The sequence below is a fragment of the Genypterus blacodes genome, unplaced genomic scaffold (genome assembly GCF_046128005.1).
Source record: "Genypterus blacodes isolate CSIRO-AG114 ecotype Tasmania unplaced genomic scaffold, CSIRO-AGI_Gbla_v1 ptg000055l_1, whole genome shotgun sequence".
Lineage (NCBI taxonomy): Eukaryota > Metazoa > Chordata > Actinopteri > Ophidiiformes > Ophidiidae > Genypterus > Genypterus blacodes.
This window is the reverse complement of record NW_027466867.1, coordinates 2,161,721-2,299,993: the sequence shown is the minus strand read 5'-3', so window position 1 is coordinate 2,299,993 and position 138,273 is coordinate 2,161,721. Positions and strand designations below refer to the sequence as shown.

The 138,273-nt window shown below is 49.2% G+C and overlaps 9 protein-coding genes and 4 long non-coding RNA genes across 27 annotated transcripts in view; 7 read left to right on the top strand and 6 right to left on the bottom strand.

Moving 5' to 3' along the window:
- The window catches only part of raraa (retinoic acid receptor, alpha a), a 123,803-nt gene extending 101,278 nt beyond the window's left edge, over positions 1-22,525 (top strand). For 5 of the 9 annotated variants that reach the window (XM_076152250.1, XM_076152249.1, XM_076152242.1 and 2 more), the window contains 7 exons: positions 11,289-11,437; positions 14,451-14,592; positions 19,904-20,064; positions 20,263-20,442; positions 20,551-20,755; positions 20,928-21,086; positions 21,289-22,525. In XM_076152250.1, the coding sequence (XP_076008365.1) occupies positions 11,289-11,437; positions 14,451-14,592; positions 19,904-20,064; positions 20,263-20,442; positions 20,551-20,755; positions 20,928-21,086; positions 21,289-21,485 (1,193 nt within the window). In that variant the 3' untranslated portion in view covers positions 21,486-22,525. The remainder of the gene's footprint in view (positions 1-11,288; positions 11,438-14,450; positions 14,593-19,903; positions 20,065-20,262; positions 20,443-20,550; positions 20,756-20,927; positions 21,087-21,288) is intronic. The other 4 variants (XM_076152243.1, XM_076152247.1, XM_076152244.1 and 1 more) reach the window with 3 other exon arrangements.
- Positions 22,526-25,241: 2,716 nt separating this feature from the next.
- Positions 25,242-34,642, top strand: mki67 (marker of proliferation Ki-67). 2 transcript variants are annotated; one of them, XM_076152156.1, is made up of 15 exons: positions 25,242-25,419; positions 25,947-26,043; positions 26,669-26,750; positions 26,923-27,038; positions 27,459-27,528; positions 27,662-27,734; positions 28,188-28,984; positions 29,076-29,550; positions 29,890-30,008; positions 30,142-30,328; positions 30,409-30,546; positions 30,673-31,442; positions 31,557-31,734; positions 31,830-32,615; positions 32,723-34,642. In XM_076152156.1, exons 2-15 carry the CDS (start codon positions 25,955-25,957, stop codon positions 34,297-34,299), a joined length of 5,457 nt encoding a protein of 1,818 aa, XP_076008271.1. In that variant the 5' UTR covers positions 25,242-25,419; positions 25,947-25,954; the 3' UTR covers positions 34,300-34,642. The 2 variants fall into 2 exon arrangements, with proteins under 2 accessions (XP_076008271.1, XP_076008272.1); XM_076152157.1 differs by lacking the exons at positions 25,947-26,043; positions 26,669-26,750; positions 26,923-27,038.
- Positions 34,643-35,069: 427 nt separating this feature from the next.
- On the top strand, positions 35,070-40,208 carry tut1 (terminal uridylyl transferase 1, U6 snRNA-specific). Its single transcript, XM_076151468.1, has 10 exons — positions 35,070-35,260; positions 36,180-36,370; positions 36,452-36,658; positions 36,739-36,853; positions 36,961-37,082; positions 37,199-37,425; positions 37,506-37,615; positions 38,014-38,136; positions 38,389-38,481; positions 38,743-40,208. Exons 1-10 carry the CDS (start codon positions 35,185-35,187, stop codon positions 39,855-39,857), a joined length of 2,379 nt encoding a protein of 792 aa, XP_076007583.1. The 5' UTR covers positions 35,070-35,184; the 3' UTR covers positions 39,858-40,208.
- A 4,861-nt stretch (positions 40,209-45,069) lies between these two features.
- Positions 45,070-47,229, top strand: pyyb (peptide YYb). The gene is made up of 3 exons (XM_076152034.1): positions 45,070-45,265; positions 46,559-46,639; positions 47,145-47,229. The coding sequence occupies exons 1-3, from the start codon at positions 45,078-45,080 to the stop codon at positions 47,167-47,169; spliced, it is 294 nt and encodes a 97-aa protein (XP_076008149.1). The 5' UTR covers positions 45,070-45,077; the 3' UTR covers positions 47,170-47,229.
- A 640-nt stretch (positions 47,230-47,869) lies between these two features.
- On the top strand, positions 47,870-68,729 carry mpp2b (MAGUK p55 scaffold protein 2b). 2 transcript variants are annotated; one of them, XM_076151544.1, is made up of 13 exons: positions 47,870-48,125; positions 53,865-53,937; positions 59,141-59,241; positions 62,482-62,634; positions 62,718-62,873; positions 63,343-63,570; positions 65,639-65,770; positions 65,895-65,997; positions 67,015-67,068; positions 67,155-67,316; positions 67,419-67,621; positions 67,949-68,077; positions 68,149-68,729. In XM_076151544.1, exons 2-13 carry the CDS (start codon positions 53,907-53,909, stop codon positions 68,323-68,325), a joined length of 1,629 nt encoding a protein of 542 aa, XP_076007659.1. In that variant the 5' UTR covers positions 47,870-48,125; positions 53,865-53,906; the 3' UTR covers positions 68,326-68,729. The 2 variants fall into 2 exon arrangements, with proteins under 2 accessions (XP_076007659.1, XP_076007657.1); XM_076151542.1 differs by having other exon boundaries at positions 67,000-67,068.
- Positions 68,730-70,021: 1,292 nt separating this feature from the next.
- cenpt (centromere protein T) lies at positions 70,022-74,298 on the top strand. The gene is made up of 12 exons (XM_076152005.1): positions 70,022-70,200; positions 70,643-70,823; positions 70,923-71,064; positions 71,139-71,232; positions 71,315-71,451; positions 71,533-71,593; positions 71,685-71,824; positions 71,903-73,018; positions 73,104-73,203; positions 73,309-73,467; positions 73,563-73,667; positions 73,900-74,298. Exons 1-12 carry the CDS (start codon positions 70,115-70,117, stop codon positions 74,027-74,029), a joined length of 2,451 nt encoding a protein of 816 aa, XP_076008120.1. The 5' UTR covers positions 70,022-70,114; the 3' UTR covers positions 74,030-74,298.
- Positions 74,299-79,861: 5,563 nt separating this feature from the next.
- Positions 79,862-91,321, top strand: LOC143002237 (uncharacterized). Of its 3 annotated transcripts, none has more exons than XR_012963766.1 (5): positions 79,862-79,971; positions 80,320-80,403; positions 86,159-86,364; positions 86,506-86,589; positions 90,947-91,321. It is a non-coding gene; the product is annotated as an uncharacterized LOC143002237 (long non-coding RNA). The 3 variants fall into 3 exon arrangements; XR_012963767.1 differs by lacking the exon at positions 79,862-79,971 and adding an exon at positions 79,986-80,178; XR_012963765.1 differs by lacking the exon at positions 79,862-79,971 and having other exon boundaries at positions 79,986-80,403.
- On the bottom strand, positions 85,259-91,052 carry LOC143002239 (uncharacterized). The gene is made up of 3 exons (XR_012963768.1): positions 90,916-91,052; positions 90,636-90,759; positions 85,259-86,080 (listed from the first exon to the last, which is right to left on the bottom strand). It is a non-coding gene; the product is annotated as an uncharacterized LOC143002239 (long non-coding RNA).
- A 3,710-nt stretch (positions 91,322-95,031) lies between the features above and the next one.
- On the bottom strand, positions 95,032-96,766 carry LOC143002260 (uncharacterized). Its single transcript, XR_012963769.1, has 4 exons — positions 96,648-96,766; positions 96,415-96,522; positions 95,868-96,106; positions 95,032-95,046 (listed from the first exon to the last, which is right to left on the bottom strand). It is a non-coding gene; the product is annotated as an uncharacterized LOC143002260 (long non-coding RNA).
- Positions 96,767-96,782: 16 nt separating this feature from the next.
- LOC143002262 (uncharacterized) lies at positions 96,783-97,674 on the bottom strand. Of its 2 annotated transcripts, none has more exons than XR_012963771.1 (3): positions 97,539-97,674; positions 97,070-97,333; positions 96,783-96,985 (listed from the first exon to the last, which is right to left on the bottom strand). It is a non-coding gene; the product is annotated as an uncharacterized LOC143002262 (long non-coding RNA). The 2 variants fall into 2 exon arrangements; XR_012963770.1 differs by having other exon boundaries at positions 97,070-97,165; positions 97,539-97,661.
- A 328-nt stretch (positions 97,675-98,002) lies between these two features.
- On the bottom strand, positions 98,003-126,560 carry kcnh4b (potassium voltage-gated channel, subfamily H (eag-related), member 4b). Of its 2 annotated transcripts, none has more exons than XM_076152204.1 (16): positions 124,498-126,560; positions 117,392-117,625; positions 115,835-115,966; positions 115,198-115,325; positions 107,979-108,219; positions 107,335-107,504; positions 106,973-107,180; positions 106,358-106,552; positions 105,833-106,032; positions 105,410-105,659; positions 105,065-105,279; positions 102,983-103,021; positions 102,064-102,437; positions 101,455-101,546; positions 100,723-100,793; positions 98,003-100,046 (listed from the first exon to the last, which is right to left on the bottom strand). In XM_076152204.1, exons 1-16 carry the CDS (start codon positions 124,571-124,573, stop codon positions 99,033-99,035), a joined length of 3,639 nt encoding a protein of 1,212 aa, XP_076008319.1. In that variant the 5' UTR covers positions 124,574-126,560; the 3' UTR covers positions 98,003-99,032. The 2 variants fall into 2 exon arrangements, with proteins under 2 accessions (XP_076008319.1, XP_076008320.1); XM_076152205.1 differs by having other exon boundaries at positions 107,347-107,504.
- Positions 126,561-129,959: 3,399 nt separating this feature from the next.
- Positions 129,960-133,530, bottom strand: ghdc (GH3 domain containing). Its single transcript, XM_076151437.1, has 11 exons — positions 133,319-133,530; positions 132,917-133,207; positions 132,618-132,814; positions 132,282-132,476; positions 132,067-132,186; positions 131,655-131,952; positions 131,394-131,583; positions 131,233-131,304; positions 130,810-130,943; positions 130,640-130,728; positions 129,960-130,557 (listed from the first exon to the last, which is right to left on the bottom strand). The coding sequence occupies exons 1-11, from the start codon at positions 133,410-133,412 to the stop codon at positions 130,336-130,338; spliced, it is 1,902 nt and encodes a 633-aa protein (XP_076007552.1). The 5' UTR covers positions 133,413-133,530; the 3' UTR covers positions 129,960-130,335.
- A 259-nt stretch (positions 133,531-133,789) lies between these two features.
- LOC143002243 (FERM domain-containing protein 6-like) lies at positions 133,790-136,716 on the bottom strand. The gene is made up of 11 exons (XM_076152262.1): positions 136,642-136,716; positions 136,420-136,510; positions 136,100-136,179; positions 135,948-136,006; positions 135,598-135,808; positions 135,136-135,447; positions 134,995-135,063; positions 134,442-134,917; positions 134,182-134,340; positions 134,059-134,081; positions 133,790-133,978 (listed from the first exon to the last, which is right to left on the bottom strand). The coding sequence occupies exons 1-8, from the start codon at positions 136,714-136,716 to the stop codon at positions 134,615-134,617; spliced, it is 1,200 nt and encodes a 399-aa protein (XP_076008377.1). The 3' UTR covers positions 133,790-133,978; positions 134,059-134,081; positions 134,182-134,340; positions 134,442-134,614.
- Between the last annotated feature and the right edge of the window lie 1,557 nt (positions 136,717-138,273).

The following is a 138,273-nucleotide window of genomic DNA, read 5'->3' as shown; positions in this document are numbered from 1 at the left end:
AGCACCGACAGCATTTCTGGGCCCGGGCTGAGTTTGATCCCGTGACAGACCTGGGACAGATCGGCCAGTAAACGGCGGCAAACGGCTGCCGCTTGTTTTGTTTCTAATGTTACAGCGCTTTTACTAATATATGAGATTCAGAGAAGTTCAGATTTCCTCCTCACTTTGCTGACATCACTCTATTCCTCTTACCTTTCTGTTTGTCTCTGCATCCTGCAAACGCGTTTCTATCGGCTTTACTGCGTTTCATTTCATGTGTGTGTGTGTGTTTGTGTGTGTGTGAGTGTGTGTGTGTGTGTGTTTCTTTGTGTGTTGCCATCAAATAGCTCCCCTCAGGCTACACTGAAAGGTCAGGGATCCATGCAGGAAATTGGTGTCTGCAGAGGCACAGACAACACACACACACACACACACACACACACACACACACACACACACACACACACACACACACACAGGCACAGGGGGGGATGCGCAGTCCGTACTGAGGAAGCTAAACATGTCCTTCATTAGATTCTACTAACATCCCACTGTGCTCCCTTGATGACTCTGCCTGCTCTCATCAGCCATTCCTCCTAAGCCGAGCTCCTAACTTCACCTCTTTTTTCTTCTTCCTCTCCTTCCGCCGCCTGCGTTGGCACCGCGACGCCAAAGACAAACGAGCCTGTCTCACCACACCCACCCCCGTCTCCCCTTGCTCTGCCCAAATCTTTGGCTAAGGAGCCCCCCGACGCCGCACATCAAGACAGCTAAATCAAACAGCAGTCATCAGTCATCATTAGCTGAGAGCAGAGCCGAGCGAGAGAGCGAGCGGCGGAGGAGAGGCGCGCCGTGCCAGGATGCTCTGTTTAGCCGCGTCGCTGCGTACTGAGCTGACGCACGCTCGCGCTCGACGCCACGCCGCTCCCGTATGACATCGTTATCACAAAGCTCCTCTCCTGTTTATAGACTCTGGATCCATGTTTTATGAGTTTGTTTTGCCCTCTGCAGCTAGCTTGTATCCCTCTGCCGCGTCGCGCTATGCTAAGTATGTCAGCTGTCTCCTTAGGGTCTTTAGGCTCCTTAACCCCCACTCTGACCTAGTACCCCCGACCCCACCCCCCCTCTAAGGTCCCCCCGGCCGCCGTGGAGCGCTTTAACAGACCGGTGAGGAGATAACAGCGTACTTACTTTCCTTCTGGTCGCCACCTTTTTGCGCAAACACGCTTATTTACATTCCAAAATCATTTTCAGGGAGTTTTTCTGGAGAAACCCGCTGTTGTCTCGTTCCTGGGGTGAATTTATGGCGGCGCTGTCAGGGTTATTATGGGTTTCAGGTACAGTAGAGGAATGTACCTGTGCATGCCGCGGCCTGAAAGCCTCGCCAGATTACAAAGGACTTAAACTATTAGCTCTAACTCATTTTGACAATTACACAAAGCGACTATCTGTTAAATGGGCTCCTCCGCATTCTTAAAGGGAAACGTCGGCGCATTATTCATGGCCGCACGCTCGCTCGCTCATACGCAGAGTCACGCACACGAACCCCTAACCCACCCACACACACACACACACACCCTGTCCCTGCTCAGAAGAAGGAGAGGAGAAGATCAAGCCCCTCGTAATCTATTCCCCCTGTGATGGACTATTGTGTTATTCGGAGAAAAGAGAGAGAGAGAGAGGGAGAGAGAGAGAGAGAGGAGGAGAAGGCGAACATGGGCCGAGGAAGGCGGTTTAACATGACAAAGCCTGTCCCTGGTGATCCTCTCTTCTCCTCCCCGTATCCTCCTGAGCTTCTTCTCTTTCTCTCCTCTCTCTTGATCCCTTGTTCCCCCCCTCCCCCTCCTTCCTCCTCCTCCTCCTCCTCCCTTCCTTCCTCCTCCTCCTCCTGCCTCCTGGCCTCTGCGAGCCTCACTCCAGCCCTCTAAATGCAAATCGCCCGCCCCCTTCTCTCTCCCCCCCTCTTCCCTCCCTCCATATTTATGACCCCCGCTTCCTCCGCCGACTTGAATATGCGCTTAAGAACGGCGGCTCTTGAATGCTGCCAGTCACATTGGATTAGCGAGTATCAATGGGCAGATAACCTCTCTGTTAGAATAAGTGAAGAGCAAACACTTCAGGCTGAGTATTCATGAAGGTCCTCTGGCCTTCAAACACGCAGAGGCACCGTGTGTGGCGCCGGGCCCAGGGAAACATGAATGGGCCTCGTTTTAACGTGTACGGCGGCGGCGGGAGGAATTGTGGGATATGACGTGCGTCTTTCCAATGTACGGATTGTTCTTAAACCGCTAAAAGGCAGAAGAATAGACGGCGGTAATTTAAATGATCTGTCCTCCGTTGTCCAGCTGCTCTCCTCTTAATGTGCCCTCATGAAGTGAAACTAAAGCTTTGTGTATTAATGTGGCAGCAGTGATTACTTTAAGGGTCATGAGAATATTTTCAGGGCTCTGACCCTCGCAGGCCTTACTGCCGTGTGGGTTTACAGAAACAGAGGGATTCTGGGTAAAAGAGAGAGAGAGAGAGAGAGATTGTACAAAACGTCTCTGTGTCGTTTCTGCAGTAACCTAGAGTGTTAACACGGCATGACATCACCGTCTACAGAGATGAAACTCTAACGTACCGGCTGAGAGAAGCGGCGGGGAGGCGTCGGCCATATTGCTTTGGCACCATGTCGGGTGTGAGTGAGTGTGAACGCCATTTCTTATCAAAGGGGAATTAAAGCGACAATGACCGACTCAGGCGTTCGTTCCTCCCTCATTTACCATCGGTGCGTTTCTATAAAAAGAGCGGCTTAATGTTTCATGAAGCCGTTCTCACAGCCGGAGTTGTAACTTTAACAGCCCGTTAGTACAGCTGTGTGTGTGTGTGTGTGTGTGTGTGAGATGTAGGAGTGTGATGCGGCGACGACCTTGAGCTTTTAGTGAAGGCGAATGGTGGTGTCAGGACAGGAGTGTGTGTTTAGAAGAACCCTAACCTAGTCTTTCTCTCACACACACACACACAGACTGAACAGTGGCTGTATACACCCCCCCACACACACACACACACACAGACTGAACAGTGGCTGTAAACACACACACACACACACACACCAGGCCCCCCCGGTGTCGTCCCTCAGCCCGGCTCAGCTCCTCGTTCTCCTCAGCTGCTCCGCTCTCCCTCCTCTCTTGTTCCCGTCAGCCTCCGTTTCCCCTCGCTGTCCCTCTTCTCTTTCAGCTCCCCTCGGCTCGCTGCTCTCTCGTCCCCCCGTCTCGTACTTTATTTGGATAATCGCGGCTTCACGGCATCCAAACGCCTCCCCGTACTCTTGGCTGCTTTCTGTTTCTTTCTCCCTTTCTTCCTCCTTCCTCTTTAGATGGTCATCATCCGTGTCGCGACATTCCAGCGACGGCAGGTGACAGATTTTATGAATAAGAGCAGGTAGAGTCGGCGTGACATTCACAACCAGTGGGCGTATTTAATCTCTAGACGGAGTGCCGATCTCAGCGTGAGCCAGACAGATCCGATAACGCTCCGATCACAATCACGATACAACAATTCACCGTCTTGATTAAATCTTCGGGAACTAGATCACTGACATTGTTCTCTCAAAAGTTGTAGCTCTTACTGGCGCAACACGGTGCTAATGGAGCATCCAGAGCATACACACAGAGCTGGTGAGTGGATGCTAGATAGCTCCACCTATCAATCCGCCAACTTCCCCCCAAACAAACCTGTCAGTGACCTAGTCCCGACATCAATTTCTCCCAAATTTCTGGACTTCCGTGTCGGTCTGTCTGTGCTGCCCGACGCCGCGTTCCCACCGTCGTGCCCACATATCTCCCGTCACCCCGAGGCGTGTGCCAAATCACATCGCCCCGCTGTCAGTCAGCAGGTCCAGACAGCTGCCGGGTAGAGTTACAGCCCTGTTGCTCAGGGGGCTGCCCGCGGTTGCCAGGGAACTTGTGGCTGTAGTTGTTGTCGGATGTCATTTTTTTTTTTTTTTTAATGTTGTTTTTGCTCCGTCATCGTAGAATGAAGGGGTTTGATTCAGGGTTTGATTTGTAAGTAGAATCTAGTAGTGGGTGCATGGACCTCACCTTTGCCATCTGCTCTCTCTCTCTCTCTCTCTCTCTCTCTCTCTCTCTCTCTCTCTCTCTCTCTCTCTCTCATCCCCCCCCCACTCACACACACACACACGCTCAAGTTTGTCCACACATGTTTTCAGTTCCGTCTCCCATTTGCCGGGGCGGCGCTGATAGGAAAACCTGGTGTGTTGTTGTTCCAGAGAGAGGGAGGGAAGTTATCTGGGGCCCCTGGAGGAGGGCTTGGGAACATTGGTGGAGGCCACTGGGCTGATAGAAACCAGGCCTGACCCCCGGCAGATAAGAACACACTGAGGTTTCACACACACAGAGGCGCTGGTGCACACGTGATACACACAGAAGACACACGCGTGCACTCAGCGTGTTTTACAAGGAAGGACGGACGGCGTTTGCACAGAGTTTGCGCGGAGAAATGCATATTTATATCCACTCCCGTTCCTACGTAAACATTCCCATTTCCTGGCATTAAGGAGGGATCAGCACAGGAGGCGAGAGAGGAGGCGAGGGCGACTCCTTCCTCCACACCTCCTTGCCCTCCGGCCTCCGCTCTGACCCTCATCTATCACGCACGTACGTGTTGTTTTTCTAGCGGTGACACTACATCGGGGGAGTTCTTTGCCCCCAATTTGAAGCGCGATCCATCAACATTTGCTGTCGGAGCGAGCGAGGCCTTCAAACTCAAACCGTCACGTAGGTTTTTCCGGCTCTCGGGGGCGGTGAACGCGGCGGGCTGTCGTTTCCTGCGGCCTCTTAGCGGAAGTGATAAGTGTCAGTCGCCACAGAAAATGATATTAAAAGCAGATTAAGCCCTCAGTTTGATCTATGCCCCCCTTTCCCCCTTAATCTGCTTCCGTCTGCTCCCGGGCGGGGGCGTCGCCGTAGCAGCAGCAGCAGCAGCGCGATTGGTTACGCAACGGTGATGCAAGTGTGTTCTCATTAGTTTGCTGGGGAAGCTCGGAGACTCATCTTTGCTGACAGCACCCAGTGTGTGTGTGTGTGTGTGTGTGTGTGTCGTCCTCTCTCTCTCCGGCTTTCTATATCCGTCTACGTTTGAGGAGGTAGACAGGGAGCGAGACGTGCAGCAGGGTGGAGAACAAACCAGACGGGGGGCCCCTCAATAATCCTCACAATGTGCCCTCGGTGACACACACACACACACACTGGCATACCATGCATAATTGAAGCGAGAGCAGTGACAAATGGCGTTCCCCCGCTGTTCAGATTATGTCTGAATCCCACATTGGCATTCCCATTGGATACTGGATTTTGGGATTTTGGGATCTTTGGATATTCCGATGTCACCGCCTCTTTGTGGGCTTGAAGAATGATCCGAATCAGATCCGTACTGTTGGCTGGACAGCGATGGAGGAAGGGAGGAAGGCGATCGGGAGACTGGGGGAGCGGGGGGGGGGGGGGGAGAGGGGGGAGGAGAAGGCTGGATGTCATTACAGTGACTGTGGGAGGCGTGACGCTCGCTGTCTGCTCTCCTGCCCCATGTTAACCTCCACTGGCTCTCCTTCCTGTGTGTGTGTGTGTGTGTGTGTGTGTGTCTGTGTTTTCACTAATGCCTGGTTGCACTACCGCCAAATTCCTCCCCCTCTCCCATCCAATAACTGTTCACATTCACACTCCATGTTTGAACACAAACAGGCGGCACCGTCACTTCTACCCACAGCTGTCAGCCTGTGTGTGTGTGCGCGTGTGTGTGTGTGCGTGCGCGTGTGTGTGTGGGTGTGTGGGTGCAGTTCTGGACCCAGCTCATGTTCAGACGGTGTGCTTGGCTTTGCTACCTTTACACACACTCAACACTCTGGGTATTTGTCCTGACTGAAGCCGTGTCCTCATACGGGAACGTTCTCCTGAGGTGTTGCGTAAGAGCAGCGGGAGGCGAAGGTGGCAAAGACTTTAACCTCCCTCTCAATCACGTAATCTAGGTTTAGATTACACCAATGTGCTCTCCCTTCCATCACATCGAAGTTGCACACACATGTTTGAAGCAGAAAAGTGATTTGTTGCCTTTAAACGCAGGATAATTCAAGTTTAAAGTGTAAATAAAGTGGAGTGACGGCTGCTCCGTCCATTTACTGCACCCAGTGAGAGAATGGCAGGATTTCCCTGTATGCAAGGAAATAGACCTGTTTCCCTCTTTAGTAAATGCAGAGTGCTGACAAAGCATTCCTTTGTGTGTGTGTGTGTGTGTGTGTGTGTGTGTGTGTGTGTGTGTGTGTGTGTGTGTGTGTGTGTGTGTGTGTGTGTGTGTGTGCGTGTGTGCTACCTGAACTCCTGCCATTGAAACTACAAATTAAGATGAATATGTAGCAGAATGTGAACCGATGCTCTCCGCTCCCTCACACTCCTCCTCCTGCCTTTGCGTGACACGCCGGCCTGCCTCCGTCCCCGAGGCCGTCTCCGTCGTCCGTCCCACTCCATTATTCTAAGACCACTTCAAAGACGCTCCCTTAATCTGACTGCCTGTGACTCGGTGGTCCGTCTGGATCTGGTGTCTCCTCTCCGGGCCCAGCATGAAGATAAATGGACCTCTGTCTCTCTGTGTCTCTCTATGTTCCTCCATGTAACTTACACATGGTGAGCATATGTGTGTAAGTGTGTGTGTGTGTGTGTGTAAGTGTGTAAGTGTGTGTGTGTGTGTGTCTGTCCAAATAACCTAATAGAAGCACAAGGGAGCACAATAGTCTGGCAGCCAGTCGCTCTTCACAGTCAAAGGCCCGACTCTCCTCTCTCTCTCTCTCTCTCTCTCTCTCTCCCTCCCTCGTCCCCTCTGCCCTCCTTCTTCCCACTTCTCCCCGCCGCTCTCCGGCCCGGCCCGAGCGACCAGCCGGCCTGCTAATGCGTTTAGCTTCCCCCCCTAATGACGGTGAAATCTCATTAATATGCCTCACAGCTGGGCTCAGTAACCAGTGGGGATGAAAGTAATCAAATCTCAGCGGACTAACCCGGAGCTGAACCTGGAGACGAGCCGGGCACAGCACCGGGCCCAGACACAGTCTCTAGGCTCCATAATAGCCGGTGGGCTTGTGTGAGTGGTGTGTGTGTGTGTGTGTGTGTGTGTCTGTGGTCTTTTGGTCTCGATGCCTTTGAAGTGCTGATGTTAGCCAGACTATCTAATGTCAGTGTTGCTGCACCGGCTAGTTTATCATCCCAATAGATCCCATATCCGCCACGCTCATATTTGTCCGTGTGTGTGTGTGTGAGAGTGTGTGTGTGCGTGTAATTGCTTCTGGACGATGTGGCCGTGATGCTGCAGTTTCTGTCTAAGTGCACTCGCGGCTGGTGATGTATGCAAAGTGATTCTGAGGAGCGGCATTACAAACCACTCACACTTGAACTTAATTAAATCACCGGTGCTTTGGCTCTGAGGTGGAGCGGCCACGCTACATTTAACTGTCCTGATACACACACACACACACATACACACACCTACACACACACACACACACACACATGCACAGAAAGTGTCGATGACGCTTGTCTGGGAATGTGGATATCAAAGGAGAGATGTAAGCACGTTAATGCTCCGGGCTGCAGCAGGATGGCCGCTGAGAAATAGGTTAAGATCACAGCCCACGTGCAAATGGTTTACACACACACACACACACACACACACACACACACACACACGTACAGGGTTATGTATGTATGAATGTTCAGGCTGCATGACATTAACTCTAAAAGTGTGTTAACTTGGCGTATCCGCCGTATTTCTTCACCTTCTCGTTGGAGTACGTGCGACGTGTCAGGAGGAGGAAGAGGAGCAGAGGAGGAAGAGGAGCGGAGGCGTCGTTATCTGCCGTAGTGATCTGGTGTAACGGCGACACCGGTCTCTTGTTTCCCGTCTCGGTTGTCCTTTTAAATACCTTCCTGTTGTCTCTAAGGGCCGGTTCACACCTGGCGCTGCGGCGCGTCGGCGTGCTGGCGTGCTGGCTGGTTCCCGCGTCGCCCACAGACCTCAGACTGGTCCAACCGCATGCCGCGCCTCAGGCCTCTCCCCCCACGCCGCCGCCAAACCGTGCGGCCCCAAAACACAATAGGCTCCTTATCGCCGCGTCCCCTCTGTTTTTCATTAAGACGCTGTTTTTCACGGCTTTCCGCGGGTTTCCTGTCCCTGTTTTCCCAAGCAGAGCTCAGTGTGATCGTCTATTCACGCTCGCCCTCCTCTTGGCTAAGGACAGGACATTCTAGCCGCGGCCGCAGTATTAGTTACTGCGGTGAGTTTGCGAGCGCTGGAGGGGCTTACGGCCTGGAAACCCTGCCAGGCGCTCCGACTCCCAGTGAGGACACCAGGGAGGGAGGGAGGGAGGGAGGGAGGCTCTCTGGGCGAGCGTGAGTCAGTCCTTCCACAGTTTCTCTTTGCGTAGGAAGGCGGCGGCGGCTCGCACAATAGGCGTGTCTGTGCGATGGCTGGCGTTGATCAGCGCTCCGATGCGGCCTCGGCGTTGGATAATAGCTGGTAAAAGGGCTAAAACCAGAGCTGTCCTCCTCTGCCCGAGCCTCTCTGTCTGTCTCTCTCTCTCTCTCTGTCTCTCTCTCTCTCTCTCCTCGTCTCTCCGTCTTCACGTCCACAGACCCGCCATTGTCTCGGCTCTCCTCGCTCTCCGGCTCTCGTCGGCTCCAGAAGCCGGGCCATTGTATTTAATTACAGTGGCCGGCCCCCTCGCAGACTGTCAGTCCATGTGTCCCAGATTTCCATGAGCGCTCTCATTAGGACTCTGGCATTGTGTGTGTGTGTGTGTGTGTGAGTGTGTGTGTCCCCCGTCCAGTGAGGCTTTCCAGGAAAAAACCCTCGCTTCATCAATTTGTATGCGTTTCTAATGAAGTCCCTCAATCTGGAGCCCCCTGTCTCATTTCCTGTGCTCAAATGTGGAACAAGCATCAGAAATCAGACCCGGAATCGCCCCTTAAACGTGTTGAAGTGGGTTTAACATCGTCTCTGCCGCATCTCTCTCCGCGTCAAGAAGAGTCGTGCGGACGGGCGACGCTTCTGAGCCGAGGCGTCTCTGCTAATGAGACATGATGTCGCCTTACGTGAGGCGAAGGCGCGCTGCGTTTAAGGTTAATTAGTTTGACACGAGTGCGGCGACTGCGTGGCCCCGCCGGCATAATATGGACGAGAATGACACCTAGGAAATGACAGGGAACACACACACACACACACACACACACGCACGCACACACACATCAGGAGGGGAATCACGCCGGGGCCCATAATGCCGCCTTGTTTCCTCGCCTCACACGTTTGGTGTGTTTGCTTGACGTCACATTTCATTCGGTACGTCTTGTTTTCTTCTTTCCTGCCTTTGTTTCCGTGGGTTTTGACTTCCTCTCCTGCCGTTTCTTCCTCTTCCTCTTCCTCCCGCTCACACACACACACACACGTCTCCCTTCTGACTGTTCCTCGCCACCTTTTGCTCTGCAGAAAAGCCCCTAATTCTCTGCCACCATGTTTGTAGTCTTGAGTTAAGGTCGTGTTAAGGTCGCGGAGCAAGGTCGCCTGACGATGACCCCGCCCCCTTCACACCTACAGGGCCTCTTGGCTCGGGGCTGCGGCGTGAAAGTGTACCGAGCTCTGCAACCGGAGCTTTAGTGCTCTTTAGCTGAACCCGTCCCCGTCTCGCCATCTGACACCGCCGCTCACACGCCGTACGCTCACCCCGCGGCCGAGGAGAGAAGGGACGGCCCGGTGGTTGCGGTCGTTGCTTCAGGCCGTTATTATTCTGCTGCTCCGGGCATCAGGTTGTTTTATTTTGGTGGTTCTGAATGTAATCTTCACCCGCCGCCATCTGCTGCATGTGGACGAGATTGGCAAGCTGTGACCCGCATACAGACGCTATAAAGGGAGAGTGTGTGTGTGTGTGTGTGTGTGTGTGTGTGTGTGTGTGTTCAGTGAGAGACTGCATCCTAGCTTCATATGCCGCTAACGTGCAAGTAGAGTGTGTGTGTGTGTGTGTGTGTGTTGTTTCTCCATCTAATCTGAGTGTGTGTGTGTGTGTGTGTGTTCCCAGCTGTACTACGGGCCCGCTAACCCAGCAGCCCAGTCTGTTAAATATAGATGGCTTATTTACACTGAGCTCAGGGCGCCCAAGCTGCTCCTCCATGGTGAGGATGAGGCGGATGAGGATGATGATGGTGGGAGCGTACCTATCTATATCTACCATATCTATATTAGACCAAACAAGGTGACATGTTACAGTTTTGATGCCAGAATCTACAGCAGTTATTCATTCAGCGTGAGTGTGTGTGTGTGAGTGTGTGTGTGTGTGTGTGTGTGTGTGTGTGTGTGTGTGTGTGTGTGTGTTGTTAATAATTCAGTGTTCAGCAGCATCGTGTCTTCATCCAAGATACAGCAGTGAGTTTTTGCAATTTGACAGCAGATAACCACAAAGTCATGTTAGGAGAAGCTCTGAATATTATCATGAAGCAAACTGAGGTGTGTGTGTGTGTGTGTGTGTGTGTGTGTGTGTGTGTGTACCCAGCCGGGGACGTATGGAGTGTGTGCATTCTATCTCAAACACGTACGCAGGTTGTAAATGTGCTGGATAATCCTCAGGGTGTAGGTCCACACCATCTGTGTGTGTATCTGTGTGTGTATCTGTGTGTGTGTGTGTGTGTCTGTGTTTTGCAATGGTTACAGGATATTCAGTTCAAAGTCCAGTTTGTGTTACATAAAGGCAGCAGCAGGTTTCTCTCTCCTCAATGTAGGCCACTTTATTTGCTATGTACATGCACTGAACACACACACACACACACACACACATGGGGCTCACACACACACACACTGCCGCGCCTATATATCATTAAGGTCTGCCAACATATAGGCAGCGTTAAAGGCCGGATGTTTGCGTGTTTGCTGGCGGAAATGTGAGATTTGCTTTCTGCTTTGGTGTGAAGCGGCTTGTTTCACTGGGTGCTTTGATGATGTGGTGTGTGTGTATATGTGTGTGTTTGTATGTGTGTGTAAGCGTTCCTCTCCTACAGCGAATCTTGAAATGAAAGAAATCGTCCTCGTGCTCACAGCTTTACATTACAGGAATGTGAGGAAGTTCCCTTGAGGTGATTTGTATTGGAAGTGCTTTCGTCTGTGTGTGTGTGTGTGTCTGTGTGTGTGTGTGTATCCCGCCGATAACGATTGATTCTGCGTGTCTGTCAATGATCCATTTGATAGTGTTTGTTGGCTAACCTCTGTGTCTCCCTATCTCCTCTCCGCAGCGATAGAGACCCAGAGTACCAGCTCGGAGGAGATAGTGCCGAGCCCGCCCTCGCCGCCGCCGCCTCCCCGCGTCTACAAGCCCTGCTTCGTGTGCCAGGACAAGTCGTCGGGGTACCACTATGGCGTCAGCGCCTGCGAGGGCTGCAAGGTGAGAGACCCAAATCTGCCAAGCACGCAAAGATGTGTCGTCCTATTCCTCCAGCAACCTTTGAACGTTTCTCCGCAGACGCCTTGGGGCCTGGGCTCTTATCATGTGTGTGTGCGTGTGTGAAACGTGGCCGCCCCTTATCAATACGCAGGTGCTGAAGAGGCCACACTCGCAACCCCTCCGTATGCTTTCTCTTATCAGCTGATTGTTGCCGCGTGCGCACATACGTGTTCGCAGCTCCGCTTTTATCTGGAAGATTTGTGTAAAGTCCTCAAGCAGGGGAGGAGGAGGAGGAGGAGTGAGGAAGCAGAGGAGCGAGGAAACGCGGCCGGAATGATGCAAAAGAGGGGAGAGGCTGTGCAAGGCCAGAGAGAGGGAGAGGGGGGGGAGGAGGGAGCAGGGGCCACGGTTGAACTCACTGACACCAAGAGAAAGATGGTCAGTGCAGTGCAGGAGGGGGGAGGGGAAGGGAAGAATGCAGGAACACACACACACACACACACACACACACATGCAAACAAGCTTAGCCTCTGACACCAAACCTGGTCCATGAATGCCACTGATAAATGTGAACAAAGGCCCACAATAAGTATAAAATCATCAAAAACAAATCATAGATAATTAACTTGATCGTCAATAATTTTAAATCTGTTCTATATGATCCCAATATAAAGTGTAAATCGCACGCAAACACGTAGACAACGAAGGTAAATGCCAAACGTGACCGATGGTCTGTCAGATGAAATAGAATAGTTTGAGTTTCCCTTTCTGTGGATTCTTTGCTGCCTCCTAGTGGCGGCGGCCGGTCGCGGCGTCTCTGCAGCTGCGGCGCTAATGTGAAATATTCAGGACGTTCCCGTATCTCTGACTTCAGAGGAGATGACTCGGCGTGGCGCTTTCAATAATTCAACAGTACAGGCATGTGAATGTATACGGGTCTCTGGCGAGGCCGGGGTAAGCTGAGGGTGAGCAGCAGCGGCGGCGGCAGAAGAAGCGGCGTCGGCATTGGGCGGCGAGTTTGCTGCAGCGCGCCAAACTACAAAGGCGTTTCCTGGGGGCTGAACACAGGAAACACGGGAGGGGCGCGCTGAGCTCTGCTGCTGGGAGACGCCGCGCTCGTTTGTTGTTTGAGAGCTCTGCCGCCCGCGCGTTCTCGTCGGCGTCCCACTTTATGCCCCTGCAGTTATGAACACGTATGTTATTAAATATGCATGGACGTCTCGCTCCCGTTTCTGTTTCTGTCCTGGAGGCACGGCAGCGCAGCAGCAGGTGAGGAGCTGCCACGTCTCCAAAAGAAGTTCCCCCCCGACGGCCCACTCTCTGATCGCCCCTCTGCAGAGCATCTTCCTCTGCTAATGTAGCCGGGAGACAGAGAGAGAGAGAGCTGTTACACGCGTGCATGCTCGCTCACACACACACACGCACACACACACGGACGCACCGGGAGTCTGGGAATGCAGTCTTAATCTGAGCCCAGTATGAAAGTCACGTATGAGAGGATTCCTCTGCTTCCCCTTGAAGCTGCCAACTGAAGACTCCCTGGTTGCCTCTTAATAAAGCTCTTCCTCACACACGTGCAGAGATGAACACGCTCGCTCGCACGCACCCAGCAATAAACACACACACACACACACACACACACCAGGTAGACGGCTGCAACTACAGCAGCACAACACCCGCGTACGTTATGTGTGTGTGCTGTCACTCCTCTCCTCCATCCCTCCCTCTCCTCGCCGCTCTCATCCCTGAGCGCTGCAGGGCGGCTGACAGGCCTGCTGAGGGCTCTTGTCACCGGGTGGATTAAGCGCTGATACAAAAAGAGGCTTAAAGGCCGCGGGGAAGCAATGGCACCTAAAAGAAGAGGAGGAAGAGGAGGAGGAGGGGAGGAGTTGACCGGCCTGCGATCCCGGCAGCGGCGGCCAATCAGAGTGAGGTGTGAGAGGGCACCTGAGCCCTGTGATGTCAATCCCCTCGTGACATCGGGTCAGGGTCAGGCCAGCGTTGGCTACAAGCTGACATAATACAAGCGCACACGTGGCGAGCGCTGAGAATTGACTCGCCGCGACCTACAAGGCCGCGTTCCCTCCGCTCTGTTGTTGTCGCTCTACAGTAGATGCGACCTAACGGCAGACTGCACATCCTGTTTGCATTTGGTCGGAGGCCTGAACTGCTCCCTCGCCGTGGCGTTTAGAAGCGACGACGGAGCTCGGAGATGCGAGAGGAGGACAAATTGCAGGCTTAGTGTCCACCAGCCATCTGTGCACCAGCAAGGCTAATCCCTCAGCGTGGAGCGGGGCTTCCACGGCAACAAGCCCACCATATAACCCCCCCCACCCAGCTGACCCCTCCCACCAAAACATAAACAACCGTATGTCTCCCCCCTCGGCCCTGGCACTGACCTATATCACGTCCAATGCAGCCACAGCTCATGTTAACCATGAAATGTAACAGGTTATTGACTTGACTACGCGACTGTTAAGGTTGCGATAGTCTCTCTCTCTCTCTCTCTCTCTCTCTCTCTCTCTCTCTCTCTCTCTTTCTTTAACGGTATACTCCCTAACCCGCATCTAGAATCGCTTATTTCAATCGCGTTGCCCTGGTAACCCTCTGGCTCTCTGCGTTTAACCCAGAAACAGGCTTTACTCTGTAAGCGCCGTGTCCCAAACGTCCATCACACAGGTGCCAGGTGCCAACAGTCAATTTTTTCTGTCAATGTCTGGATTATGTAGCGGATTAAGCTCTTTAAAGGTTTAACGTCCGGTCACTCATTGGCTTCTAGCTGCAGCTGCATGCGGCCGCTCGCCTCCATGTCTCCGTCAATGTTCAATCTCGCCTTTTCTGTTTAATATTTGATGACCGGGCAAGTAAATATGGAGCGGACGGGATACAAGAAAGCACCTGGAAACGCTATGAAATCAGATAAAAAGCTGTAATGTACAGAGGATGAAGATGATGGTGGTGTTGATGGAAGTTCATGTATGTGTTTCCTTCTTCTTCTTCGTCTGGCTCTCAGGGCTTCTTCCGGAGGAGCATCCAGAAGAACATGGTGTACACGTGTCACCGGGAGAAGAACTGCATCATCAACAAGGTCACACGCAACCGCTGCCAGTACTGTCGGCTGCAGAAGTGCCTGGAAGTGGGGATGTCCAAGGAGTGTGAGTGTCAACATGGAAAACACACACACACACACACACACACTGTAAAAGCTGCAATCTCATCACAGATCTTGAATCCTGCGGGGGGTTGGCGTGATTGAAGCCCACCGTGAGTTTATTGACATCTGGTCACACCCAAACATTGCGTGAGCCTCCAGTATTAATCACAGTAAGAGAGAGATGGAGGTTCTGCTTCTTAATTCACCGGCTCACACAGCTGAAGGAGTCAAAATGAGCGTGATCAATCCTCTGCACACACACACACACACACACACACATTCCGTGTGGCAGGATCCTGTGTCAGTTTCGTCCGCACGTACAGTTTTAATCGCTCATTCGCCGTAATCGCAGCAGCTATCGTGTGTGTGTGTGTGTGTGTGTGTGTGTGTGTGTGTGTGTGTGTTGATGGCATGTGAGCGCAGACACCCGGCACAAATTATTGTTTTAATCTCATGCATGCCAGATTTGGTTTGGTGAACGTCAGATTATCTGTAGCGTGCAGGGTTGTCGGTCGGAGTCGCCCTCTTTTCATTCTGCATTAGAAATTCCAAACGCATGATTGGGTGGAGCAGGTTGACATGGGAACGTGATCTCTGCACGCCATCGAATGCGAAGTTTGAACTCTGGATTATCTGCAGTATCACACGATGAAACTTTGAGCGCTGGGTTTGTAAACACAGGGAGGGAATCTGCCCAGCGAGGCGGGCGGCCATGTTGCAGACTGGCAGTCACAGTGAGGCTTGGCAGGCCGCTGTGACGAATATGTTCTCACCTGCAGAGAGCGAAAGAGCAGGCGTCTGCTCCCATCAGTGCAACCCAGGGGCTGTGAGAACACACACGCAGGCATACACACACACACACACACAAACACACACACACACACACACACACACACACCCACACACAGAGGCAGACTTGACAAACTAATTGGTTGAAGTGTGACCACAGACAACTCAAACGCCAGCATGGCTTTGGCTCGGCGACATCATGTGATACACACACACTCACACTTTCATCAGACACATTTTGATTTCCCTTAAATACCACGTTAACACACACACACGCCTGTTTAAACACACACACACACGCGTGCAGCCATTGCACTGTATGTCTGGTCTTCGTGGCTCTCTCGCCTTGGCAGCTCTCCCGTCCTCGCCGCTCTCTTGTCCTAGCGGCTCTCCTGCCTTAGCGTCTCTCCTGTCCTAGCGTCTCTCTTGTCCTGGCCGTCTCTTTACCTCGTCTCTCTGGCTCGGTGTGTGTAGGGAGGCGTCCCCGGGCCACAGCACTGTGGCCTACAGTAAAAGAAGTTATCCTCTGAGCTCCTTACCTTTGAATGGGGCCATTAATCATGGTTAGGAAGGATCACAGCAGCCAGCTCTGTTACACACACACACACACACATAAACACACACACATAGGCACAGCTAAGTCCAACAGGGATATAGACTGGACTCAGAGTGCCATCTGGTGGTGAATGTGTGGCACTGCACAGAGGCTCTGCTGGGTCAGAGTCAGACGCTTCTGCAGTAGTATTATTATTAAGAGTGTGTTTGTGTTGTTTACATTCACTTTGAAACTTTGATGGCGGTGCGATTAAAATGAAAGTATGTTCATTCAGAGCAACGGACAACGGAGCAACGGACCGTTGTTTCAGTCATGCACTTCCTCAATGGGATGCAAGGACTCTGATACTCTGGTCACACTGCGTACACGTGTACATGTGTGTATGTGTACGGCTTAATGGCGTCCTTGTCTGTTTGTCTGTACCTGCAGGAAAGACACACACTCAGAGTATTTAGAGTATGGAGTGCTTGTTGTAAACATACCGGGTGACTTTGGCCAGGGAAAGTGAACTGGTGAGGAAGGAGAAGCCGGCCATCTGGGGCCAGCAGGGAGGCTCTCTGTACCTCTTACACACACACACATACACACACACACACACATGCAGACGGAGACAGTAAAGAATACCCAAAAACACACACACACACACACTCGCACTCCAGTTTATGCATATTGATATTCATACACAAGCTGACAAATGCAAATATGTACAAATAAAATGCTTAAATATTCACACAGACAGCTAAACGTTACACACACACACACACACACACTCACAGAGGAGGCAGACCCCCGCTGGCACCGGGGGGAGAGGGGGAGGGGGGGCGCCTGGGTGACCTTGTGTCCGTGGGCAGACAGCTCAGGTGACAGCGCCACGTCTGCCAGGTGCCAGGTGGCAACGCCGAGCAAGACGCCGTCGGCAGGAGGAAGACGATGGCCGAGGGTCACCGAGGAAACGGGCCGGAAACCTGCGCCTCTTCTTCTTCTACTGAGCTCATTTCAGCAGCCGGTGTGATAAACTATGCGCCGCACGTCTCTGGAACTCTATCTGAGTAGATTTCAGGTGTTAGTCAGGCTGTCGAGGGATGATCGGACGTTTCAATTGCAGAACTCCCCCCCGAACGACGCGAGCTCAGATCGGCCTCCATCCTTCAGCAGTGCCTCCCTCTTGTCTTCTTCTTCTTCATCGTCTTCCCCTCCCCCTCCTGCATCTCTGCCTGGCGCTCCTCCAGGAAGGTGTTATTCGCCGATAGAAAAAGTAATAAAAGTAAAATAAGATGAAGCGACGGATGATGGAGAACGGCGACGGGAGGGAGAGGGGAGAGGAGGAGAGGAGAGGAGGGGAGGGGAGGAAGAGAGGGGGGATAACATCAGCCAGGAGAGAGGAAGGATCGCTGGAGAAAGATGAAGGCGAGAGAGGAGCGAGCGCCGGGGCCTGAAGTGAGAGAGGATGGGTTGAGAGCGAAAGGGGGGGGAGGGGAGGAAGAGAGAGAGGCTGGAGGACAGGGAGAGGCTGGAGAGGGAGAAAGTTTCATCACTGTCGGCGGCGGCGCTGTGCTGCGAGCGGCGGGAGCAGGGGGAACATTGACATTTTTATCTTTCCATTGAATTTAATCTGTGTGATGGACGAGCTGCCAGAGCTTTAATTTTCCTCACACGAATTATCCCTGTCTGCCCACCTCTGCCTGTCATGTACACACACACACGCACACACACACGTACACACACGTACACACACACACAGAGGCACTAACAGAAATTGTGTATTAACTGTGTGCTGCAGCTGAAATCCACTACGAGAATAAATGATTGAGTGATGACTCTGAGTGTGTGTGTGTGTGTGTGTGTGTGTGTGTGTGTGTGTGTGTGTGTGTGTGTGTGCGCGTGTGTGTGTGTGTGACATTTCCCCTGTAAATCACATTTATACTGCGAACACACACCCGCAAACAATCCGGGATGCAAGTTCCCCCCCATTAACATTCATCCTCTCCTAATACATTTTGAAAGAGGCATGATGTTGACGTCGACACGCCCACCACCAACAAACACAGACGTCTGTCCACACACACACACACGGGCACACACACACACCAAATGAAAGAAAGCCCCAGCAGTGTTTCTTCCATTTGCGCCCCCTCCCCCCCAGTTATTGCATGTGGCAATTCTCCGTGACAGATCTGCAGTCAGTCCTAATAGTTCTTTAATGACTTCATTAAATTGTGTTGTGCGGCTTATGATTGTGCCGCCAATTTGTCAGCCCGGCTAATGTCCGGACGCCGGGGATGTCCTACTTTTATTTGGGAATTAATTGGGTAACGTTGACTGTACAGCCCCCCCCCCCCCCGGTGTCAGACTGGACCTCAGTGTGCCCGTCAGCGCTGCAGGCGAAGCGATCCGGCCCTGTGATCCAGTGAGAGAGAGAGAGAGAGAGAGAGAGAGAGAGAGAGAGAGAGAGAGAGAGAGAGAGAGAGAGAGAGAGAGGACAGACATAGATAGACATGGATAGAGAGAGACAGACAAGGAGAGAGTCGGATAGAGACACAGACAGACAGACAGAGAGAGACAGACATGGTGAGAGACTGATAGAGAGAGACAGAGAGCAGGAGAGACGGATAGAGAGTGACAGCTCTACATTGATGTTTCCTTCATGCTTCTGTCTCTCTGTAATTGTCTTCACATCCGTCCTCCTGTCTTGCTGTCTCTTGCTTGTCTCTCGTCTCCGTGCGTCTCCCGTCTCAGATCTTCCTCCCGTCTTCTGATTAGCGGCATCACTCTGCCGCTCCAGACTTCCTGCTCCCTGGCCATCTTTCCCCCGGTGTTCTCCCGTCTGTCTGCGGCCTGATGAATGAGCAGCAGCTCTGGGTAGAGCGGCCCCCCCTCCCCTGGCCCGGGGCCAAGACCCTCTGTCACAAACACTGATCTCCCATCAGCCCCGCCGCTTTCCCTTAATGGCCAAGGTTGGAATTAAGACCAGGAAATCTGATCTGGGGTCAGCGGCTGAGGGGAAAGTGGTTTACCTGGAGGGGAGGAGGAGGAGGAGGAGGAGGAGGAGGAGGGAGTGATAGAGGAGAACAGGAGAGGGAGAGATAGCACGCATCAGTGAGGAAGAAGAGAGAGGGAGACTGTGTTGTGTAACAAAGTGATGAAGAGAGAGAGAGAGGGAGAGAGAGAGAGAGCGAGCCCTGCAGGTTGTGTTTTCCCTCTCTGAGCCCTTTTAAAGCCATTACTGGGAGGAGATTTGTCATATTATGTTATTAGATTAGCTGGGACCCCTAATGAAAGCTGTGGCAATTTGTCAGCCTTATGGATAGCTCCATCCCCCCGCACTATTTATCACCTAACACCCCCGTCTCACCCAACACTCCCCCCCCCCCTCCACACACACACACACACACACACACTCATAGCTGCACCCCAGCGTGGACGGGGTGGGAGAAATGGATCGAGCCCGTAATGGGATTCCAATGCTAAACACCCGCCTCGTGTTTTTTGTCATTTGGGGGCTCAGCCTGATCGCCCAGAGGGAAGCGGCGGCAGATTATTTCTTCTTCTTCTTCTTCTTCTTCTTCCCCTCTTTCCCTCTCCATTACCGAAGCCTCTCTGCGATGAAGCTGTCTCACGACATTTATCTTCCCTCAGCATCAGCAGCATGAGCAGAGCCACGCTGGAGCTGCTGCTGTTTCTCTCGCTCTCTCTCCCTCTCTCTCCCTCTCTCTCTCTCCCTCTCTCTCTTTCATCAGTGTCATCAGAAGCATCACTGCTAATTAAAACATCATTTGCTTCTCCCTCTCAGTCTCACAGTGTGTTGTTTTGGCCCTGATCGCGTCCTTACAGACTCCAGAACCCCGCAGTGGTTCACCACTCCAATGTTTCCTTTTACAGAATAGTCTAGATTCAAAAACAAAGACGAAGCGTTCCCTTCCTGCATACTAATCCTTTCCCCCGTCTCTTCTTTTTTTGCTCCATGCAGCAGTGAGGAACGACCGGAACAAGAAGAAGAAGGACGAGAAGAAGCAGGAGTGCACAGAGAGCTACGTGCTGAGCCCCGACACGGAGCAGATGATCGACAGGGTCCGCAAAGCTCACAAGGAGACCTTCCCCTCCCTCTGCCAGCTGGGCAAATACACTACGGTCAGCACTGACAATCTGTCTGTGTGTGTGCGTGCGTGTGTGTGAGAGAGATTTGTGTGTTATTTGTCCTTCTTGGCTGTGTTTTACACGTTGTGATCAGGATCAGTGCGAGTGATTTACCGTCCTCCTGCCGCCAGGGTTAAATCATATCTGCAACTATCTGAAACTCAATCCCCCGTCTCTCTTCTGCTCGCCCAGCAGACTAACAGCTCAGAACAACGCGTCTCCCTGGACGTGGACCTGTGGGACAAGTTCAGCGAGCTCTCCACCAAGTGCATCATCAAGACGGTGGAGTTTGCCAAGCAGCTGCCGGGCTTCACTACGCTCACCATCGCAGACCAGATCACTCTGCTCAAAGCCGCCTGTCTGGACATCCTGGTGAGACGGACAACAGAGACAAGACGGACGCACACAAGCTCCTGATCCGAACCATAACACTCACCAGTCTCTCTCTCTCTCTCTCTCTCTCTCTCTCTCTCCCCTCAGATACTGCGGATCTGTACGCGCTACACACCCGAGCAGGACACCATGACCTTCTCGGATGGACTGACGCTAAACCGAACCCAGATGCACAACGCCGGCTTCGGGCCCCTCACCGACCTGGTGTTTGCCTTCGCCAACCAGCTTCTCCCTCTGGAGATGGACGACGCGGAGACGGGGCTGCTCAGCGCCATCTGTTTGCTGTGCGGAGGTACGGCCGCTCCGTCACATGTGTGAACCTGTGAAGTCAACGTCTGAATGTTAACACGGAGGAAGAACGACTGGCTGCCTTCCCTTTAGCACCATCTAGTGGTCGAACGTGGTCGTAACATTAAAGCCCTTGCTGAAACCTCTCTTGTCTGCTACTTGTGTTTGTCCCACAGATCGCCAGGACTTGGAAGATGCAGAAAAGGTGGACGTTCTGCAGGAGCCCCTACTGGAGGCCCTGAAGATCTACGTGAGGAAGAGGAGGCCTCACAAACCACACATGTTCCCCAAGATGCTGATGAAGATCACCGACCTGAGAAGCATCAGCGCTAAAGGTCTGCTGGCCTGGACTATGAACCCATATTTTGCTGTATTTTGTTGTATATTTTGGTCTATAAATAGTTTGTGCAGTTTGGAATTGTCCAGGAATAACTGTGAAGAGGGAATTATGTACAGTTTGAGTTTTCTCTCTGTTTGTATTGAAGTGTGCCTCCGTCTCACTCCTTCCTGTCCCGTCTCTTCCCGTCTCCTCCACAGGAGCCGAGCGCGTCATCACCCTGAAGATGGAGATTCCCGGATCCATGCCCCCGCTCATCCAGGAGATGCTGGAGAACTCGGAAGGCCTGGAAAGCGGCGCTGCGGGCAGCCGGTCCAGCGGAGCGCCGCCGGGCAGCTGCAGCCCCAGCCTGTCCCCAAGCTCCGCCCAAAGCAGTCCAGCCACACAATCGCCATAGCGGCCACCTTTCTCTCTTGTTCCGTTTTTGGTTTTTGTTGTTTTTGTCCTCCCACGTCGCTCTTCATCTCTTCCCTCGAGGCTCTGAGGAGGACGAGGTGAAGGAAGAAGGGCCTCACGGGAAAGTGACAGAGCCGCCGCCCCCCCCCCTCGCCATCCGCCGCCGCACCCCCACCTCCTGCTTTGCTTTCCCTCACTGGAGCTCGCCGTCCTGACGTGAGGGGAGGCAGGGCGGGGACAGACACAAGGGGGGGAGGTAGACGAGGGGGACGCCGCTAAAGAGACCACGCCGTAAACACTGCTGATACCTTCCACCATTCTGTCCCTCCCCTCCCCCGCTGCTCCTCCCCCTTTATCCACGTTTCTCAAAGTAAAAGACTGAGGAGAATGAATCTGGACGGGGGCCTGGACGGTTCGGCGCGGCAAGAGGAGATCAGTGTGTGTGTGTGTAAGTGTGTGTGTAGGCGCCACGCGACAGAACAAGGACAAGGATACCACACACACACACACACACACACACACACACACACACAGACTTTAAAATACACCAGACACTTTTTTTGTGTTGTAGACTGCAAGCTTGGGACTTGTCAGAGGATCCCCCCCCCCCCTGTCTCCCCTTCCTCATCCTCCTCATCCTCCTCCACCCCCCTCAAAGACTCTGGATCTTTTCTGCTTTTCCAACATCAAAAAAAAACAAAAAAACAAAACAGATTTCGTACAAAAGATATATAAAAGATATATAGAAAAGTTAAGGAACTATTGTGATTAACGTGTCCATAATGGAATGGCAGGTCGAGGAATGAAGACGTGTTTTCTGAGATTAGACGTCCGTCGCCGTCGTCGTCGTCGTACTCGCTCACTGTTTGAATCCTTTCATATCCATGGAGAGTATTGAGAGGCGTTTCAGCTCTTTCACATTTGGAGATTTATTCAACACGACAAAGACATTGAAAGACACAGAAATCTCTCTCCAATCCACACACACACACACACACACACACACACACACACACACACACACACAAACACACACACAAATGTGCACAGAAAACAAGTCGCAATGAATATCACCTACTATTCCAGGTTGGATTTGTTTTCCTTTTTTTGTTATTTTCCTTGCTTCCAGTGGAACGGAAGAGAATGATTGTATGAACTTGGTTGTATGATATGATGGTCACAGGTCCTTTCAAGAAATCAAATTAATGAAGATTCATTATTAAGGTGTATTTTGAGTAGCCTTTGAGTTTGTGTATATAAGCTGTATTCATTTCTTAAAAAAAACTATGAAGAGTTTTAGGCTTCACCTGATTTGTTTTTTGTTTTTTTTGTTTTTTTTTAAAAGAATACCTTTTATGTGTTTTTGTTTCTAGGTTTGTGATTCAAGAAAAGACACGTCGAGCACATTTTACTGAAGGAACTTCCTCTGTGTCTTGTGTCCTACTAAACACTGAGCAGACTCTTAACCAATCACCGTCTGTTCAGAATGTGGCTTTTCACAAACGATTTCATCCCCGCACACACACACACACACACACACATCAACACACACTTTCGCTTCTTTAAAACAAGTTTTTAAATAGACGACAACAACGTAGCACTCCAGCTGGGACAAAGCTTTTTTTTTTTTTTTTTTGGCCAGGTAGCAGAACGAGGTGGCGTCGGTGAGAACGCCGGGCAAAAACGCAGCAGCTGCAGTTCAAAGACGGTTCAAATGTGAAGTATGGTGTCCGTGCACACTGTATGAAAACACACGTGACTCTCATTAGCCTCTGAATGGATCAATATTGTCTAGTCGATAGGGGGAGAGGATCAGGTTCTAGTCGCCTGCTCGGCTCCATCAGTGGTCAGGCAATGGAAGTTCTTAAATGTGATTGTCTGTCAACCAAGCCCTCACCAGTCTCCCCCGGCAACCTGTGGTAGAAATGAATATGTGACCTCTGGCCAAATCCAGACCAACCTCACACCCTGTGACTCACTTTTACGCCAAACGCCTTCACTGCAAAACACACACACACAGACACACATCACAGCTAGGCCGTCATTACTGTACACACCAATGTCTCAGGAAGGAATCATTTTGTGTGCTTGGCCTGTTCTTTGTATATGTTCTGTGCTGCACCTCCACTATCCCCTCCTATCACACACACACACACACACACACAAACACAAACCCACACACAAACCCACACACTTCTGCTACTGAGCCCCGGGAAACTTTCTTCACTCACTTTTGTTGGGCCTGGCACAGAGACCAGGACTCGTGCGGAGAGACACTGACCCTGACGCTGACCAGCAAAGTGTTACGACATAGGATGCCAGTGTGGAGTCTCTCTGAGTCGTTCATGTGTTCTTTTTATTTGTACGGTCAAAGCTGCTTTTCGTCATTACGGACTTTAACCTGTCCAGAACAGCGCACAAGTTTTTCCCTCCACAGCTAATCTGGAATAGCAACAGACACACCGTCAGTTTGAGAAGTATGGAATATGTTGCAATTTTGTCAAGATTATCAAGCGACTTTGGAAAAAAAAAAAAACCAAAACAACAAAAAAAGATAAAATAAAACCAACATTTAATAATTATTGAATGTGTTTGTGTTGTTCATGTGTCAATCATTTTTTATAAGTGAAGAGGGAATGTTTTGTTGCCTCTTCCTGGGATTTGTACGGCTCACTGCACCACTGGGGGAAATCCAGCCGAGTCCTACTGAGCCACTGGCCTACTTCCATTAATACTGCAGCCGACCCGAGTGGCGACCTCGATGTTCTAGCCCGGGGATGTTGGTTTCCTCTCTCTCTGATCTTGTGTCATCATCGGGGCGCTGAAGTCCAGGGGACTAATGACCATCTAATTAGCAGGGCCTGATGCCACCACCATTACCTTATTAGCTCTACCATTGATTGGTAGAGCTTTTCTGGGAATATTTTGTGGGAACAAGGCAAAAAAAAATGAAAGAAGGAGAAAAAAACATAAATAAAAAGGCAAGTCACAGCGTGAACTGAATTTAGAGTGCAGAGCTCGCAGGCAATGAGCTTCGACTTATTTCCACTCTTGCAGGGCACAGTACACACACATGGTGAAGGCTGAAAAACCTTCGTGAAATAGGAAATATTTGAAAAAAGCCTGAAGGCCAAAAAAATGCTTGAAGAGTTTCTCTGCCTGAAAGTATGAAGAAGTTAAAAGAGCCTGAAGCCATAGAGTGCCTAAAGACATTTGAATATGTTTTAATGGAGATATTTTCAGATGAAAAATGCTGAATATTTGAGTAAATATTAAATATATGGACGCCAAAACTCATGGCAATAATGTCCCGATTATTCTGAACATTTTGATGTTTAAACCGCGTCTGTAGGTTCGAAGAAATCGGAACTACTTCAGTGCTAAAAATACCTACGGAAGAAAACAGAAGATCCAAACCTGTGATTGGTTAAATTGTGTTCTGAAATGACTCGGGGTGGAGCTTGGCCGGATGCTCCGCCCTTCTATTTTTCAACCAATCACCTTCCTTGGCGGGGGTTTTCAAATATTTTCAAATCACCGTGCCCATACTGCGGAGGGATTACTCCGCTAAATTCGTAAACAAAATAGTTCCCTTTTGTGTATGAATGTTTTACGCGTAGATTATTTAAATATTGCGGTAAATGTTACAACATAGATTTCTATACGGATACTACGACATATTTGAGTTATTCGGATGATTTTGTTTGATACTACGCTAGTGTAATTTGGCGGAGGGATATTACTCCGCTCTGCACGATGCGAGGCGGAACAAGTTGTAGCGTATTGGACGTCAGCCATTTGTAGTATTCGCCGTAGAGTTAGGTAGGGATTTATTTCGGCGTAAATTCTTGATATGTTAATATAAAACTTTTCTCCTTTCCTTGCACCAGTTGATGGATTTTCAGAAGTTGACGTGTCTCTGAGCGGTCTTACAGGTAAGACTAAAACACGAGCACCCGTGTGTGTGTGTGTGTGCATGTGTCCCGTTCATATATCTAACAAACTTCATATCTTATTTTCAAGCTAAGCTAGTCGCAAATGCTACTTGAAGGTTCTTTTATTACGTATATTTTATCTGCAAAGCGGAAACTGTCTTTTTCTACACGTGGGATATTAGCTGCTATATAAATTACATGTGATATATGTTGTATTCTTCATTCAGCTATGAGTCGATTACAATATCGTCGAATTAACTTTGCTATCATTTCGATCTGCAGCCTTAAACCATGACCCGTGTGTGTTAAACTAGTTAAATGGTCGCGGTAAAGCGTGTAGTTAAATGGTCGTAGTAAAGATGGATTCTGAACACGTTGCATTCAGGCATTGCAACGTGTTTCTATGTAATCTAGCAAGTTGAGCCAGTGAAATAAAGATCAAAGTAACATACAAACAAGCTCTCTCTTATGTGCATATCTTGTGTTATTTCCTATCTTGTTACTTAATGACTTTACTTGCTATTTAGGTACGATAATGCCATTACACGGAAAGATAGTGGTGATTAAGAGGAGCGGAGGGGACGGAACTGAGTTTCCTCTGACTGCCGCATGCTTGTTTGGAAGGTGAGTGTTTGAAACATGTTCTGATTCAAATCCGGATCTAATTGTCTATCAGTTTAAGTCTCCGTTGCCAACAACATTTTACACATAACTACAAAATACTATGACGTGTTATCTGTATTTACTTAAGCTTTCTGGTCAAATACTACAAATTGTGTTGCCAGAGTCCATGCAGATATTTACAGCATTATTCCATGTGGCCTCGTGTTGGAATTGACAGACACCCTACGTGTTCGTTTTGAATCGGAGGCGGGCCTTAATAGTACCCGTGACGTCATAAGCAGAGTCCCCTTTTATCATAGGAGATGCTCAAGGGCACACAAACTGGAATTATTAACCAGATTATTTTCTTGCGGCTTAAAAGTTAACTTCAGCAAAGAGTTAATGTTAAGGAAATGAATACCTCAGCCATAATGGGACAAACAAATGTGCGTGTACTGGATAAGTGATCAATCAATAGGTTTGGAGCAGTATCTGGTAAAAGTGAAATGTTTTGGTTGTTGTGGCAAACTGCAGTTGAATAGTTTGCTCCAGTACTTTCTGCGTAATATCAAACAAACAAAAGCACCATGTACACTTGAGTCTTCATATGTTTGTCTTTGTCTGTGTGATTTGTTTTTCTCTACAGGAAACCTGAGTGCGATATTCGCATTCAGCTTCCTCAAGTCTCTAAGGAGCACTGCAGAATTGATTTAAATGAAAATAAAGAGGTAATACTGCAGGTTGAATATGAGCATGATGTGAATTATTTTGAATAAGTGTTACTCTTGTTAAATATGGAACTAATGAGTGTTTTCTAAGTAAACAGGATATACATGTAACCAGTCTGGAGCTCATTTGACTTTGGCTGTGTGAACAAATGTTTCCTCTTTGCTTCTGCAGGTTGTTCTGACTAATTTGAGTGTCGTGAACCCAACCCGTGTCAACGGCGAGGTTTTGCAGCAGTCTGAACGTTTGAAGGATGGAGATGTGATCACTGTTATTGATCGTTCTTTCAGGTACTGATTTGTTATTGTTGTTGTTTTGTTATTTCGTGCATGTGAAAGGAAAAGTGATCTTTGTGCTGACGGAACGCTTAAGAAGACAATGTTTGACATCTGATGTGCCGTCTGAATGCTTTTCACGTAGCAGCATGTGTTACAGACGGGTGTAGTGGCACTTAGCCTTGCTTCCTCTTCAGCATAGACGTGTCACATCTTTTGTAAGCATGGCAACGGCGTCACTTTCACAATGAGAACCGACGGTCACATAAGTGCTGCTTACACCTTGTAGTTGTGATATCATGCAAACAAACCAAAGTCACAACGACGACTCCATCAGACCTAAGAGTGACGGCGATGATGTCATACTTCATGTTCATGTTTGACCCTCAGCACGGGTATAAGTGGGTCCTGACCTACGTGTTTGACTTGTTTCAGGTTTGAGTACCCTCCAGCCCCCACGCCAAGGAAGAGGTCCTCTACCAGTGGCAAAACTGAAAAACTCAAAGTAACTTGCTTATCATTTATTCACCTTTTTATTAACCGAAGCGTTGCAGTCAGCACCTCGGCCCGAGTCTGCCTGCGCCCCCAATAAATCAGATTGTGTATAAGTGTGTTGACTAAAGTGTCTGACGCTCCAGGTTCTGCAAGATCAGCAAGTGGGCGACATCATCACTGAGACGGGAGACAGGGGGAAAGCTGAAGCGTCCGCAGGTGAGTGTGTGTGTGTGTGTGTGTGAGATGCTTTGTTGTTCTGAATCAGCGGTTTGAGAGTGTTGCTGCTGTTGTTGCGTCGGCACAAGGGAGCCGTTTGATTTCTTACTCAGAATATTGAAAATAAGCTCAGTGAATCAGTTTTAGTTGTGTGTTTGACGGCGCGGCCTGACGCTGCCGGGGATTTATGTACAGAGTGCATCCCTGACCTGAGGACGGTCCTGGTTTGTTATGATTTAAAATAGATATTTAAGATGTGATGTAAAAGGACAGACTTCAGGACTTATAATTACACTGACAAATGTTTTAAAGTGAAAACGACAATGAAATGCAGAAGCATGAATAGTAATGTGATGGTTTTGTTGTCTCTCCAAAAAAGTCCTTTTTTGTGTGTGTGTGTGTGTGTGTGTATCTGAACTTTCTCTCATTTTGTCATATCTTGCCTGGTTCTAGATCCTCACCTCAAAGATGGAACCAACAACAAGATCCAGCGCTCCCTGGAGAAAAGTGTTGAGGTGGAATCCAAGGAGGGGGAGAGCAAGGCCGACTCTCCCTTCGGTGATCTGTATCAAATGATCAAGCAATCCCTGAACGCCAAGACCCCGCGGAAATCCGCCAGCAGCGTCCTCGAAACGCCGACATCAAGGGGTTACACGCCAAGGCCCGGATCTGTGAGAGCAGATGGTGGGAAGCCTGTCGTTACCCCCGCAGTCAAAAGCACGCCTAAGAAGGAAGATGAGGGAGAAGTGTCTGCTGCGGCCAGTGTAACCGAAGGCGATGCTGAAATCAAAGCCGCGCCTCCATCTGCTCCGACGCCGCAGCGGCGTTCCCCCCGGAGCTCCGCTGCCGAAGCACCCGCGCCCCCGTCTGAAGAGAAGGCGGCCGAGCAGTCCGACGCGTCTGGAGCCTCTCCGGCTAAGAAGAGGGTCCGTTCATCCCCCCAGAGGTTCAGCCCCAACGAGGTCATCCAGATCATGACGGCAGAGAAGACCAAAACCTCCGCGAAGAGGAGGAGCAAGGAGTCTTTGTCCAGTAAGACAAAAGAACGCAGAAGTGGAGAACGCCTACGCGCCAAAGCGGCGAAGAAACGTGTTTCCTTTGGGAGTCAGCTGAGCCCGGAGCTGTTTGACAAACGACTGCCTCCCAACTCTCCTCTACGCCGGGGCGCCATGCCGCGGCGAAGCTTGTGTCTCACTAACTCTACCAATCACTCTCTGCTGAGGCGGGCGTCTGTCATCGGCCTGGTGCTGGTAAGGATACACATGTTGACGTTCCTGACACTGAACTTCATATAAAGACTGTGGCGTGTTCTGGGTTGTTAATGGTGTTTGTGTTTCACAGGAAGAAGATCCAGCCCCCGCCGTTCCGTCGGCAAAGAACACACAAGCAACTTCCTCACCTGGGAAGAAAGCTCAGTCTCCTGCAAATAAATCGCCAATTGCCAAGATGCCGTACGCTGCTGCCGGGGCGTCTCCCGCCAAAGGCAAACCGGAGAGTCTGAAGATCCGCTCTGAGCCCAGTGTGACGGTTCAGGGCATCACGCCCACGGCCAGGAGGAGCTCCACGGCCACGCCCCTGACCTCCTCCACCAGAACGCCGTCGCAGAGCCTGACGCCGACAGTGCAGGGGCGTTTCTCCGTGTCGCGCATCGGCACCCCGTCTCCCACCAGCCAGGAGGAGGCGGCGATGGTCGCCCCGCCGCTATCCGTCCCCGTGACGCCACTGAGGATGAAGGGCGCGAAGACCCCCGTGCGGCAGCCTCCCAGCGCCGTGAAAGTCTTGCGGAAGAGCGGCGTCTCCCGAGCTTCAATGAAAGGTACGACGAGCGACACGTAACGCTTTCTGCACTAACGGTTTCCTTTTGATGCTCAGGTGTCCGGGACCCCAGGGAGAACAGGAGTTTGGGCTCCGGGTGATTTCTCCGCCAGATCGCCAGCAATTTATAGAACCATCTTCAGTTTGTGTTTACAGACGGCCGGCACATTTTATAGCCTAAATTATATCAATCTCTTTGTCCATTAAGAGACGTTTGGTGAATTAAAGATGAAATACAAATTCAGCTGAGGACTCTTTGTGTATCTTGTATTTGTCAGCAGCAGTTCTTGTTGTTTCTAAATATCTGATGTGTCGGATCTGTTTGTGTTTTGCGGCGCAGTCAAGAAGTCGTGGGCCGACGCCGTCAAGTTTGGCTCGTCGCAGCACCAAGCCGCCGGCCCGTCCAGAAAGGCCGCCGCCGCCGCGAGGACGACGAAGAGAGCAGCGGCCAAACTGCAGGTAAAGTCAGACGCACAGTGACAGTGTGTGTAAAACGCCTAACGTGTGTGTGTGTTGGCTTGTTTTTGCTGCTTTCATGTCCTCCCTTATCATTCACCTTCTCGTGTGTGTGTGTGTGTGTCTCTCTCTCTAGGCCTCTCTGACTCCTGCCAGGAAGCTCCCGGGCCACGTGAGCACCGGGCACGCAGACTCGCCCGTCACCATCGTGGTGGGCAGAGCTCACCAGCGGAAGGCCTGCTGCCCCGCCGGTGCCGCGCCGAGGCTCGTGGCCAACGCCGCCGTCGCCAAGAAGAACCTGAAGATGGACGAGGATCTGAGCGGTAACGTCTTTGCCCTCAGGCCCGCGTGTGTTTGTGTTTCCGTGGTGATTCCTCCCGCTCACGTTCGCCTTCTTTTCCAGGAGTGGCTGACATCTTTAAAACCCCCATGAATGAAAGACAAAGGACGACGTTGGTTGACGATCAGGGCGCCACCCCTCTGGGAGCTCCGCCCACACCGGCAGTAGAGGCATCGCTGCTGAAGACGCCAGAGGAGCCCGGTGAGTGAAGGAGAACACAAACGACTCGTGCGGCTCTGTAACTGAAGCAGCACCGCTCTGCCAAACGTCTCCATGTTGCATTTGTCCGGAAAAATAACAACGTGATTTCATCTGACCGCTCTCCAGGTGAGATGCTCGTGTCGCCGCTGACCGCCGCCTCTGCGACGAAAGGCAGCGGATACAGCAGCGAGGCGGTCAAGCGCCTCCTTCAAGGGGACGAGGAGAGCTTCGTCGGCGAGATCCCACCCCTACAGATTCCCTGTGGCGTCTCAAGCGAGCAGCAGTGCGTTGGTGTGGAGACGGCGGCTCCAGCGACCCCCAAACAGAAGCCTGAGGCACCCGAGTGTCTGACCGGGGTGGAGAGGCTCATGAGGACGCCAAGACAGAAATCAGAACCTCTGGAGGACCTGCGGGGGAAGATTCTGAAGACGCCGAAGCAGAAGCCTGCACCGGAGGAGGAGGAGTGCCTCACCGGTGTGAAGAGGATGATGAAGACGCCGAAAGTGAAGGCTGAACCGGTGGAGGACCTCAGAGGGAAGCTCCTGCTGACTCCCCAACAGAAGCCCGAGCAGCCAGAGTGCCTCACCGGGGTCAAGAGGATCTTCGATACGCCGGCTAACAACAAGGAATCTGACGAGGATCTGCAGGGGAAACTTCCGGACACTCTCGCAGCGCCTGAGGTCGCAGACGTGAGTTTTGCCGAAGTTGAGGAAGTTCCTGAGACACCGGCGCCTGAAGCGGAATCTGTGGAAGACCTCGCCGAAATGACGGACAGCGCAGAAACTCCTGAGGGCGACGGCGTGGAGGAGAGCCTGGAGCAGACGCCAGGAGGGGAGGGGCTTCAGGAGCTGAAGGAGGAGCCGAGTGAGCCTGCAGCACAGATGGACACACATGAGGTAATGCAGACGGTGATTACATCATCGAGCGCTTAGGTGGATGAAGCTCGATGCATTTAAAACATAAACACTGCTTAAACACCGACCTCACTGTTTGTGCTGTGAACTCTACAGGCTGAGGATGATCAGGAGCCTCTGGGCTGTGAGTCAGGCTCAGCCGGAGGTCAGGCTGAGGCCCTCACCGTTAAAGAAGAGGACGTGTGTGAGGAGCAGCCAGATGTTCCTGCTGCTGGAAGTGAAGACGGACCGTCAGATGTCACAGAGGAGGATCCCCAGGATGTCGCAGGAAGTGGTCAGTCCTCCCACAGTGCGCAGTGTCGTTATGGAAACACACTTCAGCCATTCTTTGTGTTGAACTTGTTTTCTTCTTCTTCTCTTCCTGTGTAGTTCCAGAAGCCGTCGTGGTCGATGTGGGCGGCAATGAGAAGTTGGAGGACGAGTCGAGAGAAGAGTGTGAATCCCAGTCTGTCGCCATGGAAACGGTCTCGCAGACAGCCGAGGAGGAAGACGTGTCTGAAGTGGTTTGTGCTGAGACGGCAGAGGAGTGTGACTCATCTGATGTCGTGGAAACCGTCTCCCAGGCAACCGAGGAGGAAACCGTTCAACCCGAAGAACAAGCAGAGAGCAAAGTGACAGAAATGGACACTGCCACCGTCGACCCGGACACCCAGGAGGAATCTGCTCCAGGAAGTGTGGAGTCAGGAGCAGAGGACGTCCAGCAGGAGGCAGCAGAGCGCTCAGAAGAGCCTGAGGTCGCTGCTCCAGTGAGAGGAAGACGAGGGAAGAAGGTGGAAGCCGCAGCGCCACCTGCTGCCAGACAAACCACCAGAAGCAGGAAACCAGCGTGTGATGAGAGTAAAGATGTGGAGCTCACAGTGGCTGCACCTTCTGCTGACGCCGTCAAGCCTAAGAGAGGAAGAAACGCCAAAAAGGCCGCTGATGAGCAAGTGGCCCCGGCAGAAGAGCTTCCTGCTGAAGCTCCCTGTGTCCCGTCTGTGGCGGTTGATGCCGACCTCCCCGCCAACGACCCCCCAGCTCCCCAGGAAGAGGCCGCACCGAAGCCCAAGAGAGGAAGGAAGGCCAAGCTGGCGTCTGTGGAGCAAAGTGACCCGGCGCTCGCTGAGCACAGAGCTGAAGATGAAGCTCAACCTCCTCAAGCTGAGCAGGAGGAAGGTGAGTCGCTGTTCTTTCATTTAGGAGGAATCAGAGCTCATAAAGTGATCTGCTGTGTGATCGGTAAAACCTCCCTGGACTCTGACTCGTTGTTTTATTTTGCACAGATTCAAATGAAGGCGAGAAGCAGGAGGAGGAAGTCCCTGAAGCTGAGGCGGAGGCGGAGGAAGCGGCGGTAGAGGAGAGCGTGCCTGAGGAGGACACAGCCCCCAAGAAAACCATCAGAGGCAGAAAGGCACCGATGGCCGAGCCTGAAGCAGAGGGAGATAAGCAGGAGGAAGAAGAGCCCGCCGCTGCTCAGGTGAGAGGAAGAAGAGGGAAGAAGGCTGAATCTTCAGCGCCGCCACCTGCCAGACAGACGACACGAGGCAGGAGAGGGAAGTGTAATGAAGCCGTGGATGCTGAGGTCACGCAGGAGCCAAGCGAAGCTGCGGCCGCTCCGAAGCCAAAGAGGGGAAGGAACGCCAAACAATCAGCTGATGATCGGGCTGAAGCGTCTCCAGAGCTTCCTGCTGAAACCACGCCAGTGCCTGAGGCTTCAGCTGAATCTGAGCAGACTCCTTCAGTCAACGCTGCAGAAGAAGAAGAACGCGACTCGTCTCCTGTGGAAGAGGTCGCCGCCAAGCCCAAGAGAGGGAGGAAACCCAAGCCTGCTGAAGAACCTGCGGCCGAAACGAACGAAGTGGAGAGCGAGCAACCTCAGCAGGCCGCCGCCGCCACTGTAGCGCAGAAACCCAGACGAGGAAGGAAGGCGAAGCACGATGAAGAGCATGAGGAGGCAGCCGAGAGTGTGGACACGGTGCAGCAGACTCGAGCTCCGACCAGAGCCACGAGGGGAAGGAACGCCAGACAGGAAGAGGAGACTACAGCGGTGACGGCGGATGAACCGGAACCAGAACCTGCACTGGTGGCCGTCGCTGAAAAGCCCAGAAGAGCAGGGCGGACAAGGAAACAGGACGCCGAGTCTGTGGCTCCTGTGGAATCTGCTGAGGCCCAGGAGAAACCTAAACAGGGCCGGGGAAGAGGGAAGCGGGCCGTCACGGAAGAGGTCGCAGAAGTGCCCGAGGAAAAACCCGAGGAGGTGCAGGAGGCAGAGGAGAGCAAAGACGCCGAGGCTCCGGTCAGGAAAGCCGGCAGGGCGAGGGGAGCGAAAGCCGCCGCAAAAGCTGTGGAAGCAGAAGTGATTCCACCCAAGAGAGTTTGCAGAGGTATCCGCTCGGCCCCAGCAGACGCCGCTGAGATGCCAGCAGCTCCTCCCAAACGAGGAAGACGGGCGGCAACCAAGCCCACAAACCACACAGAAGAAGTTCCAAGTAGTGGGAAAGCATCGGAAGCCGACGCCAACGCCGAGCCCGCTCCAGCCGAAGACAAGAAATCGGTGAAGTGGACAGAGGCGCATCAAGTGATCGAGATTCCAAACCCGACGCCGGTGAAGGCGACCAGAGGCAGGAAGGCCAAATTGCCGGACCAAGACGCTCTGCAGGAAACCCCCGTCAAGAGGGGGCGCCGCGCCACGGAGGACGCCGAAACAACTGAAGAGAAAGATCTCTCAGGGAAAACTGGATCAGAGCCAATCAAGAGAGCGAGACGAGGAGCGAAGGCTGCTGAGGAGGAGGAGGAGGAGGAGACCAAGGCCGTGCAAGAGAAGCGCAGGGCCACCAGCAGACGAGCAGTGAGGAAATGAGGCCGTCGGTGTAAAGTCTTAATATAAAGTATTTAGTGTGCTTGGTTTTCAGACTGTTTGGTGTTTTAGCTCCTAGTTTTACTGAATAAAAGTCCAGCACTGTTTTTATATTTCCCATTCCAGAGTGGAAGCCGGTCTGACTCGTGTTGCTTCAGCTTTTATGTTGATTATTTCTGTTTTGATGAAAAAAGTGCTTATTAAATTTTTGTACGCAAAAACGTTTTTCCATAAGTCTAAAGTTTTGACATCGGTTTTATCTCCATCATGTCATCAACGTGCTGAGTGTCAAATGTTTTATTTTCCCATGAATTAAGTTTTATTTTTGCCATGATTATTAAAAGATGTCAAACCAAGTTCAGTGTGTGGTGTTTGACACTTGTCAATAGTTGAAAGGATTATTATGTCACATTTTGATATTTAGTCTCATGTAAACAGGCCCCGAAAAATATTAAAAACACTATGTTTACAATATCCTGTGACGTAATTAGATGGAACGGATCCCGTATATCAATGTGATAAACACAAACTACTATATTGTGCCACCAGGGAGAGACATTGTTCCGTTAGCCAATGGGTGTATTCTGCGATTAAGACTTTACAGTTTAATCATTAATTTGAAAGTCGGATGGTTTATTGTGACGGTAACATAATTAGACATAACTAAAACACGAGCATTTTGTGAAGATCATAACTTTCTACTTTTTAACTCCTGCGACCGGAACCTTTGTCAAGAGATCAAGAATAGTCCGGACACATTTGAGAGACGGAAGGAAACAAACGCGGTCCCGACGCTGGAGGGAGATTTGAGACGCGCTGACCTGAAACTCAGCTCAAGTCTTTGTTGCATTAGTTTCCTCTCTGCTTCATCTGAGTGTTTCTGCAGCCATGGAACCTGAGGCGGACATCAAGACGACGGCCAAAGGCTTCTTCTGTATGCTGTGTAACGTCAACCTGCCGAACCGTGAGTAACTCAAGCTAACCGAGCATTTTATTTATACACGCGAGTCCACTTTGCGCAGGATTGTATTATTATTGGATTATATATGTTCTTTGTTTAATTTTTATCAAGCCGCAGAATGCAAGTTGTGTTCTTCTATCGAGAAAACGAAACTTCTGCTAATTTCGAGAAAATGAAACTTTCCAAACACAGTATAACGTCATCAAAGTGTCGTGTTATCGCGACGGCAAGCTTGTAAAGCTATACAGTCTCGTTATCTCTGGAATACACGAGTGTATCTCATCTATCTCATTAGAGCAGACTCATGTTGTCAAGGCTGCATTGTGCGTCTACAACTAGAATAAGATGACTTTATGATGCACAACTTCACTACATAATCAGAGCTAAACCCAGGTGTGTTCTGATACATGCCTAAAAGCAAAAACGTGATGTCCGTGATTTTAGCCGGCAACGGACGTTCCCGGCGCCCGCGCAAAACTGGTTCCGGGTTGAATAGGAAAAAATATTAATGAAAAGTCAAAAAGTGTTTGTTCACAGTATTTGAATTCATTCAATACATTGTGGTGTTCAAAAACTGAGCACTGAGATGAATCTTTTGTGCCACAAAGCATATCATGTGTGGACTCAAATGTAAAAAACAAATAACACGTAAGATGTATAATAATAAAAAAATGCTTTTTTGAAAAGCATAAATAACCTTTTATGTTAACAACAAAGGAGATTGTAAGGAAAACAACATTTCAACTGCTCAAAAAGTATAGCATTGTACGGCCTAAAGCCGGACATCTGGCCACCCTAGTTGTCATTCATTCAAATCACAGACGTTGTTGGAGTTCCTGAGATTCCTTGGATGGAGATTCCGGTTGTAAACACACACGCTTGTTATCCTGTCTTGTTTGAATCCTTGCTTCCTCTCTCCTAGAGTCCAGTCTGGAGCAGCACGTGCTGGGACGGAAGCACCAGACGCTGAGGACCGTGCGCTCCACCAGGAAGAAGGAGGAGGAACACAGCGTTTTCGTCAGCGGCCTCAAACCCGACACCACTCAGTTGGACCTGGTTGAATACTTCCGGCAGTTTGGAGCGGTGACCGATGTCATCATGGACAAAGATAAGGTCAGGCAGGCGACACACGCTGAGACATCTGTGAGATCTGACCAGCTGACCTGATCTGACCTTGCCCTCCTCCTCTCCTAGGGCGTGTTTGCCATCGTGCACTTCGGCGAGGAGGCCGGCGTGGAGGCGGTGCTGTCTTGCCCCGAGCACCGGCTGAAAGGTCTGAAGCTGCGAGTCAAACCGCGGGAGAAGAAGGAGTTCAAACTGATCCTCAAGAACAAGGACAACGACCAGAACCTGCAGCGAGCGTTTGAGCGACTCAAACCCGACCTGTGTCAGACGGCGTCTGTAAGTGTCCTCTCAGTCTACAGGTATGAGTCGGCGCCATAACTGATTTTGAGTTATTGATGCGTGTGTGTTCCCTGAAGGTGGACGCTCAGATGCAGCACGTGATGGAGAGATTCCAGCTGGGAGACAACGAGAAGAAAGCCCGAGGGTTGCTGGTTCAGCTCCTGCAGGAGGTCTTCATCGAGTTCTTCCCAGGTGATCTGTTGGAGCGCTGTTTTTACCCTCTGTATCCATGACGACACACACGTGTAAAAGGACTCAGATCAGCTGTGGTTGATGATCCGTGTGTGTGTGTCTTGCAGACAGCCAGGTTCTACCGTTTGGTTCCTCCGTCAACACGTTTGGCGTCCACTCTTGTGACCTGGACTTGTTCCTGGACCTGGACAACACCAAGATCTTCCAGGCCCACGCCAAGCCTGAACAGGTGGGGCACTCCTCTTTGATCCGCTCGGACCGCAGCTGATGTTCTGTAATGTGACGTCTGTAACCGCTCTGCCACCTTTGCTCCTCCTCCTCCTCTCTCTCTCTCTCTCTCTCCAGACCGGCGAGGGCACCTCGGACGATGGCCGCTCCGAGGACTCCATCCTGTCCGACATCGACCTGTCCTCCGCCTCGCCTACCGAGGTGCTGGAGCTGGTGGCGGTCATCCTACGGCGCTGCGTCCCCAGCGTGCACAAGGTCAACGTGGTCGCCGGCGCCCGCCTGCCCGTGGTCAAGTTCCATCACCGCGAGCTCAACCTGCATGGCGACATTACCATCAACAACAGGTCCGCTACACCGCTCTCACTCTCTGCGCTCAGCTGCGGTAAACATGCGGTGCCTAACGCTGCCTGTCTTCCGTCTCCAGGCTCGCCGTGAGGAACACACGCTTCCTCCAGCTGTGCTCGGGCGTAGAGGTCAGGCTGAGGCCTCTGGTGTTCGCCATCCGCTACTGGGCCAAGCAGAAACAGCTGGCAGGTGAGCCGCACCGAGCAAGACGCCAAAATCCTGATGGGTGGACCTGTGACTGGATACTGGTTGTAGTTTCATACTTTGGTCAGCAGGGGGCAGCAGAGCCTCACTTAGCTCTGCTTTGCTTTTTCCTGAATGTTTATGACACGAATGTGACTTTAACTTGAGAAGAACCTTTGTTTTGAATATTTGACATCTTAGTCTTTGTTTAATGCTTATTTTGGACTCAATCGTACCAAAACAATACAGAAAATCTGAAATGTTGCAAGGAAAATGCAGAGCTCTGACGTTACGGCGTCTTCCTCTGCTTCTGCCGCACTCTGCTCGTACTCGTCGATTATCTAGTTGCTCAGCGTCTGGGTTGTGGGTTTGAATCCCGGCTGAACACGTCCTTTGTCTCTCAGGTAATCCCAGCGGTGCCGGCTCGCTGCTCAACAACTACGCCCTCACGCTGCTCGTCATCTTCTACCTGCAGAACCGCCAGCCTGCCGTCCTCCCCACGGTGGAGCAGCTCAAAGCCATGGCCTGTGAGGGACACACACACACACACACACACACACACACACACACACACACACACACACACACACATCATTATATCATGGAATGAGCTGATGATGAGCAGTAAGTCATTTCCAGGTGAGGTGGTCATCGTTCCTTACATCGCCTCACTCAGACAGATTCTCAGATTCTAGCTGATGTGTGAAGATGATGTAATGTTTATATCTGCTCTGCTCCGGTCTCTGGGCCATTTGTAACCTTGTCACGTTGTCATGCAGGTGAGGAGGAAGAGTGTGTGATCGAGGGATGGAACTGCACCTTCCCCAGTCAGCCCATCGCCGTGCCGACCAGCACAAACACCCAGAACCTCTGTAAGTGACTGTGGAAAAGTTAGGAAGTGATGTTTGTGCACCAGTTTCACTCATGTGTGATTGTACATTAAAACCGTGTGTGTGTGTGTGTGTGTGTGTGTGTGTGTGTGTGTGTGTGTGTGTGTGTGTGTGTGTGTGTGTGTGTGTGTGTGTGTGTGTGTGTGTGTGTGTGTGTGTGTGTGTGTGTGTGTGTGTGTGTGTGTGTGTGTGTGTGTGTGTGTGTGTGTGTGTGTGTGTGTGTGTGTGTGTGCGTGCTGTTAGGCTCCCTGCTCGCCGGCTTCTTCACCTTCTACGCCCAGTTTGACTTTGCGGGCAGCGTCATCTCGCTCAGAGAAGGCCGTGTGCTGCCCGTGGCCGACTTCCTCGGTCAGAGTAAAGAGGAGGAGGAGGAGGAGGCCATGGAGGAAGAGCAGCCCGCCAAAGCCCACCAGAGCGGCCTGAAGCTGGGCCCCTTCAACCTGCTGGACCCGTTCGAGCTCTCGCACAACGTAGCCGGAAACCTGACGGAGCGTTCGCGGCGCAGCTTCCAGCGTGAGTGTCAGGAGGGAGAGAAGTACTGCCGCAGCCTGCAGTACCAGCGCAAGTCTACCAAGGGGAAGACCTGGGGCCTGGTGCGTCTCTTCTGTCCCCAGGGCAACGTGCCGCAGAGCAAGAGCGAGGCGGGTGACCTGAGCATCAGCATTCCCTTCAAGTTGTCGGCGCTCCCGGAGGAGTTGCGTCTTCGCCTCCACACGGCCGGAGACGCCTTCAGGCAGCTGTGGTTCCAGAGGGTCTGCTTTGCGGTGGAGGGAGTTTTCCAGAGAGTTCTCCGGTGCGGCTCGGCTCCCTCGGCCACCACCGCCGAGGATTCAGCTGTGGAGATGGAATCCGCCTCGACCTCCCTCAACACGTCGACGGCGAGCGACCTCACCGACTCCTGGGGCGAGCCGAGCCCCCCGGGGGCGGCCAGTGCCGGCGGCAAGAGGCGGCTCTCTTCCGACAGCGACGACGCGTCTCCCCACGGCAAGAAGCCGCGCCTGGGCAGGGGGGCCAAGACCGCGTCCCCCCACTGGGTCTGGACCCAGAGCCACAAAGTGTGGGCCGGCAGGAGGAAAGTCAGGAGGGAGCTGATCAAAGACCGGGACGCCCGGCCGGAGGGCAGCTGTGTGGAGGTGGAGTCCCAGGTCACCGCTCACATCCTGGACAAAGAAGAGGCGCTCAAGGACCCCGTGGAGTTCAAGGTGGAGTCCCAGATGGTGGGCGGGACGGAGAGCACAAAGGCGCTGCTGAAGTTCAAACCAAACCGGGACAATGAGGGACTCTTTCAGGACTTCTTTCACTTCCTGGAGGTTTTCTTACCCAAGATGGTGGAGACGCTGCTGCAGACAGAGGGCTGAGGTGGCGGAGTGATCGATTTATAAACACAGCGTCAGGATGTCATGGGTTCATATCTTTGTAGTTTTGAGTTTATTTCCTGATGAAAGCTTTTATGTTTCTGTGATTTTTACAGTTATTTTCTGTTGAAGGTGAGGCTGCAGAGTTTCTCAGTGAAACGTTCCTGGCAGATCTTTGTGTTCTCGGCCTCTGGTGCTGAATTAAAAAGATGTTTGTACAAACACACACACGGCCTCCTGTCATACGCTGAGTCAGTGCAGGGGTGAGCCGACGTCTTCATCACCCTCGTCTTCCATCAGAGGCTCCTTACTGCGACCTACGGCCCGCACTGACAGGAAGAAGCCACCGGGGGCAGCGTTTACTCTGAGACGGACGAGCGGGATGACGCGTGATGCAGTTGGCCCTCTTCCAGCAGGATCCCCCAGAAGCCCCGCCTCTCGCTGGGATAGGCTCCACCCCCTGGGACCCTGAGTGTGATTGACAGGTTTGTTTTTACTGATAACACATTAAATATGTCCTCAGATTAAAAATATAAATCTGTGATGACACGACTCAAACACACAGGATGAAGTATTTATTAGAGTTCATCACAAAAACTAATAATCTATATGTTTTATCATCCTAATAACTTATGAGCTGTTCAAAGTATCTCAGTTAGATCTACACCTCTCGTAAGGTTTGAGTCACATGTGGCCCTCACACACACACACACACACACACACACACACACACACACACACACACACACACACACACACGCTCAAGGGATGCACATTATTACGTACATAAACTTTGACTTGATGACAGCAGAAGAAGAAGAGATTGGACGTCAGTCAGACAGAGAGAGTTCAAAGTGTTGATGTGTATGAGTGCAGCTTTGTGTTAGTATGATGTAATGTGATGTCGCAGTCGCCCCTGTTAGCAACCGTTAACGTCTCAACTATCGATTATAGAGACGGATGAACGTGGCTGCCAATGAAGAGCCGCTTCTGTCTCGCGCCATCTGCAGACATCTTCTTCCGTCCTCCTCTTCCTCCCTCCTCTTCTTCTTCCTCCCGCCATCTCCCACACGCCTCATCAGGTATCGCCGCCCATCTCGTAGCTCATTTTTTGTGTGATGACTATGAGAATCGATCCTCGTCTTCAGCTCGCCATCAGATCTCCTGTTTTTTCTGGAATTGGCGTCAATAGTGATGACGCCCTAAGGTGACCTCTCTCTCTCCCTCCTTCCTCTGGGTAACAGCAGCTGCTCCTGTTCCGCCGTGACGCAGATCTACAGCGCCCTTGAGTCATCTGCCTCTCTGCCGTGTCCGCTGCGTCGTCGCTCCCGTAGGAACGCCACATCAGACTGCGAGTGAGTAAGATGGCGAGCTACGTGTTCAGATGACGAGGCAGTAAGACGACACGAGGTCGCTCCCGTCTGTCCTCTGAGTCAAACCGTCGTCCTCTCCTCTTGCCTGAGGCGCCTCTGTAGCTCAACACAAACAAACACACTGAGCAGGCAGAGGGGAGGCCGAGGTCAAAGGTCACAGAAGACGAACGGGCCGGTTGATGCTGCTGGTGCCAACGTGGACACTTGGGGATTCGAGGTGATGAGGAAGAGGGGGATTCTGGGATATGTGTTTGTTTTGAAGACGTGGAAGCTACTTTAGGGGATCAGGTTGAAGCTTCCGGGTAGTTAAGCTGCTCTCCTATTAGCTACTCTAGGAAGTATTGAGTTACTTGTAGCTTGCAGCTGTGGTCATGTAAGGAAGTGAGGGGGAATTCTGCGGTTGTTTTTGGGAATACTGGAATCTTTGCTTTGTCTGCCGGGCGAATGTAAGCAAGGCTCTGTCTGAAATCAAAACCAGGCGTCTCCGTCATGTCTGTCCCCCAGCGTGGACGTGTGAGGGAGGACAGCAGAGAGGGAGAGAGGGAGGGACACTTGTCTGAGGCTCGCCGGCTCGCTTGAAGTCACTCGCTCAGTCGGGAACGAGCCGCCTTCTCCCGCCGCGCCGCTCTGATCCGTGCAAACAGACGCGGCTGCAGGAAAAGCACTCTGCTCATATTAGCGTCTCCTCCACTCTGGAGACACAAACACACACACACACACACTCATCCTTGTGTAATCTCCCAGTAGAATGTCTGACTCCATCCTGTCAGGTGTGTGTGTGTGTGTGTGTGTGTGTGTGTGTGTGTGTGTGTGTGTGTGTGTGTGTGTGTGTGTGTGTGTGTGTGTGTGTGTGTGTGTGGTCTAATTCAATGGTTGTGTGTCGTACAAATGGAAATGTTCTCCAATCTAAAGTTAAGTCAGCGGGGAGAAAAAGCTTTTAGTCCTTGGTTTTGTGAGATGAAGTTATGCTAACGTCTCATTTCTCTCCAGGTGAAGTCAGAAACGTCGTTAAGAGTCAGAGAAAGTTTGCAAAAGCGACCAAATAAGATGATGGAGAAAGTTTGGCCTCCTCCCTCCCGCTGCTCGTCTCCTCTGCGTCCTCCCCCGGGAGCCTACACGGTGGTCGAGGCGGTGCATTAGCAGGCGTCTGCTGGAGCGTAAACACGTTAACTCTCTGCCCTTTTGCTTATCGCTGCCCATTTACTTTCCTGTGTTTACCTGCAAACACTGCAGAAGCAAATGAGTTTGTCCTGCGCTCCTCGCCATCGGCTTTTACGAGGCGCAAAGAGGCCTATTGCCGGTCGGAGGAATTAACAGAACGCTCCGAAAAATAAACTGAGTTAAGAAGCGACTGAGGAACTCGTCTGTTATCAATCCACCTGAGAGGGAGATGATTTATTCATGATGTCATCCGGCCGATTCAAGCTTATTTCCTTCCTTACGACTCATCAGATAGCTGAAGAACGACGCCTGGCCTCCATTTTGCGCCAAGGCGGACGCAAACTGCAGCCCCGGCTAATTGTCCCTCAATATCAGGCTGAATTACGAGGCAGTAATTGCTTAGAAATGGTCGCAGCAATCAATGTGTAATAACAGAATCCACTCCCAGCCTTTATGGCGCTCATATAGGCTTTAACGGCCGCTTTATTGTCGCAGGCTGCCAGCCATGATTTACGCCCAAATCACACGGAGCTTCTGACAGCGGCTCAGGGGCAAACAAAGCTCAGAGACCAGATACGAGTTTACCTTTACGAGTCCATAAAGGGAGGAATGGTGGAGCGTTTTAACCAGGAGAGGCCCGGAAAAATGCTTAAAAACTCATCTGACGCCTTCACAAACGCACCAAGATCTAAGATAAAGCTGGCGTGTTGGGTGTTGCGGGACGAATTTGGAGTTGGGTGGATTTCTCTGCGCGGACGACATCATCTGTGGCCATTCTTACACACATTTGTGCTGGATAAATGATGTTTTTAGTGTTAATGAGTCAAAAGAACGCTGAAAACAACGCCGTCACCAAAGCACAATGCAAAGAAAATCAATCAGTTTTCCTTAAATTCACCATTGTCATAAAAATTAGAGTGAATATTTGCAGAACACTTAAACCAAGTATTAAAATGATCGATTGAAGTCGTATCAGTGGAGATTAATGATTGAGCTGCTTCACACTTTAAAGGCCCTCGTGTCTCTGCAGCCTCCATCACTGCACAGGAGTCAATGTTTCTGTGCATTAACCTATGGAATTATGTCATTTTGTTCCCCAGTGTTAGTAAAAGCACAACATGAACACACACACACACACACACACACGCTGGCGGTGTAATGATCTGACCTGCAGACCGTGAAGATCCAAGACAAACAGGAGCCACTGAAACGCTCATAAATGTGCCCCATTACATTACACTCAGTGCTCCTGAGACCTGTCTGTGTGTCCTCTGTGTGTGTGTGTGTGTGTGTCTGGGTGTGTATGTGTGTGTGCATCGCAGCCTTCCACACACACACCCCCAAAGTGTTTCCAGTGATGTGAATTTTTGAAAGGCAAAGAAAAGGTTTTTAAAAAGTTATATTTTATCTGTGAAAATCCAATTTGGCTGCATGAGGGGAAGTGACTGTGTGTGTGTGTGTCTGTCTGTTTGTCTGTCTGTCTGTCTGTCTGTCTGTCTGTCTGTGTGTATGTGGCGTTATTGATCTATGGCCGCTGTAGCTTTGTTACCTCCACTGCAGCATTAAAAGGTTTTGTCACCATCGGAAAATTGCATGCTGGTGTGTGTGTGTGTGTGTGTGTGTGTGTGTGTGTGAGGTCAAAGGTGTGCCAGGCCGCTTACATCACAAAAGACCCGTGTCATCTTGTGACGAACATCTATTTTAGGAATTTGTAGCTGATGATGTTGATGTTGATGGTGTCGCTCTATTGTCTCCTTACAAACTAACTGGTACCCTGGAAATGTATGTATGAGAGTTTTGTACATTTATTGTGACAGGTGAGCGCCTATCAGGTAATTTGTAAATAACTTATAGAAGTAACCATCAGCATGTTTGATTATCCTTCAGGAAATACAGAAATGTTTCAGGTTCTAGATCCAAACCCCTCTGCTGCTCCTCACAGTGAAAACACGCTTGCTCACAGTGAAAACACGCTTGTTATATACTTAACCTGCTCTTGCGCACCCCCTGCTGGCTGGAACCTGCAACGACCCAATTACAACCAGTAGCGCAAACCTGTTGGAATGAAACTAATGCGTCAATAATCGATTTACAAAGTGGTTAACTCTTTGGAAAAAAACAAGATTATTCACTGAAACGCTGCAAGTCACATTTGAGTCGTTTTAGATGAAGTTTCAGCTCACACACACATTTACTCTTTGATCGGTGGAAGGCATCGTCCAGTTTTCTCTGACTTGTTACACCTCAAGTCATAAAGGTGTGTGTGTGTGTCCTAGTTTTTTCATTTCATCCATGAATTTACACACACACTTATTATTATCGATCCTTTCAGCCTTCTCATAAAGTGGAGCTCAGGTTTGGACTTGATTACGTAAAAAAAGCCGAGGGGGCGGGGCCAGCTGTGAGTGTGAGCGCGTCAGGTAGCTATCATCACACATCACACACATTTCTACGCTCACACACACCCTATATAAGCGGAGAGGCAGAGCAGAGAGCCAAACACACGCACACACACACCGCCCGAGTGACTGCACCAGAAGCCAATCATCTCTAAAGTAAGTGATCCTGCTGCCTTAATTTAGACAGGGAATAAGAATGTATAGAATGACGTCAGCCAAAGCAAAGACTTTTGACACTTCTTTGTTGTTGTTGTTGTTGTTGTTGTTGTTGTTGTTGTTGTTGTTGTCAGATGGCCAGCTCGCTGAGATCGTGGCTGCTGCTTGCCGCCTTCGTCCTCTGCCTCCTGCTGTGCTGGAGCAGCTTGGCGGACGCCTACCCGCCGCAGCCGGAGAGCCCGGGGGGCAACGCCACGCCGGAGGAGTGGGCCAAGTACCACGCAGCGGTGCGGCACTACGTCAACCTCATCACCAGGCAGAGGTAACGGGCAGGCACCTGTGGGTCCGGACTGATAGAGTCCAAGTTTGAGTTCTGTACCTAAATCTATCAGGATGGAATCTATTTAAAATGATCCTCATCAGATCCAGAAGCATAACTTTGAAAATGTAACAGAAAAATCTTATTAATCAATTGAATTGTTGAATGAAGCTGCTGTGAAAATGTTGAATGGATCTAAAGTCATTTAAATAAGCTTAAAGTATCATCGATCTTTGTTTAATGGGTTAATATTTCACCTCTATAAGCACTTATCAGCTGCTAGAGCCCATCTGCTTTCATTTGGCATTCATTCAAGACCAATCTCATGTATAAAACCTGATTTAACCATCATATAATGAACCCTTACGTGTGTGTGTGTGTGTGTGTCCACTCACAGTACAGGGTCGTCACATCCACTCATCCTCTGTGTCTAACTCCAAACTCTGCATGGCTTGTCTCTCTAGTTAGATCAAAGTGAAAGGGGCTTGATCCGATCTGATAGGTATTGAAATTGAAGTCCCCTGGCTCGAGGGCACTTTGACCGATCCAGCTTTCAACTCTCAACGCAGTCACACTTTCCTTTTGTCCCGACCGGCTTCAGCCCAGCCTGTGAGTCTAAACTGTGTGGCCCTAAACGCCTCACTTTAACAGACAAACACAGATCGACTCTGTGACGTCTCACTCTCTCCCCTTTGTGTCCGTCAGGGCTGGAGAAGAGGAAGTGCTTAGAAATACCAGGACAAAACTAAAGGATCAATAAATTGAAACGCTATAGAGAAATCAATCAATAACCCCCCCCCCACACACACACACACACACACACACACACACACACACACACACACACACACACACACACACACACACACACACACACACACATTCTCTGGCCTGTAATGGCAGCTCAACCACAGCTAAGTGAATATTACAGTGTCATCTGTGCTGTTCCAGATTGGACAAAGTGGGCGGCGTTGAGATTTTCCTTTGATGGACGCTGATTACAGCCTGAACATGAACTCTCCTGCAGTGTCATTAAAGAGGCTGGACCACAGTGTCACACACAACAGCAGCCCAACAAGGCATCCATTTCTTAGTAAAGGGAATTAAAATACACAATCTGAGAGGAGGCCGGTGCTGATCTCCTTTTCTCCCGGGCTGATTGCTGCTCTGAGTGGGAATTGATGAGGAAGCTGATGGAGGGTCACGGTTTCTAGCACCAGTCAGAGTCTGCAGTGTCAGTGGTGTTGTTGTTGTCGTCTTTATGTTTGTATTTGTGTGTGTTTTCATCTCCTGCAGGTATGGAAAGAGGTCGACCCCCGAGCAGGCGGTGGCTTGGCTGCTGTTTGGCGCCGACTCCAGCCAGGACTCTGACCCACGGTGAGAGGAGAGGACTAGATCATGAGACTTAAACATGTAGTGGCTCCCTGAATACTGCATTGATGATGAAGCAACAAACACACACACACACACATAAATAAAGGAGCTGTAACTGCAGGCTTTGGTAGTATGGCAGAGTAATGTTCACTTACTCATTACAAGGCCCGTATCTGGGGGTGAAAGAGGAGGAGAGGGGCCCCCTGCTGTGCCCTCAGCTAATTCTGTTCTAATTTGTCTGTACACACTGTTGTTGTGGCAGCTCTAGACCGTATCGATCAGAGTTTTTATCTCCCTGGGTTTATGCAGCTCCTTTGTCACGTCGGCCTCATCAAATCCACTTCCAGTTTATCGGACAAAAGCACAAACAGCAGCTCAGCTTACTTGTTAAAGATGGAAGGATAAAGGCAAAATACTTGATCCCATTGTGCTCCTTGGTATGAAAACGGCATCTGGAACCTTTACATTACTTAAATGAAGATTCTCTCTTCTTCTGTTTCTCTTCCAGCTCTGACTACAGTGATCAGTGGTAATCAGACGTAATCCCATCATTTACCAAACTCCCGGGATTCCCTGATCCCCTCCGATCGACCGATCATCAATAAACACTGAGACGCTCCAGAGAAACCCTGCACTGGACTTTGTGGCTCTGCATATCTGATTATCATTTAACGTGCATGTGGATCTCTCTCTCTCTCTCTCTCTCTCTCTCTCTGCTTACTATCAGTATCTCTTCGTTATTTGGCCAAAAATGTAAATAATTTGTATCAAAATCAGTTACTTTAATAAAGAATTGAATAGACATACACTGATGCTTGAGTCCTCTCTTTTTGTGCACAGTAGGACCTCCAAAGTACACATATGTCATTCAAAATCCGCCCATGACAACAAAGACTTTTTGGGGGTAAAAGCTGCAGCCTGTAACCCCTGTGCCCCTTTAACACAATAGGAAATATAGTATAGATATATAGAGAAGTGTAAAATATGGGGAAATACAACACAGTAATAAATAATGTTAAGCCACGGTTAAGTACAGAAAAGTCTTTTTTATTTCGTTACTTTTCGCTTCACAAAACCCAAACTATCTGCACCTGCAATTCCTGCTGCCGCCACCGGGTGTCACTGTAGTCTAAGGTAGCAGACATTTTTCAACTTTGTCCGTCTCCTCCTGTGTGTTTGCGCGTGTGTGTGTGTTTGTGTGGGTTCATTTCGCCAGCAGCGGACAGGCAACAACTTCACACACCGAGGAGCGTTACTCAGCCATCACCAAGCCGTCCTGCGCGCCTCTCTCAGCGGGGGAGAACAGCTGTGTTGTTTTCCGCAGTGTGATCGTGGATGTGATTGTCGTTGTTCCACAGCAAAGTGTCCGCACAGATTATACACAAACCCGCGGATCGGAGACGGAGCAGCAGCCTGCGGAACATCTCAGCCCTCCTGCCGCAGCACTCAGCGGAGACGCGTCCGAACAAAAGGTGACCCGACCGGGCAGGTGAGCGCGTCAGACCCCCGCTGGCTTTCACGGAGGAAACGCGGTGGTTTACCCGGACAGAACCGGTGATGCCTTTACGTACCACCGCGTCTCCTCTTATCACAGCGCGTCTAATGATTAATATGTTTGATTTCCAATTACACCCAGATATTTGTGATTGTTGCTATGACATTTAATTGATCCGAGGCTACAGATTTGATAGTTATTGTTTGCGAAATGAACGTAGAATCATGTTGATGAGCGATAACTGTGTGGACGTCACGCACCTGTGCATGGCCATTGCGCATGCTCACATGGCCACGAACGTGATGTTGGAGCGGTGCGGGCCAATAAGAAGGCAGCAACATACAGGTTAAACATTCATTAACGTTCACTTTAATTAGATATTCATACTTTTACCAATATTTATAAAAATTATATACGGGAGCTGAACAAAAACCTAAACTGCCTAAATCAGATTTTGATCAATAACAACATTAAGTTTGATTATGAGTCACTAAAGAATACAACTAATAATAAATGTAAAATTACTTGTTATTGTAATTTTAAGATTCAATGATTTGTTGTTTGTTTGTTTGAAATCTAAAAGTCCTATTTTTCACAGATACCTGTGGTGATGTCATGTTTTATCCATCTGCATCAGTTTTGGCTGTGGTTTGCTTTTTGTGTAAAGAGGATTAAAGGGAGCGTCTGAAAGTTTTATTCAGATTTTGAGCTGGTGGTTGTTTCTCACGCCCCCCTGCGAGCAAACATCACTCACTGCGTGTTCCGCAGTAATCACGACGTGTGTGTGATGTATTTGTGACGGCTGAGGCGAAGGAGGCAAAGTGAGCTGAAATGTTTTGACAGCAGAGTTAAACAGCATTACTTTCACTCTCACATCCATCATTTACATGCAGATTTCCTTGTCATTGTAACATATTAAGACGAGACTTAGACTTAGACTCAGCAGCAAACAGGCCGAGTCTCACCTGTATGTGATCCGTCTGATTTCCTGAAGCTCATCTGATAATCATTTACTACAGTTTGCATAAACCTCTAAAACCCTCCTGCTGGATTTCCATATCAAACTCGACACAGGCAGGGAATAGATCCACAGAGCTTTGGGCCGGATTAAAGAGACCCCAGCTTCTCTCTCTCTCTCTCTCTCTTTCTCTCTCCCACCATCTCTCTCTCTTTTGTTTTGGAAGTGGGAGCTTTGCCACAAACCCTCCGCTTCATGCAGCTTTTGGGATCTGACTATGTGAAGATCGGGCTGGGTTCCACCTTGAGGGGTGCGTTGCCTGAGCAGTCACGTTGAATTGGCCTCTTAAAAGTCTGAGGATGTCTTTGAGGAAGACTTCAATGCGTTTTGTGGAGAACATACTGTACTTACTGCTACAATGGGCCATGCCGCTCCACCCTGTCCTGACGGTCCTGTGCCTGGTGGTCCTTGGCTCTCCTTGCTTCCTTTTCCCCGGTGGCGCCTGTGGTGCCCAACTGTAGGAATGTTCTGTCTGTGGGCATCCTGAGGAAGTGCCTGAGCTGTTATTGCACGCTACATTTGCCGTTGTTGTAGCGTCTTGGGTTATGTCTTTAGATTGTTCTGTTTGGACTTCCAGATCGGATGAAAGTTTAGTAAAAGCCATTTCTTTGTTTATTCCAGGATAAACGTCATGACTGCTTAGACTGCGTGGCGTAATGTACATAAAAAGCCATTCAGAGTAATGTTTGTAATATAATCCTTCCCGTATGGTGTGTGTGTGTGTGTGTGTGTGTGTATGTATGTGTGCACCAGACCACGAGGCTGTTATCTGCTTTCTCAGACAGAGCGATTACTGCATTAAATAGGAATTCTAATCAGAGAAAGGCTCTGAGTTTGGGACTACACACACACACGCACACACACACACGCACACACACAGGAGAGTAATCTGCTGTGGCGCACATAACCTCCACATCTTCTCCACACCCTCTCTGGTGTCTCATTTACTCACACGTCTCTTAGCTCAGCCTCTTATTTTCATCGCTGAGTCGCCCACACTTTGATTGGTGTGACTTTGTCAAATACGCTTTATGCATTTCAACTTCCACAACATCCAGCAACATCATTCAGCTTTAGACTTTAGTGCCTGGAATGACAAATATTCATTTTTCACTGCAGAAGTTGCATCGTTAACTCTCTCAGTCTGAGGCCATTTGTTTGTATATTATTTGCTAAACTCTGGGATTCAATAGAAACTTTTAAATGTTGAATCACTGAACGATAACAGTTAAAACTACAGATTGCACCTGTTTTAGTAGAATTTGCCCAAATCCCCAGTAAATCCTCACAGGACCCCATAAAGGAAAATCCTCCCCCCGACGGATGGAATCTGATCTGGACAAAAGCTGAGACGCTCAATCTTACAGACTGCTGCTTTAACAAGTAAAGAACCTGTAAACGTTTGCAGGATTTGCAGGTTGATTTATGTTTTGATGTGCATTTGAGGTCAGGGAGGAGCCTCGTATCAGCACAGGGCCCAGAGGCTCATAGGGTCCGAACCAATCAGAGAGCCGGTGTTGTGTGTGCACGAGTGTGTGTGTGAGTCCAGCTCTGTGACATTCTGGGTGACATTGAAACAGCAAATTCAAGATCTGCGTAGATGGAGGACGAGCGATGCGGCCGTGGATAGTGATAATTGTCTGTTTCTGTCTCATTACTGACACTAATGGTAGGTGAGGGTACTGCATCTGTCTTGCAAACTTTCCATGACCTCTCCCTCTTATTGTTGTTGTTAGTTTTCCAGGCACATTCCCATAAACCTTCAGTCTGTTTAGAGGAAGGCGACCTTAAACGTTCTCGTCTCCTCTCGCAGTCGGGCAGCGACACGCCGCCGCTCATCAGTATGCATGTGGGCAGCGGGACACACCTTTATTTTGAAAAATCATTGGAGCGTGCAGCGGCGAGCGCGGTTGAGCGGGCCCGAGCGTTCCGTCCCCTCCTTCAGAAGACCTTCACACGCTGTTTGGGCTCTGATGGTCATTCGGTGGTGTGTGGTTGTTGATGCGGCGCCAGGAAATGGAACGGACTGATTCCACTTTGTTTTGGGGAGGAAGTGTTTAGTTTAGAGGTTAGTGAGGGCGGCGAACACACACCCATGTTTTAATTTCAAGGTTTGATACTTAGAAGAACACATTCTGCTCTCAAAGCCACAAGCAAGAATGTGATCCTCTATGTTTGTTGCTTATCTTGGTGTTTGCTGACTTCTTCCTCCTGTTTTAGTTTCTCCTCTGGGCTCTGATTGGTCGCCTCATACTCTGTACATCGTGAGTGTGTAACGTGTCGATGTCATCATGTCACAGCAGTGAAGGAACAGTCAGAAATGAAACTTTCACAGCAGTTCAGGTCCGATGTGTTTGACTTCCTGTTGCATCTCTACAGGCATCAACAGAGAATCAGGCTCCTTCTTAAACCTGTTATTTCCCATCAGGCTCAGCTGTGGCGTTGCTTTAAGCTCTGCACTCAAACACAAAGAGTCTGGAATAAACTTCATTAAGCGGCAGAGATGTGAGTGGTTTGTCAGCCGGTGTTGAGGAGCCTCGTCGCCGTAGATCTCAGATTAGGCTCTGATCCCACTGTTACACACGCACGCTTTTGCCGCTGAGCTCCGTACAAATCGATTTCCTGTCTGTTCTTTACATCCTTACACTCCCGGCCAACGCACGGCGCCGTGATGCCGCCGCACACGGAGCAGCCCCGCATTCAAGCTCACTACAAACCTTTTAACACACCCAAATTTAGCTCCGTCTTATTATTATTTTACGCATTTTTCCTTGTTGCCATGGCAAAGTGCCGGGGGGAAAAAAAGGAAAGGGCTGCTCGTGGTTGTCTTGGATACGCCTGTTTCCCTTGTAAAGTAATGAGAGGAGCTGAACCTGTGGGAGCACAGGGTTATTTTTAGGCCTGACGCCAGCCTGCATGTGTGGATTAAGAGACTTGTTTGGTTCACGCTTGTGTGTATGTGAGTGTGTGTGTGCGTGTGTGTGTGTGTGTGTGTGTGTGTAATGAACACGTTGCCAGGCTTTAATGCAGCCTCAATGTGGGAACCTCAAGGCTCCTTCCACTTGGCATACAGCACCTGGAAGACTTCTTAGTTAAAGCTTCCCGTGTTGTTGCCCTCTGACACAGGCATCGAGTGTCATCATGGCACCAAAGCCCTGACCTTTGACCTCGTTAGTGTAATATGGTGGCTATTTAATTTAAAGTCATTGTTGCGTTAATACTTAACACAGGCAGGCAGTAGCTCAGTGGGTAGTGCTTCTGCTTGGGAACCGGAGGGTTGCCGGTTCGAGCCCCTGCTGAGGTGCCCCTGAGCAAGGCACTGAACCCTCAATTGCTCCCCCCTCTGCGAAGGGTGGTAATGTAATGTAAGTCGCTTTGGATAAAAGCGTCTGCCAAATGATCGTAATGTAATGTAATGTAATGAACACTTATACAGGCATAGAGAGTGATGTAAGTCTCTTTGATCATTTGTTAGGAAGCTTTCTTTACCTTAAACCTTTACTTCAACGTGAAGATATGAATTGTAAGGAGAGTAAACACCCCCCCCCCCCCCCCCTCAGCTTTGGCTTCTTAGCAGCCATGTGCTTTTAACGAGCTCTGTCATCTCCCAGCTCAAACCCTGGACTCTGAGGATCAGTCGAGCGGGCCGGTATGCAGCATTAAGGCTCTGATCCGCTCAGACCGGAGCCGAGCCAAAGCCCCCAGACTCAAGCTGCAGCTAGAGGGGCCGAGCTGAGGGGCCGCCCCCCCGTATCACGCAGGGATCCCACGCCATGAATACACTCTCAAGGAGGAGGAGAGAGGAGTGCAACCCTCCACCAAGGCAGAGAAGTCCTCCAGACACGACATCAGTCACTGGACCAGAACTGGCAGAACATCTAGTGTGGCACAAATGGGTGTGGCCTAAAGTTCTGATGAAGTGATGAATGCTCTTGTTACTGTCAAGACAAACACACACTCACACACACACACTGACACACGGCGACCCTACTGTGACATCCCTATGTTTCGGCTGCCGCTGCACTGCCTCTGCTGTGGATGGATATCGCCATAGCAACCAGGAATTAGCATCCTTGGATACGACGGTAGCTCCCTCATCAGCTGCTCTCCTTCTTCCTTACTGTGGTTTTCTTTTGATATCTCTCTCTCTCTCTCTCTCTCTCTCTCTCTCTCTCTCGCTCTCTCTTGCTCTCTCTCGCTCTCTCTCTCTCTGATTACACATCACCTGGCTTAATTGCGCAATGCTTTACCTCATCAGATCAGTCAGAATTAGCCGAGACCCTCGCCGAGGTAACGTTCGCTCGCTCGCCCACTCAGTCAAACTTTCCAACTGTAGCTGGTAGGATTCCCTGCAGAGATGAGATCTGAACCGCGTGGGCGTTACCAGAGCAACTAGCTGGGTCTATTAATAGCTATTAACAATGTTGGTACCAGCCGTTGCGTGCGGGAACAAAATGTGAATTAGCGTGTGTGTGTGTGTGTGTGTGTGACGAATTATCATAATACAAACAAAACCTCAGTGTGTTTATGAGCGACGTGTGTGTTTCTGTGGATTGCCTCATCTCCTCCCAGCCTGCTGCTCCTGGTTCTCTCTCTCTCTCTGCTCTCCACCTCTGCGGCCTCACATGCCTGTGAAGTTGCATTCATAATCCAAATCAATACTTCATTATTCATTTGTGTGTGTTTCCCTCTTTGTTTCCTCTCTGATGCTCCAGCTGCACCGACGGACAACCGGGAGAGAAAACCATTCTGAGAAAATGCCCGTGGCCACGTCCAGCTCCGACTCTGGTGAGTGGCTCCTCAGGCCTGTGTGTGTGTGTGTGTGTGTGTGTGTGTGTGTGTGTTAGTGTGTGTGTGTGTGTGTGTGTGTGTGTGTGTGTGTGTGTGTGTGTGTGTGTGTGTGTGTGTGTGTGTGTGTGTCCTGAGCTCTAATGTTACTTAATGAGCAGGATAATGCAGTACACACACACACATCCACCCATCTTCCTTTATTTGCTTTGCTTTCTATAGTTTCCATAGTGACTAAATAGCAGTTGGGAAACAATATGGGATTAGTGATTATACTAAGTTAAGGTGTAACCATGGAGACCAGTGACCCAATGCATATTCAAGAGAGAGCAAAGAATCAGGAGAGGAATAAAACAATAACAACATCAAATCAGACAAAATGGTGAAATTGAGCAAACACATCAGTTGGATGTTAGAGTAACAGTCAAAGGTCACTTGGTGAAATTTGGCTCCGCCCCCCTGACAGCAGCAGCTGCTGTTGAAAAACTGCAAAAATCTCCAAATTCCCCATCTGCAGCCTCTTCATTTGCACCTGTGTAATGTCATCGCTCAGAATGAAGCTCCACCTCGCCCTCCTCTTCCTCCTCCTCTACTGATTCTTCTCCGCTGCCCCCCCCCCCCCTGCCTTGACCCCCACAGGGAGAGCTGGAGGGGGAAAAAATGGCAGCACCTCCTCATCTCCCTCCTCTCAGAGGAAGCATCACGCTCCCCCTCCCTCTTCCTCCACACCTCCTCCTCCTCCTCCTTCACACAACCCTCTCTGGTCGCCACTCATTCATGCGGAGGAGAAGCTGTTCAGCCAAGCGTAGCGCGCACACACATACACACACGCACGCGTTTACGTCAGGAGCAGGTGGAGAGGGAGGAACGAGAGAGGAGCTGGTTGGGGAGGAAGAGGAGAGAGGCAGCGTGGAGAGAGAGAGAGAGGGAGAGGAGGATCTCTCGGTCGGCTCAGATACTATAGGGTGTGTTACGGTGTTTGCACTCAGTGTAGCGAGGTGCTGTTCACCATGGCTGGCAGCTTGTTTGCGAGGCTTTCCCTGGAGGAGGGCGACTCGGCAAACTCCCTGGACGGCCTGGAATTCAAGCTGGCGGGGGAAGGTAAGAGGAGCACAGGTGAGGGGGAGCGAGGGATGCTGGAGGTTCGTAGCTGTGCTGTGTGTGTGCGTGTGTGTTTGATGTGATTAGGACTGCAGAATCTGAGGCTGAAAGTGCTAAACAAAGCTGATGATGTGCGGCATGACAGCTGAGGGCCGACCTGACGCCGCCACGTTGTGTTGATGTGCCGGCTCAGACCTCCAGTGAGAGGGCGATGAAGATGAGCAGAGACAGATTGGGACCTGTGGGGGGCAGGTGGGGTGCGGGGGGTCAACGTGTGATGTGCAGGAATCTGACAACAAAAACACAAAAAGGCAGCAAGGTGCAAGGATCGTCACTAACAGATGGAATATTCACCGTAGATCAGAGGTTTCATTTACGGGGAGAGAGTTGGAGGGATGCACTTTCACTTAAGCGCACACACACACACACACACACACACACACACACACACACACACACCGAGTGTCCATGTGAGTGTTTGAGGCTCTGCAGAGGACTTGTACACACAGAGAAGACGCACAGTGATGCTCTTCCGGGGGAATCCTGGGAAGTTTGAAGGCGTTCATGTGGCGTTCACTGACCCGGTCCTGCAGTAGAAATGTGTTCTGATACAATACGTTAAGCTTTTATTGCGGCGAGTTTTACCTCTATCCTGACACGCCGCAGGTTCTGACACATTTCCTGAGTCAGTGAAGGTTAGAGGCTCATTACATCATCGTTGTGATTTGGCTCCATATAGATCTAGAATTGAATAGAATGATTGCACGCCGCATAATGGAGTGTGTGGCAAGATATCCTGTGCTCTGTAATGTGGCTTCATGAGGCAGCAGGGACAGCCACTCACATCCTGTGTGTGTGTGTGTGTGTGTGTGTGTGTGTGTGTGTGTGTGTGTGTGTGTGTGTGTGTGTGTGTGTGTGTGTGTGTGTGTGTGTGTGTGTGTGTGTGTGTGTGTGTGTGTGTGTGTAAGGGACCTCTGGTGCATTGTGTATTCTCAGTGAGTAAGTTGGATCTTGTTCATATGCTACAGTGTTCTGATCAGAGACGGCACATTTGATTGTCTCTCTCTCTCTCTCTCTCTCATGCACACAGACACACACACTCACACTTGACAGACTCTTCTCACACATATTCTCGCTGCACGCCGGCCTAATGAAGCAGCGTTCACACACACAGATGGATCATTGATTACGTTGTCAATCATTACGGCTCTGGCTTCAGTCACACCATGTTGTTGTTGTTGTTGATGTAGTTTTCCGTGACGTTCCCACTGCGGCCATTCAAGGGGGGGGATGAGATGCAGTGGGGGGACCTTCTGCTGAATGTCACCTAAATATCAGAAGTGTGGTCTCCTAACATGACCTTCTGCTCACTAATAAGGCTGAGGCTGCACCAGCTCCATGAAAGGCCCCGATGCTGCTGATTGGCTGCTGGGATCGACCAGGTCATCAGCGTTCGAGGAGTTTCTCTTGGAGATGCTGGTGGCTGTCGATGATTAGAAGCGTTGCCAACAATGAGGAGAAATGTTGACTCTCTAACTTCTGCTTCTCTCTCTCACACACACACATGCTGTCACACACATGAACCTGTCCGGCGATGATCCCTCTCGTCTTTCCATGTGGACGATATTGTCTGAATGTAATGATCATCCAGAGCCGAGCCTGCTCACTCACGTAAACACGCTTAATACCCATAATGCCCCTGTTCCACTCGCAGAGAGAGAGAGAGAGAGAGAGAGAGAGAGAGAGAGAGAGAGAGAGAGAGAGAGAGAGAGAGAGAGAGAGAGAGAGAGAGAGAGAGAGAGAGAGAGAGAGAGAGAGAGAGAGATGCGCCTAACCTGGCCGCAGCACAAAGGAGAGGAGATCAAGATGGAAAGACTCCTAATTAAACACGTAGCCGCATCATAAATGATTCATCAGCGGCGTGCACACACACACCACACACCACACACACACACACACAACAATAGAATATGCAGCGATCCAATATGTCTTTCTCTACCTGAGGGATTGATGGTAATTATGTTTAGCTGCAGAGCTGTGGACCAGAATCAAATCTAGACGCGGCCGTTAAATATTTTATTAAGTCTGCCAGAAACACGGAGGATGGGAGTGTGTAGAGACGGGTTTGGAGATGTTGACCCCCTGTAGACCTGGATCCTGTCAGAGAAGCCAGGCGGTGCTGACTGGCCCGGGAAAGGTTTCTCTTTGGTTCCATAGAGGCAGTAAAGGCGCGTGGTTGTGTGTGTGTGTGTGTGTGTGTTTGTGTGTGTGTGATTATTGTAATTTTAACCGTATGACACATTTCCGACTGAGTAGCTTCTCACCTGGAGGCTTTCCACTAAAACAACAGCATTACGTCCGTGTTTGTTCATTTAACGTTTCTCTCTTCTCCGCTTGTCAGCTTCAGTCGGGCGCCAGATGAATTCCGACTTTTCCTGTAATTACTTTTCTGCTTGGGGATTTGTGTCTTTTTTCAGAGTGTTTGTTTTCTCAACATGAGCACCAAAGTGGAGTGGAGCTTTAGCCAGTTAGACTCGGCGCAGCACGGTATCGATCAGGATCAGCGACTCCTCTGGGGGTCGATTAGATGAGCGCCCAGTTTCACCTCTAAGTGCAACGTTTACACGCCGCTGATGAGACTCAGATCATAGAAGACAAGAGAAGGCAAGAGACAAGAAATGTGCAAATAGGGAAATAGATATATTGGCTGCGGCCAACCTCTGACCTCTGACCTCTGACCTCTGTTATTTCCGTACTCGCATCCCGCCAATCCCGTCCGGCCTCATTGTCCTTGTTGTGATGCACACCAGGGGAAAATAAGGGAAATGCTTCGACTTCTCTAGCTCGACCCGGCGACAGGGACACGCTGGCAGATTTAATATTCTCCGTACATAATGGAACACGACCTCAGACGGGCTGGGCTGTGACTGCCAAAGCAAATGACATCATCACAGAATACCGAAGCAAAAGGCCATGACTTGTTGTTTCTTCTTACATTTCTCTCAGCCTGTCAGACTTTAACGTGATAGATCAGAACTGCCGCTGGTTTACTCTTCTTTACTACACTCACTCTCATGGAAGGGAAGGAGTTGGAGGATGGATGACACTCAGTGGGACTGATAGCGAGACAGGAAGGACCAAACTATGAAGCATAATGAAACAAACACTGAGCGTTTCTCTCTCTGGTGACTTTGCTTCACACGCGACATGGCAACAACACGGCGCACAGTTGTGGCGATTAAAGAGAATTATGCTTCTGCCAGGCGCAGATCTGGCAACCCTGCAGAGTCCTCGGCACGGACGGACGACCGGTGTGATTGTTTGTTTAGAGGAAGAGGGCGGCTGGGCTGTAATCACGCAGGGCCTTCATCATCTGCTCGCTCTCGCCTCTCCTGGCTTCCTGTCTTTTAATTTCCCTCTCTTCCTGAGTGAAAGCCAGGAGGAGGAGGATGGCATCTTCATTCTTCCATGTTTGACATCCTGGCTCACACCCGAGAGCTTGTTTGTCTGTGTGTGTGTGTGTGTGTGCAAACTCTCGGTGCGGCTCTGTCAAGACGCTGTGGGGCGATTTATGTGTCTATTGTTCAGCAGAGAGTCCTGGGATTGTGATGAAGTAACTTATACGTTGTGAATAAGTAAGTTCTATTTTCATCAACGTATAAAGGCTCATCGGCTTATGTGATTCTCCCTTTAGAGTCGGGAATGTGTGTGTGTGTGTGTGTGTGTGTGTGTGTGTGTGTGTGTGTGTCAGAGCGTGACGCCTATAGAAATGCAGATCAGTGAGACAAACACACCGGTCAGGGGGAAAGAGAGTGTGTGTGTGTTGTGTATTTACTATGAGCCACTGCTGAATGATACAATACAAAGTGGATGTATTGAAATAAAAATGTCCCTCTCTTTCTCTCCCTCTGTGTGTGTGTGTGTGTGTGTGTGTGTGTGTGTGTGTGTGTGTGTGTGTGTGTGTGTGTGTGTGTGTGTGTGTGTGTGTGTGTGTGTGTGTGTGTGTGTGTGTGTGTGTGTGTGTGTGTGTGTGTGTGTGTGTGTGTGTGTGTGTGTGTGTGTGTGTGTGTGTGTGTGTGTGTGTGTGTGTGTGTGTGTGTAGCCATGCATCAGGCCCTGGACACGTTGAGTGACAGCACCAGCTCTACAACTGCCAACGACCTGGACCTCATCTTCCTCAAAGGCATCATGGAGAGCCCGGTGGTGAGAGCAACCTTAACCTCATCACAGGCAGAGTGTGTGTGTGTTGGTGGGGGCGGGGGCAAGTGCTTTGGCTTTAACGTGACCAAAAATTAAATGCAGTTAGTATAATAATTCTTCCTCTAATAAGTCTTAAGGTTTTGCACACAGATTTTCAATTCCAATCCAACATTCCCCAGTTTGCTCCAGCGTTCCGGTTCTGGCCCCGTTCGTTTCTGATTTCCACCGTTTGTTGCGGTCCTCATTGAAATGATGTAACAAAAGCGGCAAATTAAATATCTCTTCATTCTTACATTTCATATTTAAATATAAGTTTGCGATCATTTTCCTATCAAACTCCTTGGATCCATTAAGAGCAATAACGTTCCGGCTTTAATGGCCTCGCATCGCTGTGTTCCCACTAGCTGGGAATGCAAATGAAGGAGGCGTTTCACACAACAGCCAAGGTGAGAATGCAAATATTTGTCTGCAATGATGCAACCCGAATCCCGAAAGTGTTCCTCCCACGTGGTGGAACATGCAGGGGGACGTTCCGGACGCTTCTGCTGGCCGGCTGCCCGCTGCGTCTGGAGGACAAAGCCGAGCTCTTTAGAGGCCGAAAAGTCTGCAGCGGTCAAATCACAGATGCAAGATCATTCCATGTAAATATCCCATCTGGCTCCAATAAAATCGGACTTCAGTCGAGCCGTTTGAGGAATCTTGGCAATGCGTCGCCGCGGGGAAACAATCTTCAAATCCCCGTCACATTGGGATGAGATTTGATGGGATTAGATCCGGTCCTGGATGGGAAAATCGCTGGGTATCGGTTTGTAAAGTTCCTCTGAGGACGTGGCGCCGTTTTTTTATCCGAGGAAAGACATAAATGGCAACCGCCTCAAGAAATGTTCCAGCTAAGACCGTAAACAGAGACGAGGAGAAGATTAGAGACACAACAACGACAGACACGCAAATACCATCATCCACAAGATCCAGAACGGCAAACTGGCATCAGATGTTCTGCTCCTCTCCCGCTCTTATTCTTCCCTTTATTCAATACAAACCAAAACGGTGCTCCTTCACTTTCTTCTGTTGGACTTGTGTGACATCTAAACGTCCCTCTGAGGAACATCTGCTCATTAAACATTCCAGTGTCCGTCAGGTTCATCAGCAAGCTTCCACACTTCCTGTTCTTCTTACTAAGCTGGCGTACAATTTTGTTGCAGCATCACAAGCAGCAGAATAAAGCTGACGATGCACCGCACATAATAATGACAGAGTTTGGCTCCAGCTGAAGACACTTTGTTCCTGTGAGAGCAATCCCATTCTCCTATCACAGCTTGTTCTCCAGATCCCACTTTGTCTCATATCTTCTTCACTCTGTCACCAGGCAGAGGAGGGAAGTAGTTTCTTTGTTTGGCACTTGCTTGCTTGCTGGGACCTCTGGGGCTGTGAAGTTCTTCTCTCTGGGTCCTGTGGGTTCTGAGCGAGGAGCTGCAGGTGTGAAGACGCTCAGACTCGCTCGGGTGGAACGGAGACGGATCGACCGCAGGGATCAGCAGGGGAGCGCTGCCTCCATTCCCGTCTCTCTCTCTGGGTCTCTAAACTCCAAACTCATTGATTTCTCCTCTGTGTGAAAGTGTGTGTTTGTGTGTGTGTGTGTGTGTGCGTGTGTGCGTGAGCGTATCCACTTGTAAGGCCTCCGTTTGTTTGTACACGGTGTGTGTTTGTCTTGTGTGTGCGACTCGGCCGAGTTTAGACTCCCTCGCCGAGCCTGCGGTGGATCGATAAACACTTAACAAGCCGCCACTTAACACGGCGAGAGGCAGAGCGGTCCAGGCAGAGCGGTCCAGGCAGAGCGGCCCCTGTTGTCCTTTGTTGCCGCGGTGACTACAGCGCCTCATGCTGATTGCGCCGCACTCATGAGAGAATGATGCAATCGACGCAACCTGCAATTCTCCAATGAGCCCGAGAGACGATTAGGCCCACAACAATAACGAGCGACATCATCATGCAGAAGAGCGTCCGCAGCGTCCGATTATCAGCGTCACAATCAGGCCCGCTGAGGCGTGTGAGGCGGCTACACACTCCATTTGAGTCATTAAGACATCAGACCGGCAATTTTAAAGTGTTAACCTTCATCTTATTCCTCTCATATTAACTCAGAGTAAATGAGGATCCGAGGTGTTTGCTACATAGTGAGACGCCTCCTTCAAAACAAAGCGTTAAGTGCTCAAACCTCCACAATTACGCCTCCATTTCCTCTGACATTTGAAGCGAGAGGGCAGAGAGAGCAGACACTGATATCAGCCCTGGAAGCCGGCGTCTCTCCGGCTCTTTACCGATGTTTTGACACAAGTAGGAGGGTAAACGTACGCAGGAAAGAGCCGCTGAAGTGTGTGTGAGAGCAGATTCTGCAGGTCGTGACCGTGTGCAAAGCCTCCACGCTGACGTCGTTGTGCAGCAGCCAGAGTTCCATCGTGCCAGCCGGACTCCAGCCAAGCCCACGGTCCCTTTTGTGTGTAAACGCCTCTTGTGCCGTGTCAAAGCGCACGTGACTCTTTGTGTATACGTCTGTTTGTGTTTGTGTCTCTGCGGGGAGTTCTTCCTCTTTCCCTCCAGCACACACACACACAAACACTGCGGCTGCCAGCTTATTCAGCGCAGAAATCCTTTGACAAATCTTATCAAAATGGAGGCAGGGTTCTCTGCTGCCGGTTACTCATCTTACAACGCGCTGAGCAGAAGCCAACACGCCGGGTTTAATGTTTTAACAGCGGCCTGAAGCACCGAGGCCTCCATGCTGACCTCCTGACCCCAAACACACAGGGGCAGAAGCTCCAATCACTACACACCTCTGAGTCTGCAGAGGAGGAGGAAGTTTGTTGTTTGCTGAAATATAAACATCTCTCTCCACACACACACACACACACACAGACAAAGTTTGTGTTTGCACTTGTGTGTGTAGAGTCTTTCAGAGAGGATTGATGAGAGCAGCCTGTGTTGCTCTGCTGTGTTTACATTCTCTTGTTCCTTTACGGCGTCACTGGAGCCAAACACAAAACACTTCATTCATTATAAGTAAAGCACAAGCTCCTCTAATGCACTGGAAGTCATAAATTCCCCTTTTAAACGAGTATTTTTACGAGTTTTACAATCGAGTCTGGTGGTAAAAACAAGCGAGATCATGGATTCTTGGTGCTGAGGGTGGAAGATACCACCTCCCTGTCTCACAGGGGGGGATATGTCTTCGTCTTAACCCCGCAGGCCCACGAGCGGTTCGAGGAGCCCAAGCTGGAGGCGGTGAGGGAGAACAACATGGAGCTGGTGCAGGACATCCTGACCGAGCTGGGCCCGCTCTCCAACAGGAGCCAGGCGGCCGACGAGCTGGTGCGCATCCTGAACGAGCCACACTTCCAGGTACGGAACGCCGCCTCCCCCCCTCCGATTCTCCAGCCTCCAAGTCTTAGTCTGTTACCCATCATTGCCTTTTATCTCCTCAGTCCCTCCTGGAGACCCACGACTCTGTGGCGTCCAAAACCTACGAGACTCCCCCTCCCAGCCCTTGCTCCTTCATGGACGCCGCCCTCAATAACCAGCCCGTGCCCCCCGACGCCGTCAGGATGGTGGGCATCAGGAAGGTGTCGGGCGAGCACCTGGTGAGTTTGCCTCAGATTGTGTCGTCCTCTTGTAGCCGGGTAGATCACGTAGAAACCCTAAATTGTAAGCGATTAAAGTTCCTCGTTAAAAGGTGTGATTTGTGTTTTGGGGGCAGCGTCGGCTTTCAGCGTAATGGAATCTGTTGGCAGGATCGTTTAAAGGGGCAGTAAGTAAAATTTTTACTGCCCTCAGCACAAAACAGAGCTGATTTATCCTCTGGCTCAGCAAGAAACAGACCATGTGCTCATATTTCTGTGATTCAAAGCTCACTTTCTGGCCCGCTAGTGATTTTTTTCTGCGGCCAAAAATCACACTCACAAGTTTCCCAAAGCTTCCATCCAAGCAAAGACGGAGGAAAGAAATCATCCCAACTGCTGCTGATCGCACTCACAGGCTGGTTCAGCAGTGTAGCGTGATGATGTCGTCCTCACAGTCTCTCTCTCGCTCTCTCCCTCTCTGCACGCTCAGGGAGTGACGTTTCGCGTGGAGAGCGGCGAGCTGGTGATAGCCCGGATCCTCCACGGCGGGATGATCGACCAGCAGGGCCTGCTGCACGTGGGCGACATCATCAAGGAGGTGAACGGCAAGGAGGTGGGCAACGACCCCAAGGTGCTGCAGGAGATGCTGAAGGAAGCCAGCGGCAGCGTGGTGCTGAAGATTCTGCCCAGCTACCAGGAGCCACACACACCGCGACAGGTCAGCCAGGGAGCCACACACATACACACACACACACACGTCATTTACAGTCACACACACTTTGCACATCCAGGCTCGAACAGCTGGTCTAGCTTCTCTCTGCCAGACGCTCATCGACTCATTATTTATCAGAGTGACTTAAACTAAGCATGAAACTAATTAATACACACACACACACACACACACACACACACACACACACACACACACACACACACACACACAGACATTAATTTTTTGTTATTTTACAGAAGATATGACAGGACGGAATACTACCAATCCTGCTGACAGCTTTGCACACACACACACACACACACACACACCACAGGAATCCAAATCTATTGTAATTCTGCACAAAATGCCCGCACGGCTCCAAATTTAAAGCATCTTTAAAACAGCAGGAAGGTTTTTAGCGTTCCTGCTGGATTTCCCAATTCCTCATTTCAGCCCGACTGTAAATTTCAGCAGCATGAAATAAAAATGACATCCAAGCCAAATTAAGTTGATTAATCAGTTTATCACTCTTGCTCTCTCACACACACACACACACACACACACACACACACACACACACCAGAGGCCCAAGTGTGTATCTTGCATACGTAGCAGCTTGTTAACACTCGACAGCTTTAGGAATTCTCTTGTCACAGCAGACTCAGATAAGCTTCTATAGAAAACTCATGAAAAGTTTCCATCTCTTTTAAATCAAGTCATCATCGTCCATCCTTCCTGTCAGTCAGTCCGTCAGCCTGTAACCTTGCCTCCGTCTCTGCGTTCAGGCGTTTCCCGATGGCTCTGATACCTGCATTCCCCATTTTTGCCAGTTGTCCAAAAGGAAATGCTTTTTCCTGCTCATCCATAATGGAGCAGGAGCTGGAGTGTCTCTGCGCTTTGCAAAGAGACGGAATATTTCAGGGTGTTGCATATTAAAGCGTCTCAGGGAAGCGATTCAGATACGACGCGGCGCTGGGTTGGACTAACTAACCGTCAGAAGCATCCGGAAAGTCGGGAAAAGGCAAAGTATTCTGACAACGTGACCCAGTTTGAACAGAACAGAACAGAACAGAATGAGTCAGAGGATGTGGGATAGATTTGTCTCTGAGATGGAGTGGACTCACCCGTGGGAGAGCCAGACACTCAGACACTAATGGTACGATCCACTCTTCCGTCTTTAAACACTTTTCTGAGGGTTCTTCGCCGTAAAGTGCTCAGAGTCGCGCCTCTTTAGCTTCAAAACGGTGCAGAGCTGCGTGCGTCGCTTTAATGGGTCGGCCTGCAGGACATCAGAGAGGCCACCGGCGCCGTAATGGATGCTGCGTGTCAGAGATGGTTAAGGGCGCCCGGCTGTGTGTGTGTACGTGTGTGTGTGTGTGTCATTTAGCTGTGCAGGAGGTGGACTTTATGTGCTGAGGTCAGTAGAGTTGCTTCCAGAAGTATTCAACCGCTGCGATCCAGCTGTGTCTGGCCTGGAGCTCGGACGTCTCACAGTGACTCAATCAACTGACAGCTCCTCCTCCACCTACTGAGACTCCTTCTGTGTGTGTGTGTCTCCATCACGTTTTTTGCGAGTGAATGAGCCACACGTCACGTCACACGTACTACACACACACATGCACGGTACAGTGGCGGCTTGCAGGCATTTCTTTTTCATGTTCATGCATCAGTACGAGAAAGCGCGGCGAGTGCAGGGGGAGGGGATGGTTGCCATGGCTACACATTTTGGCTCTCTCTTCCCTCTTTCTCTCTCCTTGTCTATCTCGTTTTCGCCCTCCGTTTCTTCGCTCTCTCCTTGTCCAGTGTGTGTGTCTGTGTGTGTGTGCGGTGATGTGATGGACTTTGGACTTTTATGAGCTGAAGCCTTGAGTTGTCGGCAAAGCGAGGTCGAGAGATGAAGTCGCTTCCCAGAGAGCGAGGCCGCGTCACTGTCACGGGCGCTTACTCACCGAATCCATCACCCACACATCTCACACACTTAATTGTGCATTTGTTTCATAAATTCTCTGCCCCTCTCTCTTGCTCTCTCTCTCTCTTTCTCTCTCTCTCTCTCTCTCTCTCTCTCTCTATCCAGGCCTTTGTCAAGTGCCACTTTGACTATGACCCCTCCCACGACAACCTGATTCCATGTAAGGAGGCGGGGCTTAGCTTCAACAGCGGGGACATCCTACAGATCTTCAACCAGGAGGACCTCAACTGGTGGCAGGTCAGTGAAACCAAAACACGTTTGTCATTCTCATCTGTGTGAAGTTGCACACAGAGGTCAAATCTGGGCTGGGCTTACCACACACACACACACAGAGGATAAATTGACCTTGTGTGTCTCGTAGGCCTGTCACATAGAGGGAGGGAGCGCCGGCCTCATCCCGAGCCAGCTCCTGGAGGAGAAGAGGAAAGCGTTTGTGAAGAGAGACATGGAGCTCGCCACCACAGGTAAAACTCCCCGAGCGCAGAGGCACTCTTCATCTGGCAGATTGCCGCTGTGCGCGCGCGCACACACACACACACACACACACACACACACACACACACACACACACACACACACACACACACACACACACACACACACACACACACACCACGCCAACAAAGACGACATCTGCTCCTCTTCACATCACAGAAGCATTTCATCCACGTCCCTGTCTCACCTCTCCGGTCTGCTACTCTGTCAGCCGCCGCCGAGAGAGCAGAAACTCTGGTAATGAGCGTCGGCGTGAGTCAGGCGGCCTGATCCAATCTGCCCGCTCATTAAGCTGCACGGGCCCTGGCACGCAGGAGGGGGAGGGGGGTGAGGGTGAGGGTGGGATGATGAAGGAGTCGTGATAAGACCCTCTGATCTCAAACCTGATCAGTAATCATCTCCGGATCTTATGAGGTGCGGAGAGAGAGAGAAAGAGAGAGAGAGAGAGAGAGAGAGCAGTCGGCGGGCAGATTGATTTGTTGGCTGAGCAGGCGGCGAGTCACAGCCAGCCGCTCGCCCTTCACTCCTGCGGGGGATGAAGATGACAGCAGACATATTTCACCAGAACTTAGATAATGAACCTTCCTGCTGTAACAGGTAGAGTCGTACTGTTGTTTACCGACACGTATTGATAATCCAGACATGTGAGCGATCAGCTGAGTTCCTTCTCCTCATCTTCTGCCACACTGAACACAGTCAGGGGGCAAAACAGACACATCCTGGCCTCAGAGGAGCAGAGGCCCACTCCTGTTGGTCCACGGCGCCATCTAGTGGTCGTTTAGTTCCTGTTTTGTTTTTCACGTCAAAGCCTCCGAGCCTTTTCCATCCATTTACGAGCCAGCGGAGCTCGGAGACACTTTCACCCCGATGCTTCATCACTTTAACGGGGGAGCTGGCCGAGGTGGCTGACGGAGCAAAGCAACGGCGTCAGAGGTTCTTTATTGTCTTTGATGTACTGCAACCTCTCTCAGGCCCTCTGTGTGCAGGTATGGGTGGCAAGAAGAAGAAAAAGATGATGTACCTGACCACCAAGAACGCAGGTACGCGCTTCGCTACCTCTGACGTCACCGCCTCCCTGTGGTGATGATGATGATGATGGTCCTGTTGTTAACTTGTTGCGTCTTAGAATTCGATCGCCACGAGTTGCGGATCTACGAGGAGGTGGCGAAGGTCCCGCCGTTCAGGAGGAAGACGCTGGTGCTGATCGGCGCCCAGGGGGTCGGCCGCCGCAGTCTGAAGAACAAGCTGTTGGTGTCGGACGCCCAGCGGTACGGCACCACCATGCCCTGTGAGTGGAAACAGATATGAAACCCACGTGTTCAGTTCGTGTCTCTTTTCTTTGTCATATTGATTTGATCCTCCTGTCATGTGGATTCTTTGCGTCCCTCAGTCACGTCCAGGAAGCCGAAGGTGGACGAGAGGGACGGGCAGATGTACTCCTTCATGACTCGCTCCGAAATGGAGTGCGACATCAAGAACGGACGTTTCCTGGAGCACGGCGAGTACGACGGCAACCTGTACGGCACCAAGATCAACTCCATCCACGAGGTGATAGACACGGGAAAGATCTGCATCCTGGACGTCAACCCGCAGGTGAGGAACGCTCATCTCTGCATCTCTCCAGACGCCAAAACACTGATTCAGCCTCAATTTAGAAGATTGCGAGTAATAATGCACCCTTGTTGCCAAGGAAACATCTTCAGTCTGAGCACGTCAGCATGTAGATATCAGAGACGATCTCTTAATGAGAAGTATTACTCGCTGGAAAGACTCTGTAAATCCTCTTAGCTGCACATTATCCGGATAAATCAGCTGGATGGAGATTCAGCCGTCTGCTTTTAATCTCTCTCTCTGCTTTATAATCAAGTTGGAGCTTTAGCGGTTGGTATGTAAGCTGCACCTGTGTTTCCCTCCCTGAAGGCTCTCAAGGTGCTGAGGACGTCAGAGTTCCTTCCCTACGTCGTGTTCATCGAGGCCCCGGATTTCGAGGTTCTCAAAGCGATGAATCGGTCTGCGATTGAGTCGGGCGTGGTCACAAAACAGTTAATGGTGAGTGAGAGCATCAGCTGACTGTTCATATGCATGATTGAAGTGCCAATCCTGAACCCTGAATCCTGCAGGACTCTGAGCTGAAGAGGACGGTGGACGAGAGCGAGCGGATCAAGAGGGCGTACGGACATTACTTTGACCTCTGCATCGTGAACGACGGCCTGGAGGCGGCGTTCCGAAGCCTACGTCAAGCGCTGGAGAAACTGTCGACGGAGCAGCAGTGGGTGCCCGTCAGCTGGGTCTTCTGAGGAATCTACCAAACGCTCACCAGCGAGCCGCCGACTGGCACCCAGAGGGCAAAGGTCAGGAGACTCCCACAGCTCCAGAGGTGCTGCGGTGATTGGCAGCAGAAGGCAGTAATGGCGGCCAGAGCGGCGTGACGACCAGCCTCATGTAGAGCATTTTTGTACAAAGTTAGTGTCCCTCTATTGACCCTCATGTCAAGTTGTATTTTATCTGTCAAAATTGGAATAACTCTATTGATATTTGTACAGAAGGCTTTAGAATGGATTATCAGCTGTAGTGCAATAGTGTGAGTGACATGAGTGTGTGTGTGTGTGTGTGCTCATAAATATGGACATACATGTTTTGCTCTGACGGTTTTCACCGAAGGAAGATTTTCTTTTTTTTCGCTTTTTCCCAAACCCTTAAATTCTACAGTAGTGTAATGTTTACATCGGATTTGTTTCAGTTTAAGAACAAAGTGATCAAGTTAAGATACCAAATGTCATCACTGTGTTCAATTCTATATGTTTGACCATTTCATCACACGGTATGAGTGTGTATGTTCAGAGATGTGCTGGATCCTGTATGATTCCATTAATATAAACAGCAATAGATTCATGTACACACACTCACATACATTCAGATGTATAAAGAATATATACACACATATTTAGGAAGAATGACGTTTAAATGAATTGTAGCACCTAAAGGAGTAACTATACCGACCCTGAGTGAAGAAGAAGCAGCCTACAGTACACACTGATTGTATAATGCAGGCTTATGCTATAGAACAGCTGATGGAAGTGGCCACACTCTTTGTTACCTATAAAGTATAATCAATAAATGATGATACATTCTAGGTAACAAACAGGGGTCGGTAGCTTGTAATCCACACTTACTTTTGCCTTAAGGTGGTTCAAATGCCAAGGAAATTCTATTTTTTCATCATCTCACTGTTGTCTCTGTTATCCTGTAATTGAAATCAATACTGGAAGCTCAATATTGATTTGACTTGATTTGATTTTCTTCACGTGCGTGAGTGTTGAAATGTAAAGAAAAGATGATGGAAGAACACAAACAATGACACTGTAGTGAACTTTGATGTTCATATGAAAATCTATTAAAAATGAAAGTGTGGAGAACCTTGTGTCACTTTAAGTGTCGCTGCATATGTATGTTTACATTACAATCTCAACCTCCTTATACAACAAAATATAATCATAAACTTCAGGGGGGAAGAGAGAGCAGGAGAGGGAGAAGAAAAGATAATGAAAAGCGGGAAAAGGAGAGAAAAGAGGAGAAAGGATTTCCACCAAAGTTTTACATGTTGATGTATCTCATAAATTATTTAAACCTTAGTATTCTGTTTTTTATACACCCTTGCCATAAATTGTTCATTATACACATTCTTTTCTGTATTGGAAATCACATAATTTGCTTAGATATGACTGATTATTAACATTGTATCAGCAATGTGAATAATCTCTCTAATGAATGTTTAAATGTAGGTTCATATATTCAGCAGCAGTGTTGGGAAGTAGTGACTGGTGTATTTTTATGTTGCTACCACTTGAGGGCGCTAATACACACCCTCGTTGTTTGTCAAATCACGAGAAGCCTCGCGAAATTTCACATGACCATAAGGCGGGATCCGGAAGACATAGCTGAGCGAAGCAACGTTTGCCAGTCACGAGAAACCTCGCGAGATTCTATTTGATTACAAGGCGGGAGCCGGAGAGCACAGCTGAGCGAAACCTTTTGAGAGACGAAACTTGCTAACACGTATTAGCAACAGAGCTACCTGCTTCTAACATGGATAACACGGAGGATTTGTCCGCACGGGTCTTATTCAAACAAATCCTCGACACCGAAGAACCCAGGACTCCTCTCACACACAGGTACCGATAACTTATAACCGGGAAGAGCTGACCGAGATACGTTACTTAGCTTGTTGTTGTTTTCCATGGCAGCCCTGACCTGGGTTGCTTCTTTGACATGTTTACCGCCCGCAGATCAACTATCAAAATGTTTTATTCATGAAGAGACGATAGGTGGTGATGTCGTCGACGTTTTGTCTTGAACTCATTTGGCATGTTGCTTATGGCAGGAACACGAGTGCACTGTAAACATCAAAACATAAACAAAAGCACAGAGACAAAGAGCAGTTTACGTTCTGAGCAATAGAAATGGAATGGATGCATTTCAGATGATTTTAGATGCATTTAATGTCAACCACAATCTGACATTAAATGCATCCAAATCATGTGAGCAGTGATGAGTCCAGCTGTACGTGTGTGTGTGTGTGTGTGTGTGTGTGTGTGTGTGTGTGTGTGTGTGTAGTGAGTCCCAGAGAGGGGGGGCCAGTGAACCCCGGCGCAGCAGCAGCAGACTGAACAGGCTGGATGCTGATCTGCCGGGAACCAGCGGGATCCGGCGCAGCAGCCGACTGAACAGGCCGGACGCCGGTGCCCAAACCCCCCAGGACCTCCTGAAGCGCAGCCTGAAACAGAAGATACGCGAGGTGAGGGGGGTCTTGAGGGGAATCTGCACGGTCTCATTTCCTCCACCGGTCCACAAAGACGGCGGACAGACTCACGTTCACCTGTCTTCCTCTCTACAGAGTTTGACCAGGAAATCTCTGCCCCCAAAGAGGAGGACCGCCTCGGCTGTCCGCAGAAGGACAAACACAGCTGACCCGACCTCGCTCCTGTACGGCGACGATGACACTCCGCGGCATCTGCTCAAGAACATCCTGCGGGAAGGTGAGCATGACCCGACCCGACCCGGATGCAGCTGTTGGTTTCCTTTGTAACCAAGTCCATGTCTCCTCATTCAGAGAGTGTCAAGTCCCCTCTGGTTCATAAGGAGCCTGTGACTAAGGAGCTGCAGCTACCATCAGCTAACTCCAGCCTCAACACCAGGCGCCCTAGGTAAGTGTGTGTGTCTCCTTGTTCACTGACTCTTCACTGTATGCAGATGAGTAAGTAATGTCTGCTTTCTCTGACCCTGTAGCGTTGACCTCTCTGAGCTGGAGCTGCCTGATGTAACGCTCACCAACGCAGTGAGCTCAGCAAAGGGCCTGAGCAGGAAGAGGCGGCGCCAGAGCCTGAACGTCACCGCGTTTGAGAAGCGGCTGAAAGAGCGAGACGGTGAGAATGAAAGCGTGCATGAGGAGGAGGAGGCGGCGGCCGTGTCAGTGAGCCGTCATTGTGATACGCTTCTGTTCACAGATGTTGAAAAGGAGGGAGAGGAATCGGAACCGGACCACTCGCTGTCCTCCACCTTCTCAAGGTCGCTTATTCTTTATTCAGGAACTCTGCTGTCTTGTTGATTGAGCTCTGAGGAGTGTGTATGAAGTTTTCAAATGCTTGCTTTTTTGCAGTTCAGCCACACTGAGTCTGAAAACACCTTTTGTTGATGTTGGGACGGAGAAGCGAGGCCTTCAGAGGAAAGTGCCTCACCGCCACAGGATCTCTACGGACGAATTTGGTGCAGCTTTATATAGAAGGCAGATTGAAGCGGGTAAGTCAGCTCCAAGTAATCTGGTCCCTGGTTTCAGAGAAGTTGAGTTTCAGTGTTTCCTCCCTCGCCGTCTCTCAGGAGTGAGCGGCATCAAGGTGGCGGAGCAGCTCGACAATGAGACGAGCGACTCCGGAGGCTTCTCGCTTAACCTAAGCGTCCTCACTGAACCCAATATCACCGCCGACATTGTGGGCTGTGACCCGACCCTCTGCACCCAGCCTGAGGCCCCCACGTCACACTCCTCCACTGTAGCAGCACAGGACAAACCTACACTCCAGGAAGACACACCAGGGGTGGAGGAAGAGGATGAGGTGGAGGAAGAGGATCAGGTGGAGGAAGAGGAACAGATGGAGGTGGAGCAGACTCAGAATGTCGATGCGGTTGAGTCCGAGCCTGAAACCACAGAGGGCTGCACTTCTGTTAAGCCTCAGTCTGAAGTTGTGGATGCAGCCGAGTCTCAAAACGAGGAGGAGAACAAACTTACTTCCTTATCTGAAGAGGCGGCTGCTGTCACGTCTCAGTCTGAGGAAGAGGAGGGTGGAGATGAAGCTCAGACAGAGGGAAGGAATGTTGCATCAACATCTAGGGAAGTGGCCAATGAGGTAGAATCTCAAACTGGTGATGAAGGTGCAGCTCACTCTGAGACTGAAGGCAATGCTGCAGGTATATCTCAGGAGGAAGAGGAAGAGGAAACGGCGGCGGCGTTTGCAGCAGAATCGCAGACTGAAGAAGACCCAAACGGCCCTCAGGTTGAAGAGGATATTGCAGCCCAGGCTGATTTTGAAGGAGAAGAGTGCACAGCTGAATCACAACCGGAGGAGGAAGAAACAGCCGATTCTCAGACTGAGGAAGAGGAACCTGCCGCAGAATCTCAAACTGAAGAGGCGGCAGATTATCAAAACACTCAAGAGGATCCTTCAGACGACCATCAATCTGAGGGAGAGGCGGGCGTGAACGATTCTAACACAGAGCATGATGGGAAGCAGGAGGATGAAGATGAAGCTGAGCAGGAATCAGAACAGCCCGATTTCGAGGTCCCGGACTTGGCCGAGCCTTCGACCCAAGAAGAGCCACAGAACGTTTCCGGCGGCGCAGAGCTCCGCCCTGAAGCTGACGAAGGAGACAGTTCACCTGATGAGAATGCTGACGAGGAAGAAGAGTGGGAGAATGAGGACGACGATATACGGAGCCAAGGTCGGTCTCTTTGCGGTCCATGCTTTTCAGTTGAAAGAAAGGGAATGGGGCCAAAAGGGAACTAACTTCCTGTTTTCATCTTCAGAGTTGAAGACTCCAGCGTTTGTCAGACAGAAGAGAATCTTCCCCCGCCCGGAGCCGACGGCCTCAACCAGCAACCAGAAGATTCAACCCAGGCGAGTTAAGTCTTTGTTATTCTGGAACAGCGGCCGGCCATGATGAAGGCAGCTTCACTCCCATGACAACAAGAGAGAATTCTGTTTTATTATTATGATTTCTACCAATAACAGCGGAGCCTCGTCTTCCTCGAAACCGAAGCCAGTCAGAGGAAAGAAGACGCAGCGGGCTAAGAGGGAATCGGTTCTTCCCAAGAGCTACCTCATGAACGCCTTCAAGCACTTTGCCAAGACGAAGGTCTCTGCAGACGTGTACCCCGTCCTGCAAGAGACGTAAGACACCGCCCTGAGGTCAAACACAACTTGGCTCATAGATTTCCCTCACTTGTGCTGTGGACAAATCCGATTTGTCTCCTTGCTTTGAACAGAATGGAGAAATTTTTCACCCGGATGGCGGAGGACCTGGAGACGTTCGCTCTCCACGCCAAGAGGAAAACCATCGAGGTGGAGGATGTGGAGCTTCTGTTGAAACGGTGGGTGTTGATGTGAAGCTCACACGTGACGCTCCACATGCTCTCCAGTCCACTTCTTACATTTACCTCCTCGTGTGTGTGTGTGTGTGTGTGTGTGTGTGTGTGTGTGTGTGTGTGTGTGTGTGTGTGTGTGTGTGTGTGTGTGTGTGTGTGTGTGTGTGTGTGTGTGTGTGTGTGTGTGTGTGTGTGTGTGTGTGTGTGTGTGTGTGTGTGTGTGTGTGTGTGTGTACAGGCAGGGTCATGTGAATGACAAGGTGCCAGTGGAAGTACTGATTGAGAAATATCTTCGCATGGATCAGCGGCGGCTCCTGATCCCCATCGCCACCAGCGGCAATGTTGTCATCCCTAAACTGAGGAGGTGAAATGTTTCAAACGGCTATAACTTTGTTTGTTTTCATTGTACGGGCCCCTTTACATTCTAATTCCACCTTGCATATGATGTGGACAGGTGACATCATCCCAAATTGTTGGATCGCGCTGTTATCTGTCATTTTTCCATTTAATTCTAATATTACATTTCTATGTATGGCTGTGTGTGGAAACGCATTGCCTCATTAATGATGCAAAGATAACATAAGTGCTTGTATGCCTCAACCTTTGTGTTTGTGCTCTACGCTGACGGTGTAAATGACAGGAGTGTATGCAGAATTCTAAAATAAAAGTTCTTTAATTGTTTCTGCACTTTGTGGCTATTGAATAAGAAAACCTTAAAAATAACAAATGCCACGGTCCAAAACATCAGAGTTGCTAACTTTTTACAACATTTTGCTACAATGTTCATGGTTGAATGTTTTCCGTGGGTTTACTCTTTTGAAAGCTCTCCTCACGTCGGCCGTGGTTAGGGACAGAGTGCAGTCGTCCTGGTCCTCAGCTAGCCTCACTTCAGGGGTGTTGTTGCTCGCCTCAAACCGTGCGTAGAAGGTGTTGAGCTCATCTGGGAGAGAGGTGGCGGGCAGGGCATCACCGCTATTCCTCCCCTTGTAGCCTGGGATGGAACGTAGTCCACATGCGTCTGGGGTCAGGGCTGCGATAAACACACTCCAACTTGTCCCTGTAGGATCTTTTTGCGTCTCTGATAGCCCTCTGGAGGTTTTGGATCTCCCCCAGGTCCCCTGAGTTGTAGGCAGATGACCGTGTCAAGAGCTTAGCACATACTTTGCCATTCACCCAGGGTTTCTGGTGGGGAAACACCTGACAGTGACCTTCTGACAGCCTCATCGATGCACTTGGAGATGTAGGCAGAGACAGAGTCTGTGGGGGGGTTTGTGTGACTTGTGACTGTTTGTATACGTGTGTATGTGTGTTTTAAATGTTTGCTGCATTTCTTAAGCTTTGGTATTTGGATGCTGCGTTTGAAAATGTTAGAGCTCTAGCTCCTAAATTGATTGACTCCAAGATATGGGTTTTTTTTTTTAAGATTTGGTCCATGATTACACTGTCGTTCTGGAAAAATTGGACCAAAAACTACATTTGCCCCAAACTTTCAGAAAATGATCCTCGTGTCCTGTAGATGCTGCCTTTGAAAATTTTAAGAATTTTAAGCAAATTGCATGCAATTGAAATTTATCTTGCACCCCCTCGTGTCACACACACAAACACGTGTATTACAGAGGGGGTGCAGGGTAGCCATTATACGGCCATAATGCGGTATGATTTAGGAGCTCTAGCTCTTAAATTGACCAATATATGGGCTTTTTAAAATACAATCGATTTGGTCCATGGTTACACTGTCGTGTCTATGGACTGAGCCACTGCCACACCCAAGCTGAAGTCAGGCCAGAGTGAGACTGATCAGTGAGATCGATCAAAGACATAGTTGCTCTTAACTTGGCAAAGGAAAGAGCGAGGATTCAAGAATTTCAAACAGAGCAACTGGCGCGCCTCTCACCCTCTAGCGCGCGTGCGCCCCCTCCTGAACGCACACGCACTTGGAGGGGGTACAGGTACCAGGGTGCAAATGGAAATTGCAAATCGATGCAAACTGTCAGCTGCTCCATGTGGAGAGTTGCTGCAACTCCCGTGAGGGATACATCCCGTGACTCACTGGCGCTTGAAGACGTTGCCCTGGAGTTGAACAAGCGCTGCGATGCGCCAATCCCGAAGGTACGCCGCGTCCTCAACGGACTGAGCCACTGCCACGACCAAGATGAAGTGAGGCCAGAGTGAGACTGATCAGTGAGATCGATCGATCAAGTGGATACAAAGACATAGGTGCTCTTAACTTGGCAAAGGAAAGAGCTAGATCTCTAGAATTTCAAACACATCATCTAGATGGCATTAGGATACATTGCTGCAAGATGGGGGAAATTTTAACCTCCAAGATATGGGCTTTTTAAAAAAACAAACGATTTGCTCCATGGTTACACTGTCGTTCGGGAAAATTGGACCAAGAATGTAATTTGCCCAATTAAAGGAAACACAACAAGGCTTCATAATTTAAAAATATGTCACCCGCCTGTGTGTAGTGGTGACATATTTAAATAAAAAAAAATCAGGATTCAGCGGTAGATGGGCAAACTTTGTAACTTGTATGTATCAGTATATGTCACACAGCGCTCTCTTGTGGTTAAAATAGAATACTGCATACTCAGCAGCTCTTCAGAAAACAGTTAAAGAGAAACAAGTTGCTGATCACAAGTTGAGGATGTGCTTATTAGGAAAAATCAATGATAATCATTTGTATTTAATGGGGATTCTGACTTGAGCCCCAAACTAAAATGAGTGTGACCCCCCTGCTCTAGGCTCTTTCCATATGCTCCATGGTTACACTGTCGTTTTGGAAAATCGGACTGATTGGTTGTATTACTTTACAACCTATAACAACACTGTCTTGTGCACTCTCTATTTTATTCTCATAGACCATTAGATGAGGGTGCCGACTCCGCCGGGTGTGCAACGGCGTACTTGCCGTTGTCGGCTAACTTTTAACGATATGCTTAAAAAATATATATACTGTATATATATTTTTTTTTTTTGGAATGCGATGCGACCGACCCACATTGCCTTCGACGTATTGGGCACCCCTGCAGTACACAAAATGCTGAAAGAGTGTATCTTTGTTTGAATGAATTCAACATTTTGCTACAATGTTCATTGTTGAACGTTTCATCCCTTGCCTGTCACTTCTGGCTGAAATGAGGAGCTGCTGTGACCAGGTAGGAACCATAGTCACTGACGGTGTCCCCGACGGAATCTTACACGGGTGCACGTTCCATACGTCCCCAAATTGTAAACAGACAAACATGTTGAGCAGTGTTGCCACTTTAGCGACTTTCTCGCTAATCTGGCGACTTTTTTTTAGACAAAAGCGACTAGCGACAAATCTACCGACTTTTTCTGGTGTTATTGGAGATTTTTGGAGACTTCTGGCGTTTTGGAGACTCTGACGTATCGTTCCGCAGTTACTGTCCACCTTCTCTCCTCCAGCGTCCATTATAATGACATCCAACACGTCAATTGTGCAAATTAGGTGAGTGTGTCATATGGCGACTTTTAGGACAACTTATAGCGACTTTCCTTACTGAGGAGTTTGCAACAGTGGGTTTGTGGATTTATTCAACAGGAGAAAGGCGTGCAGTCCTTTGGTTGGACTTTTGAACAGTAAGCGTACAGAGGTATAATGTAGTCGCTGACCTCATGATTACATCAAGTGATGATCCCACGGTTTACATTACTACGCTCAAGTATATTCAGTCTGTGTCTTTTGGGAGGACCTGACCTTTAACCATAGTCCCTGGGCATATCTCCCAAATCTCCAGTTAGACCACCTGGAGTTGTTAAAAACCTTCAATACTACCACATGTGTCAACTGCATGTCAATAGTCCTGCTTGAACCTCTTCAACCTGGATGCCTCCAGCTGAGGGTCCTCCGGTAAGGTCAGGAAGACAAACTAGATCGCCTTATAGCACCTTCCTTCCTGATCCTCCACATACATGGATTTAATCATTACAATACATGCAAGATGAATGAGTCAAGAAGCAGATGTGAGGTGGGCACACCGTGCCACCAGAGCACTGCGTTACCATGACAGTCTGGCAAAGGCGATCCTTGGAGGTGTCTGCAAAATGGTCAGCTCACAAAGCCAACATTTTTCTGACATCTCAGCTACCAGGCGAACCGGGTAAAGCAGGGTCATCTACCACAGTCAACAACCCATAGCCAATAGCCCTGCAGAGAACATCAGCTGAGCTGCCATGGCTGCACAGTGCATAAAATGCTCCGTCATTGGTAACTGTCTGAGATGGGGAAGTCACTCAGGGCAGAACCACTCTGACTTATGGTCACACAGATGGATCCATTTCAGTGAACAGTCCTCAAAGTCTTTGTGTCACTCCCCTCCCCAACAGCAAACGAGCAGACAGTCAGTAACACAGCTCAGCAGTGCTCTGGTGGCACTGGTGGTCTGCTGTAGCCCTTACAGCTACAGCAGGCCCTTGTAGGTAGTAGATTCCAAAGAGTCTCTAAAAAGTCTACTGCCTACAAGGGCCTGCTGTAGCTGTGCCAGACTCTCCAGAATGAATCAGAAGCATGTGTGTCTGACACAACTGCAGCAGGCCCTTGCAGACAGTAGACTTTTTAGAGACTCTTTGGAAACTCCTGCTACAAAGACTTGCTCTGCACTAGCACGGTAGATTACTGACTGCATTAGACCAGCAACCACCACGTCACTGCTCTGAGAACATCAGCTGAGCTGCATTACTGAAACGATCTGCACGTTTGCTGCTGAGGAGGGGAGAGACACAAAGACTTTTTGGTCTATGTGACCATGAGCCAGAGTGGCACAGCCCTGAGGGACCACCTCGTCTCAGACTGGCTACCACGCATGCCAGGTCAGATAATGTTATCAGCAGAGCCAAGGGAGTAGGGCAATACGACTGTCCACGTCAGTCCACTGTCCACTGTCAGCAGTGTTTGCATGAGCACTACCAATATTCAAGTCAGGCTGAAAGATTTGGTCCATGGTTGCAGTGTCATTTTGGGAAATCGGACCAAAAATTTAATGTGCCCCAAACGAACAGAAAATGATCCTTGTGTCATGCAGATGCTGCGTTTGAAAATTTTAGAGCTCTAGCCCTAACATTGACCAAGATATGGGCTTTTTAAAAAAGAAGGACTTGGTCCATTTTTTTTTTTGTGAGTGCCGCTCCGAATCAAAGAGACAAAAGCAAACTGAGAGTGTGTTAGGTGGTGGCGCACTCGACTAAGCACAGGTTTGGGAACCTGGCACACACACCGGTTCAGGTACGCTACCCCAACTCCCCCCCCCCCTACTCGCTTGGTTCGACTGGCTCAGTTCCCACAGGGGGGCAGACATAGAGGTCCGACATGCAGCGCATTCCCCCCCGACCTCGGTCCCCCAACTCGCTTCGTTCGACTGGCTCAGCCCCCCTAGGGGGGCAGACATAGAGGTGCGACATGCAGCGCACTCCCCCCCTTGTGGCAGTTCCCCGAAGTGGGGCAGACACAGGGCATCCTCGTGCCCTGTAGACGCTCTGTTTTTCAATTTCAGAGCTCTAGCTCTTAAATTCGCCAAGATATGGGCTTTTTAAAAAACAAGGAGAGGAGGTACACACAGACGCAAAGCTGATTGAAAGAGTACAAGTAATAGGTTTTATTGGTATTAATTGATCATTAGTTTTTATGTGTTAGTATTACATAATTTAATATTCCCCTCTCCCTTTGTACCAAGTTTGTGTCGTGAAACTACTCCTGGCTCAGTTCGCACTTGGCTCATAGTGTCGAGTTGTCTTTTATTGAGGCTTTAGTTCCCCCTTGTGGCCATTCTGTAAACCGCAAACAACAGACAAAGAATGATGTGCTGTCAATTTTAAGGCAGATCATCTTTCAGATTTTCAACATCTGCTTCACCTAATTTGAACCTTAAAATGCCCCGCTCACATGCTGGTGCACCGCCTGTACACAGTGTTTCAAAATGAAAACGTGGTTCAAAATGAAAAAAGAGATATTCAGTTAAGACCATTTGTAATAACCGCTATATTTAAAGTCTTGCTTTTCACGTTTACAATCCTATGAAGGTAACTTTTCATTCAATTTAATAAGTCAACACAGCTTTTGAATCTGTTGTGTACATAAACGATTTCACTTGTTATGTTGTACACAAAATGCTGAAAGAGTGTATCTTTGTTTGAATGAATTAAACATTTTGCTACAATGTTCATTGTTGAACGTTTCATCCCTTGCCTGCATTCCCCCGGGTAGCCACTGGGTGGCACCAATTGATGACTTTAAAATCATCAAAAGCAACAGCAAAGAACACAACAACATAGATAAAGACATCAACTGGTGAGTGTATCATCACAGTTGTGAGTGTCTCTTTTATGCAATTACGACAAGGTTGTGAGTTCGAGGCCTGACCTCTCCCAAATCTCCAGGAAGACCAGCTGGAGCTCTAGAAATCTTTTAATACAACCACATGTGTCTCCTGCATGTCAGGGTTTGCAATAGTCTATCCTGCTTGAACCTCTTCAACTGTCAACTGAGTGTCCTCCAGTAAGTTCAGGGAGACAAACTAGATCACCTCAATGCACCTTCCTCCCTGCACCTCCACATACATTGATGTACACTACGTGTTTTCCTTTTAAGAACCATATTTCAGCCTGTTTATTGAATTGAGTTCGTGTTGGTTCAAAGGCGATTCCTGGTTTCACCGGTTGGGGCGCTGTCGCCATTTGAGACCAGGAGAGCAGCAGGTGAAATAAGCGAAGGAGTGAAACGGTATGTTATTGTTGTCGTCTCGTTATTTCTCTGTTATCAGGTCAGCATTGTGCTTATAAGTACAGATATGTGCTCACAACATGCAGCGCCATGTTCACTACATGATGCCACTGCATTTGAGTCAGAAGAACAGTTATAAAGTCTGTTTGCGTGTTTAAAGTTCTAATGAACTCTCCCCACTTAGGTAGCTCGGTGCTTATGTTGGCTAGCAGTGTACGTAATGTGTGCGTGTGTGTGTGTTGTATAAACTGTTTCACCAACAGATTTCTGGACGTTGTGTTTGCATTTATCAATTATTGTGTGAAGTCTTTTCAGGTCAACTCATCACTCGATTCCAAGTCCAGTCTAAGAAGTCCAAACCACTGGGAATAGTTCAGATTTAGGCCCGTGTGTGCTTCTGGCACAGAATCTATCGACCCTCTATTCAGATTTCATTGACGTTGAATGATGTGTGGATAAGAAATAATAATTATTCTTAATAATAATAATCAATATTGTCAATCTTGATTCTTCAATGTATATATAGTTATTATGATATCGATTTTAACCACGTCAACTTTGAAGTTGGATGTGTATATGTCGCCCTCTTGTGGTTAAAATGGAATTCTGCATACTCAGCAGCTCTTCAGAAAACAGATAAAGAGAAACAAGTTGCTGATCACAAGTTGAGGATGTGTTTATTCGGAAACTTTAATGTGAATAATTTGTATTTATTCTGACTTGAGAAGCTGGACTGTAGTGGTGCACAGCAGGCCCTTGTAGCCAGTAGACTCCACAGAGTCTGTCCAGTTGTACCAGACGCTCATGCTTCTGATTCATGACTCTGTGAAAGTCTGGCATAACTGCTGCTTCAGGTCCTTGTAGGCAGTAGGCTATTCTGAGACTCTTTAGATTCTCCGGCCTCAAACGACCAGCTGTGTGTCTACAACAGCAGGCCACCAGAGCACAGCTGAGCTGAGTTACTGGGTGTAGAACTTCAAACTCTAAGCTGAGGTCGAACCTCCTCCTTGGCTGAGTTGTGGCGCAGTGATCTTGGTTTCACTCCTGTTTATGGGAGGAGCCTAATGTAAGAGCAGTCAGGATGTCTTGGTTTTAAGTCGAATCCTGCTTTCGCCACTAGGGGGCGGTGTCTCCATGTGAGAGCAGGTAATCAGCAGGTGAAACCAGCGAACGAGAGAAGCCGTGTGGTTGTTTTGTCGCTACCAGGTCGGTGTTGTGTTTATAGTTCATATATGTGCTTGATGTGCTACAAGATGTTACTGCACTTTACAAACAACAGGCAGGAAGTCAGGTGTTTACTTTCCTGCTGAAAGGTTAGAGCCGTTTAGCCTTCGTGGCGACGCACCGGTATTGAGCCATTACGGTGTGTGTGTGCCTGTTAAATCCATGCTACGGAGGGGTACAGTAGTGTGTGTGTATGCAGTAGTGACTGTCTGTTGTGTGAATGTGTGTCTGTGCGTGCATTTGTGTGTGTGTATGCGTGTGCTGTTTTAAATGTTTGCTGTATTTCTCAAGCTGTGGTGTTTGGATGCTGCGTTTGAAAATTTTAAAGCTCTAGCTCTTTAACTGACCAAGATACGGGCTTTTTAAAAACAAATGATTTGGTCCATGGTTACACTGTCGCTCTGGAAAACTGGACCAAAAACTACATTTTCCCCAAACTTACGGAAGATGATCCTCGTGTCCTGTAGAAGCTGCGTTTGAAAATAAGGTAAAGTATTTGTTATTATATATATTATATTACACTTAGACTAACTACTTTACTTTAATCTTAATGCTAATTTATTTGAATTATGTTCAATAAGTAAATATATAAATGACTTTTTGAGATGTGAACACATATCGACTTATACGCTAAGTCGATTGAATAACTAAAAAATATTCTGTTTAAGTCATTTAGGAAAATGGGACCAAACTTTTTTTTTTTTTTTTTTTTTGTGATGTCAGCACCAAATCAAAGAGACAAAAGAAACATTGAACCTTTCCAAGGTTGGGTGGGCGGTGGCTCATTGATAAGGCACGCGTCTGGGAATCAGGCACACGCTCCGGTGCTGGTTCGCCTCCAACCTCGGTCCCTCACTCTCCAGCTGGTAGCTGGAGAGTTGCCTGTTACCCTCCGGTCCAGAGCCTGTTACCTTCCGGTCCCCGCGCTCACCTAGGCACGGAATCTACCGCACTCAGTCAGTCTGTCAGAGAGAGTGACAGACACATAGCGAGAGACTGATAGTCATAGTAGAACACGTCACGTATAGATTTAGGGACACACAGTGTGTCGCTCGGGCTGCGTGGCAGGCACAGTTCTTGTGTCTGGCACCAGAACGAGTGATGCACTGTGATAGAACATATAGGAACACATAGGTACTGACACACAGACAGGCAGGCAGGGTGCGGAAGAGGAGGTGCTTTTAAATAAACTCACTAAGTGTTTCACTGGGAAAGATAGATAGCAGAAAAAACGTGTGAAATTTTTTTTTTCTTTAGCTCAGAGGGTTAAGCTGATGGTTGGTGATCACAAGGTTGGGAGTTCGAGTCCCAGTTACAGGAAGGTAACAGGCTCTGGACCGGAGGGTAACAGGCAACTCTCCAGCTACCAGCTGGAGCGTGAGGGACCGAGGTCGGAGGCGAACCAGCACCGGAGCGTGTGCCTGGTTCCCAGACGCGTGCCTTATCAATGAGCCACCGCCCACCCAACCGCAGAAGCCTCAATGTTTCTTTTGTCTCTTTGATTCGGAGCTGACATCACAAAAAAAAAAAGTTTGGTCCCATTTTCCTAAATTACTTCATATAGGACTTTAACAGGATATTTTTAGTTATTCAGTCGACTTAGCATATATGCTAATGTCTTGTTTGGATCTCAACTACGTGTTCACATCTCAAAAAGTCATTTATATATTTACTTATTGAACATATTTCAAATAAATTAGCAGTAAGATTAAAGTAAAAATGTAGTTTTTGGTCCAGTTTTCCAGAGCGACAGTGTAACCATGGACCAAATCGTTTGTTTTTAAAAAGCCCGTATCTTGGTCAGTTTAAGAGCTAGAGCTCTAAAATTTTCAAACGCAGCACCCAAATACCACAGCTTGAGAAATACAGCAAACATGTAAAACAGCACACGCACACACATGCACACACATGCACACACCCCCCCACACACACACACACATGCACGCGTGCACAGGCACACGTATACAAACATACACACACCTTTCTGTACCCCTCCGTAGCATGGATTTAACACGCTCACACCGTAATGGCTCAATACCGGTGCGTCGCCACGAAGGCTAAACGGCTCTAACCTTTCAGCAGGAACATAACCACCTGACTTCCTGCCTGTTGTTTGTAGAGTGCAGTAACATCTTGTAGCACATCAAGCACATATATGAACTGTAAACACAACACCGACCTGGTAGCGACACAACAACCACACGGCTTTCTCTCGTTCGCTGGTTTCACCTGCTGATTACCTGCTCTCACATGGAGACACCGCCCCCTAGTGGCGAAAGCAGGATTCGACTTAAAACCAAGATTCGACTTAAAACCAAGACATCCTGACTTCTCTACATTAGGCTCCTCCCATAAACAGGAGTGAAACCAAGATCACTGCGCCACAACTCAGCCAAGGAGGAGGTTCGACCTCAGCTTAGAGTTTGAAGTTCTACTTTATCAAAAAATAATAGCAGTACTCTCTCTCTCTCTCTCTCTCTACACCAGGAAAAGGAGCCATCTTGTGGTGATTTGTGAGAATACACACGCTTGTTTCAAATTAACAAATGATTTATTCAATCACAACTTTACATTATATGCGTCCATTTTAAAGCCAGTTTACGTGAACATTTAAATAAAATTCTAAACGGGAATCCAATGTGTACTCGCAACTTTATCAGCAGCGTTCTCGTAACATCGCGCCAACAACATAACATGAGTAACATCCTCTCTGCTCCCTAACCCTCTCTGGTCGCTATGGTAACGTTTAAACATGCCTTAAACATAAGATACACCACAAAAACAAATGTAAAGTGCATGAAAAATACAACTCACCATAACGCTGAATCAGTGGGAGCCCTGAGCCTGTTTCTCTGTAAACAGACGGTCCCATCCAGGGCTAATGGGAGACACTGACACCCAGGCCCGGCCCTGGGCATGGGCGAACCGGGCGGTCGCCCGGGGCGCCATCTAGTGGGCAGGGTGCCAAACTGCAATCCACATAAAGTACATTTAAATAAATATGTTAATAATTATTTTGACTTCTTGTCTGAATCTGTGAGTGTGAGATCATGACCTGTCGCCCTGAACCTGACCCGCTGTTTACAGTGAAAGGTGGGGGGAGGGGTAGCGGCCTGGCTGCATTGTGCGTCTACAGATAGAATAAGATGACTTTATGATGCACAACTTCACTACATAATCAGAGCTAAACCCAGGTGTGTTCTGATACATGCCTAAAAGCAAAAACGTGATGTCCGTGATTTTAGCCGGCAACGGACGTTCCCGGCGCCCGCGCAAAACTGGTTCCGGGTTAAAGATCGTCCAGACCCACTATTTATGTCGGACAGTGATCCCGGTGGCCGGAAATACTCTAAAGGCAAAAACGTGTTGTCCGTGATTTTCACCGGCAAGCGTGCCGGCAACGGACGTTTCCGGCGCCCGCAAAACTGGTTCCGGGTTTCTGGCAGGAACCCGGAACCAGTTTTGCGCGTGAGTGACAATGGTTGACCATTTCCATAACACCTAAAAGGAGGACATTATGCGGCACATCAATAAATTACCATGGTGTACATAGGACTCTGGTATACTCTCACAATACAAGTTTGTGTGGTTTGAAGATGTTTGTGTAGCTGAATTGGAAAAAATGTCAATGAAAAGTCAAACAGAGTTTATTCACAGTCTTTGCATTTATTCAATACATCGTGGTGTTCAAAAACTGACCGCTGAGATGAATCTTTTGTGCCACAAAGCATAACATGTGTGGACTCAAATGTAGAAAACAAATAACAGGTCACATATATTATAATAAAAAAAAATGCTTTTTTGAAAAGCATAAATAACCTTTGATGTCAACAACATCTGCCCCACGAGCGACATGCAGCGCACACCCCATGCAGCGCACACCCCAACCCTAGTGTCTGCCCCCCGAAGGAGGCAGGGCACAAGTACTCCGACTGTCATAGAGACACTCTGCCAGGAGAGTCCGACTGTCATAGAGACACTCTGCCGGGAGAGTGTATAGAAATACCTTTTGCTGGAACTTACTAAGTGTCACTGTCACTGCGCAAGATAAGTTGCACAAAAAACACCTCGAAGATTCTTTTTATTTAACTCAGAGGGTAAAGCTCATGCTTGGTGATCACAAGGTTGGGAGTTCAAGACCTTCATACATCAAATACAGGCAAAGTCACACATGCACACTTTTCACACAAAGAGGAGACCAATCTCCAGGCAGCTAAAGGTAAAGGTACTTTATTTATTTGATTTTCATCTCTCTTCCTCTCTGAGCCAAGTGGACCTGGGAGTAGAGACTTGAAGATCTTTGGCCTCTCATCTGCAGGCTTTGCTCCAGCTCCTGGCTTGTGGCAGCTGCTTGTGTGTGTGTGGGCTGGGGGGTTGACTCCTCCAGTCCTCCCTCATTTCCTCTCCCCTTCTTTGTGGGCGCGGCTTGATGCTTGGCGCTCTGTAAAGCGTCCTGATAACAGAGAAACACAAGAATAAAAGGTCAACATAATCTTCATTCATTCTTCCTAATCCCCTTTTTCCTTTTCAGGCATCCCCACAGGCTACAATGTTCATTGTTGAACGTTTCATCCCTTGCCTGCTTTCCCCCGGGTAGCCACTGGGTGGCACCAATTGATGACTTTAAAATCATCAAAAGCAACAGCAAAGAACACAACAACATAGATGAAGACATCAACTGGTTTACAATAGTCTATCCTGCTTGAACCTCTTCAACTGTCAACTGAGTGTCCTCCAGTAAGTTCAGGGAGACAAACTAGATCACCTCAATGCACCTTCCTCCCTGCACCTCCACATACATTGATGTACACTACGTGTTTTCCTTTTAAGAACCATATTTCAGCCTGTTTATTGAATTGAGTTCGTGTTGGTTCAAAGGCGATTCCTGGTTTCACCGGTTGGGGCGCTGTCGCCATTTGAGACCAGGAGAGCAGCAGGTGAAATAAGCGAAGGAGTGAAACGGTATGTTATTGTTGTCGTCTCGTTATTTCTCTGTTATCAGGTCAGCATTGTGCTTATAAGTACAGATATGTGCTCACAACATGCAGCGCCATGTTCACTACATGATGCCACTGCATTTGAGTCAGAAGAACGGTTATAAAGTCTGTTTGCGTGTTTAAAGTTCTAATGAACTCTCCCCACTTAGGTAGCTCGGTGCTTATGTTGGCTAGCAGTGTACGTAATGTGTGCGTGTGTGTGTGTTGTATTAACTGTTTCACCAACAGATTTCTGGACGTTGTGTTTGCATTTATCAATTATTGTGTGAAGTCTTTTCAGGTCAACTCATCACTCGATTCCAAGTCCAGTCTAAGAAGTCCAAACCACTGGGAATAGTTCAGATTTAGGCCCGTGTGTGCTTCTGGCACAGAATCTATCGACCCTCTATTCAGATTTCATTGACGTTGAATGATGTGTGGATAAGAAATAATAATTATTCTTAATAATAATAATCAATATTGTCAATCTTGATTCTTCAATGTATATATAGTTATTATGATATCGATTTTAACCACGTCAACTTTGAAGTTGGATGTGTATATGTCGCCCTCTTGTGGTTAAAATGGAATTCTGCATACTCAGCAGCTCTTCAGAAAACAGATAAAGAGAAACAAGTTGCTGATCACAAGTTGAGGATGTGTTTATTCGGAAACTTTAATGTGAATAATTTGTATTTATTCTGACTTGAGAAGCTGGACTGTAGTGGTGCACAGCAGGCCCTTGTAGCCAGTAGACTCCACAGAGTCTGTCCAGTTGTACCAGACGCTCATGCTTCTGATTCATGACTCTGTGAAAGTCTGGCATAACTGCTGCTTCAGGTCCTTGTAGGCAGTAGACTATTCTGAGACTCTTTAGATTCTCCGGCTTAAACGACCAGCTGTGTGTCTACAACAGCAGGCCACCAGAGCACAGCTGAGCTGAGTTACTGGGTGTAGAACTTCAAACTCTAAGCTGAGGTCGAACCTCCTCCTTGGCTGAGTTGTGGCGCAGTGATCTTGGTTTCACTCCTGTTTATGGGAGGAGCCTAATGTAAGAGCAGTCAGGATGTCTTGGTTTTAAGTCGAATCCTGCTTTCGCCACTAGGGGGCGGTGTCTCCATGTGAGAGCAGGTAATCAGCAGGTGAAACCAGCGAACGAGAGAAGCCGTGTGGTTGTTTTGTCGCTACCAGGTCGGTGTTGTGTTTACAGTTCATATATGTGCTTGATTTGCTACAAGATGTTACTGCACTTTACAAACAACAGGCAGGAAGTCAGGTGTTTACTTTCCTGCTGAAAGGTTAGAGCCGTTTAGCCTTCGTGGCGACGCACCGGTATTGAGCCATTACGGTGTGTGTGTGCCTGTTAAATCCATGCTACGGAGGGGTACAGTAGTGTGTGTGTATGCAGTAGTGACTGTTTGTTGTGTGAATGTTTTTATACGTGTGTATGTGTGCCTGTGTAAGTGTGTCTGTGCGTGCATGTGTGTGTGTATGCGTGTGCTGTTTTAAATGTTTGCTGTATTTCTCAAGCTGTGGTGTTTGGATGCTGCGTTTGAAAATTTTAGAGCTCTAGTTCTTTAACTGACCAAGATACGGGCTTTTTAAAAACAAATGATTTGGTCCATGGTTACACTGTCGCTCTGGAAAACTGGACCAAAAACTACATTTTCCCCAAACTTACGGAAGATGATCCTCGTGTCCTGTAGAAGCTGCGTTTGAAAATAAGGTAAAGTATTTGTTATTATATATATTATATTACACTTAGACTAACTACTTTACTTTAATCTTACTGCTAATTTATTTGAAATATGTTCAATAAGTAAATATATAAATGACTTTTTGAGATGTGAACACATATCGACTTATACGCTAAGTCGATTGAATAACTACAAATATCCTGTTTAAGTCATTTAGGAAAATGGGACCAAACTTTTTTTTTTTTTTTTTTTTTTTTGTGATGTCAGCACCAAATCAAAGAGACAAAAGAAACATTGAACCTTTCCAAGGTTGGGTGGGCGGTGGCTCATTGATAAGGCACGCGTCTGGGAATCAGGCACACGCTCCGGTGCTGGTTCGCCTCCAACCTCGGTCCCTCACTCTCCAGCTGGTAGCTGGAGAGTTGCCTGTTACCCTCCGGTCCAGAGCCTGTTACCTTCCGGTCCCCGCGCCCACCTAGGCACGGAATCTACCGCACTCAGTCAGTCTGTCAGTGAGAGTGACAGACACATAGCGAGAGACTGATAGTCATAGTAGAACACGTCACGTATAGATTTAGGGACACACAGTGTGTCGCTCGGGCTGCGTGGCAGGCACAGTTCTTGTGTCTGGCACCAGAACGAGTGATGCACTGTGATAGAACATATAGGAACACATAGGTACTGACACACAGACAGGCAGGCAGGGTGCGGAAGAGGAGGTGCTTTTAAATAAACTCACTAAGTGTTTCACTGGGAAAGATAGATAGCAGAAAAAACATGCGAAATTTTTTTTTTCTTTAGCTCAGAGGGTTGAGCTGATGGTTGGTGATCACAAGGTTGGGAGTTCGAGTCCCAGTTACAGGAAGGTAACTGGCTCTGGACCGGAGGGTAACAGGCAACTCTCCAGCTACCAGCTGGAGCGTGAGCGACCGAGGTTGGAGGCGAACCAGCACCGGAGCGTGTGCCTGGTTCCCAGACGCGTGCCTTATCAATGAGCCACCGCCCACCCAACCGCAGAAGCCTCAATGTTTCTTTTGTCTCTTTGATTCGGAGCTGACATCACAAAAAAAAAAAAGTTTGGTCCCATTTTCCTAAATTACTTCATATAGGACTTTAACAGGATATTTTTAGTTATTCAGTCGACTTAGCATATATGCTAATGTCTTGTTTGGATCTCAACTACGTGTTCACATCTCAAAAAGTCATTTATATATTTACTTATTGAACATATTTCAAATAAATTAGAAGTAAGATTAAAGTAAAAATGTAGTTTTTGGTCCAGTTTTCCAGAGCGACAGTGCAACCATGGACCAAATCATTTGTTTTTAAAAAGCCCGTATCTTGGTCAGTTTAACAGCTAGAGCTCTAAAATTTTCAAACGCAGCACCCAAATACCACAGCTTGAGAAATACAGCAAACATTTAAAACAGCACACGCACACACATGCACACACACACACACACATATGCACGCGTGCACACGTATACAAACATACACACACCCTTCTGTACCCCTCCGTAGCATGGATTTAACACGCACACACCGTAATGGCTCAATACCGGTGCGTCGCCACGAAGGCTAAACGGCTCTAACCTTTCAGCAGGAACATAAACACCTGACTTCCTGCCTGTTGTTTGTAGAGTGCAGTAACATCTTGTAGCACATCACGCACATATATGAACTGTAAACACAACACCGACCTGGTAGCGACACAACAACCACACGGCTTTCTCTCGTTCGCTGGTTTCACCTGCTGATTACCTACTCTCACATGGAGACACCGCCCCCTAGTGGCGAAAGCAGGATTCGACTTAAAACCAAGATTCGACTTAAAACCAAGACATCCTGACTTCTCTACATTAGGCTCCTCCCATAAACAGGAGTGAAACCAAGATCACTGCGCCACAACTCAGCCAAGGAGGAGGTTCGACCTCAGCGTAGAGTTTGAAGTTCTACTTTATCAAAAAATAATAGCAGTACTCTCTCTCTCTCTCTCTCTCTACACCAGGAAAAGGAGCCATCTTGTGGTGATTTGTGAGAATACACACGCTTGTTTCAAATTAACAAATGATTTATTCAATCACAACTTTACATTATATGCGTCCATTTTAAAGCCAGTTTACGTGAACATTTAAATAAAATTCTAAACGGGAATCCAATGTGTACTCGCAACTTTATCAGCAGCGTTCTCGTAACATCGCGCCAACAACATAACATGAGTAACATCCTCTCTGCTCCCTAACCCTCTCTGGTCGCTATGGTAACGTTTAAACATGCCTTAAACATAAGATACACCACAAAAACAAATGTAAAGTGCATGAAAAATACAACTCACCATAACGCTGAATCAGTGGGAGCCCTGAGCCTGTTTCTCTGTAAACAGACGGTCCCATTCAGGGCGAATGGGAGACACTGACACCCAGGCCCGGCCCTGGGCATCTAGTGGGCAGGGCGCCAAACTGCAATCCACATAAAGTACATTTAAATAAATATGTTAATAATTATTTTGACTTCTGGTCTGAATCTGTGAGTGTGAGATCATGACCTGTCGCCCTGAACCTGACCCGCTAAAAAAAAAAAAAAAAAAAAATGCTTTTTTGAAAAGCATAAATAACCTTTGATGTTAACAACATCTGCCCCCCGCAGGGCATGCAGCGCACAGGAGCAGAGACCTCAGCAGCGCCACACCAGCCGTCTTGCTGAAGATGAAGGAGAAGGCAGAAGGTGCTTATAAGCACAGCACCGATCTGATAACAGGGAAATAACAAGACAACATTCACATGGGGTTCTCTCGTTCGCTTGTTTCACCTGCTGATTTCCTGGTCTGAAATGGCGACAACGCCCCCGACTGGCGAAAGCAGGAATCGACTTTGAACCAATATGAATTTAATGCACAGGCTGAAATGTGTTTTTTAAACATAAAACAAGTATTTCAAATCACAAAATGCCAATGCAATTCTAGTTTGTAGCTCACTTGTTATCTGTGATCTCACACATTTATACACACAACCCATCTCCCCATCTCATATCTGCTTCTTGACTCATTCATCTTGCATGTATTGTAATGATTAAATCAATGTATGTGGAGGATCAGGAAGGAAGGCGCTGTGAGGCGATCTAGTTTGTCTCCCTGACCTTACTGGAGGACACTCAGCTGGAGGCATCCAGGTTTAAGAGGTTCAAGCATGGATGGACTATTGACATGCAGTTGACACATGTGGTTGTATTAAAGGATTTAAACAACTCCAGGTGGAGATTTGGGAGATATGCCCAGGGACTATGGCTAAAGGTCAAGTCCTCCCAAAAGACACAGACTGAAAATACTTGAGTGTAGTAATGTAAACCGTGGGATCATCACTTGATGTAATCATGAGGTCAGCGACTACATTATACCTCTGTACGCTTACTGTTCAAAAGTCCAACCAAAGGACTGCACGCCTTTCTCCTGTTGAATAAATCCACAAACCCACTGTTGCATACTCCTCAGTAAGGAAAGTCGCTATAAGCTGTCCTAAAAGTCGCCATATGACACACTCACCTAATTTGCACAATTGGATGTCATTATAATGGACGCTGGAGGAGAGAAGGTGGACAGTAACTGCGGAACGATACGTCAGAGTCTCCAAAACACCAGAAGTCTCCAAAAGTCTCCAATAACACGCTAGTCGCTTTTGTCTCAAAAAAAGTCGCCAGATTAGCGAGAAAGTCGCTAAAGTGGCAACACTGCTCAACATGTTTGTCTGTTTACAATTTGGGGACGTATGGAACGTGCATCCGTGTAAGATTCCGTCGGGAACACCGTCAGTGACTATGGTTCCTACCTGGTCACAGCAGCTCCTCATTTCAGCCAGAAGTGACAGGCAAGGGACGAAACGTTCAACAATGAACGTTGTAGCAAAATGTTAAATCATTCAAACAAAGATACTCTTTCAGCATTTTGTGTACAACATAACAAGTGAAATCGTTTTTTAAATGTACACAACAGATTCAAAAGCTGTGTTGACCTATTAAATTGAATGAAAAGTTACATTCATAGGATTGCAAAAGTGAAAAGCAAGACTCAAAATATAGCGTTTATTACAAATGGTCTTAACTGAATTCCTCTTTTTTCATTTTGAACCACGTTTTCAATGTTTTTCTATGAAACATTGAACCGTGTCATACTCTTTGTCCATGTAAAACGTTTATAAGACATTCTCCCCGCAGACATCATACAGTGCAGTCGGTGTCATGTTTCAGAGCAAAATGCAGACAAAATGTAAACATGGATGGAAATAAATTCATAAAACCTCAAAAATGCTTTTCTTCTCTCCCTCCACCGCTGCCCTCTTCGCCGCAAGGTTCTCTCAAATTTAAAAAACGCAGCATCTACAAGACACAAGAATCATTTTCTGTAAGTTTGGGGCAAATTCAATTTTTGGTCCGATTTTCCAAAAACAAAACGACAGTGTAACCATGGAGCAAATGGAAAGAGCTTAGAGCAGGGGGATCACACTCATTTTAGTTTGGGGCTCAAGTCAGAATCCCCATTAAATACAAATGATTAACATTTAATTTTCCAAATAAGCACATCCTCAACTTGTGATCAGCAACTTATTTCTCTTTAACTGTTTTCTGAAGAGCTGCTGAGTATGCAGTATTCTATTTTAACCACAAGAGAGCGCTGTGTGACATATACAGATACATACAACTTCAAAGTTTGCCCATCTACCGTTGAATCCTTTTTATTGGCTCAGCTAAATCTACACACAGGCGGGTGACATATTTTTTAATTATGAAGCCTTGTTGTGTTTCCTTTAATTTGTTACCACTCTGCTGTTTTTCAGTGTGACAGGGTGTAGAGTTTCTCAGCGCTGCTCTCCAGTCGCTCCCTGTTCTCCAGGTTGGCAAAAGAAACTTGGTGCGGCACCCCCTGGGTGCGGTAGAGGAGACCCCAGAAGCAGCAGGCAATACCAGCTGTGCTGCCACTGTCGCCTGGGAGGAGAGAAAGGAAGACAGCCAGGGTGAGAAGAGCCAGAGCCAGAGACCCCTGCAGTGAAGACACACTGCACCAATACAGTTCTCCTATCATTAATGAAGTTAGCTCCAAACATTCAAATTGTTCAGGCGGTTTTAACTCGCCACAACAGTCATCCATCATGTAGATGGGTTAAGTTGAAGATGTTTGGCCTCTCATCTGCAGCGACAATTTCACACATGGCATCTAGCAACATAAGGATACATTCATTGCTCTAAGTTTGGGGAAATTTGAATTTTTACTCAAATTCACACAAAATGTCACCTGTAACTATGGACCATAATGGTCATTTCTGAGACACTGCCCCCTGCTGGCGAAAGCAGAATTCGACTTTAGTAACATGCAAAACAGTCAGCTCACAGAGCCAACATTTTACTGACACCTCGGCTACAACAGGACATCTACCACAATCAACTACCTGTAGCCAATAGCCCTGCTGAGAACGTCAGCTGAGCTGCCATGGCTGCACCGTGCATAAAATGCTGTATACAACTTCTGACATTGTCTGAGATGGGGAAGCTACTCAGGGCAGAACCACTCTGACTTATGGTCACACAGATGGATCCATTTCAGTGAACAGTCCTCAAAGTCTTTGTGTCACTCCCCTCCCCAACAGCAAACGAGCAGACAGTCAGTAACACAGCTCAGCAGTGCTCTGGTGGCACTGGTGGTCTGCTGTAGCAGTGCACAGCAGGCCCTTGTAGGTAGTAGATTCCAAAGGGTCTCCGATGAGTCTACTGCCTACAAGGGCCTGGTGTAGCTGTGCCAGACTCTCCAGAATGAATCAGAAGCATGTGTGTCTGGCTCAACTGCAGCAGGCCCTTGCAGACAGTAGACTTTTTAAAAACTCTTTGGAAACTCCTGCTACAAAGACTTGCTGTGCACTAGCGCACTAGCGCACAGCAAGTCTAGCACTCTGAGAACATCAGCTGAGCTGCATTACTGAAACGATCTGCACGTTTGCTGCTGAGGAGGGGAGAGACACAAAGACTTTGTGGTCTATGTGACCATCAGCCAGAGTGGCACAGCCCTGAGTGTCAAATTCGTCTCAGACTACATTCGCCATGCCAGGATGCATGATATTTTTGGCACAGCCATGGGAGTGATGTGGTCTAGTTGTCTCCTTTGCTTTTAAGTGTGTGCCTGAGTACGACCAACGTTCAATTCAGGTAACTCAAGTGTGATGAGATTGCAGCATGCTAGAGAATTGCAGCTTCAGTGTGTCACACACATAGTCATACTGAAATATTCGAGTCTTTGAAAGTTTTCAAACTGAACGCAGCGGCCAAGTACTACAGCTGCGCAAAGAAATATCATTTTGATTGTCATGGTTCATGAAATGGCTGAGACTGGGAAATAACTCAAGGCTGTGCCACTCTGGCTCATGATCATATAGATGGCGACAGCACCCCTACCGGTGAAACCAGGAATCGCCCTTGAACCAATACGAACTCAATTCAATAAACAGGCTGAAATATGGTTCTTAAAAGTAAAACACGTGGTGTACATCAATGTATGTGGAGGTGCAGGGAGGAAGGTGCATTGAGGTGATCTAGAATAGCATTTATTTTTTTATACATGCTAGATATATTATGATGTGTGTGTGTGCCTCACATGCTGGAGGATGTCCTGCACGGCGCTGTAACGGGGCGCCTTTTAACGGTGTGAGGCTGTTCTGGAGAGACTTCAGGGACCTGGACAAAGAACACGTCCTCCTCTCCTCCCCCTTCTCTGTCTCCGATGCAAACCACCTCCTCTCCCTCCACCGCTGCACTCTTCTCCGCAAGGTTCTGCCCCCCCCCCACCCCCAAAGAAATTCAGTCAGAGTGAAAACTCTGTGTACAGGCGGTGGACCAGCATGTGGACGTGGAATTTTAAGGTTCAAACTAAGTGAAGCAGATGTTTAAAATCTGAAAAATGATCAGCCTTAAAATTTACAGCACATCATTCAGTCTGTTGTTTGCGGTTTACGGAATGGCCACAAGGGGGAACCAAAGCCTCAATAAAAGACAACACAACACTATGAAGATGATGATAATGATGTAATACTAACATATAAAATCTAATGATCAATTAATACCAATAAAACCTATCACTTGTACTCTTTCAGTCAGCTTTGAGTCTGTGTGTGTCTCCTCTCTCATTTTGAGGCAGATTCTCCCAACACATCCCTCCCCGGCCTGTCGATCAAAAACATAGTTGCTCTTAACTTGGCAAAGGGAAGAGCTAGAGCCCTTTGGGGGCAGGGCACAAGTAGTCCGACTGTCATAGAGACACTCTGCTGGGAGAGTGTGACTGTCATAGAGACACTCTGCCGGGAAAGTGTGACTGTCATAGAGACACTCTGCCGGGAGAGTGTATAGAAATACCTTTTGCTGAGACTTACTAAGTGTCACTGTCACTGGGCAAGATAAGTAGCACAAAACACACAGTGTAGATTCCTTTTATTTAGCTCAGAGGGTAAAGCTCATGCTTGGTGATCACAAGGTTGGGAGTTCAAGTCCCTTCACACATCAAATACAGGCAAAGTCATACATGCAGACTTTTCACCAAAATAGAACATAAGAAAGTAGACAAGTGAGAGTAATTTGCGACAGATTGTTCTTTATTTTGCCAATGCTGAAGTCCACTCGGCACTAACGCAGACTTGGATTATTGCAAAACATGTTGCATGATGTCAATTTATCAGCCGCACAGATCACTGGCGCAGCAAGAGATAGTTGCAGTTCCAGGGACATTCAGTATGGTGCAGGACCTTTGCGGCATGCAGCCCTTGAAGTACGAGACAGCTGTAAACACGGAACGAGGCAGAGCATCAGATCAATGAGGTCACAAGACTGAACTGAAGAACAACACAAAAGGAAACTGCAATACTAAAGCGGGGTTACAGCGCCCTCTGCCGTCAGAGCCTTGAATTACGCTCATGACCAATAATAAGAGTTTTAGGTCTGATGCACCTCTGAAGTACAAAAGGCAGAACTACCCTCAAATCAATTATCTTGGGAAGTTGTTACTGACAAATACGCACTTGATTAGCAAAGATTCATTCAATCCATTCAGTATTAGTGGAAAGGGGGCACTGATGAAAGTTACATACTTGGCATAAGGAAGAAGACGGTGGCACAGACGTCGTTGACGCCGGTGCAGGTCTGCTGGTTTCCAGGACAAACTCTCCTTCCACCACAGTAGCATCTTAAAGCGTCACCTGGGGGAAAAAAGACATTTTCAGTTTCAACAACAGCAAACAAACAAATAATCCTCCCATCAAAATCAACAGGCCGATAAATGTTACAGATTTTCCAGTTGATCTTGGCTGTTAAGCTCACTCACCCTGACTCACAACCAGCAGCAGCAGACACACAAGAATGGCAGCCTTCATGTTTGCACAATGTGAGGTTGATGTCCAGCAGAGTCTGCAGAGGTAAAGGTGGAGAAGGTCAGAGGATCAGAGCCCACACTGTCCCCATCACTGCTACAACTGAGGAGAACCTTTAAGAACCTGCAGATCATCAATCATGACAGTAGCTCACCTGGTCGAGTGTTAGAGGAGTGCTGAAGTCTCTGCTGGAGTGACTGACAGGCTTCCCTTTTATTCAGTCATGTTACACAACCATTGGATCCATCATTAACTTTGAATTTGTAATGCCAGGGTTTCTTACACACCAGTGCTGGGAAAAGACACAATTACATCACTGACATATGCTGGTGAGCTGCTAGCGCTATGAAGACAAATATACATGCATTTGCTTTACCTGCTTCAGATACATGATGTTTTTCTGTTGTGAGACTGTTTTCTCTTTCATTTGAAGCGTTTAGGGGAAGTGTGTTGACCCTCACATTCTCTAAATCTTGCAAACAAACACAATCAGTCACGAGACAGACTTATGAACGACAACAACACACTGTCTTTCAAAATCAATACATTAGGTTGGAAACATAAAGGGAACACTTCTGCTTGTTTTGATGACATTCTAAAGGGGACGAGCGCCAGAACAGTGCTGAGAGGAGCTGAAGCACTGCAAACAAACAAACTATGAGATGTGATGCAACGTCGCCTCACTCTCCTGTGTGTGTGTGTGTGTGTGTGTGCGTGCTCCCTTTGTTTTCTCCTAAAAAGCTTTAAAGTAACACACATTGTGACTTTGTAAGGTTCTCGTTCATTACAGTACTTGGAGGAATGATAAACCTGTTTGAGAAGGAAATGAGAATCGGATCGCTCACCTGGTTGACATCTGAGCTCCAGCACACGGACCAAAACAAGACAAGACCAGCGTGTGACTCATCAGGTTTCGAAAGTCCAGTTGGAAGAGCACGATGTACCTGATCCCATGTTTCCTTATCTCACTTACAAACAGACGAGTTCCCCTGACTGACCTTGTTGTTTCTGCGGCTTTGAGCCAAAACAAACAGCAGATATATGTATATGTTTTCTTTTCCATATCCGTGCAGCTCAATACATTAGAATCTGGTGGTCTTCTTCCTCATGAGTGTGTGGCCGACTGAACCAGACTGAGAGACGACGGAAAGGCTCAGGAAACCTCAGCAGGTGTGAGAGTTTCACTTTTTGAATTGAATTACTGAAATAAATGAACTTCTCCACCATATTCTAATATATTGAGCTGCACCTGTGTGTGACAAACATTTACCTCAGGGGAGTTTAAGTGTGACTGTAAAGGACAAAGTAAGAAGTTTCAGCATATTTTATTTTGTCAGTGAAGAAGAAACCAAAGTCAAAAACAGTAAAGTTCCTGCATCCTCTGACTTCAGGATCGTCTCCCCTCTCTTAGTGTTAAGGATCCAACAGTGGGACTTTAGACTTTAAAGCTTCATATATACAGAATATTTATTAAATATCTCAGCAAATACAGTGTGTTGACAGAAGTGTAAATCATTGAAAAATATTTTTGAAGCCTTTGAAATCAATCAGATGAGTAAAGAATCCTGTTATCATGTTTACTGCTTTGGTAAAGAAACATTATTAGATTTATTCAAATTTCCTGAATGACCTCATCTCCACATAAAATGGAGATTTACAACTGAAATCATGAATTAGTGCTTTGATATTACATAATCCTGGTCCAAGATCTCTGTGACTTCATATCAGGTCAGAAAGAAATGCTGAGCTAGGAACAAAACATTGAGAACAAAAGCAATCTACGCTGCGCTGCACAGACGCTGTGCTCTCTCTGTATGCACGGGGAAATAAAGAGCGGCCAAAACATCCAACCAGTCTGTCTTCACCCCACACACACACACACACACACACACACACACACACACACAGTTTGTGCACACAATCAACAGGTTGTCATGTAGAATGCTTACACATTAAATTTGGAAACCTTTTCCTTAGGAAAAAGAATAAACAGCTTTACCATGCGAGGAGGTAACAGGCGTCGTCAACTGTAAATTGATCTTACGGTGTTGGAAAATATATCTTTATACTGTTTACCTGTATACTGGAACCCGGGGCCTTCTGAAAGACACTTCAGTGAAGCCAAGGTAACGCACAAATGACCTGCTGTTGCATAGAAATGATGTGAATTGCATGGAGTTTAACAAATACGAGCAGAGCAGTCCAGACATGGAGGGGAGAACACGGCTCACATCTACAGCCTCCAGCACAGTGTGTCTTTAAACACTGACACAATGTGAAGTTCAGTCACTTAAAGTTCCGTGTCCAGGGTTGCTTTTCCTTACATCTGTAGTCCAGTCTTAGTCTGTGAGGTCCAGACACCACGACTGATCTGTGCTCTGAGTCTGCACGCCTACACTGGATCTCCGGGATGACACGCTCCCGCTGTCCCTGCTCTCCGTGGAGCCCCCGTTCCCCAGCAGGCACTCCAGACTGGTGTGCTCCACGGCGGACGAGTCGCCCAGCGGGACGTGGGGGTCCAGGGCGTCCGGCGAGCTGACAGATCGCTGGCTGGAGAAGGCGGGCGGAGAGGGAGACAGAGGGTGGAAGGAGAGCTGTGACTCCTCGCTTCGGTAGACCGACGCGTCCTGGCTGAGAGGGTCAGACGCCTGAGAAGAGATGTCCCGTTGTTTGGTCTGTGCCGAGGGGAGACGGGGCTCAGAGGGCAGGTAGAGTTGGGGATAAGAGTTGGCTGTGGAGGCCGACAGGCCGTGTGTGGACGTGGGGGCGTTACGCAAAAGGCAAGAGTACTCCCCGCCGCCGCTCGGAGGCTCCAGGCACAAAGTGGGCTGGGACTGGCTGATGGTGGTGGAGCTCTCACTCAGAGGTCTGCTGTTAGAGTCTCGGTGGCCAGAGCGAGATACAGAGCCGAGAGTTCCACCCTGGAAGTCCGGGCTGATGCCGAGGAGAGACGTGCCGGCCCAGGGAGGTCCTGGGGTCTCGCTCCCAGAGCTATGAGGCAAGTCTGACCTGGGAGCAGAGTTCACAGAGCGCGACGAGCAGAGGTGAGCGCCCGCTGGACTGGAGGAGCGCTGCTGGCACCGGGCCTCCGCTTGAGAGCCGCTGTAGCCCCGATGCTGGGAGCCGCGGTGGCCGTCGTGGCCGGCGGGGTCATGGTGGAGGAAGCCGGGGGCCGCGTTGAAGGACACGGCGGCGTTGGGGGCGGAGGGAGGGTTGGACACCATGTGGACGGCGTACGGGTAGGAGGACATGGAGGACTTGTAGTGCTGCATGGTGACGTGGGCCTGGAGGAGGTGCATCATGTGGTGCAGGTTCTTGGTGAGCTCAGATACTTCCTGGTTTAACGTGCACATCTGTGTGGAGAGCACACACAGTTTGGAGGTTACACACACACATTTAAGACTGAAACCAGATCTGAGACCAACAAACAGCTCCACGCAATTCAGGACACAAACTAGGACGATTCTTTTACGTCTTAATCTCAGGGCTGCTGTCCACTTACTATAATTTCCCTGTGACCTCACAAGAGAGAAGCAAACTATTCATAATCCTCTCTGTGACTTCAACAAGTGGCTTCTTACGCACACGTGAAATCCAGAGGGACACGTAGAAGATCTGGCTGAGGTACAGAGGGAGGAAGGAAGACGGAACGCTGGGCAAGCAGACGGTGAAACAAAAAGGAAAAAGGGGCCAGAGAGGAACCACGAGTGAGCTTCCTCAGAATGCTGAGTCAGCGCTCCAGACTTTTTCCCCCTGCATTGCAGAAAAGTGCCCAGCTGATTAATTGATATCTTCTTCTTCATCACCTGCCTCGGCCCATCTGGACGCTCCAGCAGCTCCTGACTGCAGCCCATTTACACTTCACACCAGAGAACCACGCTCCTCTTCTTCTCTACTTCTCTGCTCCTCCTCACACACACTTTTATCTTCACTGAGTGTGTAACTGCGTCCTGTTTGACCGCAGACCAGGCGAGCCAATTAGACGGGAGGAGTGCGTCTCATCAGCCACATCATCTTTCATCTGTTTACCTTTTGGTTGAGCTGACCCACGCTCTGCCTGACCTCCTCCGTCTCCTGCAGCAGGGCGGCATTCGCCTGCGCTGAAAATGAAAAGACGAGAGGGGAAGAAGAAGAAAGTGAGACGGATGACACAATCAATGCACGCCACCCCGGGCGCTCATGAATATTCAAATGAGAGATGAACTAAGCGTCTTCCCCCCGGGCGTCGCTCCATCTCTGTGCTAATTTGGACGGCGTGATGGGAGGTGTGGAGGACGGATTACAGCCTGGACACCTTTGGTTAGGATGAGACTGTTATGATGTGATTCATCCTCCGGGGGGCGCCAGAGGGCTGAGGTCTCGCTCATTGTTGTGTGTGTAGGAGCAGATGCTGTCAGTCACTGCTGGGATTTGGAATCTAGTTGGGTGATTTGTGTGTTTGTCAAATGTGTGGATTGAATATTTTAAAGTTGTAACTAAGGGTTCAGGAAGGGTGTGTGTGTGTGTGTGTGTGTGTGTGTGTGTGTGTGTGTGTGTGTGCGTGCGTGCGTGTGTGTGTGGGGGGCGAGACGGAAAACCTTAAGGTCCCGATTCGTCCCAACCTATCAAATCAAACGTCTCCGTGTTGACATGTTAGACTCCCGGCGACCATTTCACCCCTCCGCCCTCTCAGGTTTCCACCCCAGAAGGAGACAGGGGGCAGCACCGGGTGAACCCTTGGAGCCCGGGGGCCGTGTCACAGCTTGAGGTGCGTCGTCTTACCTTGGTTGCGTCCACTCGCGCTGGCTCCGTTCCCGCTCTGCTCCACGTTGAAACGGAACGCGCGCCCATTGTCCTCGATGCCGTCGACAACCCTGGCGGGAAGGAGAGAGGGAGAGGGAGGGGGCGGAGTTAGTGTAACAGTAGAGGGTTTTTCAATTATCACAGAGCGGGCAGAAGACGCCACGAGAGCCGCTGGCTGGCAGACGCTGATGTGGGGTTAACGCGGGGAGACGAGGCTTGGCACCCGGAGGGGACGGGACACCTGAGCCGTACCCGGGCCGCGCCGCGTGACTCCCAGCCACATTATGAATACATGCGGTGGGAAGCGGGCGGCCGGGCGGACGGATGAGGTGTTCTGTTCGCTCGACACGCGCTGATGTCCGCTGAAATACGGGATGCAAATGTAATCCATTTGCCTCAACAAGACGCTTCGGGTTTCTACGGCAGGCCGTTAGAGAGCGAGCGGCTGCAGCTGGTTTGGATCGACTCAAAGGTTCTGTGGCGACTACAGGTGGCTACTGTGGTGACGGAATGGGCTGTTTGTGTTTCCAGTGGCATGATGAGACTTGAATGATTGTCTTAGGGAGTCTAAACATGGATCTGCAGTACCTGGGGCTGAGGTCCGGGGGTCCGCAGCAGGTGACGGTGGGGATGAGTAGCTTGGCGGGCTTCTGCTCGGCCCCCGACTCTGCCTGCGCCGCGGCTGAGGCGTTGGCGCCGGCGCGCTCCCTTTTGGGCGGCGGCTGCGGGGAGGAGGTTTGCCCGCGGCTGAGGTTGGGCGAGCGGCAGCGGCGGAGGGCGTTGAACTGCCGCAGCTCGTCCCCCAGCAGGTTCCCCAGCGAGGTGCGGCGCACGGGGCTGCTGAAGTTGGGCAGCAGGAGGTTGCGGCGGGAGCGCGTCGCCGGGGAGAGGTGGAAGGTGTCGCCGGGGTCGTCGCCCATAGTTTCCACTATGGAGGGAAACCTGTGCTCACCCCGAGTGTTCTGGAATACAAACACACACACTCCAACTTAAAATCCTTCACTCTGATCTCATTACAAACCTACAAACCCCAAACCACAGCAGAGACAAACAAACAGATTGGTTTCCTATTTAGGAGTGGAGGTTATTGATCCACTCCAGGGACTGAACTGCTGCTCTGCTCACCCTTAGTATCAATACGTCCTGGTTAAGATGATGTCCTGTCACATTTTGGTGTAATAATAATAAGAGATCATTTGAGTCTGGTGTGATCTATGAGGAAGAAGCTTGCAGGCGTATTCAGAATCAGCACCGCCTCCTCAGGTTCTGTGGGTCTGATCTGCTGTTTCTATCTGCGTCTGAAGCTTGGGAACATAATTTGTCGGGGGAATACAATCTGGCTTGATATTGGTGAGTGCAGAGTGTGTTTCTGTGTGTGCAAACTGCTCCTGAGGGGATCCTGAACAAGTTTCCACCTCTCCAACTCGTAAACTCTGGGACGGGGCAGTAATGATCAGCCGGAGCCTTTTGTTCCTCTTTAGAGAGAATGGATTTGTACGGAACTCACGTGTGAAAGCCGGGGTGACCTTGACAGCCTGGCGAAGCCCTGCAGTGACAAGAATACAACAAGACGGGTTAGAGGAAGAAACACAACACACAGGGGCGAAGAAGGAGGAGGAGGAAGAGGAGGAGGAGAGGCAGGACTACGTATGGATCCAAACGCATTTCCCTCCTTTCTTATCCCATTTGACTTTATTTAAATGAACTCGGCCGGCGACGTGGCTGAAGCACATTTCCTAACTCCACTCCTCACAGCAGGGGGGTTCTGGGAAAGTACGAGTCCTTTCTAATGGCGTGGGGGAGAATTTGATAGTGACGTAGCATAATCTCCTCCCGTATGGCAAATGGAAGTGTGGCAGTGTGAAGCCTCTCGCCCTGTGTGTGTCCGTGTGTGTGTGTGTGTGTGTGTGTGTGTGTCTTACAGCATCAGTAATGCTCTGTGACGCAGGAAGGAGAGCGCTGCGGATGTGCGGTACATCTAATCCTTCACTGACACACACTTTTGAGCTTGAAACTCATCAAAAATGTGACTTTAATTCCGAATCTTTGCATTTTCACTGGACGGGTGAAACGTTTCTTCAAGGAGCAAATTCCCTTCGTTAGGACGTCGATCCCTGGAGCCAGAGGGAAGATCAACCAGCCAGCAGAGGAATCGACTGCCAAATGACAGTAATGGAACATCAATATCAATTAAAAGGCCTCTAATGACACGTGTCCCACATAGCAAAATGGCTTCCCCACTGTAATGATGAAGTGTGAGGCGCCAGCTGCTGCAGAAAGTGTGTGTGTGTGTGATGAAGAGGACACACTGAGAGATGAATTCATTCATTAATTCAGACGGTGTGTTGGTGTGAAAGGATGCAGCGACCTCCCCGACAAACGCCCGTCTGACCGGCCGCTGCTCGGTGAAACCCGACCTCCGGCGTCTCCCCGCGGTGCTCCATCATTAGACACCACCAGGCCCTCCACTTTGCCTTGGCCCCCTGGTGGAGGAATGACTTTCCCCAGGACACGCAGTCGAAAAGTCGAAACTACTGTAAAAGTTGAGTTTATGAATATGTTTAGCTGAATTAGAATGTGTGTGTGTGTGTGTGTGTGTGTGTGTGTGTGTGTGTGTGTGTGTGTGTGTGTGTGTGTGTGTGTGTGTGTGTGTGTGTGTGCTTGTCCAGGTAGCTGAGCTTGGTGCCTGTGCATAAACTCTGAGCAGATGGTGCGAAAGAAGTAGGCTGCTAGTGCTCGTGATCTGCAGCCCCACACACACACACACACACACACACACACACTCACACACACACACACACACACACACACACACACAAACAATGTAAAAGCTCCTATATGTAACTTTCCCTGTGGTCTGTGTGTTTCTATGTGGAGTTAAACTCTTGTGTGTTGTGTTTGTGTTCCTTGTGAAGCTGACAGACACACACACACACACACACACACACACACACACACACACACACACACAGCACAGATGCCCCGCCCCTTCATGTGCCAAATTAAATGCACCAAACCTAATTAATTGGCTAATGGGCGAGAAAACCTTTGAAAGAAAAATAAGTGGGAGCCGAGGAGGACGGAACTCAAAATAAGAGCGGGGGGGGGGGGGGGGGGGGGGAGTCTATGTTTACTTCATCAAAGAAGCGGCGGCGGGGGCGGCGTTGCTTTGCTTTAAAGGATGTGGAACGCTGAACTTTGCTGAGCTCTTGTGTTTCTACAAGTAAACTCTCACTAAACTAAAACTTCAGAGACAGATGAAGAATGAGATTGTGTGAAAATGGTCTCTGTGTGTATTGTGTGCCGCTCTCCTGAGGAGGCACAGGCAGTGCCGGGGTGTGATGTCATCCTGCAGCGCTTTGGGGCGCAAACTGAGAAGCGACGCGCCTGCCAGTCGCGTTCAGACGTGATGATTAGTGTGACAAATGGAGCCGGGGACGGCCCTTTGGCCAGGAGAGCAACAGAGGACACACAGGAGGAGCAGCAGGAGGAGGAGAGCCTGACAGGTCAGAGACGCTCCACACCAACACAACAACAAGAGCTATTGGATCCATTTTGTGAGAGATGAGTGTGTGTTTGCGGTCAGTACCTCCTCCTGGCTGCCCTCTCTCAGGTTGTAGGTGAGGTTGTTGTGGATGTCGGAGGTGAAGACGCTGGCGTACTCGGGGTAGAGCTCCAGCACCTCCTTCAGGCCGCGCACACTGATGTACTGCAGGTCGCAGTAGGTCAGCGCCTTCACGTCGGCGTTGGTCTTGATCACCTGGTCCATCCCGGGAAGGTCGGATCCGATCAGATCCCCTTTCCCTGGAAGAGAGAAGCGTTTCTGGGGTTAGAACAAAGCTTTATCACATCTTATTCGCTCTCGTCAACCTCATCTTGAGCGTCAGGGTGAAGAGGGACGTGACCCCGGCGCCCTTCTGACCCGGCTACACACCTAACAAGGCCAGCACCACGCTGTCCTTCAGCACCTCCAGAGAACCCGAGCAGACAAAGTAGTTGGCGTGCAGCGCGTCGCCCTGGCGGATCAGATACTCCCCCGGGGCGCAGAAGGAGGTTTTGATGTGGAGGGAGAGCGAGCGCAGGCAGCCGCGGCTCGCCCCCTTGAAGACGGGCAGCTGCAGGATGTCCTTGTTCAGGTGCATGGCGATGTCGGCGCGCAGCTCGTCGGGGAAGTCGTGCAGGAGCTGCGGGGGGGGAGGTGAGACAGGTGTGACAGGTGTGACAGGGATCGGTCGGCGGGGAACAGGACTGTGCTGTCACCGGCTAGTTTATAGAGTTTAAGCCCCAGATGCCAACATGACATCACTTTCAGGGCTGTGTGTGTAATGAAGCGACCACGTGGACACACTCCTCCTACCTCGTTGGCGTCGATGCCGTTGTTGACCGACCATGTGGTCTGGAAGTACTCCAGCATGCGTTGCTTGAGCTGCTGGGGCAGACGGTGGACGCGGATGAAGTCCTTCAGGTCCTTCATGCGTGTGTGATAGAGGGAGCGCCGCGAGTACATGCGCTGGATGATGGCCGTCACGTTACCGAAGACCACGGCGTGCATCAGTGCTGCGGAACAGAGGAACACAAACGGCTCAGATTTGTATAAATAGAAATGTAAAAAACCTTTTTTTCACTATTTCAAAATATGTTTTAGAAGTAAATAATAACCCGGCTTGTTTTTTAATAACTGCCGTATCAGCCTAACTAATATTAGCTTATTAAGACGACCACAAGCTGCGTCTTTAAGGGCAGCCAAAGTACCCAGCCCACTTCCTGCTAAGATTCACGCACCGCCGCGCCAAACCTGAGGCACGGTGAGCGCCAGGAAGGAAGGAAGGGAGGGAGGGAGAAGGGAGAAGAGAGAAGGAGCCCTGAGTGGTGTCAGACGTACCGCCAATGAGCATGGTGCAGATGGAGAAGATCTTCTCGGCGTCCGTGTTGGCACAGACGTTGCCAAAGCCCACGCTGGTCAGACTGCTGAGGGTGAAGTAGAGGGCGGCGATGTAGGAGCTGCGCACCGACGGGCCGCCCACCGTGCTGTTGGTGTACGGCGTCTCCAGGCGTTTGCCCAGCTCGTGTAACCATCCTTGGATGGACAGACAAATCAATGCTCAAATGTTACGCTTTCTGTCTCGCAGCCTGTCATTCTCTCAGGTCAGCAGGCGTGTGTGTGTGTGTGTGTGTGTGTGTGTGTCAGCAGTGTCAGGAGACGTATCAGGGAAGAAATAGATTGGCTCCTCCAGGGATGAATGAGTGTTAATTAGCAGCTATGACCTAAGCTCCCTATAGACGCAATACACAGATACAAAGTATGCATGAACACGCATACACACACACACACACACACGCAGAAACACACATTACATCGTGGTCAAGAGATGTTTATTCCTCCTCTTATCTCTGCATGTACCAGTTGCTGTTTGCGATTATTAAATTTACCCTGCAGAAGAAAAGAAAGGGAACGTTTCGGCGTCTGAAGCCGTGAAGAAGACTGAAGAAGACTCACCGATGTCCCAGCCGTCCGGGTCGTTGATCTCTATCTCTTTGCGTCCGATGATGTACCAGATGCAGGCCATCCAGTGTGCCAGCAGGGCGAACATGGACATGAGCAAGGTGAGCACCATGGCGCTGTACTGGGAGTAGCGGTCCAGCTTCTGCAGGAGGCGAAGGAGACGCAGCAGCCGCACCGTCTTCAGCAGGTGGACCAGAGAGGTCTGAGGAGGAAGAGCTCAGATGTTAGGACTTCTCTTGTTTGCGTGGTGGCCGGGCTGAATGTGACAGATCGGCGATCTACTCAAAGCACGAATCGTTACTTTGGCAGCGCTTCTCTCTTAAGTCGATGGAGAAAACAAAAACAACAAGCACCACCTGAGTTCTCACCACTGTGATGTTAAAGGCGTAGAGCAGGTCAAAGGGCAGCGCCGCCACCAGGTCCACAAAGAACCAGGTGGTGGCGTAGTGGAGGCAGATGGAGCGCGACTCGTACACCACCTGGCCCGACTGGCTCACAAAGGTGGTGCGGAAGTTCAGGATAATATCTGAAAACAAGCGAAACTTTAATATTCTGTCTATTCTTAGTATTGTATTCACTGTTTTGTGTGTGTATTCTTCATTGTTTTGATGACTATTTCCCATATTTCTTCACATTCCACATCACTATTCTCAGTTTATGTTTGGTATTTGACTCATTCTGCTTCATGTTTATGCATGGTGGGATCATTAAAGTGTGTGTCAGTCTATGTGAGGGCGTAATTAAAAGTAAATAAGCGATCTGCACAGCGTGAGCGATGACAGCTGGGGTATGGCGGCGTTTTAAACAGATCCATACGGACGGATGGTATTTGCCAGGCGGATCATGCGACCCCGTGTGTCAGCGTGGCGAGCAGACGACGGGGGAGACCTCCGGGTGCCTGCGCTGACTCAGCAAAACCTCGTCTGTGGCTCCAAGCTGTCCATATCTGCAGGTTTTCAAACCCCAAACGTGTCTCTGTCCTATCTTTCTACATCCTCACCTAAGATAAAGAAAATCTCCACGGCGATGTCGCTGACGATGGTGGAGCGCGACGCCGTCTCCGAGTCGTCGTACGGCGTGAAGCAGACGTTGTAGGGCACGGTGACGGCCACGTAGAAGGTGGCGAGCAGGATGAGCCAGTCCCACAGCGCCTTAGACACGCTGTAGTGCAGCAGGATGAACCTGGACTTCTGCACAGCGGCCACCTTGTACTCAGGTACAGACGGCTTATCGAACATGTTCTGTTAGGAGGCAAGGAGAGGAGGAGCAAGTGAAGAGCGTGTGTAATGGGAAAGAGGCACACACACACACACAAAGACAGACACACACTGACACACACTCACACAAACTTACACAGACACACGCACACACACAGAGACCCACACTCACACAAACTTACACAGACACACGCACACACACAGAGACCCACACACACACACACACACACAGAGACCCACACACACACACAGAGACCCACACACAGAGACACACACACACACACACAGACAGAGACCCACACACACACAGGGGATGGGCCTTTTGTAAGTGAGACCAAACACACACTCATAACAGCTCCTTGAATATCACACAAACATACAAAACGAGCAAAACACATGAAAGAAATCTGCATGATTGAATAATTAGCCAGCCAGATAAAGGCGATACATGATAATCAGATGTGGCCAATATAAATGTCAACACCCTCTCTGGTACACGGACCAGAGAAGCTTCAGTACAGGACAGTGAACTGGGGTGAGACAGATAAGGTGACGCCGCCGCCGCCGCGCTTTATCAGTCTCTCTCAAACACACGGTGATAAACTGTCAAACGTCTGCGTAACAATGCTGAAGAAAAGACGGATGGGAGCGCGATCGGCGAGGAGGAAACTGGAATCCGATACGTGACCGGGCCTCGGCTCGGCTTCCATCCTCTCTCGACGCCTTTGTGGCGCTCGGTGAAGCACGATGGCAGCGTCGCCCTGCGGGAGAACGAGCTGATCCGGAGAATCTCAACGTGTCGCTTCTTATTTCTTCTATTCCCAGCAAATTGCGCGCACATCCATTCATCTCCTTTCAATATATTTTACGGAGGAATTCCAATTTGCGGGGGAAACGATGAATCGCTCGGGCTGATGAGTCGGGGAGTCGATTTGGCACATAATGACTCTGCAGATCTCAGAACGGGGGCCATCCACTCGGCAGATAATAGCCTTAACCGTGTTTAGGAGACGGGAGGCGAAGCTATTACCTTTGACGGCGGGGAGAGACAGAAAACAGAGAGGCGAGATAAACGAGCCGTAATTCATCCGAGAACAATGTGGTCACCTCGCCGTCTGCATAATCAAGCCTTCAACTGGATTTTTCCGTGTGCGTGTTCAGAGGGCCGCCGCGCTCCGACGAGGGATAGATAGACTATTTGGTAATGAAGAGACGGCGGAGAAAGAAGAGGAAGAGCAGGAAACAGAGACGAGAGTTAATAAACTGTGTGAAATGTTTTCTGTGGTGAGAAGCAGGATCCTATCTTGTCAGTCGGTGATTGTTGTGCATATACACATCTTCCTCAACGACAAATAATGGAAGAAATGGACTGAGCTCGCTTGAAAATGGACAATAAACATAAAGAAGCATTTTTGATGTCTTGCACAAAGACATTCATCATGAGGAAGGAACCTGCTGATGCTGTGAACAGCTGTGCTCATGTTAATGACGGGTCGAGCGGCGTCAGCAGAAAGCTTGGCCCTGTCATTTTTTTTTATTTGCCTTACATCAGAGGTCAGGACGCCCGCCCCCGACCTTTGCTCCGTGCGGCAGGCGAGCGAGCACATCGGCGTGATTGGAAAAAAAAGCAAAGCCCGGCGGACGCGGCGACACGTGGGACCGCGTGTCACAAAGCTGCGGTTGATCTTTGCACTTCATTAAGTCGAGCCGCTGCCCCCAGGGTTTTACCGCTCACACTACATCCCCCAGAATGCTTTGAGCTTCACCGCGGGTTAGAAAAAAAAGAGGAGGAAGATGAGGAGAGTGTCCTTGAAGGGGTGAAGGACACACGTGGCTTCTCATGTGTGCCACCACGTTTGCTCACAGGCACAGAATCTGCAGAGCTTCATCACTTTGCACTCGGATCCTAAAATAGCAACACTACAGCGAGCATTAGAACTCTGTTACACCTTTGCTGCACCGTGCAAAACTTCCAACTACCCAACAGAAACCTGAGGCATTACTTCTTATAAAATACAATTTCTCTTTTGCAAGCTGTACAATAATGGGAAGACCGAGTGAATAAATATAGAAACAAAGGACGTAGAAGCTGTGCACTCTATTTCACAGACTTAACCCCGGGGTAAAAGCCTCCAGACTGAACTATTTGTCTCTTTAATAACCCTTTGACAAGTAGTAAAAGCTGAAGGAGAGAACGGCAGCGCTCTCCTGGGTTCCGAGCTGTCGGTGTGCCAGGGTGTGTTTGAGTACCCGGGCTGGCAGATGTAAACAAATGAGTCAGATGGTCCGTGTCAGTCACCAGCCTTCAGGCAAAGCAAAGTTCAAGCACAGGAACATTTTTGCATCTTTCTACATTCCATTTAAGACGCAGGAAGTGCTGTAAAAAATGCAGTTCTGTGCACCATCGGCTGCCTCTCTTATGGCTGTAAGCTCTTTTAAACGCGCGTGTGTGTGTGTGTGTGTGCACGTGTGTTTTCTCCAGCCGAGGCAGCTCCATTCTTTTCAACTTGTTTGGCTCTATTCACAGCAGGGCCGGCTGGCTGTGGTGTGGAGGCAGAGGAACACATTGCCAGCTATCTGCTGATGACAGAGAGAGAGGGGGAGAGAGGGAGAGAGAGAGAGAGAGAGAGAGATAAAGCCAGAGAATGACGGAAAGAGTGGCAGACAGGTAGAGACAGAATGAGAGAAAATATAGCCCGGTGAGAGCGCAGGTTAGAGGGGAGAGAGATGGAGAAGGAAGGCGAGATAATACAAACGACAGAGCGAGTGACAGACAAGCAGGGAGAGAGAGAGAGGCGGCGGGATCCAGAGGGATGAAAGGGAGAACAGATGAGGTTACAGCAGGGAGGGAGGGAGGGAGAAGGATGGGGAGGAAACATGTAAAAGCAGAGAGAGAGGGAGCTGAAATGAGAGAGAGAGGATAAAGGGAGAGAACCTGCCTCCCCATTATTTCCTCTCAATTCCCCTGAATAAACAACTTATAAAGTCTAAATGAGGCTTTAGAGAGAAGATCCTCTTATACCGACCGATCACAACACACGGGGTGACACTTGAGTCACTTTGATTATTACATCACTACACTGCAGCCCAAAGAGTCACATCCAGCCACTTCTATGCAAACGGCAGAGTCAAATCCATCATGCTAAGCTAACAGAGATGCAGGGATTTGAATTTGATTTGCCTCCGATTTACCTCAATGCAAAAATCCCTCATCATGGCACGATGGCAACCGACCAAAGCCTTCCAATGGGCGAGGATATGTGCCACTTTGCTCCCCGGCTTCCTTTTGTGTGCTTTGGTCGGGTTTGTTTTGGAAAATGGACACCGACATGAAGCAAATATCCAAGCTGACGGAGCCGTGAATCCATTTTCAAGTTTGTCTGCGCAGTTTAACGTTGAGTTTTAGCTTAGATGAGTAGGGGCTAAGCGTTGCCGTGGTTACATGTATTTTAATAGGACTCGCACACTGATTTGAATGTGGACAATCACTACAGATTTGTGATGCGTTCTTAGAATTCCCTGGCCTAAACAGTGCTCACATGCTTTATCATGCAGGTTTGACAATTTCATTATTTATTTTAATATATTCATAATCCATCACGGGGTTAATTTTCGAGATTTTCATCATTCTCGCAATGTTTTGGGAATTCCTGGATCCATCCCTGGAGATCCACAACTGCCATCTCTGCCTAAATGAGTTTGTGACATTCTCACAGTGGAGGAAATGAAACATAATGATGTGAGAATAAAGCTGTTTGAGTTCTTACAGAGAGAGTTTAATAATAATAAAGTCATGAAGCCGAGCAGCAGCAGCACGATGGGTTTGATGTCCTAATACTTCACAATAAAAGCATAATGTCACACACACACACACACACACACACACACACACACACTCCTGAAAATTTCAACTTAACTCCCGAAATCTTGACTAACTAATTAGCCGGCGGCGGCGAAAACAAAAACATCTCATTCCGTTTGTCCGTCTGTGTGCCTTTCATGTTTTACGTCATCTCTTCTTGTTTTTCTCTCTAAGCCGCCGAGTAAAGGGGGCGCTCGCTCAACCCCATCATTTTTTATTCATGAACACAAAAACAAGCTATTTTCTAAAATGCAATGAAGCCGTTTGTCTAACAAGAAAAGGCCCAGAATCCTCCGCTGAGACTCCACAGTCAGGGATGATGGAAACATATCTGACACAGATGTGTGTGTGTGTGTGTGTGTGTGTGTGTGTGTGTGTGTGTGTGTGTGTGTGTGTGTGTGTGTGTGTGTGTGTGTGTGTGTGTGTGTGTGTGCTCCATCATCTTAAGTGTGTCACGTCCCATTAGTGCTTTGCATCTTATTTCCCATTCAAACTGTGTTGCGGCTGCTTAAGACGACTGTGATGATGGCAGGTCTGAGAGTTAGAGGTTTTCTGCGAGTCACTGATGGACGGGAATCAGGAGACGCTGGCAAAGCCCCAAAGACACACACACACACACACACACACACACACCTGCACTTTATCCACATTCCAGCAGAGGTTTGGAAGCCTCAGAAGCTACAACGCTGCAACAGACCGCAGCAACAGCATCATTTGAATTTGTGTATCATGTGATCTGCATCTTACATTCCATTTGCCTGCCACGTCCCTCAGAGAGCTCAGACACAACAACAAACCTCTGATTCTGTGTGTGATGTCACTGTGGCTGTTACAGCACCACCATCAGGCCGACCGATCGATCGGTTGATGCGTCAGTAGTGAGCGCACACGTCCGCAGAGATGAATACATTTATGAGCTGCAGCACTGTTTGCACAATGAGCCACACACACACTCAACTTTGGCTGCCAATTATAGCAAAACAGAGAGAAATATCAAAAGGACAAAGATAGAACTTTTGTCAGTCTGGGTCCAGACGTTGCACATGTAAGAGTTTGTGACTAACGGCCCAGGAGGGGAGACAGAGATACGAGGATGGAAAGGGAAATAGTTGGAGTTTTGATTCTTTAATTTGCGGTTTAAAAGTTACAGGGCTAATCGTAAATGTGGCGATTACAGCGCCACCATCAGGCCGACCGGCGCCACAATCGACACAGCTTCCTCCCTCCATCACGCCCAACCTGCCCAGCAACGCAAACTCTTCTTGGCTGAGGTAGAAACCGACTAAATAAAGGTGGATTATTAAATATTATGACATGGTGGGTGTGAGTGATGGGAAGGTGGAAGACTGTGTGTGTGTGTGTGTGTGTGCGTGCGTGTGTGTGTGTATGTGTGAAAAAGAGAGAAGCAGAGAAAGTGATTGCTGATTTTTCATTCTTTCAATCCTGTGGTAATACAGTGTGTGTGTGCGTGTGTGTGTGTGTGAGTGTGTGTCCTTGTGCGAGAGAAAGGAACGCTGTGAAAAAGACGAGACCGTACTGAGAGTTCTGCACTGATGCGTTTGAGTGTCAACCACTGCGCAGTTCCACTCCGTGTGGGTCTCTGGTGTGTTTGTCCGTATGCCGTATGTTTCCCTCCGCTTCCCTCAGAGGTAAGGCCATCGTTTACTGCCTGCCTAAGTGTGTGTGTTTGTGTGCACCTCAGGAGTGGGTGTGTTATGTTTAATCCCAGTGAACCGTGCCATCTGTGAGTCGGTGGGATTAGAGGGAGGGAGGGAGGGCGAGAGAGGGAGAGGGGGAGAGGGGGAGGCGGCTCATGGAGTCCCAGGAAGACGCCTGCAGGTTCGGCCCCAAAAAGTAACCCTGAATCTCTGGAGGTCGGGGGATGTTTCTATACGTACATACAGTATATCATCTTCATCTTTCCGCTGCTAAAGCTCCACTTATATTCCAAAATAAGCGATTTGAAAGCGACCTGCTGTCTGTCACACCTGCCTGTCGTCTCAGAGGATCAGATTGTGATTCACCAACGATTCAGAGCCTCAAACATATCTGGAATTGGCAATGGCAGCTTGGAAAACAGATACAGAATGTTTTAAATGAAAAAGCGAACCAACCGCTCAATCAGCACTGGACGTGTGCGCGTGTGTGTGTGTGTGTGTGTGTGTGTGTGTGTGTGTGTGTGTGTGTGTGTGTGTGTGTGTGTGTGTGTGTGTGTGTGTGTGCGGACAGGAGGTAAAAGCAGCATGCCGATGAAATGTCGTGAGGCATCCAAATCTGTCCAAAAAACACACAACACCCATTTGCTTTCTCTTTTGTGAAAATGCAAATTCTGCCCACATGAAGTATTTTTAATTCACCCCTGAACAGCTTTAGGTGGAAACAGCACAGAGGGAGTGGACAGTGTGACAATAGGCCCGGCTGGTTACACAGCCACGCTGGGGATTGAGTTTATATGTGCCGACGCCGGGACAAGCTGTTCTGGTTTTATTACTGGAGAGCTCACACACACGCACGACTTCATTATGCAAAGCCTTTGTTCGGTCATAGTGGCAATCTGACCTAAACTAAGGTCCAAAACAAATAACCTCTTAAGATACTTCAGAGACTCTCACACACACACACACACACACACACTCTTGAAAGATAAGGGCGGATAATTCCACGGGCAGATAGACGCACCTGAGCTTGAGAGAACCACACTCTTCCCTCCCTGCATGTACCGACTGCAAACACACACACACACACCTCGTTTTGGACCCAAAGGTCATCCGGGGTAAGAACCTGATGACATCATGGCTCACATGCTGGAGGACCCTGCACCGTGTCCAGACCGCTGGACCCAGCCTCATTAAAGGCTGATGACACCTGGCTGGCTGTGACCTCACCCCGCCTAGTGACCACCCTGGGTCTCCTAGCAACCGCTGCTGCAACACTGACCTGGATATTTGTCCATGTAAAGGCAGAAATACTACAAAATAATACATTCTGTGCAAGAAAAAGCAGCAGGGGCACGAATCCAATGTTACAAAACACACGACAACCATCCGGGAGATGACCTCACACCCGTTGGACTTCCTGTCTCTCTCTCTTTGTCGATGGTACCGTTGGATGTGTTGAATGAGAGTGACACAGGTACTCACGTTGCTCAGGTTGACCTCTCCTTTGCCGCCCCTGGAGAACTGGCTGGTCAGCTGGTACAGCATGGTGCGACCACGCTTCCTGGCCTCGCTGAAGTGAGTGCTGCTCTTCCTCCTGCGCCTCTTATCCTCTGCAGGTCGACACACACAGACACACACACAAATCGAATCAGTTTGTGAAGAAAAACATGGAATAAGAAAGTAAACAAGAAATTCAGAGTTGAGGTGACCCAACTGGATTGTGTGCGGTGATGTTTGTGTAGTTAATGTGTTTCAGAGTTACACACGGGTGAGAGAGGCACAGCCATCAGTGTTACGCTCTCCTGCTCCACTTTCATTGAATTGCGGTGCGGTGAAATGACAGCCAATTCCCGGCGGGACGGTGTTTCCAGCCGTGTGTGTCCGAGTTCCACTTGAAGACACACGGCTCGCCCGAATCAAAACTCCCTATTGGAAAACATCTTCTGAATTCAGCGAGCGAACGCCGAGGAGCCGCTGCAAATTGCCCGGATAGAATGTGGCAGTGATGAACACGAGTGCGCGGGGGAAGACGAGGGCCGGGGGGCCGGGAGGCGACCAGGCCGTAAATCAAAACCCGAGCCCAGCCAATCACGGCTTTGTGTTTGTGTCTGCAGGCTACCTTCTTTCCTGCCACTGTGGTGGCTCTTTCCGTAGGTGTCGGTGATGTCTTTGAAGGAGAAGAGGAAGAGGACCATCTCGCCCTTCTCGTTCTTGATGGGCACGATGTCCAGCAGGCACCAGAAGGCCGTCCCTGCAACACAAAGCAGACATTTGGTTCCTTACTTCCTCTCCTAACCACAGCATGTAGGGGATAATGTTGGGGGGGGGGGGGGGGGGGGGAGACAGGGGGGACCCGGGGGTGGAGACGTTAGAGGCAGTCAGACAGGCAAAGAGCGCAATACATCCAAGACCTCGCCATAACCCGGCCTGCTCATTAGCAACTCTGCAGAAACTGAGCTCTGCCACCAAACAGATGTTACACAGCTCCCATGCAAGCGTGTGTGTGTGTGTGTGTGTGTGTGTGTGTGTGTGTGTGTGTGTGTGTGTGTGTGTGTGTGTGTGTGTGTGTGTGAGGAAGAATAAGGGAGAGAAACTGTAGACGGTGCGTTTTATCACTTCTATCACTGTGGGTGTCAAGAAAAGATGGAGCAAACTATCTGTGTGTCCTTGTACACATCAGGCACTAACAAAGGCAAACTGTGTGACTGTGTGTGTGTGTGTGTGTGTGTGTGTGTGTGTGTGTGTGTGTGTGCGTGTGTGCGTGTGTGTGCGTGTGTGTGCGTGTGTGTGTGTGTGTGAATGTACGTGTTCCTTTAGTCTCACACACTGTCGTGAATGTATTGCTGGATTACATCATCGTTATCTCTGTAATCTCCTGATCCATCTCATTCAAAGGAAATGATTGGAACTGTCATGTGATCTGATACTGTGTTACCGTTTCACCAGCTTTCCTTGAGGACGTGAAGAAGAACGGCGTGTTAATTGCGCGACGTGTCATCTCTTTCCGCAGACGATGTCGTATTTTGATACTTTAAAGACTGCGTTAGCTTCTAAATCTGAGACGCCACACACACTGAACACACACACACACACACACTCTCTCTCTCTCCATTTAAATGTAAATGTGTATTAGGCAGCGTTGGCGCTGGTTACTCTGGCACACAGGTTTACTCCCTGTAGGACCTCTCACAGTCACGGTCAAGCAAATTGCCGGGATGAATTCATGGCCGCCAGATGCCGATCTTCATTTGGAGCGGGCGGCGTTGTTAATCAGGAATCTGGCGGCTAAGACCATCTGTTAAACCACGACACGCATACATGCAAATCCAACACACGACATGCGACTCCCTGCAGTTTAACGTGAGGCTGCACCTGCGTCGTCTCTTCCTCCTCATTTACAGCGAAGGAAGAGACGCTTTGGTCCTTTTCCCGCTTCTTAATTGGTATCGGAAATTCACATCTCCAGCAAAACATTCCGGGTCATTAAAACAAATGTGCTGCTCAAGATGCTCGGAACGATTTAGGGAGAAACATCACGACAGAACGGTTTCATTAAAGCAAAACAAACATTATCCAAATCCTAACTTCTGTACATTAGGAGCCATATGTCCTCTATGTCCTCCCTCCCTCCCTCCTTCCCTCCCTCCTTCCCTTCCTCCCTCTCTCCCCCACCCACCGTTCTTCTTGTAGAAGTGGACCTCGGCCTGGTATTCCTCGCGGCTCTCCAGGGCCTTCTCCATCTGGTAGGCCACGTGCTCGCTGGTGTCGGCGCCGTACAGGAAGCGGCAGCTGCAGTTCTTCTGCATCACCTCTGTGCGAGCGAAGCCCGTCAGGTCGCAGAAGCCGTCCGAGCAGTAGACGATGGGGTAACCGCGGTGACCCTGGGCGTTACCCAGCAGGAAGTTACTATCTGTGAGGGCGAGAGAAGAAGAAGAGAGGAAGGAGGGGTTAGCAGCAGGCGATGCGGCATCACGGGAGGGGAATGAGCCTGATTTTCATTCGCTATGTCCTTGACGAAGGAGCAGCCACGGTGACCTCGTTTGTTCTTTAGGAATCAAAGCCTCCGTCGCTCTTTGAAGTCAAAGCTTTGTCACTTTACTTCCATCGTTCAAAGTCGAAAAAATTCAAAGCCTCATTGATTAAACATGAAGCAGACTTTGGTGCGATGGCCAGTAACTTGATTTCCCCTCCGGCCGCGGCGGTCTGGAGGGAGTCTGAGGCTGCCGGCGATCTGCGTTTAAGGGAATGTGTTAATGGCCGACGCCGTCATTGCACCGCGTGTGAAAGAAGAAGAGTTTTGGGGGAGTGGGAGTGGATCCATTGTGTGAAATTCATTAAGTATAAGAAATAAATGAAAGGAGTCGGCCCCCTTGCGTTCAATTACCTCACACACACACACACACCCCCCTGCTCCCTGAGTGACACCTGAGCCTGCATGTGAAAACACCTTCATATCTCACCTCCCTCGCCGCCGTGGAAACCAATTTGAAAATCCAATATAATTCCTCTTTTGAGCGGAATATTGACGTCTCCTCACGTTTCCGGGCCTCAGCGCACATCTGTCTGGAGACATAACGGCGGGAAGCGACAGGTAGGCCACGCAACTTCAGAATCCCATATTGGAGAACATTAAAGAGACGGCGTGTGTGTTTGTTTCTTCTTCTTCTTCTTCTTCTTCTTGTGCGGTTGTGTTGGATCAGTAACAATCTGTGTTTCTGTTGTTGCTCTTCCTCCCACTTTGAGTTTTGTTTGTTGTGGCCGCAGGACGTTCACACACACACACCCTCAGCATCAATCTCCTCACCTCGGTGTGCATATGTGTGTGTGAGTGTGTAAAAGGAAGGGGGGGGGGGGGGGGGGGGGGTGTTGGATCTCATTCCAAACACTCGGGGGGGTTTGCAGGATTTACGTGTCCGCTGTGCTTGATCAATTCTGAATACATTTGCAGAGGTTTTTTAAAAACCTCCTCTTGCCTTTGGACGTTGGATGTTGGATGATGTCGTCGAGCCAGTCAGAATTTTAATGTAAGATTTAATAAGCTAAAGGAAGCCGCTTGGCATTTAAAAGCCTCCCAAGGTTACGTTACATTACATCACACGTTTGAAGACAGAGAGTAAGCCGCAGCGTGCGACTTGAGGGGCACCAGTGGGCTTCTTCCACTTCTGTCAGCCACCATCTCCGTTTCTTCATTAAAACGCCGCCGTGCTTCTTTCTCCGTGACCTCCACTCGTTTCACCCGCGGGAGTCGGGCTTCGCCGGGTGAGAACAACGTGTGGGCGGACCCCCCTCTCTCCCCCCTCCTCCTCTTCCTCCGCCCCCCCACCCGCCCTCCTCCAGGCCAGATCCCTCTGCCGCCTTCCCACGCATGACCGAGCCGGCGGCGCCTCGACCGAGAAGCAAACCTGCCTCTCTTTATTCTGCATTAATTGACTGATTAAATAACAATGTATATTCCAGCGTTTCTATTCTTACATTCTGCTCCATTTATTCTGTCCTATGTTGAACCTATAAAAAGTGAACTTCAAGCCACGGAATGCAACTTTCTTTGTAGAGTTTGCTGAAATACGACGAGTCCAGAAATTCAGTTCTCTGTGGAAAATACAGCGCCTCTGCAGCGCCTCCTACTGACGGGGTTAAAGGGAAACTCCCCCTAAAACGGCAACAATTACCACAACGGGAATCCTGAGCTCAGCTGTCAATCACGTCTTAACGAACAGACAGACAGACAGACAGACAGGCTGGTGTGAAGTCTACCCATTCCTCAGGGAGCGACTCTTAGAAGGTAGCGGCGGCAATAAGCAGCTGCTGGCTCGCCATCCGCAATCTCGCATTATAATTGGCCCGCCCTCGACGGAGAGCGAGCCTGCGCGGGGGGATGGAGGGCTGGTGTGTGTGCGCGCAAAGCTGTGTGTGTATGATGTGGCCGTGGAACTACAGGGAGAGACAGACATCGGCTATATCCTTCGCCACACAACAGCAGGCAGTGCAGGCTGGACTCAAAATACCTTTCTTGGCAGATCCTGGTTTTTAAGCTCTAATTTTAACATTAACACACACACACACACACACACACACACACACACACACACACACACACACACACACACACACACACAAACACACACACACACACACAGCCATAAGCCTAAGAGTAGATGCCCTCTTTTTTCGCATTCTATAAATTCCCCGACACCCGACGTCAAACTCGGTGAGCCAGCGAGTGTTGGCGAGCGGCCGCGTTCGTCTTGGCGTTTGTTTACCTAAGAATAGACGCATCAGCTCTACTCAGCATCCCTAATTCGGGCCTTCAAGTAGGTCGAGAGCTGGCGGAGTCATAAGTCACTTTGTAAGGACGTCATAAAGGCGCCAAAGAAAAACTCCAAACTAACTTTAACGCTGCGCTCGCAGCTTTGGCGAGGCGGATTAGACGCCAGAGTGATTCATGATTCTGCGGCTGCGTTGGGTTTGGAGGCCCATTCATCCAGAAGAGGAGACGGCGCTCACGACACACACACACACGCTCTCCTATTGGGTAAACAGTGTGTGTTGCGTGCCTGTGAGATTGTCACAATGCCTCCGTTCTTCCTAATCCTCTCAGGGATGTAGCTCGGAGTGGCTGCAGCTTCCGTAATTACACATCTGTGCTGACGAGCGGCGGCTGTAATCTGACATGGTGACGTGACGCAGCGCCGTCTTGTGTCCATGTGGCCTACGAGACCCTCAGCCATCGCCTCAGCGGCTAATTACCACCCGGCAGCGTGTAATTACTCATCGGAGGGGTCTTTGTTAGAGCGCACATCATGGATGAGCCGAGTGGAAATCATCTATCACTTATTGTAGATTACAGTGATCCATCCATCTGTTGTGAATCGTTCTCTCTGCGCCGCTTTGCCGCGTTACTCCAGCTCTTCCTGCTTCCGTGGGGCCAGATGTCACGATCCCTCCGGCAAAATAGGTAACGTTCCTGATTAGATGGCAGAAGCAGCAGCCGCTTCTAACTCAAAGCTCCTCCCTCATCGCAGCGACGAGAGGAAGATCCTGCTCTCGCGATATCAGCCGCTACTCTACGCTACGGGATTTGGAATGAGGATCGATCGGCAAATGGACGATTGGATACGCCGTCTGAATACGTTTAATTGCCCCCTGTAGGTTTTAGAGGCAAATGAGTCCCAGGTGAGGGTCCAGACTGGGCCGAGCTTCTTCTTCTTCGCCTCCTCCTCCTCCTCCTCCTCCTGTTTTAATGGAGCTTTACGTCGCAGCCCGTTTGCTCATAATGAAGTATTTGCTGTTGTGGCTTCCCTGCTTCTTCCCTGAGTGAAGCCTCTCAGCCCCACCAGGTGACATTTTTACCCCAATCAGCTTAAAGAAGCAGCAGAGGAGGAAGCAACACGACACTTTCACTTCTCCACATGGCATTTAGGTGTGTGTGAGCTGCTGTGCTGCCTCTCTGGCCCCGGCGCCGCAGCCTATTTAGAGACGCTCATCAGCCGGCTAACAATGAGCTCCGCGAGGTCCGGGCTGACAGTCCCTCACCGGTCCCTCCTTTGGTTCCTTGGTCTCCTTTCAGCGGAAAAGTGTTTAAGGGGGGAAAATAAACCCGGTCCTTATCTCGCCCTGCAGCTGCCCCGCGGTTATGCTGCCCCCACAGGGCAAAGGAGCCGCTGTCAGTGTGAGAACGCCGCCGGGGAGGTCGGGCGAAGAGGGGAGGGGGAGAAGGGGGGGACGCACACGCATGCTGACATGTGACATACATGTACGGCCCCCCCGCACGCATGCAGGCGGGACAGCTCTTGAACGTGACAGGCGCAACACGGCAGAGTCGCAACTAAGCAAATCTCCGTTTCAACGCCACCGACAAACTCCTGCTGAAGTGCCTCAGAGCAAAACGTCAAACGCTCCGCTAAGCTGCTGCGGCCCGACCTCTGACCTCCAGACAAATCTGCTGCGGAGATCGATTTGTTACATAAACACGCATCAACATGCCTACAAAACACAGTGTTAGAGCAGAAGCTGTGACACACACACACACACACACACACACAGCCACAAAACGCCTGAGGTCAGTCACACACACACAGATGCACGCAATTACACAATTCCTCTGGGCAGCAGGAGCGCTGACATTGCTTTGGGGCGACTTCACCCCCGTGCTGACACTTTACTTAGCAGACACACACACATGGACACACACTGCACATCAGGAGTCCACAAAGCATTCAGATCAACACACACACACACACACACACACACACACAAAAGAAGAAACAACACTGAGTCCATTTCTGACTTCCACAGTGTTTACAGTCGCATCCCGGCTCCATTGATGTTTGAAAAAGGATGTTTGGGCGATTAACTGTCCAATCTGTAAAGTTAGTGATGATGTCATCTTATAAGAGCCAGTTTCCTGTTTGGAGCGTGGCGGGATGACGGTTCTGCGTTTTGATTCTTCAGCTCCAAAGCCACGACGGGCTGGAGCTTCTGCAGTGTGTGCACATTTCCGCCTCGTTATGAAATCTAAGCTGGGGAGAGAAAAGTGTGTGTGTTTCCCCCACAAAGGAGTCAAATGAGCGTATGATGTCATTAGCTCTGGATTAGAGCTTTATTATGCCTTATATAAACATAGAACATGGCAGAAAACTGTAATTACCAGCTTCTGGAATGATTGGGGCTTAATCTATTGAACTCAAGACGTGTATCTATCTCACACACACACACACACACACACACACACACACACACACACACACACACACACACACACACACACACACACACACACACACACACACACACACACACACACACACACACACACACACACACACACACACACACACACAGCCTGATTTGGATTCACACGTTCACACAGATGCTCGCATGGTAATTTGCACCTGGAGGTATTTCAGCTTTGAAGAGCGTTTTTCAGATAAATATTCAAGCTCTTAGTAAAGTTTCCCAGGCGCTTGCACTCGCACCTTCAGCTGCAAAAACATTTCTTCCTCTTCTTCATGGATTTGCCTCCAAACAGGCGAGCAGCTGCACACTAAACCCCCTGATTGGATGCAAGTTCAAGGGTTTTCTTTTTACGGCCGGCCATCTTTTCTCTCAGACCATTTTCTCAGACCATCCGTGGCAAGTGGCGGGACCCCGTCGCCCTGGCAACGAGAAGGAGGCTATTTCGAGCCGTGGGCACCGTGCCACCCCATCAGGAGCCGCCGGGCGCCTTATGGTGCCTCTGAACCGGGCTGCTGCCTGGAACTTCTGTCAACACGCCTTTACATATCAATCAAACTCATATTGTTTATGGTTAAAGTCAGGTTAGACGATGTAAGGGACGCGTTTGTTTGGCTCATGTTGAAACTGTGCTTTAAATCTGTCGCAAAGTGGCGATGTTGCATCCAGAACGGCTTCCTTCATTCAACAAGGAGTCATGTGGGAGTTATGTCACCACATCTGCAGTAAGACGACCGGCGACACTTTAGTGCACATCGCTCTGGACGCTTCTCTGGGTTCTGAGGCGTCGTCACGGCGATGTCACAGTGAGATGAACGTGCGACTCGTCTCCTGATGATGATGATGATGATTATTGGTATTACCCAACTTTTCAGCTCCGACGGCAATTTCCCTTTCCACGCCGAGGTCAGAGGGCAGGAACTCAGAGTGTTGGCAGGCAGCCCTGTGTTTTGCTCAAGGACACTTTGGCAGTAGACAACACAGAGGCCGTGACCCTTGCCGTGTGTGTGTGTGTGTGTGTGTGTGTGTGTGTGTGTGTGTGTGTGTGTGTGTGTGTGTGTGTGTGTGTGTGTGTGCGCGCCTCTTCTCATCACATCAGCCGCTTCTTTTGTAATTTAGCTGGATATGAAAACACTAATCAGTCGCCGCACAATGAAGCTTGCCAGAAATCCTCAAAGAGCCCTGAGCCAATTACATCATTACACACACACACAGCCACACACACACACCGGCGACGCAGCTATATCACCTTCTTAATGTTTACTTCCTGCAGACTGTGGGTGTCGGTGTGAACGCGGCCGCTCCTGCATGACAGGCAGAGGGGGGGGAGGGGAGGGGGGCGGGCGAGTAAACACACAGACGTCCCATGGTAGTTGTTTACAACGAGCCACAACGTCCCCGGAGGAGGAGCAGGGTAGAAAACAAGAGACACAAGCCAAGCAGAAATGGCAGCGCTGTCTAATGGCTGCACACAGGCTGAGGACAGGCTCAGTGTGTGACAGGTGGGGAGGGAGAGGACAACACGGGTCCTGAACTGAAGGTCTACTTTCCTGTCCTGTCTCTTTGTTAAGTCTCATCCCAGAGGGGAGAGAGAAAGAGAGAGAGAGAGAGAGAGAGAGAGGGAAACTTCCCCCCCCACGTCCGAGTTGAACAGAGGAGAGGACCTGAGAGTGACCTGAGCACAGACACAGCAGCTTTGTCCGCTCCCTGTTCAGACAGGTGATATGCTGCACACACACACACACACACACACACACACACACACACATTCACACACACCCACAGACGGACACAAACACAGGTCAGACTCATTTGCATTCTGGGAGAGGCTCACTCACAAAAACACACACACACAGACACACCTTTGTTTTCTTCAGGTGGCAACAGCCCTAAAGACACGGGGCACTGACGAGTTTCTTTCGATTATAAAACAAAAACAGCATCAATCTGAGGCTAAATGTCCGATCTAAGCACACACACACAACTCCTTTCACTTTGAATGAGTGTCATTTAAGCACAATGTGTGAGATGTAGAGTGTGTAGACTTACGGGTGCCATCGAAGCGTGTAGCGATGGTGTCCAGGAAGGTGTTCTGGGGGGCCAGCAGGCCCTTCATCACCGGCATCTTGACCCAGATGTGGGACTGCAAACAGCTGGCTGGAGGTCACACCATCCCAGATGCTCACCGAGAGGCTCCCAGAGGCTCTGAGTGTGTGTGTGTAAGGGGGACTTTACGGCGGGCAGCGGTCCGGTGGCGAGCAGGGGGACCAACATCTAAACGCGGCCGCTCCCCCTTTCCTCCATGCGACGCCTCCCCCCCCCCCCAAAGACAACAGGAAGATGAAGAGCGCGCGATCTGAAGGTGCAGACGAGATTTGAGGGTGTGAGAATTAAAAGGTGGGACTGGAGCACAGCTGCTCCATCTGCAGACACACACACACAGAGAGAGGGAGAGAGAGAGAGAGAGAGAGAGAGAGAGAGAGAGAGAGAGAGAGAGAGAGAGAGAGAGAGAGAGAGAGAGAGAGAGGGGGGGAATCCAGGTGATGCCCAGATCCACGGATCTTCTTCCCGCTCAGTCCAGCTGTTGCTTCCCTGCTCCTCTCATTCCAATATCGCCCAGGAAGTTTCCCCTTTCAAGTCTTCTGTCTTTCACAACAACAGGAAGAGGAAGACAAAGAGGACGCCGCGTGTCTCTGAACCTCTTCCTCCGCTCAGCTCAGTCAGGATGCTGTGGCAGAGTAGTTACATCTTCTTGAGCTTTCTCACCATCCCCTCCTCTCCCCTCTACTCTCTCTCTCTCTCTCTCCCTCCCTCTCTTTCCGCTCCCATCCAGCCCTGTGTGATGTCTCAGCCAATGAGATCGCGGCATTCTCTATAGAAACCTGTTTTCAACTGGGTGGGTAGAGGACGGGAGGGAGAGCGAGAGGGGTGAGGTGGAGGATGGAGAAAGGGAGGAGTGAGTTAGAGCACGCGCGAGAGAGAGAGAGGGAGGGAGAGAGAGGGAGGGAGAGAGAGAGAGAGGGAGGGAGAGAGAGAGAGAGAGGGAGGGAGAGAGAGAGAGCGAGAGAGAGGGAGAGAGAGAGAGAGGGGGATGCTTTTGGAGCAGCTGACAGCACCATTAAGCTCCACAGTGCCACTATCAGCACGAGGCTTTGTGTGCGTGTCTGCAAATCAAGAAAAGATGGATCACCTGCGAATCAGCCCAAACACCCTATTGTGTTCACTCTGCCCGTGTGCAATTGTGCAGTTTTGTAACACGGACTTTGATTTAATGATCCCCAAAGCACAGCGCAATAAATCTCACCACTCTTCCTCTCAGTCTCTCAGTCTCTCTCACTCTCTCTCTCATCTGCCTGCCGTGATTCTGGGGCCGAGAGGCGACCGGAGCTTAGGTGGAACGCGCGTCGCCTCTTCAAACTTGCCTCACACTCGCAGGCGCTCTCTCTCTCTCCCTCTCCCTCTCTCTTTTCTCTCGCCCGCTCACCCGCCAGGCCCCTCTGGATGGAGCCGGTCTCCGGGAATTAGGGCTCCGGGGATCAAAGCCGATAAGAGCGGATTAAGCGGATCAGCCCGGAGATGTTTTCAATGAAGACTTGATGTTAAACACAAGCAAAGTAACGTCGCATCTTTGACCCCAGCTAAATACACAGGGGGGGGGGAGGGGGATACTTACAGGAATACAGTTGTTGTCCAGTGTTGATGTAATTAGATCTTCTTCTCTGAGCTTATCTGCGTCTTTAAAGTGTTATGTCTAAACACTCCCAACCTAAATAAGGAATTAGACGATTCTGCCTCGTGTTGCGTGCCTCAGAGAACAATTCAGCAGCAGGCGAGAGCGGCAGGTTTCAGAGTTCAGAGGTCGTTTCTCCAGGATTCTGAGACAAATCTGTGAACGAGAACCTAGATTTGCCGAATTGCAGATTTTTCCTCCCCCCCCCCCTTCTTTTTTGACATTGATTAATGTGCAGCGTGAAACAACAATGCAACGGGAGGGGGGGGGGGGTGGAACCAAGAACCCTCAGGCTGAAGATAAACACCCAAAGATCCTACAGTAAGGACATTATCACAGGGATTATGGGAGAGATATGGGAGTCATTCCTGTTATTCCTCCTAATCTGAATCTGTTTAAATTGAACATGTTTACAAGATGGAGGGGTGTTGTGTTAGATTCCTTAGATTTAAATGAACCAACAGGCCAACACACACACGCTGGCCAGGTGAGGAGGTAAGGAGAAGCGTCCTAAAGTGTCTTAGAATGAGGAGACAAAGGAGGGGACGAGTGTGTGGCGTTCAGGTTCCGCGCCGCGATCCCGGTTTGCTCGACCACGTGTGGAGAAGACGAGGGAGAGATGATTCATCTGGACCGCATCGTTTTCTATTCTCCACAGAACGGACAAACTGGAAACTATTATAACAACGTTGATGTTTTGCATACATTTAAAAAGAAAGAAAGAAAGAAAAACAGAGTGGGGAATGGAATAAAGGAGAGTAACGTGTGCGGGTTGCGGTGTGGGCGTCTGCAGTGTTCGAGGCGTGGAGCAGATTCAGCAGCTGTGTGGGTGTTTGCCTGTGCCAGAAGGTTTGGAAGCATCGGTGTAAAAAAAGACAGTTTGGTGTGTTTGGACTGGAGGCTCCGACAGAGGAGAGGAGAGGTTTGAAGAGGTGAAAGTGAAACCTTTGCTATTTCTACAAAATATAATGATCGTCTGAGACTTCCTGACATTAGAAGCGATAATACTTCACTTTATCAGGCTGATGCGTCTTTGAATGGACCTGGCAACCTTCAACCGCTGAAGTGGATTGCCAAATAGATGCAAAAATCACGGTTACTCCTCGTAAAATGGGATTTACATTCTCCCTGCGACACGGAGATCAGACGTTTACGATCCAAGTTCCATAACGGAACATCGTACGTCTTTCTCAGTACTCTCAGCATCCGCAACACTAGAAACGTATAAACTTAGAGCTTCTCCTCAGTGCCGTGTTGTCCCCTAGCGCTACGTTATGGCCACAGAAGAAGAAGAAGAAGAAGCCATGGCGTCTGCTGGTTCTGTGGTTCCATAAGTAACGTTTTTAGACTTAAATGTCAGTAACTTCGTTTGGAGCCCAATTCTTGGAGCATCAAGTGAGGTCTTCTTCTAGAAAGACAACTGAAGACGAACCAGTAGAGCTCAGAGGAAGACACTCTGGTGCCGGAGAGCCATAAACTGACGGGACGATGGCGATCTTATAAAGAGGCACGACTCAGCCGAGCAGGAAGAGCGTTTGGAGGAAGAGGGAAAGTAACGGGCCGGGCCAGCAGCAGCAGCAGCAGCAGACTGGAGGAGTGTATTGTTCTCCTCCCTCTGAGCCCTGGCAGCCCGTCACCGCTATTTATTTTTAATGGCCTCTCATTGTCCCTCTGCCTTGTAGCTCATCCATCTCTGCTTGTCACTAATAAAGAGGTTAATCCATTAAACATGCTCACTATCCACTTTCCAGTCTAATACGGCAAAGTGACGTGCAGACAGACGGCCGCCGGGCAAAACTCTGCCAACTGTGTTCCCCACAGGTCACCGCTGCGTTGGCACCGCCGCCGCTAACACAGATGGAGTCAATCCCCAAAAATGACAGATCTGCAAAGTCTCCGCCCGGGAGTTAAACTTGACTTCAACTTTTGGAACGTGCCGGAAGGTTCAGTCAGGAGTCGGAGCGTTTGGAAGAACTCCGTCTAATCCCCATTTACGGTATAAGACAGATAAGCTCCGATCTCTCTCTCTCTCTCTCTCACACTCACACACACACACACACACACACACACACACACACACACACACACACACACACACACACACACACACACACACACACACACACACACACACACACACACACACACACACACACACACACACACACACACACACACACACACACACACACACACACACACACACACACACACACACACACACACACACACACACTTCCCTTACAGCAACGCCATTCAGAAATCAGGGCCGCCATTCTCAAATCTCCACTGTTGACACTGAATTAACTTGTAACTGGAGCAGATGTGCTGAGCTGCTGGGGCGGGTTTGGACTCGCGTGTGTGTGTGTGTGTGTGTGTGTGTGTGGGAGTAAATCCTAAAGGCACGTGAGCGTCGCAGGCAGACACAGACGCCACCTCATTAAAATGCATCCAGAGAGAGAGAAACGACAAACGCTGCTGAATAATTTAAAGTAGTTAAAGTGGATTCCTGTAAAAGTGCTCTGTGAATAAACTGCACACACACAAAAGCAGAGAATCTTCCATCCTTCCTCACAACCTGGCAACAAAGTTTGACTGAAATGTACAATTCCGGGGCCACAAATTGAAAATCCGAGTGAGATCATTCACGGAAGGAACCGGCACAAAGGAAACTCGTATATTGTCTCTGTTGCATGGAAACCGTCTCCAAACTGTCATCCTGTCAGAATCCTGAGACAGAAACGACCTCATTTTGAATTCCATCACAAAAGCCTTCCCGGGCTCATTGGAGTGACTCATCACGTTTAGACGAAACAAATTAGATTTTACTGTTAGAGCTGCAATTGATGGTTTGTTTATAGCTCGTACGTCTCTTCTTTGTGGGATTTGTAGGATTCAGAGGCGGTTGAATACATAGAAAGCAACTCTTTGGCACTCGGGCAGGGCGGCTGTCTATCCTCATAAATCACTAAATCACCAATCACCCTCTTGTTTCTGTCGCGTGGAGGTAGAAGCAGGAGGGGAAGGAGAGGAAGGAGGGATCGGAGCCCACTCCCTTTCAGGTGACAACGTTTTAAGCCTTTACAGTGAAGCATCACCGCCGTGCGAAAGGTAGAGAGAGCTGTTTGAGTGATGTAAGTGCCCCTCCTTTCCATTCTCTCCCCTGTTTTGATCTAATCACACAGACACACACACACACACACACACACCGCGGCGACGCCCGGGGCAGAGTCCAAATCTCCGCCGAATTGGGCCGCTGCTAAAAATATTAGCCCACTTTTTGGCGGAGGGGAGAGACCGAGCGGGAGACGAGGGGGCGTGGCCACAACAACAACACACGCCAGAGTCTGAAAGAGGGGCGGAACTGTGGAGGGCTTCAGTCTGGAGGGTCAATAACAGAACATAAAACATAATAACTGTAATAATAACTAGTACATTCAATTAATCTGTGGATGTATTCAACCGGTCTGTGCTATGGTCATAGTTGAAAGGAGGCGAGTGAGGAGGGAAGCACTTGCCTGGCCAGCTGAGGACACCTGCAGGAGTGACAGCTATGGATGTAAATAAACAACTAGCTCCCTCTAGTGGTGGAAGGTCAAAGTCCTGGTTCTGTGGTTCTGGTATCGTGTGACAACAACACGAAGGGAGAAACGGAGAAAGACGACGGATGAGACGAGGAGAATTCATCTGAGCGTCTCAACACACACACACACACACACAGGACCAAGGGATGATGTCACTGAATGGCGAGTGTGTGTGTTTTCAGCATTTCCGGTCAGTATAGATGCAGTATTGCACGTCGCGTCATCAAAGTGAGAGACGAGTTGTTCCTTTTGTACCGCAAACTTAGACAGGGAGGAATAATGGATGGAAATGGATTTGGATAAAAAGGGATGAGGCAATGGTTTGAAAGTCGTGGCAGGAAGTGGGGATCTTCAAAAATGAATAAATGGATTAAGTGGGATTCCAGTGCAACGTCGCCTAGGAGACGTTCCAGATTAAGATCAAGAAACTAAAACAAGGCAGGTTTTTAATCAAAAGTCAATAGTTTTATGAATTGTAAGAAGTTACCAAGACATGAAAAAGAGTCCTTCCTGTTATGTTCAGTCAGAGCTCACCAGAGTCCACCAGCATCGCCTCACATCCCAGAATGCCTTTCAGGAAACGGTTTTCCCCAGCAGGAAGTCGGCGTACTCCCTCCTGCGCAGCACCCGGTGCATTTTGAAGGTGTTGGGCGACGTGTTGGAGAAGGCCATCATGTGGAGGCGGAGCTCCTTGAAGGCGCCCTCGGCCACCAGCTGCACCCTCATCCGCCCGATGCTCCCTTTGATGCGGAAGGACTTGTAGACGGCCGAGTCCTGCTGGAGACAAGCGTCCAACTGGAGGAGGAGGAGGAGGACAGAGCGAGGTGAGAACACAGGAATGTTTCTTTGACCGAGCGGGTTGCCAGGTTTTGTTTACCTTGTATCTCTGCTCTTCTGTGAGCTTTCGCACTCCTTTCAGCTCTAAGAACACCTGGTAATGAGGATCCCAGCCTCCGGTTGAATCTCCTGTAACAACAGAGGACCAACAAATTACAATCTTCTTGGTTTCTTAATTAACTGCTCCATGAGTCCGCCGTCTGTCGTTACCCATAATGCCACTCTCAGCGCAGCCGTAGTCGACCAGCTGAGCTCCCGGCCACTGAGCGACGGCGTTCTTCAGGGCGCCCAGGAACAAAGCCTCCGACACCTTCTCCCCTCGCACGCTCAACATCTGACCGCGCCTGGGGCGAGACGGGAGAGTGATGGATGTTGTTTATGTTAAAGCTCTCAAACTCTGAGATACCCAGCTGTGTTTTCCTGCACCAACGTTATAGTGCAGAGCTGAGGTTTCCAAAGAAAACAATTTGGGGGAAATGGGTATAAAATGACAAGACATCTGGATTATGCTGGCATGATTCTGCCATAAAACATGTGGTGTTTTGACTCAGAGTGTGTTTCAATCAATGTAAGAGCAGAGCATGGACAGCGCCGCACTGACAGAGTGAAGGAGAGGTGTGTTTGTCACTGTACCTGTATTGAAACTCCACAATTGGACACTGGTTGTGGAAGCCGACGACCTTCACAACGTCTCCGATGCGATATCTGGAACACAGCGTTACATTATGATGTTACATCCGCTTTGTGTTGTGACTTAAAGTTTGATGTGTCTGGGCTTGGAGATGAGACGAGACCTGAAGAGCCCCGAGGCGTTTGTGACGACCAGCTCGTAGTTGCGTCCCTCCGTCACCTGGTCCATCAGCAGCGTGGGCGGCTGCTCCTCGTCCAGGCTGCCCTCGGGAAGGAATTCGCAGAACATGGAGCGCGGGCACAGCAGGTAGCGCCTGGACGACTCCAGAGGCCACAGGTTCACCCCGATCAGCCCTGTCAGGAGGTTTATTATGAGTACTGAAGCCGCATTCTGGATTCTGATGTTGTTGTTTCTAGGTTCCTACCCTCAGTCGCTGCGTAGAACGGCGAGTAGAAGGGAACGTCCTGACAGTAGCTCCCCCTCAGCATTTCCCCATAGATCTGATTGGAGCCCGAGTCCACTGCCAGCACCATGTGGAGGTGGGGCCACAGGCGCTTGGCGATGCCCCTGAAGCCTTCCCGGAAGCAGGCCTGAAGCTCGGCGGCCCTCTTGGCGTCGGGCGTCATCAGAGCCTCCAGCTCGGCCCTCAGCTCGGGCTCCAGGGCCAGAGACCCGCTAACCGTGCCGTGTTCGATGTCGTCCACCAGCTCCTGCCATCGCTCCTGTAACAGGAAGACATCCGACAGAAACGGGGTCAGGATGCCTGTCTTCTAAAATATACCAAATTTTGAAGGGTTCTTCCAGTGAATTACAATGATTTGGTAAACTTCATGTACCTGCAGGGCACTGAAGGCATAAAAGACTGTGGAGGCAAAGTTGGACTCCAGCGTTCCCACAGTGGGATCCTTCAGAGCAAACAGGAGATGCAGGTACAGAGTGTCTGCTTCACTGGGAACCTGGAGGCAAAGAGGCACACACACTCACAAGTCAATAAGGAAGAAGCAATTCCTCATGAATATTAGGTGATAAGCACGCCGACTTCTTTCTCTACCTGGAAGGCCGGCGCTGGGGTGGTGTAGAGGTTGAGCATGTAGCGGGAGGAGTCTGGCGTGGAGGAGTTGGGCCCGATGGGAATGCCGGCCTCTGATTGGCGGAAGGTGGGTTTGTAGAAGAACTTAGTGGTGCGTTGGAGGCTGTCGCTGGATGGGAACGCCTGACACATGGCATCCAAACACACAGTCACACCCTGGAGGACACACACACACACACACACACACACACACACACACACACACACACACACACACACAACAATGTTCAATAGATTATTCACATGCATCAAGTTGTGATTCACTTTCATTCAGTTCGACAACAGCAGCAGCAGTACCTGTAGGAAGAACTCTGAGCCGGTCTCCTTGGTGCTGAGTAGCATGGCGCTGGGCCCAGACGTACCAGACGTCATGGCGAGGATCAGCGGCTTCTCAGGAGTGATCACCTTCTCCTCTCCGGCAGCGATGCGACCAATCAGCTCTCGGTAATGCTCATAAGTGGTGATGGGGTGACGCACGCGGAAAAGCTCAGAATCTGAAAGGATTCAGTGCAACAGGAAAGGTCATGAAAGGTCATCACAGTCAGGGGAACACCTACTTTACTGCAGATGGTTTGTTGCTTTCTTAAGTGTCTCACCTTTAATTGAGCTGAAGTCGTACTGTTTTCCATAACACGTGTGTGCGTGTCTGTGCAGGCGCATGAGCAGCGTCTCCTCCTGAACCCGCCTCACATTCAGCGTGTCGGCCTCCAGTCTCCCCCTCTGCCTCCTGCCCAGCCAGCGGATCACTTTCACGGCCACATACTGACTCAACAGGCCGCCCACAGTCCGGTTCTCCCCCCTGAGCTTCGAGCGTATGTCCCTCCAGAGAAGCACCAGGCCGGCCGCGGAGACGACGCCGAGCGCAGCGGGCACACCGGGCGGCATGGCTGCAGGAGAGAGCCGGTGTGTTACACAACAAAGGCACAGCTTGTGGTAAACCGCGTGGGGGCGCTGTTTGACAACTTTACGAACCATACCACCTTTATTGAGCCACTTACCCAGAGTTTGTTCACCGACTGTGACAGCGATGAATAAAACCACTAAACTCAGCAATAGCGCGACGTGAAGTGGAGAAGAAGTCACCTGGAACATTATGATTTAGCGGAGTGCTACTAACGTTTAAACGGTGTACATGAAGAATGCTGTTTTTACGATACTTCGGCGGGACAAGAATGTGGCTTTATTATTTACGCTGTCATTTGTGCTACTTCCGTGTTTGGGCGCATCCTTTCGCGCTGATTGGCTGAGGAAATGGTGACGTATGTATCATCTTAAAAAATAAAATAAAAGTGAAATAAAATGAAAACATAAATAAAAATAAAAATATTTAAGAGCCAAACACTGAAAATAGGATGAAGAGGTAATATTGAAATATATACGAGTGAGATTAATGTTTTATTGTGATATGGGACTTAGCAACTAGGATACACTGATTACACTGTATGATCAGTTTACACACACAAACAGAGCAGTTTGGACGCATTTATTTATGTCACAATACTTTGTTACATGACTCTGTTACATTACATGAATTTGTATCACTCTAAATAAAGAAGTGATTAGGTAAATATGATTAGAAGCTGGAGAACATGTAACTGTTGACTCATTTCTAGCTATTAGTCCACAGACACCCCCTCATATGCTCGCCTCCTCAGAACCTGCAGAAAGACAAAGAAAAACCATGAAACAACCCTGAAGTAGATGTCTTGTCTGTTAGAGAGATCTGCAATATGCTCACCTGTTTCATTTCCACAGTGATGACTGATCATGAAAGAGGAAGACAAGGTGTGTGGTGAATATGTGACACACAACTCATATTGACACACTTAATGCTCATTTTAAGATACGCCTTCATGCTCACCTGCCCAGTGAGATGAGGGCAACCACGAGGGTCTATCTGCAGACGCACCGCGGAGAAGCTCAGCCATCCAAGGGACCTCAGCGGGGCTGTCCACCAAGACCTCATCCGGCTCGTCCACCAAGACCTCATCAGGCTCGTCTACGCACATCTCAACCTCTGCTGCATCAAAACAGACAGATTGTCAATATTTACTCACTGTAAACAAACCTGAAGTCCATCTAATATGTTAGTGACTATGATGAGAGGATGATATTGGACACCTTCTTTCAGCTGACCTGTTACATAGCCTTCCTCTTCCTCCCCCTTCTCCTCCTCCCCCTCAGTCCCGCCTGCAGTCGTCAGCATTCCAACACTGCCGTCGCAAATAGAGGATGTGAGACTGTTGTTGTGTAGTCTTTCTCTTAGTCCTGCCACGTCACAGATATAGGCTTCTTTATAGAGCTGACTGGCTGCACACACAGGCACACACACACACACAGAAGGAGAGAGAGAGACGTAGGAAAGTGTCCAGATTTTGTTTCTGCTGTGAATCTGAGGTTGCACAATCTTCTATAAGCTGACCGTGCATGTCCTCCAGCTGCTGGACGTAGTGGACGGTGTCTCTGGTGCTGATGTGGAGCCTGTGACTGTCCACCAGGTGCCTGAGGACGTGTTTGGAGTGAAAGCGTGAGGGAGCGTAATACACCAGCTTAGGGAGGCACCGAGAGGCCGCAGCCTGGATCTCAAACCTGCGGCCCTGGAGAAGAAGAGGCAGGGGAGTAAAGGAGGATGCATGTGAGGGCTGTGTGTGTGTTTATGTGTGTGTGTCCTTACCTGGAAAGTCAAACGATCAATATCAGTCCAAGAAAAATCATGCAACAGGCACTGCTTCCCCTCTATTTCCTTAATAAATATGTAAAATGTAATTAGTTCCAGGTCCTTTTAGCTCCTTAAGGACTGTGATTGATGTCAAACCTGATAAATCTGGACGCCCTTCAATGCAACACCAAGAAGAATCAGACTCTTCACTTCCTTTTTGTCCTGCGTGTACAAATGACGACAAAAGAAGACTTGTTGACGCACATCACAACATATTCCTATACATTTACCCCGCGTGACCCCTGACCTCACCTCTGTCATCCTGTAGAAGGTGACCGGTCCATCCTGCAGCCTGCTGGCCTCTCTGATGAACTGCAGCATGGCTCGTCTACGGGACAAACCCCTCAGCTCGCTGTGCAGCGCCGGGCTGTGCTGAAGAAGGAAAGCTCGCCCCCGACGCTCCATCAGCTGGAGACACAAGAATAGATACATAATGTGTTGGAGTATAGACATAAAAACAGTGACACTTTATAATTTGATGCTTTTATTTTGATAGTTTGAGTAATTTTTTAGGCTTTATTTTCTGTTTCACACACTTATACACACACTCGCTTTTACCCATGAGGGGAAGTAATCTTCGGGGAGAAAGTAGTGGCTGCGTCTTTCCCTCTCACCCTCCTCTTCCTCACCCCCCTCACCCTCGTCTCCGACTTCGGCCTGCAGTGCAGTCGCCGCCAGCTGGAAGAACAGCGACTCCTGGTGGTGGCTGAGGGACTGCAGCACCTTCTGCCTCAGCTCGGTGTAGTAGAGCTGCAGTACTTTGCTGCTCCTGAGACAAATCAACTCAGTGTACAGTCAGAGCAAGAATAATAAAGATATTAAATATAAAATACAACAATTATGCAATTTAGTTCACACTAACGGCACTGCACTCTGGTTTGTAAATGTTTAATGAGAAACCAGCTTACAAGATGAGTCGCCCGCTCTCTACATAATACTGCACTCTGAGGAATAAGATGAATGGGACCTAGGAACAAAAGATATTTAAATATTTGATAGATATTTATATAAATGCATTATTTGTGTAGCTCACAGGCTGTGTGTGAAAGCCTCTGCTCACCTTTATGGACCTTCTGTTCCATTGCCGGCCAAAGTAGCTGCTGAGCTTTTGCTTCAAATCAAGAAAGAGGTATTCGCTATCTGTTCAAGACAAATACACACAAACACACACACACGGAATGGGCAAAGGGGAAAACAGGATGACAGTCCTACAATAGGTCGATATTGCAAATGAATGTCCTTCTACCCTTCTTTAGTTACTGTAATTGATTTTCTTCCTCGCTGGTGTCAAACTAATAACCTCCCTTCAGTTCAACATTCCTCATTAAATGAACTAAAACACTGCCTGCTTCCCTCCCTCCCACACACACACAAACACACCTCTGAGAACAGCCAGGCCAAACACAAGCAGCTCCCCGACGCCAAGCAGCTCCAACACAACATTGAACACATCTTGGCCTCTGGCAGTCACCTACAACACACACACACACACACACCAACAAAAGATACAAAACACACGCATGTAACCCATGACAACCAGGTGGCTCATTCAGGTTCAAAGATTTGTTGTCCAAAAACCAAAACAGACTGAAATCCACTCACGGCAACATCACAGCCCAGGTGCTGCTTGTTTGGCAGGAGGATGAAGACTTCTCGTTTCTTCTTCTTCGTCCTCATCGTCACAGCCTCATCTTCGCCTTTCCCTCCTCATTTTATTCCCCGTCCTCCCAGAGCCCTCCCACCCTTGATGCCCTGGCTTCTCTTAACACTTCCCATTCTTTACAAACCCTGACAAATAAATCCAGACGTAAACAGAAGTTTGTTAATCTATCGTTAATTTATTTAAAAACACAATCTAATAATGCCAATTGTGCTTTGCTCTGAGAAAGCAAGAACAGAAAAGTGACATGTTTCGGTAGCTGGTGATTCTTGCAGTAACGACGTGTTACAGTTAAGTGTTCTTCATCTTCATCTTCTGGATGTTCACACAAAATCAATGTTGACATGCACCAAAACAGAACAGATGAGCAGAGAGAGAGAGAGAGAGAGAGAGAAACACAATCAGAGCGGTGCTTTAAAAAGGCACCTGTTCCACATTTACAGGCATGATATCACCAACATGAGGCGGGAACTCTGCGTGATCTAATGATGACGTCACTACGATGTCACGTCAGCCGTTTCCAGATTCACATTCAACAGGCGAACCCACTTTAGACTCCTCCTCTCAGGCGGACGAGTCCTTCGTTTTCACGTCAAGTATTCACGCTGTAAAAAGGCGACCGGAGGGGGGAAACATGCAGTACGACTTAGGTCAGTCATTCGTCGGACATGTTGGATGTCCAGCAGCGGCAGTTTCGAGCCAACTGGACGGAAAACTGGCATCTGTCCCCCTGCGAGTCTTCGTTCACACCTCGAGGGTCACGTGACTCGCAGGGGGACACATGCTGGGTCTCTGCCCCCTTACTGACTGACTGGAGACTTCCCAGACTAGTCAGCGAGTCCAGTTGACTTGAAGTACCTCCGTCACAGTACAAACTTACATAGTGGTTCTGTTCTGTCTCAGCAGGTTGGACGTCACACACAAGATTCATTCAGATTCATGATTCAACATCGACTTTGATCACCTCCTCATTTAAATAACACACACACACACACACTTATCTCCTCCGACATGCTGCGGGGCCTCCTTTTCCGCCCGGCAACAGGCGACGCATCCCATTTACGAAGAAACAAAAAAAAGCTGAAAACTCTACGAGAAAACAACTAATTTGTTTCGATACCGTTTTAAAAATCGACTTTCACTGAACATTCCAGGTAACATCAAACTGTACATTAGTCGCGTTATTGTTCCTTTACTTAGATTCTTCTTGAGTTTAGCCGACGTCAGTTTGATTGAGATTACAGAGAACACACAAAGAAAAGTAGGATTTTTAAGAAATGATATAAACTGAGGTATATGTTTTTACGTGCAGCTATTCATTTAAATACAAACTCAACGCGTCACTTTGCTCACATCACATCTGTACATTTACATCTCCGCCCTTCACATTTCCACGGCAACCCCACCGTTACACATCCGCCGGCTCGTCCACACACACACAAACACACTTCCACCGGGATCTACCTGCCACGCTGGTAAATGAGTTAAAAGACAATGAAAGAAAGGCAGTGTTGTTAAAAAACACACACACACACAGATTCTTGATTTTAAACAGAAAAGAAACGACAAAGTGA

Excerpts from the sequence above, each read along its gene's own strand:
- mki67 (XM_076152156.1), top strand. The coding sequence starts at position 25,955 with ATGCCATTACACGGAAAGATAGTGGTGATTAAGAGGAGCGGAGGGGAC. Across the intron at positions 26,044-26,668 it reads GCCGCATGCTTGTTTGGAAG|GAAACCTGAGTGCGATATTC; the intron begins GTGAGTGTTTGA and ends TTTTCTCTACAG. Across the intron at positions 26,751-26,922 it reads ATTTAAATGAAAATAAAGAG|GTTGTTCTGACTAATTTGAG; the intron begins GTAATACTGCAG and ends TTGCTTCTGCAG.
- tut1 (XM_076151468.1), top strand. The coding sequence starts at position 35,185 with ATGGAACCTGAGGCGGACATCAAGACGACGGCCAAAGGCTTCTTCTGT. Across the intron at positions 36,659-36,738 it reads ACCTGTGTCAGACGGCGTCT|GTGGACGCTCAGATGCAGCA; the intron begins GTAAGTGTCCTC and ends TGTTCCCTGAAG. Across the intron at positions 38,137-38,388 it reads GCAGCTCAAAGCCATGGCCT|GTGAGGAGGAAGAGTGTGTG; the intron begins GTGAGGGACACA and ends GTTGTCATGCAG.
- pyyb (XM_076152034.1), top strand. The coding sequence starts at position 45,078 with ATGGCCAGCTCGCTGAGATCGTGGCTGCTGCTTGCCGCCTTCGTCCTC. Across the intron at positions 45,266-46,558 it reads AACCTCATCACCAGGCAGAG|GTATGGAAAGAGGTCGACCC; the intron begins GTAACGGGCAGG and ends CATCTCCTGCAG. Across the intron at positions 46,640-47,144 it reads AGCCAGGACTCTGACCCACG|CTCTGACTACAGTGATCAGT; the intron begins GTGAGAGGAGAG and ends TTTCTCTTCCAG.
- mpp2b (XM_076151542.1), top strand. The coding sequence starts at position 53,907 with ATGCCCGTGGCCACGTCCAGCTCCGACTCTG. Across the intron at positions 53,938-59,140 it reads CACGTCCAGCTCCGACTCTG|CCATGCATCAGGCCCTGGAC; the intron begins GTGAGTGGCTCC and ends GTGTGTGTGTAG. Across the intron at positions 65,771-65,894 it reads AGGACCTCAACTGGTGGCAG|GCCTGTCACATAGAGGGAGG; the intron begins GTCAGTGAAACC and ends TGTGTCTCGTAG.
- cenpt (XM_076152005.1), top strand. The coding sequence starts at position 70,115 with ATGGATAACACGGAGGATTTGTCCGCACGGGTCTTATTCAAACAAATC. Across the intron at positions 73,019-73,103 it reads CGACGATATACGGAGCCAAG|AGTTGAAGACTCCAGCGTTT; the intron begins GTCGGTCTCTTT and ends TTTCATCTTCAG. Across the intron at positions 73,468-73,562 it reads TACCCCGTCCTGCAAGAGAC|AATGGAGAAATTTTTCACCC; the intron begins GTAAGACACCGC and ends TGCTTTGAACAG.
- kcnh4b (XM_076152204.1), bottom strand. The coding sequence starts at position 124,573 with ATGCCGGTGATGAAGGGCCTGCTGGCCCCCCAGAACACCTTCCTGGAC. Across the intron at positions 106,033-106,357 it reads CTGCACCATGCTCATTGGCG|CACTGATGCACGCCGTGGTC; the intron begins GTACGTCTGACA and ends TCTGTTCCGCAG. Across the intron at positions 100,047-100,722 it reads TGGGTCAGCTCAACCAAAAG|ATGTGCACGTTAAACCAGGA; the intron begins GTAAACAGATGA and ends CTCTCCACACAG.
- ghdc (XM_076151437.1), bottom strand. The coding sequence starts at position 133,412 with ATGTTCCAGGTGACTTCTTCTCCACTTCACGTCGCGCTATTGCTGAGT. Across the intron at positions 132,477-132,617 it reads GCTCAGAGTTCTTCCTACAG|GGTGTGACTGTGTGTTTGGA; the intron begins GTACTGCTGCTG and ends TGTGTCCTCCAG. Across the intron at positions 131,305-131,393 it reads AACGCCTCGGGGCTCTTCAG|ATATCGCATCGGAGACGTTG; the intron begins GTCTCGTCTCAT and ends GCTGTGTTCCAG.
- LOC143002243 (XM_076152262.1), bottom strand. The coding sequence starts at position 136,716 with ATGAGGACGAAGAAGAAGAAACGAGAAGTCTTCATCCTCCTGCCAAAC. Across the intron at positions 135,448-135,597 it reads AAGATTACTTCCCCTCATGG|CTGATGGAGCGTCGGGGGCG; the intron begins GTAAAAGCGAGT and ends TTGTGTCTCCAG. Across the intron at positions 135,064-135,135 it reads AGGGCGTCCAGATTTATCAG|GAAATAGAGGGGAAGCAGTG; the intron begins GTTTGACATCAA and ends ATATTTATTAAG.